The sequence below is a fragment of the Drosophila eugracilis genome, unplaced genomic scaffold (genome assembly GCF_018153835.1).
Source record: "Drosophila eugracilis isolate 14026-0451.02 unplaced genomic scaffold, ASM1815383v1 contig_376, whole genome shotgun sequence".
Classification (NCBI taxonomy): Eukaryota; Metazoa; Arthropoda; class Insecta; order Diptera; family Drosophilidae; genus Drosophila; species Drosophila eugracilis.
Genome location: NW_024573234.1, coordinates 106,120 through 229,329, shown reverse-complemented (window position 1 = coordinate 229,329; position 123,210 = coordinate 106,120). Strand labels below are relative to the sequence as shown.

The following is a 123,210-nucleotide window of genomic DNA, read 5'->3' as shown; positions in this document are numbered from 1 at the left end:
ATTAAACTTACAGCACTTTGGGATCATTTTTTGGATGTCCCCAAGTGAAAGCTTTATAAACCTGGCTATACGACAATTTGACGATATAATTCTCTCCCCGACTGTCCGCAGAATTCCTTGTTTTCCTTTGGCGCGTACAAATTGCATAAAATGTTTTTTGTTTGCTCACCAATTTGCGGCCCACTGCAGCCATATGTCCGAGGCCCGCTGTTCGTTTGCACATTCGAATGAGTCAGACGGACGGCCGATGGATTGGTTTCAACGTGCTGATGCAATTACTGCGGCATAATGAGACAAGTTTAATGCATTTAAATGAACTCGATTATCAGGCGGGTCTTGAAGTGCATCCCTAGGGGGTGGCTCTATCCATATGGCCATCCTGACAGCTGGATGCGGCAAGGATGCCCTGGATGTACTGGCAATAATAAAATGGATCATGTTTAGCATGCACTTAGATCGCTTATTCCTTAGGTAAATTACCATGGATATTGGCTAGTCATTTTGGTTTTATCTAATTCTCTAATTCTACTTCGTGCTTTTACATTCGGAATCTAGAAAAGGTTTTCGGTTTCATTGTTTTTGAAAGCTACAGGGCTTAGGTACAACACTAGTCTGACTTATCCCCTTCTTTGTGCTCCATGTCCAACCTTTAGCAAACACAGCGACAATATTATAAATAAAACATTTTAGGCGATTCTCAAGGTTTTCCGCCGGCAAACAAGTCTCACAGAAATGTTCGAATGTTTTGGGGAAGTGTGGAAGAGTGGAAGAGTGGAAGTGGCATGAAGTGGCATATGCCCCACTGCCATAACAATGAGGCGACAAAAATTAAACACAATCAAAAATTAGCGGGGCGAGGAAATGGAGCCAGCTAACAAATGACAGGTAACAAATTGTGGAGCGCTTTTGTTGTCTCTGAGTTCTGGCTTTTGCAGTAGTTTTGATTAATTAATTTCGTAAACAATTCATCCAAAATGCGCTACTCCCGCAGCCACACCATATGTGCCACAACAAATGCGATAGAAAAGTGAAGCGTGATGGCGAAATTATGGAAAATTATTTTTGGATGAGAGCAGAAACGTATTAGAACGGAGCAGAAAAAATATGCTGCATTTTGTGGATTTCAATTTCCAAAGCTATTACTAATTACAAACAGTCACATGAAGTCTGAATACACTGAAAAATGGGGTCTACTGTGGAACAGCAGAATGATTATTAAATTAATAATCAGATATTTTTAGTTGACTCGTGAGTTCGAGTTACTGTCAGGCGACTGGCGCTGATGATGAGTCGCTTCTCTTGCTCGGCAGATGTTTACGAGCGTTACCACAGACTGATTGGCTAGAGATTTAGCGTCTAAAAATACTTTTGTCTTGGGCTGGGCTTGCAGCTAGGAACGATCGAGAATGTAAATTTAGTAAATAGACGACTTGGACAAGCGACCCGAACCAGCGGAGTATCATGAATATTATTGACGACGCACTGCCGTTGAGTCATGCGCAAATAACTTGGCTTATTAGAAATTCACCACTCCCGCCGCCGCAGCCACCGCCACCGCCACTGGCCTGTGGAGTAACATAAAACCACCGACCAGTACTGTCATTCAAATGCAAATGAGCTTAATCAAAAGCAGAGCTGCTCGCCGGAGCGGCTGAGCGGCTTTTTGCGTAGACCCGAACTGACAGTTAGAGATGTGCGCTGCGCCATTTGCCAATCACGAGGGGCGAGGCCAAAACATGAATAGTATTTCAAGGGAAATGTTCTGCTTAATAAGGTTGTTCAAAATTTGGGGGGCTCGTCTTAGAGTTCAAGATTTTCAATCAGTTGCACTGAAAAAAAGCATTTCACCAACAGCTATTCTACTACACGGCGTATACGTAATGTCCGCAATAGCCGGCTAAACAACATTTACGAAGTCCCAGCCTGTTTCTGTTTGGTTCGATACCTATAAATATAAAACAGGTACATTAATTACATAATTTTTGCGAATTGCTTAACTTGTACTTACTTGTTAACACTTTCTTAGAGTAAAGCATGCATTAAAACAAAGCTTCTGTGAGATATCCTAAGTCTATGTTATCCTCACGATACTTTAGCTCACGGCCCGCTCTTCACGCACATCTCCGGAGCTGATGAAAGACAATAGCTGGGTCGGCTGACAAAGTTGGCAGCTCAGTGGGACTTCAGCTTGGGGCCCGTGGTGCTAGGGTGTTAATAGAAACAGCAAAACGGCTTAATCACAAAATATATTTTAGATTTGCATATAAATTATTAGGATTGTAATTTTGAAGTTTCTTTTTCAAATTTTCAATGTGTACAAATCAGCTTAGCTCTTTCGAACATTCGTCGCTTTTCAGCACTCAGTTCAAATATTGGCGAAGGTAGCTTTTTTAAATTAAATACAGGGTTACCTTCATCTTTCTGTCTTTTATAGCCCGAGTAATGCCATAAATATCATGGTAAAGAATTTGGAGAGAGAAACAGGAAATCAGGGGGAAGCAAGAGGGGAGATCTTATCAAAATCCTTTTCCCTAAGTTGGTGGGGATAGCTTGTATTTGGCGGTAAGCACCACCCCGCGCCACGTTGGCTGGCCTATGGCCGAGCACTCTCGCAGATAGCGGGCGATCGTGAAATCATTTGACGAAAATAGCGAAAATTACTTCACGCAATTAATAAATTCAAGACGGCAACTATTGGCAATAAATTATTACCGCCCTGGCTGATAAAGACTTACAGTGCCTGACTAAAGTCTACAAACAGATGCATTTTCATTCGGTAAACAACATGACCTTCCTCCAAACTAAACTAAATGTCCTGGAAGAAGTCTGCATACGTTATCAAGTCTATGAAAAACTTTTTGGGGCGGAACTTTCCGATCTACAGGGTTATCTCGGTAGAAACCCTGAGAAAGGATTCAGCCAGGTCGACAGGATAAATCGCCTGTGAGACCTACGAAGACTTTTATTCGGCACTGTAATCGTTGGTAACGAGTTGTAATTGCTAATTATAACCGAGGGTCGACGAAATAACGAATCGTAGATCGGAACTGGGGGCTGCGGATTGGCCAGTTGGGTCGGGAAATCAACCGCCAATCGCCGTACTGATTGATAGGCGGCACTAAGGGCTGAAAGTTTGTGGATGTGGGGGTGGCGATTAGATTGCCGCATTAAGTCATGTTCTATATGGGGCAAGATCGCTATCTTTCCTAAAGTATGTGCTGGAAATCTTTTTTTTTTCCCATATAACATGAAGTATTGGGTTGAACATGCAGATTCTAGACTTCATTTCATATACGAATGCATTATCTTGTAGATATGAAACGCTAGAATATCTTTTTTAGGGAAAGTTCACATACACTACAACAACTTCGACCCGCTCTTACAGTGTCAACAAAATACAAATAAATAAGCATGTAGTACGCTGCCAGAAGAGCACACCATCACTCCGCCGAATGAATGAAGTATTAAAATCGCCATTCCAATTCCATTCTACTCAGAGTTCACTTGTAGGTTGAGGATATGATTCACTTCAATTGAGAACATTCCAGTGCTATCAGGCAGAGGCAATCCGCGAGGGGGGCTGACCATCTAGTACTGCGCCATCCCCCGAAACCAATGGGTTGAGCCTTATCAGCGGAGAACTACTTCAAGCTTCGGTGTGCTTAGCAGCAGCGTTCTGTCCGTTAAGTCCGCTGCGACTGCTCCACTTACCCTTTCCCAGCCGGCAAACATTAAAAGATTCCATCTGCGCTGAGACTAAGTGCTCCTTAAGCTTCTATTTTCTTCCCTTTCCCCCCGACTCTACGAGACCCACAAACTAGAGCGGCCCAGCCCCATAACCCCGACGAAGTGGCATGGGTTAGCGTCCTGGCACATATTTTTGTAGGATCGTTCAGCCATCCAACGTCGTTTAGGGATTGAGTGTGCCTCGAAATTAGTACGGACATTCATTTGCTTGATTTAAGACAATGTTGTTCTATTAATACCGAAAACCGATGTTGCGCAGTGGGCAGTCCCACTGGGTTTAAAGCCCATAAAGAGATTGTCTTTGACCTAGAATGCGTGGACATGTGTCTAGACCACTGCATCTGATTAGAGACAATTGATCTGGACTCACGTTTCATTGCTTAACAGAATGCAGGGCATTCTATAGTCGAGGAGGTCTGGCACTTCGTTAGTTCTTCGTATTTTATCACAAACAGTAAATGGCTAAATAATTCCTTTTAAAATTACACTCCCGTAATGAACCAACCTTAAAGGGAATTCGTTCTATGGTAATCGGTCCCTTTAAGTCGGACCTACTCATGACACTTCTGGGGTTATGCCCACACAGCAGATACGAAATATCTGGAGTCAAAAGTGAAAAAATTGGATTTGGGGGTCTGGGTGCTGGCAGTCGTTTGCTGACGCCATTAACCACCACATGTCGGGCCACCTCCTCGGAAGTTCCCGTTTCACCTTCATTAAAAAGCCAACGGCTGTCCGCTGGAAATGATTGGGGAAACCTGTGACCTGAGTCCTTCGGATGTTTAAATTAATTGGGTAACGCGCGCCCGCTTGGCGTCCACTGGCGGCCATTGGGGGTGGGTTGTACGCCGTGGGCGGTGGGGGTTCTTGTGCAGTGGGCGGCCAACTCAATAAATGACTTTTTGTCCTAGTCCACCGCTAGCGCCGGCGACGCCGCACATCCGCAATCGCACAGTCCCAGTCTAAGGGCCTCCGTTCCTAGTTTAAATACAACGTCAGTGCTGTCAACTTGGATACTTAATGGTGGGTATATATTCTCCAAAGGGTAGGAACAGCAGTTCGTGAAAACGAACGCACATTTAAAATATATATGTATATATAGGGTTGAAAAGGTGGCTCTTAGTGCGTAGTTGTGTAACTAACATGGGAGTTTCTCTTTAAAACTGACGAATAACAGGCTGTGTGTTATTAAAAAATATTTCTTGAATATCCTATCACAGATTTTCAGATTACGGTAGCTATTCGAAATCTAGCTTGGGCAGCACTGTCTTCATCCTGCATCATCCCAACACGCTGTCCGTTGGCCAATGTTCGCCTGTCCGCGAACGCGTGTTGCTCGACGAGTACATAAAACTGGCGCCACAAGTCTGCACACAAAATGGCAACCCTCTTGGCCCGTACCCGGAATGAGTCCTCCGTACCCTCGTACTACCACCAACCACCCGGACAAGCCGAGGACTTGCGCTCCGGCAATGTCTTTATCGGCGGCACTGCTTTCCTTCCCGCCGTCCGCTTTATTATACAATCGTAATTTCGTATCGTAAAAGCGGGCGTCGAAAAAATGTGAAAGAAACTTTTCGTGTTGCGTGCAGGACCTCGCTCTATTGGTCTTTTCGGAATGGGAATTGAGGGTGGCAGTTTTCAGAGTCGAGCGTGGGGTCTCCTCGTCAATCGATACGAAGCAGATCCAAAGCATTGCAGCGTTTCTCTTTTGAGGTATGCTTTAAAGAGCTTTTGGGTGTGGTCTCCATTGGGAGAGCAATAGGAATTGGCTCCAGGAGAGGCACTCTCGGCCGACTCTTGACCGCGAAAATGGGTCACCAGTTGCCAACGGTTATTGTTGCAAGTGCTGCAGGGTATGGCGAAAGTGAACGACAGTCAAAAAAATGAGTTCCCAGATAAGAATTTAAATAAAAACCAATTACTGTGGACGACGAGCATTTTTGGTGGCTTCTTTTCCATAAATCCAAAAAATGTTCAAACATGGAAAGTCATTCATCTACGAGTTCTTAATTAATTTTCCTATAGCTAGAAAGGTACTGAAGGAAATTTATTTTCTGTTTTTAAATATTATGCGAAAAAAAGAGAAATTTGGTAGATTCCAATTTTACCCCCCAAAAAATCAGTATTATGCCTAGTAGTACAAAGCCAGAAATATGGAATATGGAATGCAATATGTCGTTGAGCTTGTTTTTCGATCCCTAACATAATTGCATTAAAATCTGGAGAAGTTAAATTTTTGACTTTTTTTTCAAAAATATGATGCTGGCCCTTATCAGAAATGCGAAATTCGGTAAATTCCGATTTGACCACCAATCTATCAGTGTAATGACCATCAAATAGCCAAAAACGGTCGAATTGTGGAATGTAATACGTCCCTGAACTTGTTTTTCAATCTCTAACAAAATTGCATTCAAATCTCGAAAAGTCAAATTTTTGGATTTTTTCTCCGTCTCCGTTCAACCGTGTTCATATAACTAGTATATTTTTGCTATTCCCCCTATAATTCTTAACTACATTGTATTCCTAGACGTTACTCATACGCCCCGTTGGATTCCACTTTTTCGGAATCCCGCTCTAAGTTGGGCCAAGTATTTTTTATGGTTTTGCGTGAACCATAAAAAATGCGGCATGCAGCAAGACGATGCACGCAGTCAACAATGTGGCACATTGTGCCACAGTTGGCACGGTATCTTTGCTGTTTGAAGTAGCCCATTATACAAATCTATTATGATATATTTCGATTAGTGAGATCGTCGCTGACAGGCAGCCATTTGATTTATATGCCCGAATGGATGAGCATTAAGATGTTGCCATAGAGCAATAATCAATAACCGATGCTTGTCTCCAATTTGGGGACAGGTTGGCCATCGATCGAGTCATTTAACCTGCCGCGGCAATGCCTCTCCGCCTCGGCATGTTAATCTCTGTCGCGTTGAACTTCGATTTCCACACCGCTCACACCGCGGCGAAAGCCAATACAAATACACCTTGTGGTGCTTGCAAGCAAAGAAACGAGATTCGAGCACCTGAATCTGCAAACAATAGGTAAGGCCAACGGACAAATTATACATCAACGTTACAGGCTTATACAAAAGTGACCGATGAGTAATACCTTCATCCTTAAGAAATGGAAAGAGAAGGATGCGTTTATTCGTCCATATGTCCGTTTTTCCATATGAAAAATGAGATCCCCGGAATTATATAAGCTAGAAAATTGGGAATACAAATTCAGGTTATAAGGATGCCTTTTCAGCTTGAGTTTATTTCAATAATTCCAAATTTAAATAACCTCTTTTGTGATAACTGGTTTCGGCATAGGAAGCCCTTGAATAATATGAACAAGTCTGTTAACAAGTGGAAGACGGACTGCCTCGCCATCCCCTAATATAACTTTGCTGTCCCCTCCAACGCCTACCCATATAAACAGAACTTACAGATAAATCAAATGACTGGAAGCTGTAAGCCTTGAGTTATGGGCAATGAGCCATAAGCACTGAGACAGCAGAAAGTCTGATCGACAGATTCTGACTGGTAAATAATTCCTGGTCCTCATTTTACCCAATATCTGGCCGGCATTAGCTCATCCGGCATTTCCGCTTTTCAGCGCTCGAAGTGCATTCATTATATTATAAATGTAAATTCCCACCGATCTCTTCCCCTAACATCCCGTCTATCGATCAGTAATAAATGTCGCCCTTTTGCGTCGCAGACTCCTGCACCTCATGTAACACAATGTCCATTCATATTTATTACCACAAGGTCATTCGCGACTCGAATTGCCCTTCTGGGGAAGATGGACTTCCCGAAAAGCTGTCGCTATTGTCGGAACAGTCTCAACAATATATACCCATTGCTCTAAGTTCTGGACAAATGTAATATGTAAAAAAAAACGTTCATTACTATAAAATGTTAAGAGGGGGTTAGCCTTATTGTGGGCCACAGACGCACATAAGTGAGCTTCTTCGATTGCAGTTCGGAAAGTGCGAACAGGCGCACAGCAACCGGATGTCAGTCTCTTGTAATCTTCGCTGTCGACCTCTCGGTGTGAAATTGGACCAGATACATACGGAAGCCGTACTGCACTATAGCCCACGAGTAACTAGCTCCAGTATGGTAAAGAATTAACAAGGTTGGTAAAACTAATTCGTCGAAAATAAACCAAAATTTCTTCTATTACGGAAATTGTATGAAAATCGTTTACAATAATTTAGAAAACCAATTTTTAAAAATAAAAAAATGGAAAAGAAATGATAAACGTTCATTTAGTGGCTTCCCTATTTGCCCGACCGCTGCTGTCCCAAAGAGTGCTTAAGTACGCTTCTCTGAACACTTTTTTGGGACACTTTTTGGCACGCTTCTGGCGTCGCAACTGCTGCAATTATTTCCATATGCCACCGCCTCACTTGCAAACCCGAACCCCCTCCCGCCGTACATGTGAAATCGACTGCGCCGCTTGGCGCTTTTTAATGCTGATTTTATTCCTTTATAAATTCGCTATTAGATGCCAACGGCGGCAACGGCGACATAGAACTTTTCTGTGTTGGAATACTTGTATTTTCTTCAAAGTTGTTATTTTTGCTGCCCCAGTGGGTTCTGCTATTGCTATTGTTGTTTTTGTCTCTATTGGAGCTCGGTGGCCAATCGGCTCGCACATGACGCGATTGCCGCCGAATGGGGGCTGTGCATGATGCGAATCAAGGTCTATTTTTAGATCCCACTATACATTCACTGGGACCGAAGACGCACGAATTAACACGAAGCTACACGAAGCTTTCGCTTTTTGCCGCTCTTTCGGCTGTCGCGTGTAAACGTGAGTGGGACAAACAAACGGTGTGCGAAACGGAATGGCATGAAACACACTCTGTGCTCTCTCTATTTCACTGAGCATTTGTTATTGTTTTCCTCTGACTTTGTAGCCGGCGTTTTTTTTTGTTGCCGGTGTTTAAGCTCCATCTTACACCCCATCACCTTTGCAAACGCAGATTGATTCTTTAGCAACTCCTTTTACAGCTCCTTCTCATTCAATTGGCCTTATTTAAGCTTTGTCACGTCTACGCTTTCAGTCCGCCTTACGTCGTCTTGTTCATGCACCGTTAATATAGCTGATAGCTGATAACCGATAACGGATAACTGTGGGCTCCTTATCACGGCCATGAGTTTTGGCTTTTGTTGTTGGTATTTAAGCAGTAATTGGTTTGCACTAACATATGTACACATAATAAATCGTATCTATGTATGTACATGTTATTTAATAAAGATTAAGTGTTCTTTTAATATATAGGTGTTAGAAATCTCTGCTATCCAAAGAATTGTATATAATATATATTAATTCTCCAAAAAAATATATCGAACTAACTCAGTTTTAAGATACTGCAACTCAGCCGACTGCGCAGCTTAGCTTGGCAAAAAGAGAGTAAGAGGGACAGAACATAAAAGATTTTCAAGGTCACGGCGCCGCTGCCGATGTCGCTGCATTTGAAATCCGAATGAGCGTGAGTGTGCAGCGATTCCAATTCCAATCCCAAGCGTTCCACAACAAGTAAAAGGGAAATGGGTGGCGTGGGAGGTGGTTAATGGTGGGTCACAAGATTCACTGGAATATGCGACAGCTTTTTTTTTTCGCACTAAATGCAAATCACTAGGTAATCGATCGCCAGCAAAATACCCTGTCATCTCCTTGCTAAGCAAATTTCATAATTTCTTTTTTCTTTTAACTGTGAAAGCCCAACAGCTAAAAACCGAAGAGCAGTCAAACACACACCCACACCAACTCGATTTTCGGATATCTACGCTGCCGTTCCGATTCCATCTTCACCTCTACTTCCCATACGTCAGATGCGTCTAAAAAAAGGGGCTATTACTTGGTTTTATGTATGCACATACATACATATGGATGTACAAGTTTAGTTTAGTTGCTTGAAGTTTAGGTTTTCCTGCGTTAATCTCAAACACACTCTCGTACACAAAATAAGGCCATGTTCTTTAACATCTGTGAACTCATTTGTGGAATTCATCTTTTAGATACGTATCAATTTTAAATGGAATGAAATGTTGTGGCGTTAGTATTACCCCTGTTAATATGGAAATGTGACAACGCCCCTGGTCGATGTTTGTGGTGCGTTTGTTTATTTGTTTGGCGTATCCCGTTGCCAATCGTTCCGCCGGGCGGTCGGGGCGTCGCGACGACTCGACGAAGCGGCGCGTTGGTCGTTCGGTCTTTCTGTCGGGTCAGTTGCCAGTCGGTACATCAGTGCCTTGCATGTACCGGACTCGAACGGAACGCCGCTACCGCCGACTGCGCCGCTCCAACCAACCCACCCTGTTCCGCTCCCCCTTCTACGACCGTACCACTGGCGTTCTTATTAGATTTTATGGCGACTCCGACTTAGAAAAAAAACAACAACCACGAAAATATCGACGGTCGGCCGCGCCTTTGGCCGTTTTATTCTCCTCGTTCCTCGGCCCATATCCATTCGTTTCGTTCTCGCGCCGTTAGAATCGCACTCTGCCACAGCTGCGGCTCTGCCGACGTCGCTGCCAGTAGACGACTTATTGGCTTTAAGCGAATTTGAACGTTGCTCGAACTTTTATTCTACGTGTTGGTTTCATCGTGTGAGCAACTCTGAAACGCTACATATTCGCAGCGGAAACTGAAAAACACACAAACCGAAATCACAAAAACCAACCCTTCCCTCCCCTATAAAAAATACACTGAAACACAAAATCTCGCGCTACGCAAGTGTTACAAACGATATCTAAGAAAATGTATATTGTAATCAACCTACAAATCTAAGAGATTTTACAATATTTTTTTTAAGTGTTGAACCTAAAAAGTGCTTTAAACAACAACAATAACAACTACCAAAATGCCTTATAACAGCGTCACACTTTAGTGAAACAAGAAGAAGTGTTAGTCCCCACCCCTTTTGCTAAATACCCATTTAAAACTCAAAAAATAAGGATACCCAAACAGGTGTCCGCTTGCCAAAAGGCCAACGAAACACACCGGAGACAATCGGAATCATCAGCACGTGGGCAGAGCGCGTTTGAAGGAGAAGACTCCCCAACAGGTGAGATTCATTCGAAAGTCCAGATGTTTATCCCAGCTCAGTTCTTGGCTCTTCCCCAAGTACGTGACTTTCCTCACACGTTGCTGTATATTATCGTGAGTTGACCGCGAATAAACAACCATGCCTCCTTACCCCTAAATGATATTACTCTTTCCTTTCCTGGCTGGGAAAGTTCCCCCAATTCAAGCCTCTAACAAAGATCCCACAGTGCGCGGTAGGGTGGAGTTTTCATAACATTTATTTAAGTCCCCACTGCCCAAAGGTCAATTATTGTATATATTCCCTCGGGGAATACTTAATTCCCCCATAACACTATGAATTTCGATTTTCTTGAATAGTTATAGCGATAAGCAACGCATACGTACATATATATTTTATAGTAAAATCATTAATTCCTTGACAAACGCACTCGAGGACTAGCCATTGATAGAACTTTCGAGGAATTTTAGTTTGTAATGAATGATAGATAAGGTACATGGGTTGTTCATCACAAGGTATGTTACTAATATTAAAAAAGTTAAGGATGTTCGGTAATGTGCAGATAAAACAGAACAACCTAACTTTGCTTGTATGGAATAAGTTGACAAAACCGGTTGATATATAAAACATTAATTCAAAGTATTGAAGTATTAATTTTCGTACCGAAGAATCATTTGAGTGCTGGGAATAGCGCAGAACCATATTGTAGATACATTGGGGCTCCTATTGCCAACTCATCATCGGAGAAGGCACACAGACACGCAGGTTAACAGGTGTTTTGCTTCTTTCGCTTGCTCACTGGCTTCATTAATCAGCTTCTGCAGTCGCGCACACATTTGCACACGAGCTCTCACAGATACTTATTACTACAAATACGGATACACAAAACACCATTGCCAATTGGGTCTATCTCGTCTCGGGGTATCTCTTGATGCATTCATTAATAAATATTTTTATGTTCGGCATTACAACACTACAAACTCCCCAGCGGACTAGTAACAACCCCTTGGAATTCATGCCTCGGAGCCCAAAAATACGTTTCCCGAATCGCATTGCCATTTGCGCATTTTATTGCCAGCGAATTTATTTCAAAGAATTGCGGAAAATGCCACACCCCACTCTGGGTCAACCCTTGTTCCCCCGAGAATTGGGGGGTGGTGTGTTGCCTCTGTGGACAGTGTGTACAATGTGTACACTCTGTGTTCCAGAACTCTTAGCGAGTGCCAGTGAATGAGCGATGAATGATGCCCATTGTCGGCAGTCCACAACAACAGCTAACAGAAGAAGACGCAGATGTTACAGGAACTGTCAAAGGGGGTAGGGCCTTCCAGAGGCTGGCTGCGACGGGTGGGTGCTCTGAAGGGGGTCTAATGTTCCAAAAAAAAAAAAAAAAAAAAAGCGAACGCCAAGATGTTCGGGGCATGTGTGCGTGCGCATTGCGATTCTTGTCAATGGGGATTTCTCATATGTTCAACCACTCTAAAGAGAACCCTTTATAAGCAAAACGTTTGAAAATATTTGAAATACAATAATATTAAAAAACTATGTTTAGTTTCCTCTCTAAAATATCTGCACATATATTTAAAGTAAAATGAAAGAGCTGGAAGGACAGTCGTCAAACGACAAAGTGGCGTTTTAAGCACATAGTGCGCATTAATGAGTCCGTACTGAAGCTGGAAGTCTGAAAGTTGGGCTTAGTTTATGGCATTGAGACCTCTCAGCCAAGCAGCCAACCGTATAGCATATGCGATGCGGAGATGGCTGTCAAAAATTGCGGCTAGCGACACAAAACTGTCAGGCATTTTGTACAAAATTTCCACAACAAAAATATGTGAATTATGAATGCGAGCACATGTGTGCTCCCAAATCAATGAAAATTGTCACCGCAAACAAAACCAAATACGTGAACCCCTGAATCCATCTGTTTGCACAGAGCAATGCATGCGGCAAATGTAAACATTTCAACAGATTTGACCAACACCACATAAACTATAGTAAGCCAGGGGGCTGAGTGGACACAGGGCGGTCTGTGGTGTGGGCATTGCATCAACAAGCAATTCGCAAAGGCTGATGCAACTAAATCACCTGTAGTCGGTATAGGTATCTACAAAAATATCTATCAGATAAGAACTTTGAGAACAAGTTTAATTTCATTTTGGCTAGTATTATTTCATATCATTTTTATTATTAAACTTTTCTTCACTCAAAACCTCTCAGGCGAAAACAAACTACTGGCAAACGTTTGTAGTCCCCAAAAAAGGGGTGAGCATTTAAGCCCGCATTCGTCGTCTAGCAATCAGCTTAATTCTTTCAATTCACATTTAGGCAAATTGATTAGCCAATTGATGTATATTGATTATACGCAGAGCCTATCCCTTGCTGCGATTCCCGTTTCCAATCGCCATTCCCAATTCCCAATTCCCAGTTCCCTCGCCCACAAGCTTTCTCTTCCCATTTGGTCTTTCGAAGACTGAAATTGGTGTGCATTTTGATTTGTTAACGAGTATTTTCATTATATATTTACTTCATTCCAAATGAGTGTTAGTTGCTTTTCGAGAGGAGTGGGATAGTAAAGAGGGAGGGTAGCGGCTGAGGACGGGGGTTGGAGCTTGGCCAAAACCCAAACCGGTTTGCCATTTGTCAACTTGCCGACAATCGAAAATACGAAGCCCGCAAAAGCTTCACACTGAAAAAGTATCTTTAAATGAAACTGAAAAGAAGAAGCAGCTGTAGAATCACGAGAAGAATACCCCTTAAAGTATTAAATATTTGTATTAGAGTTCTAAAAATATTTGTATTAGAATACTAATAGAATTCTAAAATCTACGAATCGCATCTGGGTTTTAGTACAGCCACAAAATAATCGACCTCAGTCAGGGTCGATTTCCGATAGTTCTCGAGAACTATCGCTTTTTCCATTAGTAATCGCACTCGCTTCTCTTTCTTCCCAAAAATGTTTGCTAATAACCTTTGCCTTAACCTCTTCTTGGCCCTCGCCCCTCGTCATCCACCCAGTATCCCCACCCCTATCTGAACATTTGTTTGTTGTTTGTTTTTATTGTTTAAAATTCATCACGAATTTTATTTTGTTATGCGTTCTTTTTTGGCGTACACTTTGTTGTTCTTTTTCTGTACAATGATTTTTTTTGTTAATTTTTTCGGTTCGTTTCGTGCGCGTTGTTTTCGACGTCGACTTCTCTGCTTTTCAGCTAACCTTGAATCACATTAGTTTTGTTTTTGGCGGCTGTTTCTGATTTTCCTTCTCTTTCTAGTGCTTTTATTGTTACTGTAGCTGCTTATTTTCCAAAAAAAAAGTTACTAACAACAATAGGAACAGAAGTTACTTGGAGTGAAAACAGCTAAATAAAAGAAGCTCAAGAAGAAGAGAGATTATATACACATGTATGTATATGAAGGTGTGTTTGACGAACTGTGTGTAATATTCATGTGTGCGAACAGTAATCCAGGGAAAATACAGATGCGGTCAATCTAATAGAGTTTCCAATTTCTTTTTTAAAAACGTCGGTTGCTGTTGCCATACTAAACTAACTATACTCTTACCCTAAAAGCTTAGTTCCTTTTCAGAAATACAATAAAGAATGAATGAATAACTAATCAATTAGCATATTTAAACTTGGTGTTGGGCATATAGATACATACATATATACGGAAATCTTGCGGATTGCCGATTTTAAGATCTTGTAAAAACAAAAAATGCTAGCAATCTGAACACATCTGTTCGGGGGATACTATATGAGAAGGCACCGGACAATCAAATAAATAAATTTCATGTGGGGTCGGTTTTTGCCTCTCTACTTCTTCGTCATGAGTTTTTGGTTTAATTGTCGAATTTTCGTTAATTTTCGGAATCTTGTATCTGTATCTTGTGCTTTTCAGGCATTTTTCTCAGCCATTCTAGGTCTAGCATGTTTTGTCTATATATCACACTTTGTCGTTTCTGCTCCAAAAATTACTTAATTGCAGCCATATGTGAGGCCGGATTCCCGTGGCCCCGCCAGTTGCCCCGATGTTTGGCTAAACTGGAAATGTGTCGTCGTTGGTTTTGTATTCTCTATATACGCATTTCTTGGCGGACTGTATCTGTATTTTTGTATCTCAGTGTGTGTATCTATTTTAATTATTTTTGCCAAAAAGTAATGAGGGGACCCGAAACGAACGCCAAGTTTTCTCTCTTTCTCTCCTTTTTTATGCGCTGCCCCGTTTATATATTTATTTATGCGCCGTCTTTTATTTTATTTTACTTTGTCGCTGTTTGTTGTTGTCGCTGTTTGTAGTTGTTGTTATAGTCTATACTTTTTTTATATGCTGATCAATAAATTTCGATTCGTTGACATGCCGCCCGCCTTTTGGTCCCCCTCGAAACGCACGCACTGCCTTACACCTCGACATCTACAGGAACCACTCAATATAGTGAACTTTTATAGTCGTTAGATGCTCTCCCTGTCAATGAATAATCAATTTATTTTTCATCAGAAAAATCTGTCATGCTTTCTAAATGTCCTGTTGCCTCCCTTTTGAAAATCTTGAATACAGAAAAAACGTTTTCACTTTTTGTGGGGTGCGCTGTATACTTATCTCCTTTTCTCTGTCTTTCTTTTGGTCATTTCAATTGCAGTCGGCGTCACGCTCTACTGTGCTTTAATGGCCCAAACCGTCGGCAGAGGAGTCAACAGAGGGGGTTGAACAGGGGCTGAGGGGTGAGAATTTGCCTCAAGTTTGGCATTCAATGCACGTAATTCGGAACGACAAAATCAAATTCAAATTGAACTTGAAATGTGGCGGTGCTCGGAAACTGTGCTCAGAGGCGTGGCGGCGGAGGGCGCTTTAACAATCAGTTAGTAGCTTCTCACGCTTGCCAGGAAAAAACAAGAGGAACGGCCAGAAACCCATATTTTCAAGCCCTCAGAGAAGCAGACAAAGTAAAACATACAAAATACATACAAGATAACAAAGCGCGGGCCATTAAAACCCAAATACCCAAAAAAATCAACTGCGGCTAGAAAGATTGTAAAGCTGTTGGCGTGGCCATGTTCGGAAATGTTTGCCCTCGATGCCTGAAAAGAGAGATCCCCGACAACTCAATCTCGAACTGCAGCTATCTGACTATTAGATACCCTGAGGTCTCGAAGATCATACGGACACGTCAAGAACTACTTGGCTAGTGATCCTGATCAAGAACTTTTTATTCCACAAGTAACGGATGAAAAAAGCTTACATCAAATTCATTGAGATATGTATGTATATCCCAAACTACGAACATTTTTCAGCTGCGTAGTTTAGTTATCCCCTCCACACTCGCAAGACAAATGGCTGGCAAACTCAATCCAAATCCGAAACCGAATTGGAGCTCGCTGCTAATGACTTTCCGCTGCGATGGGCAAACCTAAAAGAAGAGGGGGCAGGGGCCGAAAAGGGGGTTCGCTTCTGATGGATGTTAATGATTTGTCCGTCTGTCGGGGTTACGCTTTTTGATCCGTAAAATCAGACAGTATATTCAAACTAAAAAAATGTCAAAAATATAAAAAACTGCCGGATTCTTAAAAAGTTAATAATAGAATATAATAACAGTTCGCATCTTACCTACACAACAGAGGGGAAATGGAGGTTGAAGGTTTATTAAATATGGGAAAACTAAAGCTTTCTGCTGCTCGTTTTTATTTTTCCTTCACATTTTAAGTAGTTTTTAGATTCATAATTGTAAAAAAATGACAAACGAATCGCTGGCCGGAAAATGATTTGGGAGTGGAGCCTCTATCAAGGGTTAGATGCAGCTCCAAGGTCGCTGGTTGCGTTGCCAACATCAAAAGGCAATTTGTCACCTCGCTGGCGAGTTCAAATGTATCTGTAGCCGCGTGCATATATGTATCTGTATTTGGATGCGGCGTATTTCATTGCGCATTATAAAATTAGGCAGCCATAAAACAAACAAAAAATTGCACACAAATTAAAATGGATTCTCAGTGAACGGGAAAGGGGCAATTTAAATTGAAATCGAGCTAGAGATGGCTTTAGCACAACAGGTACAAATATTTCAAAGCCAGAGATAACGACATAATAAAATACCGAGCCAACAGAAATAAAATCGCATTAGACTCCATAAATACCTATATAAAACCCAAATGAATTATCTTTCTCGTTAAATTAATAATCTTTAAAAACGACAAATCCTAGCTGTTTAAGCTGTTTCTTTCCTTCCAATAATGGCAAATAACTTAAATTTCTCTACTCTGTTCATTTCCTGTTCCTTTGTCGTGTTACCAGTTTCTTGGCCAATCCACGATCTTTGATTGATTGCTGAGTCTTAAGTATCAAACATACACATTCGTTTTGTTTATCTCTCATGCCCGCCGAATTTCTTGTCTGAATTTTGTTGTTTTCTTTTGCATTGTTTTTGATTCTTCCTCATTGGTCTCTCTTTTGACTAGTTTCATTACCTTTGAACTTAAAAACAACAACAAAGTGTCGAAAACAATAGCTGCGATCACCATTAGAAATCAACTTCACCTTGTTCAAGGTCCAAACTCGAGAAGTATAAAAATAAAAAAATCCAAAAATACAACAAAAACCAGCACGAAATGCCAGTCCAAAAAGTTGCGCTGCTAATTTGCATAGGGAAATTGAATGTGAAATTGAGGGGATTAAATTAGCATCAGGTTTAAAGAGCTTCCCCAAACAGTCGGGAACAAAAACACAATGCGTAGCGGAGGGTTAATCTGGAGTCGATCGAACAAATCTTAGGAGTTTATAAAATCAGTATTTTGGAATGGGGAATGTCATACGTCAAAGACAAATGCAGAATATGGTACATCCCGTTTTTCGATTCTAAATAAAGGTGCATTCAAATCTGGAAACGTAAAATTAAAAAATTTTTTTTTCGAAAAAATTTGATCCTTACAGAAAACAGAAGTGCGCAATTTGGTAAAACCCGATTTTACCGATCTTGTAATTGGCATTATCATTGGCCCCATTTAGGGCGATTGAATTCAAATTCAGTGTTTTGGCCGAAACAAAGTCAATCAAGCAGGTGTATGAGACTTGCAATAATGTCTTCTTGGTCAGTTCTAACGTCCAGATGGCAATGTATTTTTAATTCCCTACAAAATATGGAAGCTATATGTGGTTTTGCGACAACGTTGGCGGTTGCACTTCCGTAGCTGGCATACTTTAAGTCGTCCCACATAGGAAGATACATATTTATCTTGGCTCTACGCACGTGGGCTGCACTCTAAGTTACTCTTTCGGAACTGCTGGCCGAATTTTGTTCGCATCGAGTAAATGGTTTTCGGTGTTATGGCCATATGGTAGGTCAACTGATGTCCCACGGCGCTTGAAAATGACCTTCCACCGACATTGGGCGCGTTCCAGGAAATGGCATTACCTTAGCTCCTTCCCCAGGTTAAGTTTCCACCGCCTGCTACGAGTATATCTCCCTGCTAATCATATTAATGCAGTGTGCGCGAGGGCTTGGCCCGAAGCCGAAGGTTTGGCTTCTCGTCCGTTCTCTTTTCCTTTCTCTGTGTTATCACTTTCGCTGCTGCATATCGTATTTTATGGGTCACTTTTCCCGTTGTTTTTTTTTGGGTCATGTCCATCAGGCAAACAGGAGGACAGACATAAAGGAAATGCGAGAGACAGAGAGGGAGAGACAGCTGGTAATATGATATGGCCAGGAAGTCCGGCGGGAATCCATTTTAAAAGCTCTTTCTGCCAGAGTTGTCACCCCTGATGTTTCTCAAAATCAAAAGTAGGGAACCTATGAGCGAGCAGAAGCCAAATACACCTTTTAGCCTTATAAGTTTTGAGTATCTTTCTTTTAAAGGCAGTAATATAAAGATTTTTCACATTTCAGTTGTGGATTTTAGGTTGCTTGCAATGAGCCGAAAAACATAGAAATATATTAAATTATAAATAGATTTCAGTTCTTCACAACAGAATTTGGCAACACTGTTCGGTTGCTTTTGGCCACCATGCGCGATGTTTGTTTGCTCTCTCCGAATTTTTGTTTTAGCTGCCTTAGCTAGCTCTTTCGCACTGTACGGTACGGAGAACACGAACAGCCGAGTCGGTCCAATCAATTAATTATGCCCCTGCAACTTCATGGGGGTGTAAAATATATGTAATTTGCATTTACGCTATGTACGTCTGTGTGATAATGTATTTGGACGTTTGTTGTTCATGCTTTCGAGTAATTGAGTCGAAAGAAATTTGCCTTGTATTTGGTTACACACGCACATGGGTGGCACACCATGTATCTGGCGTATAAATTAGCATGGATATCCGCCGCTCACTACACACATGGACATGGACTCCGAGTTTCAGCACGGCCCAGCCAGTGACCCCGACGCGACTCCCGGTTTCACGGATATCACTACAACGTTCGGTTCTTCTGTTGCTATGCCTTTACTAGCCCCTAACTTAGTAATGTTTCAGTTTGGGCTTTATGTAAAATGAATAAAGTACTAGACGTATCTTTAAAAGGATTCCAATATGATAGGTCCCTTGAATTTCTAACACAGCTAACCAAATGAGTATAGTTAAAAATTGTCTATGTTCCCTAGACTTTCCTGTAGAACAACCACCCAAATTCCTGGCCAGCTAGCCCCTTCCACCCACGCGAGGAGTTTATTAGCTGCCTCCATTTTGGAACCATTCGTATGTATTTATGTACTTTCGGGCAAGCGGAACGGAGACTCGCCGTTTTATTTGGCGTTTTCAGTTTTCTGTTTTCTGTTCTCTGTTTTTTGTTTTTTGTTTCGAGTTTCGTGTACGAGCGTATAGATATGCAAATTAACTCTGGCCTTGGCGTTGGCGTTAAAAGCTTTTGTTTCGGTGTGTGGATTTTTAACTTTGTTACACTTTGCCGCTCTGAGTGTGTGGGTGTGCGCTGGTGGGTGGGAGTCGTCGACATTTCTCGCTTAAGCTCAGCTAAGAAAACTTCGCCAGCAACCAGCTAGTTCAAGTTTTTCTATTAGTCACCCGATCTTCCCAGCTGACACGCTGACCGATTTGGAAGTACAATATTACGACCCGATCCCAAATACATGCCCAGTCCATCGACCATCGGCCATTCCCATTTAAATTTCCATTTCCGAGTGGCGACTTTCGAATGGCCATTGGTCAGCGGCCAGTGGCCATAAGTCTGCGGTGCGGAATCGTTTTCCTCCTTTTTCGCATTCGGCAAATGGCAAAAGCATTCATAATTTATTCAAAGCAAAACAAATGAGCGGCATAGAAAAGTAAGAAAAAGAAAAATAGCCATTTGGCCTCTTTGGTTCATTGGCATTTCATTTGGCATATTCTCTATATTTTTCCTAAGCGAATACCCCTTTGCCACCTCTATGATATCTGCAACTTCCCATTCACGCATACCGCCATTCATTAGTCGAAACTCGTTTCTCTTTAGTATTTCTCCATTTTCCCCTGGATGTTTGTGCTTCTACCTCTATTTATTTTAGTATGTATTTCCGAGCTTTGTTCAACTTGTTTCTGCTAATTAGCATTCGAAACAAGCCCATCCTAACCTCCATTTAAAACACTCGGCAGTTCATTTGGTATTCAAAATAAATTAAAATATCATAAATCCCCCGCAACGGAGGAGTCGAGAGACAAAGATGCCCAAACCGAACACAAATCAAATATTTGTTGTCTCATAATCATAATGGTAATCATACATAATTAATATAATATCTCTCTGATTAAAACGTACTCGGGTCTTATTAGCCTCTCCATTAGGGCGCCAATAAACTTTTTAGTAAGTTTAGCCACTAATCGCCGACTTCTGGCTGATTATTTGCCAACCCCGCCGATGGCTCCACGATCGGATCCAGATCGGATATGCACATGTAATGAGCTCCGTGTAATTCCGACGCTCCGAGCGTATCTATTTCTGCTGCATTGTCAGCAATCAATTGTAACTGAAAAGCGGCGACATTGAAACGACAACTGCGCCGACACGACCGATCGTCAAGTGCCACGCCCATGGTAACGGCACATGCCCGACGGTCTTTTTATTGACTGCAAGTTAATCAATTAATCAATTACTGTAATAATGTCGGGTGATTTAAGCCGCGGCCACACAAAAAGGCGGCGCTCAACAAGATCCACCCGCATCCACCCACCGCTCATAGCTAATATGTTAGTACATCGAAAGAATATAAACAAAAGTGTGCCATGATCGCCTTGATCCGAGTTGATTCAGCTCTGTGAGTGGCTTAGCTGCGATCAGCGATAATCAGAGTACTCTAAGTCTTAGAAATTCCCATGACTTGTTGTTCAGTGTTCTTCAAATAAAGAGGGGAAAGTATATCGATTGGAAGTTTGTAAGAATGCAAAACAAATATATATTTGAGTTCTAAATGTGATGATCGACTTTGTTCATTGTAATCAATGCTACTGCAATTTATTTCTTGACCACATTCAAGTGCTATCGGTAATTGGGTTCATTTACACCGATAGGCTTATCTAAAGATGTTCTTCGTCTGTCCCCAGCTATATTTCCAAGAACCAAGAACGCTTCAGTCTTCTTTTCGGCGTTAGGCAGGTGGTGGTTAAACCTCAGTAGATACTGTTGTTAAAACCGTAAGACAGGAAGTAAGGCAACTTGAGTGGCAAATACTTCACGTTTTGTGAACATTGCTAGCACACACGACGAGTTACTATGTCAGTTTGTCTGCGTCCTAACACCAACTGAGCCAAGTTGGAGCCGCAGTCGAAAAAATGCCTTTGCCACACGATAATTAACTTCCATGATCAATGGGCAAATATGAGTACGGGCCCTTTAAGTGATCATTACTGGAACACGGGGGTTCCATAAGGGGGTTCTCCAAATAAAGGGGGTCGGTGGTGCGGAGTCGTAGCGGAAATTTAAAGCTCGGCTTGGGCATGGAACTTCCCGTTTGCTGTCTGAACCTTTTGATTGCCCCTTTGCAATTATGCCAGGTACTTGTCTAAGCGCCCCATCCCCATCCTATTTAAAAAACGAATGCATGATGTGTGTTGTGCTTTTGTAATGACTTTTTAATGGCCGCCATACTTCGTACTTCCACGCAAAGTGGGCCAGGCCAAGTCGGGTAATCAATGCGCGGTGTACGGCGGCAGGGCCATATCTTATCGCCAGCAAGGCCTTCAACTTACAACACACATCTGAGTCCGAGGAGTGGAACCGGAAGCATTAGAAGCCGACAAAATTAAAGCCCACAACAGCCAGAAAGGTAGAAACAAAGCCCAAAAATCCAGCGTGTAAAACGAATTTGTAAGTCGCCAAACGAAGGTCGACTAGTAGAGGGCCTCTAAGCCGGGTCCACGCCCAGTTCTGTGATTGTGACTGTGTCCGGGGTCCCGGGCAAGATTCATAAATCATGGCCTATACAGCGACGAAGAAGATTATTTGGGCGCTAATATACTAAGGACTATAAAACCCTGCGGAAGGTAACAGCGTATTGGAAAAACGTATACTTAATATTCCGATTTACATACCAAACAGCCTCACCTATATCAATTTTCAGCTTAGCAGCGAACAAGCCAACTGACAGTTCTAATTATTTGAGATTATGATTTAGTAGGGTATTCCCGTTTTCCAAATAAAATACATACTCTAAATTAATAATATACTTTAGACAGCTCACAATTATTCCCACAGATCAAAACCGTTGATTATAGTTAATTAATATTATGGGTTTCATTGATAGAAAAGTATCTCTCTGTCCCCCTAACTTTGTTAAGCCACCACCACATATATTTTAGCAGTTTTCTGGTTTCGGGTGCCAACGGATTTTCGCCTGACGACAGCCGGGAACCTACTGAAAATGAAAATGAAGGTGGAATTCCACTTGGACTTTGCCCGGGGGCTAATTAAGCGATTATTTGTGCTCTGGTTCGATTGCTGGCAGCACTCAAGTGTGATTTATGTCGGACAGTCCCACGCAATGAAACGATTTCTATTCGATCCGTACCCGTCCCCTGTCCCCCTCAGCCGCAGCCACAGCCCCAGCCTCAGCTCTTAATTTTCTTTCCTTCCGCGCAACGCAACTAGTGCACAGAGGTCAAATTCTAAATTCGAATTGACAAAGAGCGCGCACAGTGGGTCAAAACCAGCGTTTGACTGGCACACTGCCAGTCGTCTTGACTCAGCCGATTCATGTGTATGAGTATTAGTGCCCTCGGGCCCGAACAGCCCCTCCATTTGTCTAGATTAATGAAATTAGACAATCAGCATCGGCGTCTCAGTCTCATGTGGTTTGAGGCAAAAAACGGCGAGCACAGAGAAATTAAAATCACTAAATTAAATAATTTTCAGTGTGTGCGTCGCAGTCCATCGTTTTACTGCTGGACAGCCGAGAAAAATGAAATTGTTAGCTTATTCTCCGTTCATTAGGAGAACCCTGATCAGTGATCAGCGGCTACATTCAGTCAAGGTCACCGCATCGCATCTCCATTTGAACTCCCGTTTGATGTTCGACATTAGTTTGATGACTATTCCCCCTGATGCCTATAAAACACATCTATATTCGAATTTTCATTTCCCGCGGCGCCCCACATTTTGGATCACACTGAGATGGGGGCGCGGCATAAGCCATCAGCAATTACTGCAAGCTTAAAGCCTAGAGGGGAAAAGTATCATGATTAAATTTCAAATTAACACAAAAGTAGCCGACTGTATTAATACACTATGCGAACACTAGTCCTAAAATTCAAATCACGCATTCAGCCCACTTCCTTAACCAAAGGCTCAATTAAACTTTCCTCTTCAATTTGGCTTTCAGCGGCGATTCAATTCACCTCGGCTCACTCTTTTTGGCCGGCAGCGCAACAAAATTGCTGTTAATTGCACCTAATTAGGTTTTTTGCACATTTCAATGCGAACTCAACGCGAAAATTCGCACAAAATAACAAAAAACCGAAGACCCGGAACGGTTGCCATTGCCAGGTAGCCCAATCCTCAATCCCCAATCCCCTGTCCCCTGCCACCGTCCCCGAGTCCATTCGTTCGACTTCAAAACAAATTAATGACATTAAAGAGCGCAAACAGAAGATGCAATTTCGGTGCTAATAACACAATCAATGCAAATGAAGTAGCGGTTCCCGAAGCGATTCTTAAAGACTAAACCAAACACAAAGATTCCGAGGGAATTTCTGCTGGCCACGAAAGCCAAATAAACAAATCCCCTGCGAGATGTAAGCCAAATTAATGGACTGTCCGCTCGCTCTGCGCTTAGTTGATTTGGATACTCATACCCATTACATTCAAGCAAAAGCATTGGGTATATCGGTCGGAAGTTCAGATGTCTACGAATCTTTAAGACTTATTCCAAATGCAAAATTTGACAATTTGAAAAATGCTTAAAACAGAGTGTATTCCAGTCGACAATCCCACTTCGTTTGTTCTCTTTTAAGATTGTATTAGTTTGGCTTTATTTAATTTTGGCGATGCTTATTTATGTTTGTGATTGCCTAAAAAATTGGCGCTACCTACGCGAGTTTTGTTTTAGCCACGTTTTTTCTTTTGTTTTCTTGGTGATTCATGGCATATCCATATACCCACCACAGACGCATTTGAGTCCGCATCTAGTATAGGAAACACATACTCTACACAGCCAACGTGCGACAAAGGCGGGGGTCGTTCTCCTAATCAATAACCATCAATCGTTTTTATACACAGTAAACACACATAATAGATGGCCGTAAGCCGCAATTATTGATGGGCCCGGCGATCCACTTTGCACCCAGTATCGCTTTCAGTCCCGCTTTCAATCCCTGCCGTTCACAATCCATCGTGTTTGTACGTTAGACGATAATCAATTCTAACATTTCCTTCTCTGCTCTTCATTTCAGTTAAGCTCACTTCAGCTTGGGTCTGGCGATTCGTTCATTTAATGGTAAGTCAAGCCAACGCGGCAGATTTTAACTTTACTTTAATTTGCAGTCAGTTTGGATCTTTTAATTCAAAATTATCTATCTATCTTTTCCCACAATAAGTTTAAAGCATACCTTTTAGTTAAAATAAATACCTTCGCACCACCCTGCCGACCCTGCTGACCCACCAGTCAAGCGAAATCAATCAAAGAAAACAAATTTCAGCACGCAATCAATTCATAGCTGCTAAGGAGATGGGCTGGCTGGTTTTGTGCGTCACTCGGGCGGCAAGGAAGAGGGACTACTCGTAGAGTGCTGGCCAAGTGTATGTGTGCTGCATGTTTAGTGGGTTTAGTTCGGGGTCTTTAAGACAATTGGGCGCCAGTCAAGTCGAGCCGTGGGTAGTGTCTAGCGTGGTCTAACCATTTTCTAACAAGGACACCGAGTCCAGCATAGGAACCGGCTCCATTCACTGGGGAGTAACGCGCAATTTAACCTGTCTATCCCTGGCCCCCGTATTTTATATTTCTGCTCGCACATTAATGATAATTGCGCTGTAAGAGGGTGGATGACAAAATGATAATGTCCGCGCCAGCATTTCCGTCCGTATTAACAACAGTGTCCTTGGACTGCCGACTGCTGGTCCTGGCTAAACACACCCAAAAGAACCGAAGACGGACATTTGTCCATGTTGCGGCTTTGCGGTCGCCTGACAGACACAATTAAGCCAGTGGCAGTCCAAGGACTCGGACTGCCTGGCTTTTGATTTGGTCTCAAAATCAAATCAAATGAAACGACGATTTACAAGGTCCACGCACGAATCCCGCTCTATACGTGTCAGTATCTAAACAAACGAAATAAATTAATAAATCGTGGTGCTGTTCTATTTTTCTATATCTTCCGTGCCCTCGTTTAACCTACTCATTTCACCTGACCTTTCCGAATCAACCCCTATATTCATACCCTTTGCAAATCAAGATAAGCATTCCTGGTCGCCTCTTTTTGCCAATTCCAATGGCAAGTTTTCTTGGCAGGGCCCGGACGTACTTTTAACTCAATATCCACTTCCTCGAACTTTGAATTGCTATCCAGTTTCCTTCGCTGCTTGCCATTGTAAAGTTTGAGTGTAAATTCCATTAGGATTATATTACGGAGCAGAGTGGAACGCACACACATGCGCCGAAAAAGTCGAAGCCGCAGAAATTTCGCTTGGCCCATAAAGTAGAAACATTTTATTATCCTTGAAGAATGGAGAGGAGAGCGAGTTAGCAACGGGCAACGGGCAACGGAATAGGGAAAGTTCAACTGGATTAGGGCCAAGCTCTGTTGAAGCCCCACAAGGCGCTGGCTGGCCCGCGTGTGCGTGTTGAGCAAGTGGAAGGATATGTGTCAAGGACATGCCACACTCCCCAGTGTGTGGATGTGTGAAGAGGTTCCCCCAATACCCTCCAACGGCTTCTCAGAGCTAGGTGCAATGGGCGTGGCCCGGTGGGCTGGGCTGAATAACACATTTGGGACACGTTTGCTGTCCGCTAATTGTCCGCTCTTCCCTGCCCTTATCGCCCATCTCCCCAATTCCGAATCCCTTTTGACTGCCTAACTTCGGGGACTTTCCAAACGCATACATTTTGAAATTTCTCTACTTTTGGTAGTCTTCGGCACCATACTGCCTAGCTTATTTCAGAAATCACTAAAAATGAAGGTTAAAAGGTCGCACATGGTCAACTTTGGTTTATTTCACTGTCATCTTTCATTTTTCCTGCATAGCAAAAAAGAATTCAACTTCAATATGTCTATGCTCCGATCTGGGGATTTCCCCGAACTCCAAGCAGCTGCCAGCTGTAGAAATTGGCCACGAACAGCCCCCTTGCCAGTCCCCCTCGACAGCCGCCTCTGCTTTTTCAGTTACAACGTCGCCATTAGATCTACTTTGAAGATGGATGTACATGTGTGCTTCTGAGTTTCCATTTTGGCTGCTCTCGATTTTCGTTCGCAATAAATAAACACAATAAAGACTTTTAATGCGAATTCCTTCATAAAATTCCCAAGATGACGATCGCTGGAAACTGTTGTGATGAATACTACGAGTAGTACGAGTCGTCGTCTCCATTTCAGAGGCTCTGTTTTTCTACTGCCAGCTATCTCATGGCCAAGGGAATCTAAGAGATATGCAAATGTTTGGACCAGAACGAGGTGTGAAGTGCCTTAAATGGCTTTGGCGACGGGTGACGAAAAGCCTCCCACAAACAACGGACCGAAAAAAGTAAGCTACCATTTTGATATCCACGTGCCATAAATTCCGCACAAACCGCTGCTATGTCGCAAAGTGAATTAACTCTGGAAATTAATTAGATTCCGGCAAATCGAACAGAGAGCCGGAGAAGAGCAAGTGAAGAGCACATAGGGTAGCCAGCAACAACACAACCCGCAGATAAGATTTGCCCGTGTTTTCCACCGATAAGACATCTTTTGACTGGCAGCGTTCTGATAAACCTGATAAAAACCACGAAGTTTAATGAAATCTCCGATTGCGAACGTCCTTGCACACCCACCGTAGGCATGCCCATTGCCTCACTGCTCTCAAAGATTATGTTTCGCTTATCTGGAGGGCAGTGACTAATGACGACTGCCACCCAGATACTCAGAAACTCAGATACGGACACACTAAACAGCAGGTGTGTGCAGGTGGATGCACGAGATACACATGAAGATAAAATTCCCCATTCCTGTTTACACAACACGTGCATTCTCAGTGATAAACTCACTCTGAGTTTTAGTTTTAGTCCAGAATGGCGGCGGCTCTAGTTCTAATGTCTTTAAAAATTTCATGGCTTATATTTCAACCCCGATAGGCATTGCCCACTCACTCCCCATTTGATTCTCCAAATTTTTCTGTCCACCAACTCATTTCCATAATTTTCCCTCTTCAAGGCATTTCATTAACGCTGATGACAGTACGAGTTTTATGGCCTATCATACACTCAATGGCTAGGCAGATATATTTCAATGGGATATAAAGATAGTTCCACCGTGGAACTTGCAGTATCTTAGGGAAAAGTTAAAACAAGTTATTTAAGACGTGTATATGATAGTTTCCAAAAGGGCAAAGCCACCTTTGACAAGGTTTAACCGATCACGTTTAAAAGATATTTATAAAATGAAGTAAATTTTAAGTTTCAATAAGGAAAAGTCAGGGTATTTACCATTTGGGGTTTCCCCTTATTCCCTTTCCTTTCCTTTCCCTTTATTTTTATATTTTTGCGGGGGTCTTGTTTTGTTGCCTTCCAGAAGTAACGCCCAGAACGTGCGCGGAAATGTTCATAACTGTAAAACTTGCGGCACGAGTTCTCCATAAGATAGCGCTCATAATCCACCCACCCACCGTTTGCACCACCAACCAACCCTGCATCTCAGCCACCCCTGCATAACCACCCCAACCACCCGCTGGCAGGACATTTTTGACACGACAGCGGGTCGCATTTGGTATTTCGTGGCCAGTTCGTTCCTCGTTCTTCTTCATACTGTGCTCTTAATATTTATAACTTTTTTATGCTATCCCCGCCCGCCACCCCCTGCCCTGTTTGCCCGTGGCGTTCTTAAGTGAATAATAAATTAATTGAATCGGAACGCGGCCCATTTTCGGCTGGGAGAGGGGTTGTCTGAGAAGAACACCTCCTTCCAATCTCGTATGTCTATCCGTAAACTTTTATGTTAATGTTAATGGCCAAGCTGCGGTTTATGGTTATACCACCACCGCCGCCGCCGCCCCAGACCCCTGCAATTAGCAAACTAATCAAAGGCAGATATACACACTATCTAAATGCCTAATTAAAGTGTAAATTTCTAGCCATCTATGAGGAGATTTGCGGCCCCATGGCTGCAGTGACAATTAATTGGAAAATAGCTGTCAGAGGGTATCGCACGCAACCGAACCGTTTTTCGTATCTATCGGATACGTACTCTCGCTGTGTGTTTGCCTTTGGCCTTTCTCTGTTTGGCTTTGGCAATACTTTTAATTAAGCCGGACAAAAAGCAAAAAGAAGACGCCACGACCACATCAGCAGCAGCAGCAATATTCTCGGCACGATGAAAATTTATTTTTATGGCTAGATACAGATACAGATACGGATTCAGCCACACAAACACCCCCTTGGGGAACATTGGCCAACTACTTTCCGCTCAAATCCATTTCGGAATTTGAATAACAAAACCGAAACCGGAGGAACATTTTCAAATGGAGGAAGAACAACAAAGTTGGCAAGTTTCTATAAGGTTACAATGTGGAGAACAAAACGTCCCTAGTAAAGCCGCGGCAAAGGATTGAAATGGAATCCGATGACGCAGTGAAAACCAGAATTCCCCGGAACCTGAGACATCGGATTGCGAATGCTTCAGATGGTTCAGAGTTCTTGGGTATTATATCGGCAAATAACTAATCCAACTGAGTGGTATAGAAAACTTAAATATGTGCTCTGCATTTGGCATTCAATCGTGTTTTATGTTAATAGGTAATCGAAACGTTTGCAAGAAAGTTCATGATTTTTCGAAAAATGTCTCAACAAGCTAACATTGCATTGTTTCCCCTGCTCATGGCCTTTTCCAATTTATTGGCTCGGATGAAATGTGGAGTATTGCCGAGGCACGTAGCAAAGCGAGCAAGCAAGCGGCAGATGTACATAAATATACACAGTCGGACTTATATAAATCGCATCGCCATCTAAGACCATAATGCACTCGAGCTGTGAAGACATTGGTTAACAGAATGGGTTTTAAATGCACTTATACGCTCTATTGCCCCCACTTCGACTTTGATATACAATAATTTGATATAAAATAATTCACATACTCGATGTACTTCGCTTTTGCGGTGTTTTCACATAACACGCCCCTATGATAAGTGCACGTGCGTCTTTTCCTTGTGCAATTATGAAGTGCTGTTGTATGAAATGTTATTTATATAATGCTCGGTGGTGTTGTGCAATCGCACCGGTTGTCAATTCATTGTTTTGCATTCGATAGCTCCACTACTAAGAGTATGCAAATGGAACGGGAATCCGAATCGGCCTCTGACTCATCCGTCAGTCGCAACTTTTTGGGATAATTCAGTAAGCGACGTGACCGATGCAAATTCACCGATAAATTGTGACATTGCTTAGCTGTTGATGCATCATGCCCCTAAAGAAGATTTTTTTGTAGAATATTTCGTTATTCATACCTTTAGTACCTGTTGCTTAGCTGAACTATGCCAGGAATGCTTTGCTGGCAGCATTTCCCAGAGATATCCATCTCCCTTTGCCATTTGCCGAGCTGCCAAGTCTGGCGGCCTTTGATTAGTTTGGTTTGCTTTGACTGGCGATACAAAATCGGATACTTAAGTGGAATGCCCATGCCAGCCGCAACTCAAATTTTGTGTACACATTTTTGTATACGATTTTAGCCGAGTAGGGGGCCTATACGCGCCACCCCCTACCCCTTGTGCGCTGACCCAAATGTTCTCGGGGAGGCCACGCACGCGCATTTGCTGTCGCTGACGCTGATTTTGACGTTGATGTCCGCCGCATTTGGTCAAAATAAGCTTTGGCATCAAAGCCGATAGCCGGGCCCGAAGTGGAAGCCAAGAGCTGGGCCAAAAAGCGATGTTGTGAGCGAGGCTAATGTCAAAAGTTATTTTCGTTGCAGTAGAGAGGGGCAAAGGCAGTAAGGTATTAAAAGCTCTTACAAACGGCAATCCCCAGTCTAACAAAAATAAAGGAACATGCGAAAGTAATAAATCATAATTCGTATTCTGCCTGTGTGTTGTTGTTTGCTGGTGACTTTCGGTTTGGAACAGACCGGGAACTCTAAAACTTATAGAGCAAGTCAAACACACACACGCACACACATACATGCACTACCACGAGCGCAAAACACTTCTGGCCATATGATAAATGGCCAAAAGTCAGAAGAAGCAGAAACGAGAAATTTTGTTCTGCTTTTCGGCTTTTGAAGTTTAGCAGTCTGAAAACGAATTCTTAGCCAAACCACTAATTTAGGATCTCTGGCCGAGTCGTTCTAGCCATGTTATACGGCATTTGGTAATAAAATTCTTATCAATGTAAGGGAAATCTATGTTTTTAGTATTCAAAATCGAAAATCATTACTTTACCACTTTGTAATCTTATCGAGCTTTCGAAGTCTATAAAATTTTGTAGTTCCTAATAATATTAGATATATTTTGAATTACAATACTGCCGTATTGGGCGGTTTTTCCAGCCCCTCTGGCACCATCTCACTTGCCGATCTGTTTTTAGGGGTTCTCGGGAGTCAAGCGAATTCATGGATGATTGCCTTCAATTGCATTTTAATTCCGTTTCAATTGCCGCCAAGGAATTTTGCTGCAGTTTCTTTTTCAGCTCACCTTCACCTCGCCTAACCCCCGAGGAATGTGTGTTGCACCTTTCATACACTCGTACATTCATTGACACCCTCCCACCCGGTCTGAAGACGTTATGTGGAAAGTGTGCGCGGGCTCAATTGGCCGATTAATAGCTTAATTGAGGCATTCAGAAAATGTTCGCGGGGGTTTTCTTGGTGCGTGATCAATCACTATATCGAGATTTGTAAGCTCGATCACGTGACATAACTTACATAAATCAATTTAGCCGAGTTTATTTTATAATTTAATTGCTTTTGTTTACGTTAACATGGCGCACTCACGTTCGTCAGTCGCCCCACTATATCTACCTATCTCTCTACATATCTGTCGCTCTTCTCACACTCGTACTCGCTCTCATTTTTTGTTTTTTGTCTCTGTGTATTTTGCAGATTCGCGGCCGATGTGAAGCGAAGTGCCGGCTGTTCGACGTTCAACGCATTCGCTCGGCCTTAGCGCTCTGAACAACAACAAAAGTCGGGGATCTGGGCCGATGGAACCGATGGATCGGCCATAATCATCCAGCCCCTCAAAAACACTGAATAAACCGAAGGAAAAACTCTAGAGCTTTTTGATAGGAGTTTTGAATTGTGATAAACGAAACAGTGAAAAGTGTGCAACTCCAGAACGCATTCTATATACACATACAAAATATATATACAAGATATATAGAAGTGAACTTTTTGGACAGTCCAACCAACCAATGCAACGCGTAGGCCTTCAACTGTGATTTAAGAATACATAACAAAACAAGGAAACCTAGTTTGATACGTTAATTTTAGTTCGGTTTAGTTTTTGTTTAACTTCACGTGTGTGCAACTGCAACTGCCAACCGATTAGATAGCCATGTTCAACTCAAACATACCGGCCACCTCGCTACTCAGCATCGACAACGGCGGCATCCTGATGGGGGCCCACACGCCCAAGACACCCGAGATCCTTAACTCCCTGATCGCCATGACCAATCCGCTGGACAACTTCAACTATAGTTCGGGGACAGCGGCTGCCGTTTCTGCCGCTGTTTCTGCATCGGCAGCCTCTTCGGCATCCTGCAGTGCCGCGTCCACGCCGGTAGTCACCGTGCGTCACTTCAACGGGCATCCCAACGGCCAGGTAAGGATTTTCAAACCCAGTGTGAAGTGTGCGACATGACGTATACTTAATGTGTGTCTACTTTGTTTCCATTTGCAGTCGCAGGACAGCAGTCATTCCAGTTGCTCCGGATCGCCGCTCGACTCCCCAGCGGGCACGGCCACCACACCCAGCGTGCAACAGGTAATTTCATCTACTGAACGGGGATCCCAGTATCTTATAATAGACTCCAAAACCGAATGCTTCTATCAATAGGTAGAGTTTAGAGAATTCTAGATCTATTTTGTAACTTTATGAGAGTTTTTATAGGGTCAGGCGAAGCTTATTAACTTTTTGAAGAAGAAATCACTACAGAAAGCAGGAGAATTCATAAATTCACGAATTCATAACCCGAAGACAAACGACCTGGGCTGTAATCTGTCAATAATTAATTTAAGCGGTGCCGCAGAAATAGGAGGCAAGAGTACAGCGGTCATAATTTATAGGATGTTTTTGGAAAACAAATGGAAAAGATTAAGCGCTGCTGCGCTCACCCTGTTGCTGCAGCAATTAAAAGCTGCGCCGGCCCAACGCCTTAAGTAATTATCATAAATCACATTTGCACACTCTCGTATATAGCGGATAGAGATGCCGGGGCTATACAGTCTATAGACACCTGCCAATTATTGCTAGAAGCGGGAGCAGACTGGGGATGCATACCCATTGATCTGATCGGCAGCCTTTGGCTCGTATGTGAAATTAATCGCTGATTGTGACACCACTGGCAGCCGCAGTTACGTGCCTCATTAAGGCCAATGTCAGTCAGTCAGTCAGCCAAGAGTGATTCTCCCCACTCGCACAGAGATTCAGAGGCAACTCAGACTCGGATTTGGATTTGGATGCAGATGCAGATAGTCGAACGCAGTGCTGCAATGACTCGCAATTGACGCCCACACGCAGCCAAAGCGCACGTCGGTGTCAGTCGGACGGACGGACAGCCTCACAGAGACGCAGCAACTTACGGACAAAAAACGGACGGACGGACAGACCGGCAAATAGCCAGTGGAGAGTGCGTGGGTCGCTTTTGCACGACGTCGTGTGCTGCGTGGGCGAATAAATGAATGAATGAAAACGGCAAAGTGGAGTGGAGTTCTCAGATTGGACCCAGATTGAAACATGTATATGCATTGGTGGATGGCACTCTAGGAAAATTTGTTGAAGCATCCGAACTTTAGTCGGAAATATCCTAAAGAAAAACTGAACAAATAGAGAGCGAATTGTAAACAAAGTGTCAGGTGTCTATAGTAGTGGCCATGTAATGAGCACTCTAAAGCTAATAAATCGTTTTCGTCTATGGAAATAAATTTCAAAGGTTATTGTAGGCAATTTTCCCTTTTTTATGACACTCAATTTCATTTTAACTATGCAGTTAATGGCTAACAAGGTACTTTTCAAGTTTCCTATAACCCCTTGATTGAATAAGAGCGAACTTTGTTTCTTTTCGATTGAAATTTGAACTTAGCAGGGGATTTCTGCCGGAGAATTGGACACAAGCTCATCCAAGAGTTTCCTGCCCCCAGTGTTCGCTTTTTTTTCTTTGCACGCCAAATATTTGAACAAATGTTGCCAAAAAGATCGCTTAACAAATGGGGGAAATGTAAAGTGGGGAGAAATTTTGAGAATGGCAAACAGAACGGGTAAGAAATATGCAAAAGTTCAAACAAAATGCTAATTTGCCAGCCGAAAAACGTGCTTATTAATACATTTTCGAGGGAATTTTGCGACTAAAGTTGCAGCGATGCGAAATGCAAAGAAAGGCTCGGCAGTTCAGCAAAGTCTGCCAGAAACATAAACAGAGTACAGTAAAGAAGATACAGATACTAAGTAATATAGGTATACAGATTGTTCAACTGAAACCGCAACCTCTGAGGTTCATTCTCATTACAATTTACATCTCCAGTCCCATTCCCCTCCACACAATTGCATTTTCTAACAGAATTGACGCTGCCCATTTGGCTCCGTTCTTTTAGGGTCTTTGATTGTTTGGAATCGGGGGCCAGACGAAGGAGCTTATTTCTTTATTTCGGATTACGAATTCGGCATTCTTTAGTTGTCGTTTCTTAAACACAACATTTATTTATCTGATTTCTGGGTCAATAAATAAGGCGCTGCGTGCCCGATGTCATACAAATTAACAGCAGCACTGAAAACAAGGGCGCGTTCAATCAGTGGCATCCAAAAAATTCCTCTGGCAGACAGCAGACCAAATTCGCAAAAAGAGGATTCCAGAAAAAGTATAAAGAGTCGACGGTATGGTCGACATTTCAATGAGCTTCATGTCAAAACGTCTTCTTTTGGAAACATATTTTACTTAGGTCTTAGGTACTTAGGTGTCTTAAGCTAGTCTGGGCAGTTTACCAAACCCTTCATAAATTCTTAGACAATTCGAAGGGCATTGTACTAGTTGACGTTGCTGAATGCAGCCAATCCCGTCAATCATCGAAAGTTAACAGTCCACAGAGAAGAGTGATGACCATCTGGTCCTGTCTGCTGTCTCAGGTCTTGATCTCCGTAAATGGAACTGACCTAGTGCAGGATGGCCATCAAGGTTACTTCAGTTTTCGGATTTCGTTTTCAAAAGCCCCCCACCAACCTCCGTCGCGGAATTAATCGAGTGCTGAATGCACTTGTCAGGGCAGAGAGAAAGTATATACTTTTTGGGCTTGGTGACCGTAGCAGATTTCTATCTGTTTGCTTTAATATTTATTATTCATGCACAACTCGAGTATCCCCGAAACCCAAACCCAAAACCCAAAACCAGGTGCCAAGCCCTAAGCCAAAACGCGAAAAAGGTCGCTGGAGTTAATCGCCGAGCGAATAAACAAACGAACAAAGCTGGAAATGCCGCTGGAGATAATCTCCTCGCTTCAGACCTTGTCCCGTGAAATCGTGCCATGATTCGTCATATCTATATGTCTGCCTGCCCCCCCCCAAGGGGCATCCAACTCTCGGGAACTTTGTCGATCCCTCTCCGATAACATTAAAGCTATATTTCAGATGGTGCAGAGTTACAGTTCTAAAAATGACCCAAAACAACTGTTTCTCAGATTCACATCACTGAAAATGTAATAGAAGCAAGCGTGTTTGATATGAACTTATTATGATTAACTTGAATATATAATATTTGATAACCTCCATTTGGCTTGGAAATAATCGGCTCTAACCGCTAACTTTTACCTTACTTCCTGCCTTTGCAGACGTGTTCTCGCCTGATCAAGGAGGGCTTAAAACTGTCCATTCAGAGCAAGCGAAAGCTGTCCACCTGCGACTCCAGCTCGGGATCGGACCAGCCGCACTCCAAGTACTCGCGGCGCAGCAACAACGGGCATAGCGGCAAATGCAACAACTACAGTGGCAGCATGAGCAATGCCAACGACTTGTACGACGACTGTGAGGAGTCGAGCGACGAGGACAGCGAGACCAAATCGCAGCCAAAGGGACTCACCCCCGAGGACGAGGACCGCCGTCGGAGGCGTCGCGAGCGGAACAAGATCGCGGCTACCAAGTGTCGAATGAAGAAGCGCGAACGCACCCAGAATCTGATAAAGGAGTCGGAGATCTTGGACACCCAAAACGTGGATCTGAAGAACCAAGTTCGTGTGCTAGAAGCTGATCGCAGAAAGCTGATAGACATGCTGCAATCGCATAGCTGCCAGAGAGCCGAAGGCTGCCAATTGCCCAACCGATTGCTCATATCGCCGGCCCATAAATATCTCAGCGATCTGGAATTGAAGACGTCCAACGAGGTGACAAATTCCGGGAACAACAATAGCCAGCGGTTACAGAGCATACCCTCGATGGCCACCTTTAAGTATGGCTCAAAAACGGCGGCGGCCATGGCCCAACAACTGCCCACTGGCTACTGTAAACCGTCGCCAAGCGACCAGGAGTTCGAGCACGCCAGCTACCAGCAGCAGCAACAGCCTCTGAATCCCGCCGGTAACAGCATGGTTGAGCAGCAAGCCAATCCTAGTCCCAGTCTGATCTCGGACTATGTGCCCAACTGTGATGGTCTGAACGGCAACAGCAACAATCAAAGTCACAACAGCAGCAGCAACACCAGCAGTAACATCACCAGCGGCAACAACAGTAACATAAGCAGCAGCAATGCCACGAGCAACACCTCCACAACACCCACCGCCACCAACAGCACCATTGAGTTTGTGAAGAACGAGCTGGTGGACTCGCAGAGTCCATACACCACCGCCCTAAGTGCGGAGAGGTTCTTGTTTGAGCCTAGCGATGGTTTTCCTGACATCAAGAACGCCTGCGTTTTGCCCTCGCCCTGCGGTATCAATGGCGTCAACATGGCCAGTGTGGTGCACTCGAATGGCAATACCGGCAATAACAACAATAATAATAACAATAACAACCACTTGATGGACTTTCACCAGGGCCTGCAGCATGGAAACATTGGCGTTGGTGTGGGTGTGATGACGCCCTACGATGACGAGCAGTTGCTGTTGCTGAAGAACGGTTGCTACACCACCGATCTGCTGTCCCAGCTTGTGGACGACGGCGGGGAGTATGTGGACCTGGATTCAGCCACCGCGTTTATGAACAACGGTAGTTGCCTGGCGTGAGGAAGGGCGCCGGACAGGGAGCGGGATCGAGACCGCAACCTGCTGCTCCTAGCCTTCGAACAGTCCAACAGCCAACAGCAGCAGCAGCAGCCATTGCACAACCCTGTTGAGAAAGAGGAACCATCAGCTAGTCCACAACTTGATCGGCAGGTGGAACTCGAACTCGAAATGGAGCTGCAACTCGGAGAAGAACAGGATCCGGCTTGGGCCCATGTAGACTACTGGTGCTAGGCCATTAACCCTATACTAATGTTATTCGCGACCGCCACACATCGACTAAGCAAAGTAGGATTACAGAAAACAAAGCCGCAGTCCCCTCAAAAACCAGTAACCTTTTACCGAGATCCCATCCAATCCGACCCATATTATCCTGCAAATTCTTCCACTTAACTAAAACATTTTAAAACGTTTTTTAACTCCAAATTTCAGATATATTATTTTAAATAGTCCATTTTTAAAATCTGCTTTAATTTATCACATTTTACATTCCTTAAACCGTTTGTTTCTTAACTTCGGGTTCTTTTGCAGTTAACCGAGTTATTCAATACTTCACCCACCTTTTAAACGCCCGTAATCAAAGTTCTTCCAATAGCAAAACAGCCATGAAAGGCCCCGATCCCGCGATTTATTTATGAAGCACTCGAATATAATCCCCAACCCCCAAATTCATCCTCCTTCCTTCTTCATAAAAAGCCTGATCCTTACATCCCAAGTCCGCCTGGAGCCGGTATCCAGCCTGTGGCTTGACTACCTCATAAAGCAGAAAGCTAAAACAATTAACAGATAACTATCGATAGAGAGCTGTAAAAAGTAAGGAGTAAAGAACGTAGGACAATGGACAAAATCAGAAGTGTGACGAGCACACAAGCACACGCGCAGCGGAAAAAGTAATACTTGCACAACTGTACATAACCCAATTTTTGATACGATAACTAGGTATATCGATAACATTCCATTGCAAGCCTGCGAGATAGGGAAGTCGAGAGAGGAAGAGCAGTAATCAACTGCGAGCAGTCACATCCGCATCAGTAATTATTAATATTAATTTGTTCAATTCTTTTTCAAGCGTATTTTTATTTGCTCTTCGATCCAAGCAAGGCCTTAAAAATTATATTAACTCTGCTTATATATGTAAACAATCGGATGAGATTAGAAGGAAAATTCAATTTGAGAATTCGAAGCAGACGCAGAAACATAAATAGGAAGTTCATGCGATATGACGTTTGATATTTTTTTCTAAAACCTAGGCTTAGTCAGTGATAAACCATATATATATATACATATATCGTATAAACAAACAAAATACATGTATGAATTTTGTTTTTTTTTTTTTGTGTCCGTACTTTGTAAGCTTTTTTAACGATGAGCGAAAATTGTGTTAGCTGTTGCCTTAATCAAAAATGAAAACGACAAAAAAAGATCTTTCAATTGAAAACTAAAACTAAATTACTAATCTACACTTTGTTAAATATTTCGCAAAACTAATCTACATATTCAAGATCAACAAAATATTTAAATACTAAATACACATATATAAGAAGATGGAAAGAAAGAGATATGTATGATGTATGAAACGGTGGAATCTAAGACCTTAAGGGGCTGCTAAAATTTAAACTTTGCAACTCCTTTCTACTTGCGCCTTATTAAAGTTTAACAAAACAAAACACTTTTGTATTTTATAATATATACATGCGGTAGAAAAGTTGATGAATATATATACAAGGATGTACTAAAACAAAGCAAAACCTATATATTTGTGCCTGTCTATTGCTTGATCTACGAGTTAAAGCATAACTATTTATACACGGATATAACAGTTATATATATATATATATATATATATACAAATGTGTGTGTACAAACAGCTGTGAACACCAAAAAGTGGCTTAAAGGTGCATCCAACCCAAAAAATTACAACAAAAAATCACAAGTGCTTTTAAATTGATTTGTAATCGTAAATGCCTCGATCTAAAAAGAGTTAACCAACGATAAACGATAACGATAACGATAATCGATACAATTTATATATGTATGCAATATACGCAACACCGTTATTTATGACATGTAAACGAACCCGATGTGCTCTTCCAGCCTCTTAAGCACCGCCTTTTTTCTCTAGTTGTACCAAGTTTACCATAATGTTATGTCACCCCAAAATCCCAAGTAAACCCAAGTAACCCCTATTTAAATGCGTGCCTTTTTGCCCCAAATAGCATTTTAAGCATGTAACCTAACCAGCAAAGAAACCCTTCCACTCGAAATGGAAGTTAAATTAAAAATTGTATTGATCATACCTTGAGCAAAGTTTACCTCACACACACAAAACAATCGCACACAAAACACACACACACAAAGAAGCAACCCTTAAAGATTTAGGGTAACAACTTAACTCGCCGCCAATTGATATTACGTTCAGCTTCCAAAAAAAAAAAAAAAAAAAAAAAAAAATTAAACTAAAAAATATTTACCAAAAACAAATTGAAAACTAAAACAAGTTTCAACAACTCAGGTCAGGCGAGTGGAAGAGTTGCCAGGGTTGCCACCGCATTCGATGTTAAATGTAATTTGTAACTGTAAATGCTAACTGTAAAACGTAATTATATATGGCAAAATGCAATCAAGTCCATGTTAGATCACCAAAAACTAATCAGAGGACGAGAGAATAGTTCCCGCTTGTAAATTCGTTAATTTTTGTATTATTTCTCGATTTGTTTGTTTGTTTTCGATTAATATTCTCTAATATATATCTACATAAATATTATCTTAGAGTCGCGTTTGAGTTTGAGTTCTGGGTTTGTGGGCAGCTTCTGCCAGCAGCTGAATGGCAGAAATATTGTATTAATAGAGCATTGTAGAAATAGTTCGACATCATCCGACAGCCATCATCACTTTCATCCACAGAGGACTCATTCGTTCTACAGTGGCGCATCTGATCAACATTTTTCCATTTCGACCTTTGTCCTTGACCTTATGCCGGTCCCCACATCTTTTTAGCTTTTAGTTTTAAGCTAAACGAAGTTTAACAAAAATAAATAACTTTAACACTACATGCGCTGCGAAAGTACCTGGATAAATAGAACGATCAACAATAACGATAGATCAAACTTAGTTATTGTCTGAAAAAGCAAATCGCAAACCGAACTCAGCTGCTAGCAAAAGCGGACCAGAAAACCCCATTACAAACCCAACTAAGCCCCTTAATTGTGTAGCTCTAGACCTATATATATCCATGTATATTGCTAAAGATATTGATAAAGTTAAAGAAATTTATATATGTATATGACCACAAACCGCAAGATCAAGCAACAAACAAAGAAAACTCCCACAAACTGTGCTAAAAACAAACGTAAGAAGAAAAAATGTGTCGAGAGAGTCCAGATGTTATTTGTGTAATTTTGACCAGAGCAAAACTATTCGAAAAATAGATCTAGGCGACTAGGCGAACAATGTGAAAGCCAAGAAAGAGGAACAGCAACCAAGCCCAATCAAATCTATGTCTTACTGATTGATAATGGATAGTCGATAATGTTAACTCTCACCCAAGTCATCCTTACCCAGTGTGTTTTACGTTATTCCGAAGACGTACTCGTATATCTAACGCGCGCTATATTCGCATCAATATCTGTATCTCTAACTGTTTCTGTAAACCATCTACGATTCGACCACAACCAATCACACTCTAAAAGAACAACAATAAAATTCAAGTTTGATATCCAACTATATGAGTTTTGTCATTGATCTATCTGGATTACAAATGCGCTAAACAGATGCTGCACTCAACAAAATGGGTTTAACAATAAAATATATTGAAATAAACTATCAGTCAAAAAAAATCATTTCAGCGAACACAGGAGTGTGTATTATTTTAAGTAATGGAACTGATACTATTATGACCATTCGGTGTGTGTAATTATAGCCCAGTGATCTCCTAATTGTTAACTCGGCTATATTCGTTCTTGGCGCGTGTCTCCGCGGGGGCGTGGGACAATCTGTTCTACCGATCCGAGCCGCGCCTCCACAGAGCAAGTTATATACAGACGATGACATCATATCTTGTTAGCGGGATTCTGTCTCTATCGGCGACTCAGCAAGTGCGACTTGCTATGTCGCCAACTACTCTTGGATAGAAACCCATTAAAGCCCCGGGTTCACCGATTCAACTGTTCTCCGTCGCCCCGCTAATATCTATAAGTTGAAGGCTGGCTTTCGAAGCTCTGAGCTACGATCAGGCCTGGGCTTGAGCCGCTGCTCGAGTGATTAATTCTGCCGCCGGCAGTGATTAATGCCTAATTGCTTATTGAATGTCATAACAGTAATAAAAGAACGAAAACAGCGCACAAAATCCTTCTCGCTGCAGCGTGTGTCATAGATTGGGTCACCGCCTCCACAGATGTCTCATGCACCGGCCACACAATATGTAGAATAATTCTTCTCAGACCTAACCTCTGCAGGTCGGCTGTTATTACCCATCAAAGCTATAGAAGCTGGGGACTGCAAGGTATAATTTTAGCCGTAGTGCTTACCAATCTTCATACAGTTTTTTTTAGCAAAACGATTCTTGCGGTTTAACTTCTATAAAGTGGGTGAAACCTAATAAATTTTCTAAAACGTAGCACAACGCAGAGCTATGATAAATTATATCATTTAATCGCATAAAAAATCAGCCATAAATAACCAGAGAACGCATTATCATTATCATTGAGGTAACTATAAGCAATCACAGTGACACACGCCAGTGTATTTGTATTTGAATTTATATAGATTCTTACATGTGTTGCAGCATTGTGTATTTATAGTCGTGCGTTAAGTTAAAAATTATGCCACCGAACGAACCCACAAGCAGAAACACGATTGTGACAAATAAGAAATGTCTTTCGGGCCCATTGCGATTACCAATCCTATTACGTATCTTTTACACCTAGGTCAATATTCGACGAAAAGTACATATATAAAGAATATTATATGTGCACATAGTTTTGAGAAGGGTCACTAGGCGTATGGATCAAAACATGACCGCCCTTTCGTATAGACGCTTAGATGTGAGGAACTATAAGGACAAGGATATTCAACTAACAGAAACTTAGCTAACCCCAACCCAAAATTAAATCTGAGTATTATTTAAGGCACCTTTAAACTTATTTGTGTTATTAAAAAATTGTTGCCTCCCTTGCCCCTGAAAGCACCTATCCTACAATTCAAACAGACACATAATATAATGGTAATATATAGAGTTAATATGTCCTATAAAGCTGTTATAAAGTTAAAAATATATATTGTTTTAAATTCAAAAATTATCATATTTTGTCTATTTGTACGAATTTCTTTTATCGAAGTCATTATAGATTTTGATTCGATTAAATTTCCCAATAAACCATACAATTATGGAAACATTCTTATTAATTATAGTGCTACCAAGATTCTAATCCAAACAAATGTATGTATGTATGTAATTACAAACATATGCAAAGGCCTTGCTTCTATGCATTTCGAAAGAAACAAAGGAGACAAGGCGATAAAGATAAGAGTGAAAGAAAAGCTTAAGCAAAAAAATGTGTGGTTATGTCATGACCAAAAAAAAATGGACGCCATCTTGGGGGCGAGTAAAATTACCAATAGCCGAAAATGAGTACTTATCCCATCGTTATTGCAAAATAATTGATATGTATACCACTTATCACGATTTAATTGCATTTCAGTTAATTTAAGAACATAAACACACTTTTAATACGCAAATTTGGTTATTTTCTGGCCGAAAGTAAAAGGGACGCCATCTTGGCAGCAAGGCGCAATATCATCTACCTAATATGAACGCCACTTATTCCACTTGATTGCCTTTTATGTATATTGCTGCACTGTGCACTTTGCATTAAACTCACCCGCAAATATCAGATTTCACTCCTTATGTCCTTGGGTATCGTTAATTTCTTAATTTTTAAATATTTATTCCTTCTCCACTAATTTTGGCGCCTCTGCAGCTTGCAGTATTTTTTAGTAACAAAAAAGGCGTTATTGAGATGACGGCTATCGATATATCGTTTTGAGATGGGCAAAATAAAAGAAAGCTAAACTTTGAAATTCTCTGCTTAGCATTTCTTGAATATAAAATGTATTAACCCTGAAATATAGATACCAATTGTGATTATAATGGCAAAGTGAAAAAGCTCAGAAGAGTTGAAAAGAAAAAGATAACGTTATCGAATTACTACAGACAAGTTAATGTCATCTGCTAATAAGCCATGGAATAAGCAGAACAACTACAGTGCTCCCTCTAAGCACGAAACCTCTACTTGACAAAATGTTTCCAACATTTAAAGGCAAAGGAGTCGACCGTTTTCTAAAAAGTAAAATATCGTATGTATTTTTCATATCCATCCCTAATTATAAGTCTCACCTCTAACGCACTAAGTTATTTTTGTTATATTTCGTCCCCCTTTTGTCGTTCTTCTTTTTCTTGGCGCGTCTTTTTGTCTTGGCAGTTTTTACTTTTCGCTCATTTCCCCAGAAATGTGATTAAAATAAAGAAATGCGGGAAAATGGCCCAGTACGAGCCTCAACAACCACTGACGACGCCTACCGCTCAGGAGTTTGGATTTCCATATACAGCATACGCAATTCAGGAGCAGCTGATGCAGGATATTTTCCAGGTGCTAGAAAATGGAAAGGTTGGCATATTCGAGAGTCCCACCGGAACGGGGAAGTCCCTTACCCTTACGTGTAGCGCACTCACCTGGCTAGCAAGGCACGAAGAGTTGGTGCGCTCAGAAATCCTTGCGAGGATCGGCGAAGTTAAGCAAGAGCTGGCAACTCTTGAAGAGGAGAACCAGCTGGCAAGGGATTGGCTGGAAACCCAAGGAAAGTCCAGGATACAACGAGAGGAACTACAGAAGCTGCAGCACTTGCAGAATCTGCTGGACAAACAAGATCAACAGCTATCAGGGATCAGGAATCGGGCTAAAGCTTATAAAAAGCAAAAAAGGCAACCTCTAAGCAAGCAGGTGGAACTAGAAAATGACAGAGAATCCACCTCCGACTCGGATTCAGATCACGAAACTACAGACGGACCTCAGGAAACCACCGAAGACCGCTATCGCCCAGTACAAATATTTTTTTGCAGTCGCACCCATTCGCAATTAGCACAAATCGTGACGGAACTCCGCAAAACACCGCATGGGCAGTCAGTGAGGTGCATCTCCCTGGGCTCCCGGCAGCAATTGTGCGGCAATCCGCAGGTACGCAGCCTCAAGCAAGTTGGGCTGATGAATGAGCGTTGCCTAGATATGGCAACCAAGAAACCACATCCCAATCCCAGCAAAAAAAGTCGTCTAACTGAAGAGGTCAACAGTAGGTGCCCTCTTAAAATTACTTCTTTAATGGAATCTCTTAGAGATTTGGCCTTGAGCGAACCCCTAGATATTGAGGAGATGGCCAGCGAAGGGGCAGCTTGCGGCGCTTGTTCATACTACGCCTCCAGATCCGCTTTAGAGCAAGCTCAACTAATCCTATTGCCATATCAGCTAATATTCCAGAAATCCGCCCGAAGCCAGCTAGGCATAAATGTCAAGGGATCCATTGTAATAATCGATGAGGCTCATAATCTTTTAGAAAGTTTGTCTCAGCTTCATGGTGCAGAAATCAAACGGCAACAGTTGGAGAAGGCTAAAGTGGAGATATCTTGCTATAAAGAGTACTTTCAGAAACGTTTTAGCACAAAAAATCTGTTAAAAATAAATCAACTCATATTTATAGTCCGCCGCTTGCTTAAAATTGTCGATCCGGGCGAGGAAACCAAGCCCAATTCCTCTCGAATGCTACGCACCTATGAGCTAACAGCTGAAGGAGACTTTTTTAACATTGATCTCTGTGAGCTTCTTGACTTTTGCGCACGCACTCGATTAGCCAGGAAAGTCCAGGGGCATGCGGCCAAGATGCAGAGAGCCCCACGGCCCAATGAGAATCTGCCTCCCGTGTCATCGGCGAGGAGTGTGATCCTTCAACGATTGGCTAACGAGCAGAAGCAAAACGATAAGTCAAAGCATCTTAAGAGGAAAATAGAAGAAGTCCAGGACGCACGTGAAGAGCAACTAGAAAAGCACTGTCCGCCAAGTAAGCTAGTCCTGGACTTATCTCCCTCTCCCATGAAACCATTGCTGTCATTTCTGGAAACGCTAACCAGCGATGCTCAGGATGGCAGGATCTTATTAGATCCCCAAGGGGGAATCCTCAAATATTTACTGCTGGATCCCGCCGAGCAATTCTCTGATATTGTTAGCGAAGCCAGAGCGGTTAGTAAGGAAAAAAAAGGTTAGTTTACCCGTTTACTCATTTTTTAATACTCTGCAGATTGTGATTGCTGGAGGAACCATGCACCCTACTCAGGAGTTAAAGGAGCAACTGTTTTCCAGTTGCCAGGGTCGTCTGGTAGAGCGTTTCTACAGTCATGTTGTGCCAAATGATGCGGTCTTGCCTTTTGTAGTGTCCAACGGTCCAACGGGAGCACCTTTGTGTTTTAAATTTTCCGAGAGGGCCACTTCACAAATGGTGCGCATTTTCGATTTTACATTATTTTCTTTTAAAGAATGTGTTTTTAATCTTTTCGTGCAGCTCCAGGAGCTCTCTATGATTCTTCAAAATCTGTGCCAAGTGATACCAGGAGGAATGGTTTGCTTTCTGCCATCCTACGAATATTTAGATAAGGTTTACAAGCATCTAGAGCAGTCAGAAACTCTCAAAAGTATTTCCCGTCGGAAGGTCGTGTTCAAGGAATCCTCAGGATCAGCAGAACAGCTTTTGGAGAAGTATGCTTTGGCCATTAAGGAATCTGGTTCAGGAGGAGCCCTTCTACTGAGTGTCGTAGGAGGTAAACTCTCCGAGGGCCTGAATTTCACCGACGACCTTGGTAGAGCAGTTTTAGTGGTTGGGTTACCGTATCCCAATCGCAATTCGCCGGAACTGCAGCAGAAAATGAAGCACCTTGATGAGAAACTCGGACCCGGGTCGGGCAACGAATTTTACGAGAACTTGTGTATAAAGGCGGTGAACCAGTGTATTGGACGAGCTGTTCGTCACATTAAGGACTACGCTTGTGTCTATCTGCTAGACGAACGATTTTCGAGTGTTAGGATACGGGGTAAACTTCCCGAATGGATTTCCCGGCACATTGTACAGGCGAGCGCAGAAAATGGAGGTTTCGGAGCGGTTCAAGCGCGAACTGCTAGATTTTTTAAGAGCAGATAGAATATTGTAATGTTAACTCTTATGGCAGCTTGTCATTATAGTTGCGTTTGTAGAATTTACATTTACCATGGAAAGAATTTATTATTTTTTTTTTTAAAGATTATGTATATGTATAATATAAACAATTTTTTAAAATAAATATTGCCTGAAAGGAATTCTAAGGAATGATAAAGGATATATATATATGTTGGGAGACTTGAATTAAGAACATTAAGACATTTTTATTGGCTGTCTCATATAGCCACTGAAATTGTTTTGGTTTTTACTATTAATTTCCTTAAATTATTTTCTTTGAAAATTATCGGATTTGTGGTGCATGTATTGGGTATATACCAAATTAAAATATTGTCGTGAGTATTTTGGGGTTGAGTATCTGATAAATGATTAATATTCGATTATTCCCATGTATTTGATGACACCAATATTATCGAATAGTCATCGCTTTTCTTCCACATCTAAAGTAAACTGCGATTTTTCCCCGTGTTCTAACGTGTTAAAATCCCGAATTTTTTGTTAAGTGAACATGTAAAACTAACGCGGTTTGTTTGGTGGAATCAAAAACTTAAGATTCCAGCTGTTCAAGGGCCTCTTAGTTCGAGAAAAGGTGTCGAAAGGCTGCTTCTGTGAGAGTGCTAGTGTTAGTGCGTGAGTGCTTGTACGTTTTTTTCTATATGCAGTTTAATGTTTACTTGTTTCTTCCTTCGAATATAAAGGTTTAAAGAAATAAAAGTTTAAGTTATTAATTCCTTCATCAGTAAAGTTCTTAAAACTTTAAACAATTTTTTTCACACCCAACACATGTGCGGACTATGATAAAGATGTATGCGTGTGTGTGTCTATGTGTCTATGTGTCTATGTGATGTTTGTCTTTTATCGTCGAATGCAACAAAAAAAGAAACCGATAAAGGAAAGGAAACATGATTTGCCGCTATTGGACAAATATTTATTATGAATAACCATATTTCCGCGACTATAAAATGGGGCAACGTAACCAACGCCTAATGATTAAATAATATTAAAAATTTGTGTCAATTCCTTGGCCCATTATCAGTTAATCCTATTTTTGCAGCAATTACTCTTTTAAAAGTATAAAGTATTTGACTTTTTATATAAAGCAAGTAAATCAAAGTATCTAATGCCCCAAACCCCGCATAAATTGCATTGGCCCAGCATTTAGTGGTTATTCTTGTTAGTTTCTGTCGCCATTGTCTTTACCTCTACTTACTGGCAAACTTGTTTTGCTTGACTTTGAATAAAAACAGAAAAAAAATACATAAGAGAAGGAGAACTGGCACATATAAAAAAATGAAAAATCAGCAAAACGAGCTGAAAACTCGCTTGCAGTTGCACTTCAGCAGTTGAAGTTGAGGGCAAGTAATGATGGCATTGTTATCGATTGTTCTCCCTTGTTCTTGTTTACTTCTTGGACCTTATCTATTTTACAACTGTCCGCTTACGCCTCCTCCCTATTTTGTACTTCGTAGTTGTATGCCTTTTATCAATGCTTAATTCTCATCATCAAAGTCGGAAAGCCTAAGGGCTGATACCCTTGCATTCAAAGGTAGGGTCGTTTTCGAATACATCTTAAAAATACGTGTTCTGAATTATATGTTATTAGGGTATTTGAAGGGTATCCAAAAGCCGTCATATTCTTGTTCATAAGTCACTCTTCTTTCCTTGCTCTCTCTGGCTGATAGACTGAATGAGAGAGCGTTGCGCAGGTTTCTGCTTCTTTCAGTGATGTCATTTGTTATAAGTCAAAATAGTAAGATTACCATATAAAATATTTTAATTAATTCAAATGGAAGGCGACCAAATTAAGATCACAGAACAAGATCATGCTTGTAGGGAATTAAGTTGAAGTTTGATCCTATAGCTAAATTTAACGATATGTATGTATGTAAATATATATACCAATATCATATAACCATTCATCAGCTTTACAACATCTGTATTTCAAATGAAATCTATTTTCAAGCCTTGTTCCATTAAAAACATGAAATTTATTCCCTAGCTATTTAGCTAGGGAAGGACTAATAAAAAGCAAAACCTGGCGGAAAATAGCTGAATTGAACCCACTGTGCTCTCTCTTTTACTCTCTTTTGTGTATTTAGCTCTCTCTGCTCTCTCCCGTGGCGGCTCTCTCTCAGGCAGAAAAGTCTATTTAAGCAACCGCGAAATCTCCTCTCTTTGTTATTGCACTTTCAACGGCGCGTCGGTTGTCATCGAAGAGTGGAATCGATTCTCAATATTATAATTTTCGTGTTGAAACATAGGTTTCCACAATCGCCGGTCGGGAAATATTTCCCCGGATACTATTAGGATTGATGCATGGGAAGCCCCGTTGAGAACGATGAAGTTCTGATATATTTTTATCCGACTCAGAAGGCGCAATTTGTAAAAGAAAAGGTGGAGCAGAGAGGCCGAACGAGGGGAGGTTGCAAAACGGAACGTACCGGAAACGAAACGGGTCGCGGCTCGAAACGAAACGGTAAATGAAGCAACGCCCTGAACGCCCGACTTTCGTCGGACTAATCTAGTGTATATGTTGTACATTTAAATGAACGCAGGAACATGTGCCGGATGTAAAGTGTGCGAATAATCGTACTAGTATACTATTCTATATTGTGGTATACTTTATGTGTGTGTGTTTTTTTTAACCTAAACAAACAAATCGCAGGCAGTGTTTACATGTGTGAATTTTGTTGGGTTTCAGGATTTTTCTTTTATATTTTTTTGGGTGTGTAAAAAGTGAAAGTGAAAATTTAGAGCAACAGACAGGACGCGCTAAAAACGAAAAGAGAGGGAGAGAGAGCATGCGTTGTTATTGATGTATTTTGGCAGGACTCTCCCCCGCACGCACATACGCTCTATCTCGTTTTCTAACGGTCCTTGTTCTCTCTCGCTTATTCTTGCAGCGGCAGTCTCTCAGCGGCGACGGCGTTTTGTGACGTCAAGAGCAGAGACGTCCTTCGCTGGCAGAATCACACAAAAGCACAGAGAGAAACTCCCACCAAGAGAATACTCCCCATCAACAACAACAAATTCAAAGAGAGAGAGAGAGAGTTCTTATAATCCTTGTGGAACCGCATGTGTGTGTTTTAAGGCAGCTGCACAACTACAACTGCAACTACACGAGCAATAACAACACCAACAATAATAACTGGAATACGGCCATAAAGCAACAAAAATGGAACAGCCGAGCATTCTCGTCAAAATCCTGCACTCTATTCCGCACGTGAATTACACATTCCGTCGGGTTAACGACACTTTCAATCCGGACAGCGATGTTTACCTCGAGGTGAGTACCAGTCCCAATACACAGAAACAGAAAATGGATACGATATCCAACCGAACGCCATCATTTCTAATTGATAGTTTTGAATATTTTAATTTGATGTAGAGTTTGGCTTTAGTTAACACTACAAGATGCTCTAAACTAAAGATGGATCACACGGCAGTGATCTGTGCGATAAGTAGCAACCTCTGACCACCACACAGATTATTAATTTACTACCAGCTCAGCGAAATTGTTCTTTAATTTCGTGTTGTACCTCTACGGTAATGTAAACTACAGAAGTGGCGAACCCATTTGTCTAAAGAGGGAAGTTAGGGAGCCTAAAATGAGCAATTATCATTTATGATAAAGCATTACTATCTAGGACCAGATCTAGTAAATTATATAACAATGGATTAAGGGATCTGAAAGGTTAATCCTGAACTTTTAATTGCGGGCAATACGTATGCTCAATGGGCGCATTCTAATCGGCTCCTCTTCCAACCCCAATTCCAGTCCCAAGTATCACTTGAGCGATACTCAAGCATCCCCACTTGAGATTCGAGTTTTGGGTTTGAGTTTCATTCTATATTCATTTTAAAATGTTGGTGCGTGTTCTTTGCCTTTTGCTTCCTTCATGTGGGCTTCCCCTTCTTTATTGTCTCTCTTCCGCAAGGTTTTACCTGCCCTCGGGGTTTGTTCCGTTGTTGTTGTTCCAATTGCATAGAACATAAGCACACAAAAACGAGCACAAACGCGAGAAAAACGCGTCGGTAAATTTCAATTTCCATTGCTCTGCCTCTTTAGCCTTTTGCCCCGCCTCTAGTATAGTTCCATTGCCTTTTTATTCTGCTGTCTCCTGATTTTTTCGCTCTTGTGGGAGAGAATCCGATTTTGGTACTCTCTCTTGTCGGAGCAAAAGACTTCTTTACTACTTTTGCAACTGTTTCGTTTCCGTTTTGTTTCTGCCATGTGCGCTCCATGTGACGGCTCAGACAAAGGAGTGGGAGGGGTGGCAGTGGGGGTGGGGCAACTGAACGTTGGAGGGTTGAGCAGCAGCTGCACACTTCCGGATTCCTCTTTGACTCTCTCCCCTTGTTATTCTTACTTTGTTTTTCCACCTGGCCAACCGATTATCAACATCCTTATCTCCTTCTTTACCGCTATATATATTGAGCCAGGGGCGGGGCAGGACGTCGCACTTTTAACCGGCTTACCAATCAACATATGCAAATTGCGAGCTCCTTTTGCTTGGTATTCCCCACCCACACGCGAAAAATCATTGCTAAAGTCCCAGCGGGAAAATCTGATTCGAATTAACAGACTTTTTCTTCATCCCATTTACTAGATGCTGGGAAATGCCGGCTTCCAGCGCAAAAATAGTGTGCGTGCGAAAATTCAGGTCAGCTGTCAAAGCTGTGTCTTCGGATTTTTTTCTTGAATTTTTGTTGTTGCAGTTGGACGTCAATGTAGGTCAGGCTGCACTATAGCTCCACGCTTGCAGTGGGAGGAGGTTGAAGGAGGAAGGAGCACAGAGGGTTTCCGGACTTGGGGTGTCATTTTTACGCGCGTCAGCAAATATGTACGACACTTATATATATATATATATATATATATATTTATGTGCATATATAGTTAAAGTGCAGATAAATATTCAAAAATAAATGTGTATAATAAAAGAAAGTATTGTTGGAAAGAAAAAAACTTTGGACTTAATAAGTAAATAATGTCGTAAAAGGTTACTCATTTACGAGCACATAAGAGCAGAAGCCCTTCAGCAACATCGCCATCTTGTCTTTATCAACGCATAGCTATCTGTATACCAATCCCGTCCAATCCTATCCAACTCAAATCAGGCCAGAGCGGCACTTACTGCATTGATTATAACGCTGATGCTGACGATGGCGGTGATCAATTCGACCTTCAACTATCGGCGGACGTGGACAATGACGATAGACAAGGCACAACCCCGTCACCATATGTATAATGTATAATTTGTGTTTATATATATCTATGGCAGTGCGGGTGCCATCGCATCAGGGAGTGAAGTAAGGGTGAGGTACCCGCATAGAGCAGCTGAATCCGTAGATTTGGCTAAAATTAAACGCGGCCTGCGGCAAGAAAAGGGAGAACGCCAATGGATAGGGTGATTCGATTGTATTCAACAAACACAATATATAAGAAAGAAACCCAGTTCAGTTTAAAGTCTTCCATTATCTCCTAAGGAATGATAGCATTTGCAGAAGCTCAAATAAAATAAACAACACTTTTTCATTTTGCAAATGACAAAGATTACTCGCAGACTCAGAAGCTTTTCTTAATCTTCCCTGCTTTGCTGTATTCCGTTCCCTAGATATTCGTTCGGAGACTGCTGTATATATAACTTGCATTTTATGCAGATTGCATATATGCATTTTGAATATGTCAAGCGGCTTGTCAACTTTTTGTGCTTGCGTCAGCATTTCAAAACGTCTCGAACTTTACTTCCAGGTTATGGAAACTGATAATTGTTTGTTCCTGCTTCTTCCACTAATCCCTTCCGTTCCTTTCTAAAGTATTCCGGAATAACGAAAGGGAACCATGAGAGGACCAGGCTGATTCAGATCCAGATGGAGATTCTGATACGTATTCCCACATAGCGGCAGACTGACAGACAGCTGCCGTAACATTAGCCAGATGTGAATGCCCACTTTACAGATTGTTTTGTATCTGTATCTTGCGCTTGTTTTCTTTTTTCTCTTTTACGACTCGTCATAAAGTTGCTGCACTTGGATCTGGATGGGACGGGACTTAGATGAACTGACACGGGACTCGGAACTGCTCGAATGGATGGTGGTGCCCCAACCGGCTGTGGCTTCTTTCTGTTCTTCTTTCTTCTCTGCTGTTTATTTGCTTTTCATCCGATTTTCTTTGTTTCTCCATCGAAGAAGTTCAAAATGCTGACCAAAAGATTCTTCGAAAATTTTAAGACCACCCAAGAGCACCAAAATGTGTAGATTTCCGAATCAGAATGTGATTCGAAAAGCTTGGAGTCTATTATGCACTAAACAAACTAAGAATATATAGTTTGTTTAGTGCACAAAATCAGTTTACTCGAATTCGAATTCGGGTTTTTGTTTACTTTTCCACTGTCCACATCATCTGTAGTTTATATATATCCACCCACAATCATCGCATTAGCATAGGAATTTACTGGATTCTGTTTTGACTTTTGTGGCTTTTAATTCATTCATTTCTCTGGTGTGAAAGTTTTGCGTGGGTTTCTCGTATTTCTTGACTACAAGGCCGGAGTCTTCAACTTAATGACATAGGCAGAATGCACTCCCCTTTGCAGCTCTCGGCGAGATTCGATCCGCGTTAATGAACCCGAACTCAGCTGTTCGTAATTGGATTTTTCATTGGGGTTGTCCAGTCGTTTTGTCTGTTGCTCACTCCACATTATAAATTCATCACGGAACACTGCTGCATTAGCATTTAAGATTATGCCACGTCGACATAGGCCGGCACACCTCCCTCGGCCATAAACTCTCTCCCCATCTTTCTCGGGTTCTATTCAATATTATTCGGTTTTTCAGGGGGGCTGAGAGCCGCAGGGCAAACTGCATCAGATTCCCATATCTTGATTCATGGTTCTGGGTTTTATGTTCAGTCTGTGTCGCGTTGGTTTCCTGTGTTGCACTTGGAACTTTTCGAGAACAAACGAAAGCGGAAGCTAGCTTCGGCAACTCAAACTTTTAATACCCTTTTAGATTTGACGAAATATCTTAAAAACTGTATAATATTTGAATCGGTTCTCGGTTGTCTTACACTTAAACTACTCAGATTGGGTGACGGTTGCTAATTTCTTATCTCCAAAGCGAGGCTAACCTTGACTGTCTCCTCAGCAATCTTGGGTTTATGGCCTTATGGCCCTTTCTTATCTCCTCCAGATGTTGTTATACCCCTTCCAATATTGGAAAAGGGCAATGCACATAAAAAGAAAAAAGAAAAGAGGGAGGGAACCGTAACGCAGTGACAAAGCGGAAACGCCGATGTGTACCCGATGGTAGATCGCTTCATATTTATGCATTGATTATAACTGTTGCCACTCGCTGCAGGTTTTTGGTGTCGAAGGGGGGGCAGGATGTTGGGGGAAGTGAAGTTGAGCTTAAAAACTGGTTTCCTACCATCAAACTTTCAGAGGGAACAGAGAAACCACAACTAGTCCCACCGACGCAAAGAGAAAACTTGATCACAGCCCGAAAAACAGAAAGATAAATGTAGTTTTAATGGTTTTCATCATGTGTCTATCTAGGATAGTTTTCTTTTGGAGTATATGTAATAGAGCACGAGAATAGTTGCTAGGAGGATCATAGCATAACAGCTCTAGTAAATGTGAGACAAAAAAACACTAATTTACAATTTAGTTAAGCTAGTTTCGAAGCCTTGGAATAGGGTTGACTAGATTGCGGTTCTGTGGGTCTCATAACTTCAAGCAATGTTAATGTTAAGCCCATTATGGATGTTACTTTGCGTGTGCTTACTCTTCCTGGAATTGGTTCTTGCAATATTTGAAAATCCACCGGTTTTCCCACCTATTTAGCGTAAGTTCTCCCACTTCCCACGAACACACATTAACAAATACCAGGGAAATGCTGAATTAAATGGGGGATGTGGACTTGAAAGGGGACTGTCAGATACCATAGGACGGTTCGCAGAGGGGGACTAGCAGAGCTTCAAGGTTGTTTGTTGTTGGCAATTTGAATCGTTGAATCCAATTCAATTTAAATAGCATCAGAGGCAGCTAGTAATTTCTGCCATTTCAAGCGCCGCATTTGCGAAAGGTGTCCAGCAGCAGAGAGTTGTAGAAAAGATGACCAAACAGCCTGCCCCATTTTTCCTGCGACTAATGAAAGACAATAGTGATGTAACGTAGGATGATGGCGGGGCATTTCTCAAGTGTCATTCAACTGCGAGGACAAGTAAATGTGACGAGGCACAAAGACTAGAACAATGAAGGCAACAGTAACTAGTTCTAATGATTATTTACATTGCACAACTACAATAAATAATAAATGTCAGCCAGAGGACAGCACTGCTGCTTAAAGGATGTGCCATGCTTACATGCTCACGTGAATGTGGTGCTCGATGCCTTTTCAAATTCCGATTCCAATTGAGCGCTGATTGATACCTGGGAATTGCTGCATTCCTCCTCTAACTAATTCATAAACTATTGAAATCCTTGAATGGGACTTGTGCACTCGATCTTTAAGCCCGCATTCGAAGCGGCGAAAATATCCTCACTTAACAACTGAAATCGTAAAACTGCACCTCGACTGAAATCGACACAAGTGGCTGACTCATTGAAACTGAGTATTATGAATATCCAATATCCTGGCATGTAATTCGAAGCTTACGGTAATTAACTTTTACTGAAAGGCGAGAAAATAACAGGGCAGCCAAGATTTCTTTAAACGAAAGTGGGTATTGCAGCTCCCGTGTCCTATGGCCAATTCAATTTCAGACACAACCGAACAGAGGTATTGACTTTCATGACTGACAACATATCAGCTTTTTGTTCATAAAAAAGTCAAAATTAATTGGATTTTGAAATACAATTCGTCGCTGAGCTTATTTTTCGATCCCTAACATTATTTCAGTCAAACCTGAAAAAGTTCAATTTTTGACTTTTTTTTTTTAATATGATACCGAGCCTTATCTCATATGCGAAATTCGGTAAATCCCGATTCTAGCCCCAAACTATCAGTATTATGTCTATAAAATACCCAAAAATGGTTGGAATATGGAAAGCAATACGTCGCTGAGCTTGTTTTTCGATCCCTGACATAATTGCATTTAAATCTGGAAAAGTTCAATTTTTTAATATTTTTTCAAAAATTATGATGTTACCCCTTATTGAATATGCGAGATCCCTGCTTTACCCTAACAGTATCAGGGTTTTGTCCATAGAAAAGCCAAAAATGGCAGGAATATGGAATGCAATACGTCGCCGAGCTTGTTTTTCGATCCGTAACATAATTGCATTTAAATCTGGAAAAGTTCAATTTTTTAATATTTTTTCAAAAATTATGATGTTACCCCTTATCGAATATGCGAGATCCCTGCTTTACCCTAACAGTATCAGGGTTTTGTCCATAGAAAAGCCAAAAATGGCAGGAATATGGAATGCAATACGTCGCCGAGCTTGTTTTTCGATCCGTAACATAATTGCATTTAAATCTGGAAAAGTTCAATTTTTTAATATTTTTTCAAAAATTATGATGTTGTTCCCCTTATCGAATATGCGAGATCCCACCTTTACCCTAACAGTATGTTTTGTCCAAAGAAAAGCCAAAAATGGCAGGAATATGGAATGCAATACGTCGCTGAGCTTGTTTTTCGATCCGTAACATAATTGCATTTAAATCTGGAAAAGTTCAATTTTTTAATATTTTTTCAAAAATTATGATGTTGTTCCCCTTATCGAATATGCGAGATCCCAGCTTTACCCTAACCGTATCAGTGTTTTGTCCAAAGAAAAGCCAAAATTGGCAGGAATATGGAATGCAATACGTCGCCGAGCTTGTTTTTCGATCCTTAACATAATTGCATTTAAATCTGGAAAAGTTCAATTTTTTAATATTTTTTCAAAAATTATGATGTTACCCCTTATCGAATATGCGAGATCCCTGCTTTACCCTAACAGTATCAGGGTTTTGTCCATAGAAAAGCCAAAAATGGCAGGAATATGGAATGCAATACGTCGCCGAGCTTGTTTTTCGATCCGTAACATAATTGCATTTAAATCTGGAAAAGTTCAATTTTTTAATATTTTTTCAAAAATTATGATGTTGTTCCCCTTATCGAATATGCGAGATCCCACATTTACCCTAACAGTATGTTTTGTCCAAAGAAAAGCCAAAAATGGCAGGAATATGGAATGCAATACGTCGCTGAGCTTGTTTTTCGATCCGTAACATAATTGCATTTAAATCTGGAAAAGTTCAATTTTTTAATATTTTTTCAAAAATTATGATGTTGTTCCCCTTATCGAATATGCGAGATCCCAGCTTTACCCTAACCGTATCAGTGTTTTGTCCAAAGAAAAGCCAAAATTGGCAGGAATATGGAATGCAATACGTCGCCGAGCTTGTTTTTCGATCCTTAACATAATTGCATTTAAATCTGGAAAAGTTCAATTTTTTAATATTTTTTCAAAAATTATGATGTTACCCCTTATCGAATATGCGAGATCCCTGCTTTACCCTAACAGTATCAGGGTTTTGTCCATAGAAAAGCCAAAAATGGCAGGAATATGGAATGCAATACGTCGCCGAGCTTGTTTTTCGATCCGTAACATAATTGCATTTAAATCTGGAAAAGTTCAATTTTTTAATATTTTTTCAAAAATTATGATGTTGTTCCCCTTATCGAATATGCGAGATCCCACCTTTACCCTAACAGTATCAGTGTTTTGTCCATAGAAAAGCCAAAAATGGCAGGAATATGGAATGCAATACGTCGCCGAGCTTGTTTTTCGATCCTTAACATAATTGCATTTAAATCTGGAAAAGTTCAATTTTTTAATATTTTTTCAAAAATTATGATGTTACCCCTTATCGAATATGCGAGATCCCTGCTTTACCCTAACAGTATCAGGGTTTTGTCCATAGAAAAGCCAAAAATGGCAGGAATATGGAATGCAATACGTCGCCGAGCTTGTTTTTCGATCCTTAACATAATTGCATTTAATTCTGGAAAAGTTCAATTTTTTAATATTTTTTCAAAAATTATGATGTTACCCCTTATCGAATATGCGAGATCTCAGCTTTACCCTAACAGTATCAGTGTTTTGTCCATAGAAAAGCCAAAAATGGCAGGAATATGGAATGCAATACGTCGCCGAGCTTGTTTTTCGATCCTTAACATAATTGCATTTAAATCTGGAAAAGTTCAATTTTTTAATATTTTTTCAAAAATTATGATGTTACCCCTTATCGAATATGCGAGATCTCAGCTTTACCCTAACAGTATCAGTGTTTTGTCCATAGAAAAGCCAAAAATGGCAGGAATATGGAATCCAATACGTCGCTGAGCTTGTTTTTCGATCCGTAACATAATTGCATTTAAATCTGGAAAAGTTCAATTTTTTAATATTTTTTCAAAAATTATGATGTTGTTCCCCTCGAATATGCGAGATCCCAGCTTTACCCTAACAGTATCAGTGTTTTGTCCATAGAAAAGCCAAAAATGGCAGGAATATGGAATGCAATACGTCGCCGAGCTTGTTTTTCGATCCTTAACATAATTGCATTTAAATCTGAAAAAGTTCAATTTTTTAATATTTTTTCAAAAATTATAATGTTACTCCTTATCGAATATGCGAGATCTCAGCTTTACCCTAACCGTATCAGTGTTTTGTCCAAAGAAAAGCCAAAAATGGCAGGAATATGGAATGCAATACGTCGCCGAGCTTGTTTTTCGATCCTTAACATAATTGCATTTAAATCTGGAAAAGTTCAATTTTTTAATATTTTTTCAAAAATTATGATGTTACCCCTTATCGAATATGCGAGATCTCAGCTTTACCCTAACAGTATCAGTGTTTTGTCCATAGAAAAGCCAAAAATGGCAGGAATATGGAATGCAATACGTCGCCGAGCTTGTTTTTCGATCCCTGACATAATTGCATTTAAATCTGGAAAAGTTCAATTTTTTAATATTTTTTCAAAAATTATGATGTTGTTCCCCTTATCGAATATGCGAGATCCCAGCTTTACCCTAACCGTATCAGTGTTTTGTCCATAGAAAAGCCAAAAATGGCAGGAATATGGAATGCAATACGTCGCCGAGCTTGTTTTTCGATCCTTAACATAATTGCATTTAAATCTGGAAAAGTTCAATTTTTTAATATTTTTTCAAAAATTATGATGTTGTTCCCCTCGAATATGCGAGATCCCAGCTTTACCCTAACAGTATCAGTGTTTTGTCCATAGAAAAGCCAAAAATGGCAGGAATATGGAATGCAATACGTCGCCGAGCTTGTTTTTCGATCCCTGACATAATTGCATTTAAATCTGGAAAAGTTCAATTTTTTAATATTTTTTCAAAAATTATGATGTTGTTCCCCTCGAATATGCGAGATCCCAGCTTTACCCTAACAGTATCAGTGTTTTGTCCAAAGAAAAGCCAAAAATGGCAGGAATATGAAATGCAATACGTCGCCGAGCTTGTTTTTCGATCCTTAACATAATTGCATTTAAATCTGGAAAAGTTCAATTTTTTTAATATTTTTTCAAAAATTATGATGTTGTTCCCCTCGAATATGCGAGATCCCAGCTTTACCCTAACAGTATCAGTGTTTTGTCCATAGAAAAGCCAAAAATGGCAGGAATATGGAATGCAATACGTCGCCGAGCTTGTTTTTCGATCCTTAACATAATTGCATTTAAATCTGAAAAAGTTCAATTTTTTAATATTTTTTCAAAAATTATAATGTTACTCCTTATCGAATATGCGAGATCCCAGTTTACCCTAACCGTATCAGTGTTTTGTCCAAAGAAAAGCAAAAAATGGCAGGAATATGGAATGCAATACGTCGCCGAGCTTGTTTTTCGATCCTTAACATAATTGCATTTAAATCTGGAAAAGTTCAATTTTTTTAATATTTTTTCAAAAATTATGATGTTGTTCCCCTTATCGAATATGCGAGATCCCAGCTTTACCCTAACAGTATCAGTGTTTTGTCCATAGAAAAGCCAAAAATGGCAGAAATATGGAATGCAATACGTCGCCGAGCTTGTTTTTCGATCCTTAACATAATTGCATTTAAATCTGGAAAAGTTCAATTTTTTAATATTTTTTCAAAAATTATGATGTTGTTCCCCTCGAATATGCGAGATCCCAGCTTTACCCTAACAGTATCAGTGTTTTGTCCATAGAAAAGCCAAAAATGGCAGGAATATGGAATGCAATACGTCGCCGAGCTTGTTTTTCGATCCTTAACATAATTGCATTTAAATCTGAAAAAGTTCAATTTTTTAATATTTTTCAAAAATTATAATGTTACTCCTTATCGAATATGCGAGATCCCAGTTTACCCTAACCGTATCAGTGTTTTGTCCAAAGAAAAGCAAAAAATGGCAGGAATATGGAATGCAATACGTCGCCGAGCTTGTTTTTCGATCCTTAACATAATTGCATTTAAATCTGGAAAAGTTCAATTTTTTAATATTTTTTCAAAAATTATGATGTTGTTCCCCTTATCGAATATGCGAGATCCCAGCTTTACCCTAACAGTATCAGTGTTTTGTCCATAGAAAAGCCAAAAATGGCAGAAATATGGAATGCAATACGTCGCCGAGCTTGTTTTTCGATCCTTAACATAATTGCATTTAAATCTGGAAAAGTTCAATTTTTTAATATTTTTTCAAAAATTATGATGTTGTTCCCCTTATCGAATATGCGAGATCCCAGCTTTACCCTAACCGTATCAGTGTTTTGTCCAAAGAAAAGCCAAAAATGGCAGGAATATGGAATGCAATACGTCGCCGAGCTTGTTTTTCGATCCTTAACATAATTGCATTTAAATCTGGAAAAGTTCAATTTTTTAATATTTTTTCAAAAATTATGATGTTGTTCCCCTCGAATATGCGAGATCCCAGCTTTACCCTAACAGTATCAGTGTTTTGTCCATAGAAAAGCCAAAAATGGCAGGAATATGGAATGCAATACGTCGCCGAGCTTGTTTTTCGATCCCTGACATAATTGCATTTAAATCTGGAAAAGTTCAATTTTTTAATATTTTTTCAAAAATTATGATGTTGTTCCCCTCGAATATGCGAGATCCCAGCTTTACCCTAACAGTATCAGTGTTTTGTCCATAGAAAAGCCAAAAATGGCAGGAATATGGAATGCAATACGTCGCCGAGCTTGTTTTTCGATCCCTGACATAATTGCATTTAAATCTGGAAAAGTTCAATTTTTTAATATTTTTTCAAAAATTATAATGTTACTCCTTATCGAATATGCGAGATCCCAGCTTTACCCTAACAGTATCAGTGTTTTGTCCATAGAAAAGCCAAAAATGGCAGGAATATGGAATGCAATACGTCGCCGAGCTTGTTTTTCGATCCCTGACATAATAACATTTAAATCTGGAAAAGTTCAATTTTTTTAATATTTTTTCAAAAATTATGATGTTGTTCCCCTTATCGAATATGCGAGATCCCAGCTTTACCCTAACCGTATCAGTGTTTTGTCCATAGAAAAGCCAAAAATGGCAGGAATATGGAATGCAATACGTCGCCGAGCTTGTTTTTCGATCCCTGACATAATTGCATTTAAATCTGGAAAAGTTCAATTTTTTAATATTTTTTCAAAAATTATAATGTTACTCCTTATCGAATATGCGAGATCCCAGCTTTACCCTAACCGTATCAGTGTTTTGTCCAAAGAAAAGCAAAAAATGGCAGGAATATGGAATGCAATACGTCGCCGAGCTTGTTTTTCGATCCTTAACATAATTGCATTTAAATCTGGAAAAGTTCAATTTTTTAATATTTTTTCAAAAATTATGATGTTGTTCCCCTTATCGAATATGCGAGATCCCAGCTTTACCCTAACAGTATCAGTGTTTTGTCCATAGAAAAGCCAAGAATGGCAGGAATATGGAAAGCAATACGTCGCTGAGTTTGTTTTTCGATCCCTAACATAATTGCAATAAAATCTGGAAAAGTACAATTTTTGAATTTTTTTTAAAAAAATATGATGTTACCCCTTATCGAATATGCGAAATCCCAGCTTTACCCTAACAGTATCAGTGTTTTGTCCATAGAAAAGCCAAAAGTGGTCAGAATATGCAGTGCAATACGTCGCTGAGCTTGTTTTTCGATCCGTAACATAATTGCATTTAAATCTGGAAAAGTTCAATTTTTTAATATTTTTTTCAAAAAATTATGATGTTACTCCTTATCGAATATGCGAGATCCCAGCTTTACCCTAACAGTATCAGTGTTTTGTCCATAGAAAAGCCAAGAATGGCAGGAATATGGAAAGCAATACGTCGCTGAGTTTGTTTTTCGATCCCTAACATAATTGCAATAAAATCTGGAAAAGTACAATTTTTGAATTTTTTTTAAAAAAAATATGATGTTACCCCTTATCGAATATGCGAAATCCCAGCTTTACCCTAACAGTATCAGTGTTTTGTCCATAGAAAAGCCAAAAGTGGTCAGAATATGCAGTGCAATACGTCGCCGAGCTTGTTTTTCGATCCTTAACATAATTGCATTTAAATCTGGAAAAGTTCAATTTTTTAATATTTTTTCAAAAATTATGATGTTGTTCCCCTTATCGAATATGCGAGATCCCAGCTTTACCCTAACAGTATCAGTGTTTTGTCCATAGAAAAGCCAAAAATGGCAGAAATATGGAATGCAATACGTCGCCGAGCTTGTTTTTCGATCCTTAACATAATTGCATTTAAATCTGGAAAAGTTCAATTTTTTAATATTTTTTCAAAAATTATGATGTTGTTCCCCTCGAATATGCGAGATCCCAGCTTTACCCTAACAGTATCAGTGTTTTGTCCATAGAAAAGCCAAAAATGGCAGGAATATGGAATGCAATACGTCGCCGAGCTTGTTTTTCGATCCTTAACATAATTGCATTTAAATCTGAAAAAGTTCAATTTTTTAATATTTTTTCAAAAATTATAATGTTACTCCTTATCGAATATGCGAGATCCCAGTTTACCCTAACCGTATCAGTGTTTTGTCCAAAGAAAAGCAAAAAATGGCAGGAATATGGAATGCAATACGTCGCCGAGCTTGTTTTTCGATCCTTAACATAATTGCATTTAAATCTGGAAAAGTTCAATTTTTTAATATTTTTTCAAAAATTATGATGTTGTTCCCCTTATCGAATATGCGAGATCCCAGCTTTACCCTAACAGTATCAGTGTTTTGTCCATAGAAAAGCCAAAAATGGCAGAAATATGGAATGCAATACGTCGCCGAGCTTGTTTTTCGATCCTTAACATAATTGCATTTAAATCTGGAAAAGTTCAATTTTTTAATATTTTTTCAAAAATTATGATGTTGTTCCCCTTATCGAATATGCGAGATCCCAGCTTTACCCTAACCGTATCAGTGTTTTGTCCAAAGAAAAGCCAAAAATGGCAGGAATATGGAATGCAATACGTCGCCGAGCTTGTTTTTCGATCCTTAACATAATTGCATTTAAATCTGGAAAAGTTCAATTTTTTAATATTTTTTCAAAAATTATGATGTTGTTCCCCTCGAATATGCGAGATCCCAGCTTTACCCTAACAGTATCAGTGTTTTGTCCATAGAAAAGCCAAAAATGGCAGGAATATGGAATGCAATACGTCGCCGAGCTTGTTTTTCGATCCCTGACATAATTGCATTTAAATCTGGAAAAGTTCAATTTTTTAATATTTTTTCAAAAATTATAATGTTACTCCTTATCGAATATGCGAGATCCCAGCTTTACCCTAACAGTATCAGTGTTTTGTCCATAGAAAAGCCAAAAATGGCAGGAATATGGAATGCAATACGTCGCCGAGCTTGTTTTTCGATCCCTGACATAATAACATTTAAATCTGGAAAAGTTCAATTTTTTAATATTTTTTCAAAAATTATGATGTTGTTCCCCTTATCGAATATGCGAGATCCCAGCTTTACCCTAACCGTATCAGTGTTTTGTCCATAGAAAAGCCAAAAATGGCAGGAATATGGAATGCAATACGTCGCCGAGCTTGTTTTTCGATCCCTGACATAATTGCATTTAAATCTGGAAAAGTTCAATTTTTTAATATTTTTTCAAAAATTATAATGTTACTCCTTATCGAATATGCGAGATCCCAGCTTTACCCTAACCGTATCAGTGTTTTGTCCAAAGAAAAGCAAAAAATGGCAGGAATATGGAATGCAATACGTCGCCGAGCTTGTTTTTCGATCCTTAACATAATTGCATTTAAATCTGGAAAAGTTCAATTTTTTAATATTTTTCAAAAATTATGATGTTGTTCCCCTTATCGAATATGCGAGATCCCAGCTTTACCCTAACAGTATCAGTGTTTTGTCCATAGAAAAGCCAAGAATGGCAGGAATATGGAAAGCAATACGTCGCTGAGTTTGTTTTTCGATCCCTAACATAATTGCAATAAAATCTGGAAAAGTACAATTTTTGAATTTTTTTTAAAAAAATATGATGTTACCCCTTATCGAATATGCGAAATCCCAGCTTTACCCTAACAGTATCAGTGTTTTGTCCATAGAAAAGCCAAAAGTGGTCAGAATATGCAGTGCAATACGTCGCTGAGCTTGTTTTTCGATCCGTAACATAATTGCATTTAAATCTGGAAAAGTTCAATTTTTTAATATTTTTTTCAAAAATTATGATGTTACTCCTTATCGAATATGCGAGATCCCAGCTTTACCCTAACAGTATCAGTGTTTTGTCCATAGAAAAGCCAAGAATGGCAGGAATATGGAAAGCAATACGTCGCTGAGTTTGTTTTTCGATCCCTAACATAATTGCAATAAAATCTGGAAAAGTACAATTTTTGAATTTTTTTAAAAAAAAATATGATGTTACCCCTTATCGAATATGCGAAATCCCAGCTTTACCCTAACAGTATCAGTGTTTTGTCCATAGAAAAGCCAAAAGTGGTCAGAATATGCAGTGCAATACGTCGCCGAGCTTGTTTTTCGATCCTTAACATAATTGCATTTAAATCTGGAAAAGTTCAATTTTTTAATATTTTTTCAAAAATTATGATGTTGTTCCCCTTATCGAATATGCGAGATCCCAGCTTTACCCTAACAGTATCAGTGTTTTGTCCATAGAAAAGCCAAAAATGGCAGGAATATGGAATGCAATACGTCGCCGAGCTTGTTTTTCGATCCTTAACATAATTGCATTAAAATCTGGAACAGTACCATTTTTTAATATTTTTTTCAAAAATTATGATGTTACCCCTTATCGAATATGCGAAATCCCAGCTTTACCCTAACAGTATCAGTGTTTTGTCCATAGAAAAGCCAAAAATGGCAGGAATATGGAAAGCAATACGTCGCTGAGTTTGTTTTTCGATCCCTAACATAATTGCAATAAAATCTGGAAAAGTACAATTTTTGATTTTTTTTTTTTAAAATATGATGTTACACCTTATCGCATATGTAAATCCCGATTTTACCCCTAAGAAGTATGTACTTTGGTTAGAACTATGTGAAACTCTCCATATATAACGTAACTATAAATAAGTATATTCTATAATACGTTCATAAACATTGGGGAATATCATATCTTAAAATGCGCATTCACACAAGATTTTACCTTCAGATGATTCAAATACTTGCCTGGCAATCAAAAAATCAATGTCAATATCAATCAAATCAATTCAAATTCAGCTTCAAGCAAACAATTCTGCAATGCTAATTTTCTTTGCAATGCTGTCAGAGAAAAGTGTATGTATTCGTTTCAATCAGGGTCGGATTCAGAAAGGTGCAACTAGAAAAAGTTGCTTGCTAAATAACTTCATTTTGATTTTAAAGTGAAATCTTAAAATGTGTAGGGTTTGTTACTTAGTAGAACATTATAAATTTCCTCCTTTCACCTAAGATATATATTAATATATATTTATATTTTACAGAGTCTGGGTATTCTGGCGTCCATTCCCGCCGGTCTATTGATAGTATCTCTGCTGGGTCTGCTGTTGTACCTGTTGACCAGGTGCTGCGATCGTCGCCAGAGAAAGCCGACTGCCCAGCGTTGCCAGAGCTGTTCGCTGGTCATCATTACGCTGATGACCTGTGCTGCCATCGGATTGGGTAAGTCCTGATTCTTGATTATATTTGCTAGGGCGTTGAACCGCTGCAGTAAATCAAATCGGTAGTCGCAGTTGCATTTGCCAAGGCGCGCCCTTTGCAGCTGCATCGCGTGCTGGCGGTTGTCGGTGGGCGATTGGCAATTAGCCAGAACTCAGCTTATCGCCAATGGAGCGGAGCACGGCGTCTGGTCACGTATGCAAAGTCGCGCAAAGAAGTGTAGCCAAAACTGGAGAGCCATGCGTCATCGGTGGAAGTGGTGGCATACCGGCGACACAAACGATGGAATATAAATTCAATTAGCCGCAGAGCTCTTAATTGTATCAGACATCCGAAATGTGTGCCGCGGCTCGCGTTACATCACTGACCTGCCCCTGATCTTTGATATCTCTGAATGAACTTGCCGCTGGCATCTTAATTATCTTGGCATAATTTCATCTTAACCCATGACTGCCACAAACTTAATCTTTCAATTAATTCATTTTTAAAATTTTCTGCATTTGCAGGCTTGTACGGCAACGATGACTTCCACAATGGCCTCCTTCAGGCCTTTGGATCCGGGAAAAGCGTTGAGGGTCTGGTGCTCACCCTAAAAAGACAGGTAAGTCTTAAACCAATTTCCTCAGTTAGCTGTTAAGTTATACCTCTTTAAACCAATTAGAATACGAAATTTAGCCAACAAACTAAAAAAGTTGTTTCTTATTTTTTAAAAAGATTTGTGGAAAGATGTATGAGCTTCAGGCTTCTTAAGCTTCCCTAGTATCTGAACAAAGTCTGAAGTGGGATCTTTAACTGGGCTTAGTTATCCAGTAAAGAGCCCCAGAGAGGGGCGCTCTTGTTTCATAGCTTCCATACACTCCTGCTCCTGGCGTTCCCATTCAACCTATGGTCCTATTCCTATTCCTATTCCGAGCAACGCCGTCTCTCGTTTGGCTCCTTCTTGTTCATTATAATCAACCTAAAAGCTGGCTGCTGTGTTGACAGTTACGTGGCCACGCGGGATAGGAGGGCGTGATAGGTAATGGGGCTGACTGGAAGGTGAAATGGAGAAATGGAGACTACGGGAAATGTCCTCCTGTCCTGGCCAAAGCTTTTGCTATTCATAAACTTTGTCAGCACAGACAGACAGGTAGGGAGGGGGGGAGGACGAGGACGAGGCAAATGAGCCGATAAGCCAAAAGGTTAAGGGGTTGGTTTAGGGGGAGGGGGGTAAATGGGCCGGGAGGTGTATCATCCAGCAGCACGAAAGGTAGGCGACAGCGACGGCGACGACGTAGTTCTCAGAAAAAGAGGGCCAAACAGATGGTTGGCATTGCTCGACTCTTGAGTAAAACGCTATTAATTATCCGTGACACAAAGGACGATGGCTGAAAGGGAATGGAAATGGCTGCTAGCGGAAGGGGCGTGGCTCTCAGCGGGCGAAGTGCGTGGGTGATGCAATTTCTTGAGCCCGAGAAATAACACCCCCATAAACCTGACCCAACCCCAAACCAAGTGCGGAAGCAAAAGTATTACGATAGAAACTATTTTCCCTTTTTCCTTTCGCATCCTTTGTTCTACAACGAACTGAAGGAAAGGGGCATGTGGTAACAGACGATATTGGAGGCGAGTTGGGCTCTTCCTCCCCCTGTGTTTGGTCATTAACTTTTGAACTGTTCTACCTTTTTGGGGGTTGAACTGGAATTTGTATTTGGAGGAGGAAGTGGAAGCATAATCTAAACCTTTTAATATGCTTTATTACTAAGCTCACTCTTGTACACTTTTCAAATCATATAAAATCATAGCGGGTGTTCCAATCAATTAAGAAGTAAAGATCCTACTAAGCCACCTTTTACATATTGGTTCTATATAGACATAGGAAAATATAAAGATGTAGATCGACAGTGATATAGATTGACAGTATGCCTGATATCAATTAAAATTTTCAGACGGAGAGCATTAAGCACGACTTGGAGACGCGGATGGCCGGACACAGGGTGGATCAGTTGGTAGAGAAGCCACAATATAACCAGACGGTAGTCATGCTACTCATCGAGACGTCGCGCCTGGTCACGGAGAACACCTCGCGGGCAGTCGCCTCACTGGACAGCATGGTCCACTACTTCATTAAGACCAAGGGCAGCGAGAACGACACCTCGCTGATGGGTTTACTGCAGGTGAGTTGTAATTTTGTCTTGTGTCTCTCGTCAGAAGGCCACTGCGTTGTCTTCATCCCCTCACTAATGCACATTTTTTTCAGATCGGCGAGTTCTACGAATCGATTCGTTGGCCAGCTACCTTGGCCTTTCTCACTGTGCTCCTGCTGCTCTGTACGGTTTTAGTGATTGGCGTGGCCAGAAGATCCCGCTGCACCCTGATCTTCTTCAGCGTTTCTGGTCTGTTCTGCATTATTATCTGCTGGCTGTTGACGGGCGTTTACCTGGCCTCCAGTGTGGCTGCCGGGGATTTCTGTATGCGACCGCACGACTACATGTGCCGTCAGGTTGGCATGGTTAGTAACACTCTCGAGGCGTACTTTCCCTTCCAAAGTCACTAATTTCTGGGTTTTCTTTGAAATATCTAGCGGAGTCCTTATGTTGATTTTCTCAACTGCGGTACGCCGCGCAATCGGTTCATTCTACGCCTTAATGAATCACGGGACCTGGTGGATCGTGCCAGAGAAAGTGTGGAGCAAATGCAACGGTAAGTGATGGTGCGGAGGATCGAAGTATGGGTATATACCCTTTATTGCCTTTTTTGCAGGATGAGCCAGGACACGTATCCGCACATCGACATCCAGCGCACCCTGAATGCCATGGACAATGCTCTGGAGAACACTCTGCGTAACCTGACGACACTATCGGCCACTCTGGAGCGCCGTTCCATTGACATGCACTACGAGGAGGCACTCCGCGGACTCTGCGGCGGCGGGTTACTGGGACTGAGTCTGATGATGGTGGCAGGACTGCTGACATCCTTCCTGCTGACGATCCTGGTATACGCCGACTCGCACGCCTGGATCTATCTGACGAAGCGGTATGAGTTTTGTTGGCTCTTAATGGTGTAGATTCCCTTCTAATTTAAGATTTTTGTGTATACTTAAAGGCCAACACTGGATGCCGATAAATCGGAAACGGCGCCGCTGTTCTCTGCTTCGAATGCGCCGAGCGCTAGCATTTCGCCAACAGCTCCGATGAGCACGGGGACGATCAACAGGACGCTGCTGCATCATCAGCAAGCAACGGCTGGCGGCGGATCGGGCACTTTGCCGGGATCTGGAGGCGTCGGAGGAACAGGAGGAGGCGTTAGTGCCAATGGGCACAACGGCATGGGACCCTACCGCAATGGAACGGCCGGCCTGAGACAAGGGTTGGCATCACCTTCTTCTCAATCAAGCCACACTTCATCCACTGCCACCTACAACAACCACAACAACGGCACCACCGGCTACAACAACAGCCACCAATACCACAACAACCACCTGTACAGCAACCACCACCACTACAACCACAGCAACAACACACAGCATAGAACTAACTTGACGGCGGGGGCGGTGGCAGCGGCGGTGGGCGTGGCCAGCAGCGGTCAGCGATCGCCGTCGCCGCCGCCCGGCTACGATTTGGTGCATGGCACAAGGCATGAACTTTAATTTCATTTGATTTGTTAATCCCCCGAATCCCTTTCCCCTTCCCTTATACGTTGTCCATTTCCCCTTTTTGTAAACGCGATGTTCATTATCTCATTTTATCAGCTGTCATTGGTTTCTGCTTGTTCTAATGATTTATTTAACTCGCTGATGCTTTTTAGTGTATAGCTTATGTCGAATAACCCATTTCGTTCATTAAAATGGTACATTTAAATTTAAAATCAGTTCAAAATATGCATATCCCGAATGATATTGCCATTTGTCATTGTAATTATGGTCAAGAAACTCAAGGACCTCTGCACCTTGTTCAGTTTACGCTTCTCGTTAAGGTCTTGTGTGTTAGACGTGTTTGCTTATCGTTTTCGTTTGGCTTTTGTTTAATTTAATTAGTTGTTTCGTTGCCGAAAAGCACAACCACAACAAATAAACACAAAGACCGCCAGCACAGACCCCACCGACACTCACATCTCACTGCAGGGCTTCACTTTAACGGAGAACAGTAAACCCACAGTCCCAGTTCAACATCACTTTCTAATTAATGTTGGGTTCATCCGGTTTTAGACTTAATTTAACTAACCTCTATCCTAACTTATATTGGCACACTTGACTAATCCCAGCACTACGTCTTTCAGGTCAGGTCACCACACGCTAGGTCGCCTACCATCGCACCACCAGCAGTCGGCAACGTATCTACCGGGGCCCAACAATGGAAAGTACGCGACGCTCAGCAAGCAGTGTAAGACGCTCGAGTCGAACGACTTCTACTGAGATTCGCTTGCCTGCAGTTCCCATGCAGGCAGTAGCAGCAACACAGCACAGCAGCAGCAGCATTTGCAGCTCCAGCAGCAGCAGAGCAGCCTCATCAATCAGAACCAGAGTCAGAGTCAAAACACGCTAAAGAACATCTTCGCATCGGCCACCCTGCCCCGCTCTACGGGCAGTTCCATCCGGTCTGTGCTTTCTGTGCAGACCTCCAATGCGGGCATATGCCGCTCCACGGGCAATGGTTTAGACAGTGACCAGGTGGACGATCGTGATCCTAGGGATGTAACCAACAACAGCTTCAATCGCTTCGATCCCAAGTACATCAGCATTGGCCCCAAGGCGGCTAGGGGTCAGAACAATAATCTCAACATTATGTCCGCTGCCGGCACGGGCAATAAATGTGCCACCCTGCGGCATGTGGGTCGCTATGGTGGCTCGCTCAAAGGTGTGTCCGCCGTCAATGCCGCGCCCTCGCTCGCCGCCGCCCCAGCTGTCCATTCGCCGAACTTGAGAACCGCAAAAACGCCATCGATAGCGACCGTTTCAAAGGATTACTGCCAGCAGCCGGACTGCATTCCGCAGGAGTTCCTCATCCAGCAGCAGCAACAGCAACTCCAGCAGCAGCAGCAACAGCAGCAGCTACAACTGCAACAACAACAACAACAACAGCAGCAGCAGCAGCAGCAGCAACAACAACAGCAGCAGCAGATGGTGTCACCTGCTCCGCCACAACCTGCCCCTCCACCTCCGCCCAAACCAAAGATAGTCAATACGTTTACAGAAATTCCCGGCACCACGGGCGTGGGCAGCTCGTATGCCAAAGAGCAACAGCAGCAGCAGCAATTGTTGGCCCTGCAACAGCAACAGCAACAGCAGCTGCTGGCCCTCCAGCAGCAAAGGGAGCGAGAGTTACAGCAGCAGCAACAAAGGGAATTGCATCCACCCACCACTCACATACTACCCGCTTCGGCTGTATACAGCATCGAGAGCAGTGAGGTGTTGCCCACGGCCGCACCGCGTGTGCAGCAGCGTTCTCTAAATCCCGCCTCTATTGTTAATCAGCCGCTGCCCGAGATTCCCACCAATCAACAGCAGTCAAAGATTTCCGCTCAGCCGCTTTGCGCCGCCAGTTTAGGGCAGTACCGCTCGTTGCAGCGTCCCCAAACACAGAAACTGCAATCGGTGGCAATCTCCTCGCCACAGCAACCACCAACTCTGCCACCCAAGAACAGGCACAAAAACAGCAATCGTGGTGGAGCCGTCGACAGCAGCAATGCCAACCACATGCAGACATTGCCGCCGAAATCGGCAAGCTTAAGGCAGCAGCAGGAACGAGAAAGAGAACGTGAACGGGAAAGGGAGCGCCCTCGGCGAGCGGAGACCTTGGACAATGCCCGCAGCTATATAGAACAACAGCAGCAGTATCCCAGCCACCTGATATCCAGCAGCAACATAAAGAAGCAACACTCCTATGACAGCAGCTACCATCAACAACAGCAGCAGCAGCAGCAACAGCAACAACAACAGGCCTTCTACCAAAGACAGCATAACAACAACTTCTCCACGAAGCAGCAGCAACAGGCTATGCTAGAACAGCATCATCAACAGCAGGCTCTGTTCTATAGATCCCTAAAGCGAGGAGAACGGGGAGCAGCTGGCAGCGGAGGAGTCACCGGTGGAGGAGCTGCCATTAGCAACCACAGCGATTTATACTCGGTGACGGAGTTGTAGGAGTGCGCCTGCTGCGGCGGCGGTGTGGATGTAGTGCGCCGAGGCGCCTCATCCACATCGCTGCACGCGGCGGCGGCCACACAAACTCAAACCCACAACCAAAACCAAACGCAATCGCAGAATCAGGCGCCTGTTCCCCTGCCACCCAAGAAGCATCGCCAGCGGGAGAGAGAGCGGAACCTTGAGCGGGAACAGTCGGCACCCTGCAATGCCAATTTGTGCGAGGAGCACGAATACGATGAGTACTACCCTCAGGTTCATGAAATGCAGGCGGCTGCAGGAGGAACCGGAGGAGCATCCGGAGGAGGAGCACCTTCTAGCTCTGGATCCAAGCATGGCAAGCAAAGTCAGCAAAGAGCAGCCACTTTTGATGTGGCCGATGCCAGGGATTACGAACTGAAGCGTTTGGGCAACCGGAGATCGCAGCAGCAGGCGGCTCCAAGCAAAAGAAATGGGGGAGGAGCTGGAGCTGGAGCTGTTAGCCAGGATCACCACCGCAGCCACGATCGGGAGCGGTCGCGCAGCGACCATCGCATTGCCAGCTATGCCTGTGAGGAGGTCAACTCCTCGGCGCTTTGCAGCGCCGGCTCTATGAGCTCCATGCTGCAGCCAGCCAATGGAACTGGCCACAGGAGCAACAGCCACCAGTACCAGCGTGATCACCATCAGCGCGATCAACAGTTGCAACAACAACAGCAACAGCAACAGCGGGAGCGGCGCGAGAAGACTTTCAAGGTATGATTTTTAGAGACGTCATAAGAATTGTCCAATCCGCGCCAGGACAGCAGAAACGGCAGCTCCAGGCGGCGGACGCGTTGAGGGATAAATGGAAAGCGAACGTGGCGGATTCTACAGCGTTTACAAGGAGGTAAACCCCCCGAAATTGAGGAGGTATCTAGGAAAACTGAGAATGGGAGTGACACCATCGTTGGAGCATTATAATTCGGAGACCCTTGCCTGTGTTTATGTTTAGCTTAAGTCGCGTATACTTTATCTCTGCCCCTGTCTATCAGTGCCCTGTCCCTTTCACACGTGAGGATTCCCACTCGTATATGATTGATTCAAAACTGCAAATGCTGCTCAAAAGGTGCTGAAATGTCAAGGGTAGTGGTCGAAATAATAGTACCCTATACTTTCCAATCGACTTTCTTTTTATACGAAATCTAGTAGCTTTGTGGTTGTAAGATATACATTTTATAGATGCCATTTATAATAGGAAACTTTTACAATCCCAATCTTGATGATTATTGATTAATTATAATTTTTTAAAATTGTATAGCTTTTAAAGTCCAATCGATGTTTAGAACCTTTTCCAAAAACTGCCACTATTATTTTGACCTCTGCTGTACATACAGCCGTGTACACCTTAAAACTACAACAGTTCTCTGTTCTGTGTTGTTGCCTATTGTTATATATAAAGAAATAACTACCATTATCCATAACGAATACTTTTTTTGTGACCACTATTAAAACGTGTATATTTTAAACCTAAATTAAGTCAATTTAGTTTTAAGCGCAAAACTATTTATTTACGACGTATTGTAGGATTTGACCCAAAAAAAGACAAAACGGGGGAAAGCGAAGAGACAATCGGCAAGCTAGTGATTGTTCTTCAACATTCTTAAACAAGACTTCGTTATAATATTCTCGAGAATCAAATTCTGTCTCTGTTTCTCGCTTTTCGTCGTCAAAAGAACTTATAATTTTCAAAAACCGTGTGTTTTTTCTTTAGTTTTTAACGACCTCTTTTTGGATAAGCGATTTTTGCTGCATATAAATTTTTTTTTTTTTTTTTTGAGAATCCGTTGCGAGAACCGACAACAACAACCACAGCGAACGTACGTAAAATTTTTGTGACGTCAGAAATCTAAAAGAAACAAAACAAACTAAGAAACACAGGAGCAACAACAAAGCACAAGACAACAAAACACAACACACAAACGAAAACAAGCGAAACACTTCACAAAATACCACATATTATACACATATATTTAAAGGTTTAACATTTTAAACAAGCAGACAAGAACAAAAATGAAAACGTCTTAACTCAAGCAATATGAAGAAAAGATAACGAAAATAAGCCATACCAAGTTGTTCAACTATTTTAAAAACGAATTCAGAAAGCAAATTGCTAAATAAGTAAAATAGACATAAACATACATTATATACTTACATACTTATTATAAAGCAAGCGTAAGGAATATTAATTAATCGACAACAACAACCACAAACAATGTTCAGGTCAATAACTGCATTTAAGAGGAGAGAATAAAAGGAACCCCTCGTTAGGCGTTTAATTAATCGAAATGTTTTTATATACAATTGCAATTACCAAATATATAAATCCAAAAAGACACCATTAAACATAAAATTTAACAAAAAAAAAACAACTCACAGAAGCCGTTGGCACAGCGTGAAACATTTTATAAAACTAACATAAATTTACTACTCAAAATACTTGACACATACGCGAGCAGTTGTGGCCAAAATAATTGTAGTGCCATTGGAAAATCAAAAAGTTTACAAAATGTAGTCTGCCCTTTATAGTTTTATGTACACTTTACAAATTTATTTCAAGTCGAAATTTAAATAATAATCGCTTCAGAAGAAGCACTACCATGATATATATATTTTTTACTATCACTAATTTAAATTAAAAACGAAATTAAATTCTATTGAATCATTTTAAACCTCCTGTCGAAAGCCATCTTTGTTCTCCTGTGCAGTTAAGCGCACCAAGGCCACACGTTTATTTTGACAACAGCTGGTCACACAAGCAAATTGAAAACCGCAAGTAAGGGAAATCAAGCAACAAATAAATATTCACAATTTAATCTCTCTGCTGTGCAGATGCAAATAAAACACGGAATAAAACCACTTCAACCATGTTGAAAAATGTTGCAACACGCACACAACACACACACTCGCCAATCCTCCGTCTCTTTCTTCTCTAGCTCGTTCTACCTTGCTGTCTCGCTCTGAACATTCCACCCACCTCCACCTTTCCATTGTAGCTTGCACAAAGAATACTTGTATTAGCTAAAGTTAACACTCGAAGAGGAAAGTTAGTTAAAGAAACGTTAGAGTTATCAATGAAATAATGGAAAACTGTTGCAGGTCCTGTTCTCCTGTCCTGTATATAGAAACATATATAAACAATCTATCGAATCTATCTATTGTATAAGTAGTAGTTGTCTGTGTAACTGTTTGTGTGTGTGTGTTTGTGCGATGTTTGCAATAATTTTAAAAGTTTTTTTTAGTTTGAAAAGCAAACGTGTTTTGTATGTAGTGTCGTGTATCGTAGTCGAGTCTAAGCGATAAGGCCAAAATAGATTTTAAAGTGCGAGAAGCAGGCGAAGGATTAAGGATTAGTGGGCAAGCACCGTTAGAAAAAAAAGTAAGGAACCTACTTAAGGCATTCAAATTCTAAAGCAAGTGAAAATTATTAATAACATTAAATCAAACGCAATTAAACACGAGTATGTAGGGTGTGTAATACCGAAAAATGAAGGCAGAATACCGAAGTGTTTCCCGTTTTAGCCATTGACTACTTTAACTGACACAAAAATCGTATATTAAAATGATATTAAAGTGGGTTAAGGAAGAGAGGCAGCAGCTACGTATTCCAAACTTATATAGTAAACGAGAAAGTAAGACGAATTTTAGAGAAATCAGTTTTTATATAAGGTTAAGTCAAGATACATCTGGTGTTCCCCTTTTAACTGCCACTTCCCACTTCCCATTTCCCGCCCACAAGTCCCTCAGCGAATCGCGTATTTCAGTGCATATTATATTATAATTATATACATACATACACAAATAAACCAACTAATCTATATATAAATATATATAAATTATTGTAATAACATTATAAGTCTGTACATTTGTTAACATTTCTAAAGCAAAGGCAAACGAAAGCAAAGAATTAGAAAACCACACCCAAGTAGTTGTAGCTAAACCGAATTAAAATTATACAAGAGATGAACCTATTTACGAGCAAAACGAGCCACTCGCTTCAGATCATCCAAAACGTGTGAACTACATAAAGTGCAGGTCAGATCAACCGTTGGGCGCGAATCGGAATCGAAACAATTGTTGAAAGCAACCGCTTTAAAATCAAAACAAAACCAAAATGAAAGAGGCAGAAAATGAAAAAAGAAAAATGAAAATAATTATTTAACAGTTGTGAACAAATTATATTTACATAGCGTATAAATAAATTGCATAACAATTGATTAAAATACAAACAATTCAAAAGCGTTTTTTTTAAAGACATTTAAATATTTGAATTCGATAGTTATCGATAAGTGCATCATTAACAGTGCTGCCCATAGCTAAGTAGCTCCTCGCGGTTTTTTTTAAACATTTTTTTTTACACTGAACTAATCGATAGTAAATGTTAAGTATGAAATGTTCCATCACTAGAAACCAAAATCAAAACAAAATAATACTCTTGATTGAATTATTTAAAAAATGGAGCGAAAAACCAGGGAATATGACGTTAGCAGGTTCAAGGTACTGTTTCTCACGAAAGGAGAAGGCGGAGAAGAAGAAGAAGAAGAAGAGTATGAGGATGGAGACGTCGTCGGTTATAGACCGGAGATCTATGATGAAGAACTGGCGCTGGAACGGGAAGAACAAGAGCTTGAAGAACAGAATCTTAGACGCCAGCTTTATCAAGGAGGTAAAATTAAAATAACTTACACTACCGCATTAAGTCGTACTTACCCTTGAACTACCTTCCCCAGGATCCGCATCCTTCATCTGCAGGCATTGCCCCGAAGTATTTTTTAACAAAATGGAGCTCGCCGCCCATCGCCCCATTCACAGGTTTAAAAGTAAGCAGACAAAGTCCACCTCGGAGTTCATCTGCGACGCATGTGGAAAAGTCTTTCAAAGACGCCACGCCCTCGAGAATCACATGAACGCCCACAACGGCGAACGGAATTATCCGTGCCCGGAGTGTCCAGCTCGCTTTGTTCAGCGCAGCAACAGAGATTGCCATCTGAGGAATGTCCATAGGAGGGAGTACCTGCACTTCTGCCCAGAACCGGGATGCGAGCGGCGTTTCCAACAAAAGCGGGAACGGGATCAGCATGTCAAATCGGTTCACCGCAACGAGCGGGACTTCGTTTGCAGTACCTGCAATGCCAGTTTTAGCCATATTGTAAACTATAGGAAACACTTGGCGTCCCACGGCTCTGAGAAGAACTATGGCTGTCCCATTTGTGGAAAGCTATTCGGACGAGCAGAGAATCGGGATGTTCACCTCTTCGTGCATAGTATTAGTAAGGCGTATGCTTGCTCCGTCTGTGGAGCAGATTACATGCGTCGCAATCAATTGATTCGTCACAGTTCAGAGAGTGGACATCAGAACAACCCGATTGTCCGGCAGAAACCTCAGTTTAGTCCAGCCCTGGCTCAGAGACACGATCCCGGCAGCCCCTCAGACCTAGAGGACTTGCAAGAAGAGGGAAGCGGGCGAGCTGTCTGGATAGTTGCAGAAGAAGAATGCGAAGAAAAGTCAATTGTGGTTCAAGATCAATGCAAGTAAAACTGACCAGGTTAGTTTGTACCGAATATTAGAAATACGTCGATCTAAAATAAGAATTTGAACTGAAATATTTTTTTAAGAAAGGAAATGATATTAATAATAATATTATTATATCATATAAGAGTATGAAAGCCATAGATATATAGAAACTAATAAAAGGCAAGCAATGTGAGCTTGCCTTTCCTGAAACTTTAAAATGTGAAATAAATTGAATTACTAAAAAAAGATAGACTGATGCGAAAACACTAAAGATGATGGATTGGATTCATAGTTTAAGCAGAAAAATCCATAAATTAATGATAAAACAGCGAAAATTATTACGGCATGCAAAACATGAACCGGAGACGCCGGTGAAAAAATAACAAGACAAAGCGACGAATGAAAAGTGAATGTCGCTGCCGCTGCCGCAGCCGCTGTTGCACTTTAATAAAAAGAAATGTGAAATGAAATGTGTGGTGTCACGTGCCTCTCGCCTCGCCCCTTCGCTGGCCCTCAGTGTGGCTTGGAAATGACTAAAAATCAGGGGTAAAACCCATAAATAACTAAATCAAAATGGGGAGCAGAAAAGAGGAGGCGAATAACAACTGCTGCCAACAACACCGAAGAAATGAAACTATTTTACGCCTCTTTATACACTTACACAAGGTGTTGTATGTTCAAATCAAGTTTGCTATCCAGAAGTTAATATAATCTCTTTCAGTCAATCTGAAATCCTATCAATTCTAATATTATCTGAATGAAACTTTTCCAAAAGACTTTTCTTTTCTTATACGCAGTAAGTCGGGCTAGATCGGTCGACTATAATAACAAGACTTTGACTGCAAGGGTAAGTGAAAACTTCGGCTTGCCGCACCGCAGTCAACTTCATTTTTTTACGGCTCATTTCACTGTTAATCTGTGAGCAAATTTAACCCCTCCGTAATATTTCAGATTATTCGTTAAAAATAACACTTGATTTTAAGCCTAATAGCTCGACCATCAGTTGTCTGGCTATCGTTAACCAATGGTTAAGACTTTCATACGTCGTCTTTCTCGCTTTTGGCTTTGTAGCAAATACCTGTCCCATTTCATAGCTTTTGTTAACTGTCATATGAAAATCATCGAACTTATTGTTAGCATTCGCCTTTCAATTGTTGTGCTTGACTGAACTAGTCGACACATTTAAGACTGCCCAGGGGGATTACATAAGCCTTGACCCTGCCTCAAAAATATTTGGCGGTTACCTCAACAACCCAACATAGTGTTTCTTTGAGTTGTTTATTAAAGCCTCACCGCGGTTGACGTTATAAAGAAGAATGGATTTCTGGAACCCAAATAAAAGTTGTATAGGCTTTTTTAATAGGAAATTATACGTTTTATAACGACATAATGTCGTTAGTATGAGTATGATTACCGTAAAAGCGTATTAAAATATGCAATAAGGTGAATTCAATGAGTTAGGTTGGAAAAGTTGTCCATTTTCCGTTTTCTTCCTAGGTCACGTCTCGCCGGACAAATTCTGACCGCTCCCATAAGGCATTAAGGTTCACCTCCAGGCGTAGGTCAAGTCAGTCGAGAGGAGGAGATCAGATCACCTGGTATGATCGTAACCACTAATCCGATCCGATCAGAGCCCATCAAGCTGCCATCCTTTCACTTTCGTTACGTTGCGCTGCGTCTTGATTTCTTTGATGTAGGTCAGTGACTTAAGGATCAAATGCCCAAACTGGTTGCCAAGCTGGTTGAATCGCCAAGATTGCGCAACTGGGATTGGACTGCGAAATGGGATGAACAAATTTAAGTTCATGATTAATATGAAGAGACGGCAAGTGCGTTTACCATCCATCATCCGGAGGTGAATGCTGCAAATGGGAGATAAACATGTTTATTACGCACATTACGAATCTAGTGGCTGGCTCACTTTTCTGCCACTTTACGCTTAATATAATGCCACTTTAAATATCAATTTCCCTTATCATTTATACTACTTATTATGAAGGATCTAAAATACCTTTCTTGCACTTCAAAATTAATTTCCAATTGGCTTTTCTGATAGTTCCTATAAATGTAATGCCTCCTTATTGCACAATCTACTCTCTTTTTTCTGACTTTCTACCTCCTTTAATCACCAGTCTGCGAAGCCAAAGCCAACGGGCCAGAGTGTCGGCAAGTCATTGCCATGCCAGCGGCGTTCCGTCCGATCCACTCCCACTGCTGCACCTCCCCTGAGCCCCGTTCACCCATTTGTTTGATATAGTTTTACGCATCAAATGCGAATCACAATTTTTAAGCCGAATCCGAAATCGTATAAATCCGTAATCACAAATCAGAGAGAAAACCGCCAAAATTTGCGACGTGTCCGGCATTTCAATGGCCTTGAGTCTATCCAGGTTGCTGGGAGGGGCTAAAGACTGGGAAAGTTCCATTTCGCTTTTTAAATTAAAATAATTTCAGTTGGCCTGTGAATATTTTTAGTTTTACAATCTTAGCTTTCTAGAATCTAGATCATGGAGTAGCAAAATATTGAGCCCAAAAACTTTCTTTCAATAGAAACATTTTTACTTATTTTTAGATTTTTAGATAGTTTCCTTCAAAGACTTTGTACTTTTCCATTTCTTTTTTATTATTTAATCTTGGCTTGCAGTACCAAATAGATAGTCATAAAAATACAGAGACTCTAGATCTTAAAACTAGTATAATAATTTAGTGATAGCCATGGGAGGACGTGGCCGGGGGTCCGTAGCTGCTGGCGGGCGGCAGGTAGGTGGCCTCCGGCTCAAAAATAGGAGTGGCCGAGTCCCCGGAGTGACCGGGTGGTCCGTAGAGCTGTGCGGGAGCTGGGTAGTCGTAGCCTGGCGATGAAGAAACCTGCAGAAACGAAGAGCTGGGAGTGGCGTAGTCATAGCCGGAAATTGAATTTGATCCGGATTCGTGCTTGGCTCCCAAAAAGGCGCTGGGCTTAAAAGGCGCCTCAGAGAGATCAAGTTCGTGGGCTGGTGCAGCAGAGTGGGCGGAATGGGCGGCGTTGAGGATGTCGGTATGAAGAGCCTGAGGCTTGCTGGCTGTGTAACTAAAGTGGCCCAAGCCCTTGTGGCCCAGCGCGTAAACTGGCGTTTCCCTCTCCTGCTCCCGATCGGCCTTTTGCTCCTGTTCAAGAACCTGTACTGGTTCTGGCAGTGATTCCTGATGATCATAGCCCGGGATGAGGGGTACGCTATAACTGCTCAGGGGAACACCCTTGCCAAACGGCGTGGCAGGAACATCGTAAGAGTATCCTGTATGCTCCTTGGCCGGTTTTGGCAAGGGGTGCTGGGCAAAGTGTCCACCTGAATAGTGGCCTAAGTCCAAATCGTGGCTAGGTCCGTGACTGGCTTCATGGCTGATATGTTGGCTGACGCCATGACCAATTCCGGTACCATAACCTTGAATGGGTATGTAGCTACTGTGACTGGGCCTGTGAGCTGATCCCAGTCCGTAGCCAATTCCGTGACTGTTTCCAGTGTACTCGGGAGTAGTCACCACATACGTGCTGGTCTTGTGGTTGTTTCCTAGAAGATTCAGATAAGACCCAGCGGGGGATGGTGCATACTTGTAGCCTAATCCGGATACATGGCTATTCCCGTGACTTATTCCGTGTCCAATTCCATGACTTATGCCATGACTCTGACCATGATAACTGTGTCCGGAACTCGAGCCACCATTTGTTTGAATAATATAGGTTTCGATCTTGGGACTTCCCCCACTGCCGTAATGATGAGGTTTTCCCTGGCCAATGGAACTGGCGTAGCCGTGACTTCCAGAATGTCCGTAATGATGGCCATAGCTGTTCGCAGCTTTCAAGTGACTGTAGTGTTCGGGGTAACCACCGGAGCTCAAAGGGTTTCCATGGATACTCTCAAAGTTTAGATGACTTTCATAGGAAGGCGGCAGATATTTGTGGGAAGGACCATGATAGTTGGATATTCCTCCGAAACTGAAACCAGCATCTCTTTTCGGCTTAGAAGAAGAAGGAGTAGGTGCAGCAGGTACCGACGAGGAACTATCGAGATTTGAAGAAGAGGCTGACGTCAATAGAAAGAAGCAGCAGCTGAGCAGAGCCCCATTTAACGGAACGCCAACGATATTCATGCTCAAACACAACAAAAAAAGCACACAAAAAAAAACGTGAGATTAACGGATATCCTTTGATCGTGTCCGGTTGTCCCTTTCGCTCGTGCTGGAATCGCTATAAAGAAAATATGTAAGTCGCGACTCGACTCGCTGCCGTTGACGTTATGTTGGCGACCTCTGTGAATGGCGACCCTTTTATACTTTTGTAGCTGCCACTTCAAACTCCACAATACTCCATTTTTTCCGTCGCTTTTGGCCATTTTCGCCACTCTCTTTGTATGCTCTCTTTTTCCCTCTCACGCACACGCACGCGACAAGCAACGGTATTTGGTTTCGCTTTGTGTGTGTCGCCGCGGCACAGTGGCGCAGTAGAAGAAAAGGTTCCAAAAACTTAATTAGCCTGGGAGCTTAACATTGTAAGTAAATCTATCCCATGGATAATTCTTCCACGATCTGTATATATATATATATAGATAGATATAAAACTTAGATTATATTTAGAAGATATAACTCGTCAAAACCGCGAATTGGTTAAATCATTGCCAGACCCTCTGATTATGTTTGTGGGCTATATTTATATTATATTTATTAACAAATATTTATATTACTATATATGTAGGAACTTTATTAAATATGATTTTGGATCATTAAGTTACTTTTCTTGAACGTATCACTTAGCATCCACTGCAATAAATGTTTTCAAACGGTTGTGGCATCCTTGTTATTTTATTCTCTCCACTCTCCACTTTGTCATTGCGGGCGGAGAACAAGCCATTCGCATTTGCAATTTGGCAGCGTGCGCAACTTAGAATTTGAAGCTCCGTAAAATTTTCGCCTGTGATAAAAGTAAAATAAAAATAAAGCGCAAAACAAAAGTTTTCTTAAGCAGTGATAATTCGAATTTAGCCAAATGGGTTAAAGTTTCAAATAACAGCGGATATCTGGAAAATTTGTCGTTTTCCCCATTCAGCCTGGAAGAAGAAGGAGGTAAAGGAAAAAGCGTAAGAAGCGGCAAAGCGTCGAAAACAACAGTTAGTGATGGCAAAAGACTCGATATTTGATGGACGTAGGAAAAATAATCGCTTAATGGTTCTAAATAAAAAGTGAGTACAAATACAATAGTAATTGAATAAGGGAGCATATAAAAAGAAATGCCAAAAGTTGGCAGTGTATATTGTGATAGTCTATGGTTGATTTTGACCCAACGTGCGAGTGTTGCCGGCTTGACAGCGGCATTGAAGTTCAAGTGACACTTTTTCATATCACATGTCTGCACTACCACGCCCCCTTCGCCTTTTCGTTTTTTGTGTTTGTTTTTAAAGTTACCTTTAGCCATTTCCCACCTTCTCTTCTGCATAAAATATCCCAAAATGTTCACATTAGCTTACGCGTAAATTGTATTCACAGTAACACACTTCTTCCCTCCTCCGCCTTCCCCCTCTATCCATAGTCTACGGTTCCCTTTTCCCTCTTTCTTTGCATTGTAATTGTTGCTGTTTTCTTAGCTGCACGATTTTTTTGTAATTCGAAAAGCGATTTGTTTTGCCACCGTTCGGGATCTTAATTTGGGCCTCAGCTGTGGATGATGATGATTTGGCAATAGCTCAGAGTCCGTTAGTTCCCCTCCCTTCCCATTTGTGATGAGCCATTGCGGACTAATGGACTTGGCCCGAACCCAGGCGATATACTCGTACATATCTGCACTCACCCTTGAGCTTTGAATTGTATGCACCTTGCTGGTGTATTTTTCTCATGGTTTGGGCCATCTGGTAATCAGCTGGCGACCCTCAAGTGCAGTTCTTCTCCACCACTTGTATTTGCTTGTACAAACAAGTAACTAACTAAGTACTTGACTCTATTAATTAGTCGATAAGTAAGTAATTAGTCGATAGTAGCCTTCTTTTGCACCCTTCTTTCAGCAGCTCGCATGTTGGCTGTTTTTTTTTTTTTTTGTTTTTTTAAGGAAAAATTCATAAACTACTATTTGTTACTCGATTTCTGCCTTGTCTCCAGTCTATGCTTCGTTGGTGGAGGCTACTGGTACTTCTTCAACTTGATCTTCTGCTGCATTAGTGATTTGTTTTCGTTTTGTCGTTTGCCAACAGTTGTGAGCCACCTCAGAGCTGTTAGTGGATGTAATTGCCTGGTACTCGCTAAGGCCCGATCCCAGACAGTTGCGCGATCCGCCAGCCAAGGTCACACCCGCCACGCCGATGTAATTATAATTTCGCCGATTTGCGACTTGTGCGAGACGCGGCAGTCGTAATTGAGGCATTTGAAAGTGGCAACAATTTGATCAAATAATCCTATCCGCCCGTGGTAAAAGTCGGCCGCTTTTAAAGACGCGACCTCTGAGTGTGGGTGAGTCAACACCGGACTTCGACTTCGACATAAAACTTGGCATAGGAACCAAAGCTGGGACTTTGACTTTTACTTGGTGCGAGTGTGGGTTCCTGTATTTATATAGTATCTGCGTTCACTTATTGGAAAACAAGTTTATTTTACACGATTATTAATGGCAGTTTGCTTCCACGTTTTAATTTTTTAAACTAAGATCTTACAAGATTATACGCATTACTAGGGGATAAGTAGACATAGCCTATCGGGGCGACTCCTCCGATGTCCTGCTGCGGTTTCTCCGCATTCCTTCCATGTAAGAAAGGTTGCTCTAGTTGCTGCTGCGGTTGTTGTTCTTCGATACTGTTTCGCTGCTCGTGAACTATATCATTATCCTGTTCATCCGTGTAACCTGCGAAGGGCGATGGTCTGAAGGGGAGGCTAAAATGGCCTGCCTGGGGAGGAGCTGCCAAGGGGTGGGCCTGCAGCTGTGGAGTAAACAAACCCACTAAAACGGCCTGTTGCGGATACTGGTGTTGGTATGGCTGTGGATATTGTTGATTCTGATTCTGATATTGCTGCTGCGGTTGGGTGTTAGGCGCCTGCTGTTGCGGTTGATTCTGTACAGCTGGAGGAAACGTCTGGGGACCCGTGTAACCAGGACTTAGTTGGGAAACGCTCGGCAATTGAGGCAAAGGGTTGGGTGTGGGCAGTATCAAAGGGCGCCAGGGCATCGGGTAGAGCCATGCGGGATTGGGCTGGATTTCTGGCTGATGATGCTGTGCCCTAATCAATGCAAAACAACTGATGAGGATCAGGATTTGACGGTGAATAGCCCTGAACATGCTGCACAAAACAGTTGTCTGTTACAATTGCTCGGAGTGGCCCTGAGGCCTCGGTCATATATACGAGAAAAGTCCCAATGTCATCCGATATCTTTGGATCCGCAGTAAGCGATACCTGCCACTTCCATCTCTTCCTTTTGGTTGCGTAATCGGGGATCCAATCGCCGAATTGCAATGCCCCACCAATTGTCCGTCATCGAAACGCCCAGCTTGATTGAAAATTGTTATTATTGTACCCTATTCTGATTAAATGATTGTTTTGGCGCTTGCGAAAACGATGCTGCAATGTTGGAAGTTTGAAAATTGCCCTGTTATTGTCGACGTCTTTTGTGGGATCAACAACCCATGCAACTAAGCGGGAGGCTTTTGGACTTCGTCGCCCTTCGAATGCGACATTTTCCACCTGAGGAGTTTCCTAGATTAGCTGACAGCTGCAGAGAAAAAACAAGTTGTTTTCTCGTAGGGAAAGCTACACTTTTGGTGCCGCTTTGATTTAAGTACAAATTAAACTCAAAGTATCAACAATCATTGTTGTATTATTCATAGTTTGAATATACAACATTCTGTATACAGATCTGCACTTAGGTCTTTTATTCATTTCATAATTTAAAATCATTTTTCGATTTCCGTATAACAATTTAGCCACTGAAAATGAAAGTGACGCCGTATTACAATCAGGTATACCAGTTGCTGGCCCTCAGCAATGGCCAGTTTGTGTTGCTGCTGTCAGTTTTTGGTATTGCCGCTGTTCAGCACGCTTTCGCACGGCGGCAACATTTCAATTTCGCTGACTCGCCTTGATTGAAACCGATGCACGAACTTAACGAATACTGTGCCAAAAAGAGAGTACTCAGATCGATCCGATCGGCCTGTGAATGCAATATTTACTTATTGCAGCTGGCTTCCTGCTGCAATGAAAGTTGCGATGTTGCGGCCGATCAGCGAAGTTGCCGTTATTATCGTTTCTGCAATCCAGCAGTCTTGTGGGTGTTGTTAGGGCTCGGTTTCTGTTTATTTTACCTTCACTTGGGCGGCGGAAGCAGTTCAAGAACACTGACTTCCAAGCGTCTCTAATTGGATGTAGGTCTAACTTGCCGCAGCGGCAGTAGCAACGGCAACTTAAGTATGAGAAAAAATCCGAATTATAATTTTAGCGTAAATCGTAATTGAATTAGCCACGCTCGTTTTTCGTCAGCTATAAAGGTCGTTGCTGCTTCCCGCTTGGGATGATATCATTTGGGTGCTTTAATTTTCATAAATACCCCAAACAATAGTTGTGAGTATGAGATTATAGAAGTGCGAAAGAACACGAAGCTGTCTAATCAAATTAAAACGAAATAAACAAATTAAAACTGAATAGTACTTAATATTTACAGGCAGTAGTACTTGTAAATGTCTTATTGGTTTACCAAAAAATATTCGTCTGATGTTCATCAATGCAAACTTTATTGAATGTATAAAAAAAAAAGTTTTAAATATTTATCTGTACATTTTTGACTAAAATAGTTGTACTTTCCAGAACAAAATGGTTTTCCTGAGAATGGCAAATGTTGAAAATGGTTTTTGCGAACAGGGCTCTTAACTACGCTAAAGATTTAATGTCGGTTACAAGTTTTAGTTGGAGAATAATGAGAAATGGAATTCAAATTGAATGTTTTAGTAGTAGGGCTGCTTAAACTCGTGGCTGGGATGGTTCAAGCTATTTTTCGATGGTTGAGAGGGCTGAGAGGCGTATAGATACGGTGGGGACACTGCATAGGCACTAGCCGAGTACTGGCGATTGCCTGTGGCATGTTGTTGGGATCCATGTTGCTGTTGCTCCTCGTTTTGTGGCCATCCCTTGTGTGTGCTGTGGGTAGAAGGCAGTTGGTACGAGTGGGATTGCATTTGCAGAAAGTCAGAAGAGGATCCATCACGGGAATCACTGTGGGAATTCTTGTGGGATTCGCTTAAAGCTGGGGAATTAAAGATCTGTTGCTCATGTTGTCGCTGGCTCAAGGACGAAAGTCCTGAGGGCGAGGAAAACGGCTGCTTCCGGTAGGCGTCTGGTAGGGATTGGGTTAGGAGACGAGTATCTAAAGCATCCAATCCAATGAATCGATCGTGCTCAAAGTCGCCGGATAGTGTGTAACTAGGAACAAGTTTTACATCTCGTCCAGGGGCAGCAATCGTTTTATGGCTATTGGCGAAGGCCTCAGCCGAAGGTAGTTTCTCCAAGTCATGTTCTCGGATGGGCTGCCAAAGGTCAGCTCGCAGAGGTTGTTGTTGCTCAAAACGATTGTGGTACTGCTGTTGGTGTGGCTGTTGAAGGAATTGCTTGTGCGGCTGCTGGTGGAAGTTATGACCAAGCGATGATTGCCAAGATTCACCTTCTTGTTGCTCACATGGCTGGCGTTGCTGTCCTTGATTCGAGTTCCAGGATTCTTTCTCTTGCTGCTGATGATGCTGTTGCTGGAAACTAGAGAACTCGCAGGAGTGTCCATTGGGTTGATAGCCCTGATGATGCTGCTGCTTGGAACCCTGTTCATGATGTTGCTGCTGCCCGTTAATTTGCTGATGTTGCTCGTGGCCTAATCCGTGATATTGCTGGTATTGAGATCCTTCGTTATATGCGTGGTGTTGTGCGTTTTGATGGTTTTGTTCGTTTCCCGAGTTTTGATGTTGCTGTTGGGAGAAAGCCGATTGCCAGGAGTAATCCTCCTCTTGCTTATGGCGATGTTGCTGCTGACCTTGGCCATGTTGCTGCTGGCTCGGGCTATGCTGCTGCTGTCCCTGACCATGTTGCTGTTGGCCGTGGCCATACTGTTGCTGGCCCTGGCCATGTTGCTCCTGGCCTCCGTTATAATGTGAGCTGTAAGGTCCATTGAAGCCCTGCTGACCATGGTCGTAATCTGAATCCAAGATGCTGCCGTGAGAGTGCGGCTTCTCGGAAGGCAGATACTTGTGGGCAGGGCCATTATAGCGATAGCCATTCCTGTTGTTATTGTGCAATTGCTGGGGGCCAACGACGACGGCCTGGACATAGGAAATACCCAAAAGGGCAAAGAGCAAGAGGATCTGACAAAATGTGAAATTAGTTGAAGAAAATCAAACGAAATCAAATAATTTACCTTAACAGCTTTCAGCTTCATATTTGCGGCTTGTTGCAGGGCTTGAATGCTGAGTGAGCAATGACTAGCTACAGCCAGAGAAAATACTTTTTATACCCGCCAGCAGTCGCCGCCAAACAACTATATGATCTTGAATAAAATCTGTGCGTGAGTGTGGTCCGAATCGGAGCCACAAAAAGTAAATTCAATGATGCCACTGGGCTGGCGATAAATCGCCAAAGTCTCACGTAACTACCCAAGCACTTGACACTCTTTTGTGCCACTTACAACAAATTCTCCGCGTATATCTTGTGTTCCTATACAAAACCAAAACATAGATGTGGCGGATGTACTTACATTTAGTTTGAGCGGAAGATGCAAACCAGAGGCAGCTCTTTTTCTGCGACTTACGCCATCCGAGGCTAAATTTTTGGATTTCTTAAAATCAGTTTATTGGTGGGTTGTGGGCGGATGCCTTATAATTGCGCGCAAAAATATTTATTTGTATCACACGTACACGCTTACACCCACCGATATGTCAGTGAAAACAAAGCGGCAAGCGAAGCAAAAGGCCGAACAAAAATGAAAACTAAAAAGCTGAAACGGCCGTGCAGCACATACATTTTCTAAGCTATCTGATATTTCAACTTCTTTCGATAGCAAGCAGTTACTTTGCTTTTTATTGCAAGGGGAAACATCTACTTTTTGTGGAAAAGGCCAAAACATGTAATTTTCCAGGTTTGATTACTAATCGATTAGAAATTACCAACTCAAAAGTGTATAACATGTCATATTTGGACGATTTTCCGGTTTGTTATGGTCTGAATACTGTCATTTCTTGGGAAAAATCAAAATTTCGCATAATTAAACAAAAAATGCAAAAATTGTACTTTTTCAGATTTGAATGCAATTATGGTAGGGATTAAAAAACAAGCTCAGCGACGTATTGCTTTCCATAATCCGACCATTTTTGGCAGTTGATCTGATAGTTTGGGGTTGAAATCAGGATTTCGAATATATTTGATTTGAACATATTAGAAACCCAAACCAGGTTTTAATGTCAATCGAATTAAAGCTACGGATCAAAGCTATTGAACTGCATCGATTTTTTTTATAAGATTAAAAGCTTACGAAAATGAAGTCATCTTCGCCGATTTCTATTTCCATCAAAGTCATCGTCCTCGCTGAAATGCTCGGTTTGGACATCCTCCTTCATCGCTTCCTTTCATTATCGGTAGCCTCGCTGAAATGGTCGGAATACACCTTCAGTTCTCCAGTTCAAATGCTGTGTTCTTTAATATTTGCTTAAATTCTTCTTAATCACAGTTTAAAACTTGCTGTGGCTGCTTGTTAGGCATACAAAATGTATAATAGAAAAACTGCAAATGAAAATTGTTCACAGCAGCTGTATTTAGTATATGGTATTTGCTCGCTTTCCGTTATTATTATTTAAATTTGTTTATTTTCGTAATTCGCTTTCTCTTTCTAGTTGGCCACTCTTTTGAGCTTTTGGCCGTACAATAAATAATCATACTTAAACTTAGAGTCTAACAAAAAAAAAACATACAATCAACCATGCACAAAACTCTGGCATAAAATCAGCTAGGAGGGAGGTGAAATTTGTGGGTTTAATCGATTATTGGGAGGAGGGGCGTTACTATTTGGGCGGTGGCCTTAAGGCCAAGCTGGCTTCCAAATCCTTAACCTCCGATACCCGAACTTGCTTTTTAATCGCCTCTTGTCTGGGATGAGGACCTCCCCCGCGTTTTCCACGACTTCCGGCACCCGACCCCGTGTCGCCCCCTGAGACACCAACGCCTCCTGAACTGAGGGCGCGATTGCCGCTTCCCGCCTGGCCTCTGACCTTATAAGTATGCTGATAGCCATAGCCCTCGGGATTGTTATTGAATTTTGGGCTGTAGCTGTCGTATTCAAGACTCGGATGCTTGTTACTTGTGTGGGAATGGGTGTGGCCATGGGCGATCTGATGGACGTGGCTGTGCGTGTGGGCATGGGCGAGGCGTAGTGGCTGTTGCTCCAACCAGGGATCATGGTCATCTGGAAGGGTCTCCTTCTTGAGCACATAATGATAGGGGTAGCCCTCTTCGTTAAGTTTTGACTCATTTATCCCGTCGGATTCCGGTTCGGCAAAGTATCCGGAGGAGTAGCCCTTGTAATCTGGATGCAGTTCCCCGGGTGAACCAGTTACCTTGTACTTGTGGCGGTATTCCTGCAGAGCAGCCTCCTTGCTCTTGTAGGGCAGGGCATTGATGTCGTGATAAATTTCCGAATTGAAGTACAACTTTTGGGGCTTACCCGAGTTCATGATACTTTCCTGATCTTCTCGAGAATCACGCTCTCTTTCCCTTTCGCGTTCTCGTTCCCTTTCCACCCGATCTGGTGTCGGTACTGCGTGGGAAAGATCGAATTCTTCTATATTTTTCAGGGCCGCACCATGATCAAAGTACTCCGCACTCTTTAGGGGCAGGGTATACGGTTTCGAGACTGTTTTAACTGTGGCCGTTTGCAGGGGAGCCCGAGTCTTAATCTTGTATATGAACTCCACATTGGGACTTAGTTCGTCAACGGGTAAATCGGGGGCCTGATAGGCCGTTTCCGTTTCGGATTGAAAGTGTTGAAGGGGTTTCGAGTTGACCAATGCCACCGCCGAGCTCCTTAATTTGCCAGTTGTTTGATGATTGTGGTGCTGCGGGTAGTGCACCTGCTGCTGGTGGTGGAGCTGTTGCTTTGTCGGCGGTGGTGCCGTATACTTGGGCCGCACTGTGCTGCTGCTGTAGCGTTTCTCTTCCGAATGCGAGTGTGAAGACGGCAGAGACCCAGACCCGGAATGAGTACCAGACGAATATGTCTGCGACTTGTAGTAGGTCTTGGTGATCGGAGACAGCGGTGGTGGCGGTGGGGGCGTGACCGGTTCTTGGGGCGTACTTAGGATCTTACCCTCTGCCTCAAGTTCCTTCATGTACTTGATTACGGACTTTTCAATCTGTTTCATAATCTCCGATTTGGGGATTTCGGTTGAGGCTGAGACCCTAACCTTTTCCTCGGCCTCGGCCTCGAGGTTTCTATATATTTGCGGTGGCTGATAGGGGGCGTAGCTTTTATAGTTGTTGTTGTTGTTGTTGCTATATTTCGGCCGGTAGTGACGTTCGATGTCCTGTTCATGTCCCTGAACGTGAAATTCCTTTTCGGTAGAGGGTTCATAGAGTTCATAGCTCCGGGTCACTGGATCCTTTTCGTAGACAGGAGCAGGAGCAGGAGCTAAGGCGGGTGACGCTGGCAACGACGATTCCGAGGAGGATGGACTAGAGGTTCCCGAAGCCACGATCAATGTCTGCTGTCTCTGTTTATGTTGCGCATGCACTTCTGCATCCCTGCCTTGTTCTTGGTGGATCCTCTGAGTAGATGATTGAAAATCCTTCTTTGACTGGATGTGGTTAATGTTCAGGTTCTGATTCTGGTTTTCACTTTGGCTATGGACTTGATTCTGGTTCTGGATCGGACTCTTAAGCTGAATCGGAGGCTGTTTATAAGCCAATTTAATGGCATTGGCCACGTATTCAGCTGCCGACTGGGAATCCTCCAAGTTAACGGAGGCTGCGGACCCCGATGCTGCGGTAGTGGTGCTCAGGATGAGTTTAGGCTGCGATTCCTGCTCTGGACGCACTAGATTAAGTTCCATCTGACCATACCTGTAGTCTGGGGAATATACAATGCACAATCTCTAAATTATTGTATACTTTTCGGCACTTTTATAATTTTGGCTTAAAAGAGAAACCCATTTGGGTTTTCTTGGCCAACTGAAGCACTTTAGAATATTTCTTTTCGGTGACTGAAAACTGTATTACCTTTGCTGGGCGCATCTTTTGATCTGCTGTAGATCATTGATCCTCGCATAGGGTAACCACGTTCATCTGATCCTCGACGACTGGCTGCCAAAGCCAGCTGATCGGGAATCGTCTTTTCACCAGTGTCCTCCAGAGAGGAGGGACCTGCTCCTGATCCCCCCAAGCGACGACGACTGCTGCCCGAGGTGCCTGAGGTCACTGAAATGGCACTGCAAAGTGACGACATCTATCGAGAGATCAAGCATTAAAACCTGTCAGAATCTTTGCCGATCATAAAAGATGATTCCTTAAAAGCGAACTATATGTGTTCACCTTGGTAGCTGGGTAGCTCGTTAACTGATGCTGTCCATGACTACACATGGCCACTTAATTATTGGTCCGTTTGTTTGTGCCCACCTTAAAATTAAACTAATAAACTCAGCCAATTTACTTTCGCTTTCGAGGAGGCCAAGGAGAGAAAAGGAGAAAGAAGAGGGGACTGACAGCTTACTTTCTGTGTGATTGATTGCCGTTCAGTTGGCCAAGTTCAATGGCCCGCTGGCAAGAGGGGGCAATAAAACATCAGCATGAAATACTTGCAACACGCAATTGCAGATCGCAGGAAAGGAAGGGGGAGGATCCTGAGATCACCCATGAAACATCGAATGTAAAAGTGTTACTTAATGTTTGCCGTTTCGAGATAATTCTTTCTAAGCTGAAGTCTCCAGAAATAGAGTCACTTTGGAAAAGTTATTGTTCAGAATCGTATTTAAACTTTGGATCAGTGAACACATTGGGCCAATATATGTTAAAAAGTTTTCGAATATCCACAAATATCTTTCACTTTTGGGAATTACTGATTCTGATTAGTAAATAGTATCACTTTTTTACTGGACACTAAAAAAATATACTCCTTGTGGGGCGATAGAGCCCAGTCCTTGGGCGGGAACACGTTACTTACGATGATCAGCAGGCAAAGGCACCACTGCCGGCGGCTAAGGATGTTTAATCCCATTTGAATGAGCTGGATCGGGTGGTGGTGCTGATAAAAATGGAATCGTGGTCGTGGCGCGCTGGAGTCTCAGCCGTGATTGTTGGCGGCCAGCACTAAGGCGAGGCTTTTATAATGATGCGAACCGCTGCAGCGGAAAATTTATGCGAATGTGCGCGATAAAGAAAAGCGAGAAAAGTGCAAGTGCAATAGAGAGGCAGAGAGATATGGACAGAGAAGGGGAGAAAGATCGCTTCACTTTCGATGACAATTCGAATCGTAATAAGCCATCGATGCACAACACGGCGTATGCGTGATAAGTTCGCCCATTATAAACCGATGAAGTGCGAGAGTGAAGGCCATATACCGGCGAGAAAGAGAGGCAAAAACGGGACAACTGGTTTTTAGTTTCTTGGCTTCAGTTTCAGTCGCAGTTTAAGCTGCAATTTTGATGGCTATAAGCTAAGCCAAACAAACCCCCACCACAAACGGTTCAATGAAATGTTTGCCGGCGAGCAAAGCGGGGTAATACCCGTAATTGACTTGTTAAATCCTCGCCACAAATGGCATTTATCGGGCTAAATGACAAATAATGGGCAGGGAGTAACCCGGGAGGGATCTACTCAGTCCGCTTGGATGCCGGAAAGCAGGATAAGAATCTGGCAGGTACTTGGGTGGCCTGTTGTATAGCAAGTAGTCGTGGTTACCTCAAGGATCCCTTACTTTGACTAGGTTATTTCTACCCATTGAAGTCTACAAAACGCTGATATACATTTAACAACTTTTCAAACATTTACTTGTTATAATTTGTAAGTAAAATTGAAACATGAGGTGTCTAATTTGATCAAGTCTTGCAATCCGACTTGCAGTTTCGGGGTATTCCCGTTAAACGCAGCCAGTGGAAGAAGCAAACACATTAACATTGAGATGAGTCCGGCGGTGCAGCAGCTCTCTAATCGGTGGTTGGCTTCATGGTCTCTGATTCCATGCATAACAATTAACAAGGATCCAAGATAAACAAAAAGTTTTTCGTTGCTGATTTATGATTGCAACCGCAGCTGCAAGGTTTCTCGATGCCAAAGAGTGGCACAACTGAATTTTCTTCCAATAAACACATCCGGAGATCTGCGTGAGTGTCCCATTGGAAGAGCTTGCCATTGCAATTGGCCGGCCGCTTAATTTTCGTTACGTGCACAGGGCGTATGATTTATATTTTAATATTCTGCGAGAGCGGCGAAAAACGAAAATGAAACTGAAACTGAAACTGAAACACTTACCACAGTTAACGCTAACGATAATAGACGTAATAATAAAAGCGAAACAATTTTGCAGCGGCACAGCAAAGCGATTCGGCCCCTCCGCATGTGTGAAGATCAACAACCTTGCCATCAGCCGAATACGAATGCTACAGCCATACATACGGCCACATTTTTTGCCGCTGCGAATGCGATCCATGCCCCGTTATGTGGCCAAAAACTGCCGAGACTCCACCAAATCCACTGCCAGCAGCCGAAGAAACAGCTGTGTCAGCACCACCAGATGAACAGTGGTTGAAAGCTGGGATAGCCCGTTAAAAGATTGTTCAAGCATTTTCATTTGGTAATAAGCCACTGCATTTGCCCCACTGTGGCACCTGCAGCACTTCGACAATGCTGCAAAATGTTATTTTTGTAGATCGGACTGCACACAGACCCCACTCACCACACATCGCTTAACTTATTAATTCGTTGCTGGAGTCGTTTCAGTTACAGCTGGTGTTTTATGGGTCCATTGTTGGAGCGAGATAATCGTTAACATCATAAGGTCGTTTTCACCAAGTAGTTTTTTCTACAAACTGGGCCTGATAAGAATCCGGACAGGGAAAAGCCCGATACTGTGAGCGGTCCAACTCGGCGTGAATCAAAAGAGACTTGATGGGCTTCCGAGGGATCCAAAGTTGTGATGACAATGGCTGACAAGCGGTTGACGACGCACTTTTGATTTCCTGTTCAAAATGACATTGGGAAGGGCTCGAGGAAGCGGGCGGCATGGAATAGAGATCATCATTCAGCTTGAAGGATCATGCAAATGGAAGTGAGAATTTGAATGCGAATGGAAAATGGCTAACTGCAAATGGAAATACGAATTTTTCAGAGAGTGCGGAAGCCGACCACTTTTTAATTCGAGTGGAAAGTCGACAGACGCTGCCGCATTTCAAAATTATCGAAATTGGCACAATTTACCAGCCATTGCGGCAGCTGATTATGCTAATTGTTTGGCGTAGTATCTCGAATCTTTACGTAAACATCCATTTTGAAAGAGCGATGTGGCAAAAAGGAAGAGACTGCCATGTGAAAGTGCTGGCCATCGTTTGATGGTGCGGCAAATTGCAGCAGATTGCATTAGATCACTAGAGCACTGGACTTACGGGGGAAAATTGGTTAGTATGAAGAAAGCACTGCCTTTGCTTGCCTTTTTCATTATTAACAAATGCAGTTTGCATTTCTTCTTGGCAGCTATTCTCGTTTACATACACACCTCCTTATAGGTCGCCATTAGATTTGCTCATTAAAATTAGCCAAATATTCTTAATTCCAATATCATCAATGTAAAAGTAGATCAGCTTGCTTTCCAATACAGAGGACATTCAGTTTGATCTTCTCCAGAGATTCCCAATAGGATTCGGTGCGAAATCATCCACCTCCTTTTTTAACAACCAGTCAATAGAGGCTGCCGTCTTGATTTTCAAATTAGTTTCTTTTCGGTTTATTCATACAAAAATAAAAGTACATATAAAAAACAAATTCAATTACAGACTTAATATTGCACACATGATCAGCAGCACGTTTTCTTGGTTAACAATATAAACAACATAAACAAACATCGTACAAAATAATGAAAAGCGTATGTGTCCCGCACCTCTGCACGAATAAATGGGGAAAACGTGCCTACTTTTAGGCCCCCTCAATGAGTGTTACCCAAAAGTATGCCTTCGCACTGCGGTGTGAGGGTGTTGGACAGGTTTAGTGTGAGATTTGGAGCTGGAGGGTCTTCCCCCAATTCTTCTAGCTTGGAATAAATACTAATGAACGGATATCAGGCACATGAAGCAACCACAAGTTGTGTTAACAATACGAGTTAGTTGGGGGATGGCACCCACTGAAAAGATACTGTCGTGTAGGAATGGTTTTTGGGTTGCAGAAAGCACGCATGTTTCTCAATGTTCTAGAGCCAATACTATCTTCTAAAAGTATCCAAAGGTTTAATAAATTATTATAGCCACATATGATGCTAAAGTATTATTTTTATGGATTGCAATTCAAAAGCCAGTTGGTACCTGGCCAAGCCAGAATGGCTTACTCTTACTTTACTTTAAATAGTATTGACCTCTAGAGATATTGAAAATCTGCCTGACTTTTCCATAAAAAATAGTGGAGCGACAGAAATTTGAAGAGTTCTGAAATATTTAGAGGCGACATACTTCCAGAAACATTTTGATTTGATTTTAGTATCTAGATATTTCTGTGGCTCTCGCGATAACTTATTTTGAATCGTCACAAGTAGCCACGTTGGGAAACCATGTCGTTAGTTTAGATTTTGACGCCCTAATTTGCTAAATTCATCCTGGCAGTCAGTGTGCGCTTTCTAGTGAATCTCCATTCCCCCCGCGGACGTGGATTCGAGCATCAGCCCTCAAGCAGCTGCGTCGTCTTGTATTCCACAGCCGAGCCCATTTCAGCGCCCAGTTTCTCCCTCACATACTCCCGGATTTGTTGCAGCCTCTTGTCCGCTCCTTCCGCAGGCTCAGGACTAGCCGCCCTCTTTCCCTGGCGCATCTTGAGGCCGTGGGCGTGGTAGTTGAAGGGACGCTCTCCCTCGGATGGTTCTTGTTCCTCTTCGATGTCGGCCTGCTGCTGCTGCTTGTAGGGATAGGGATTGAAGATGACCTTGGTGTGGGTGGGTCGTGGGTTGTTCTCCGTGATTGGTAGACTGTGCTCCGGTTCCGGTTCCTGTTCCGGGACACCAGGACCTGTGGGTTGATCAGATTCTGGCACATATATTGGCTGCTGATGCTGCTGCTCCGGCTGTTGCTGCTGCTGCTGGTGCTGCTGGTGCACATGCTGATGATGAAGCTGCTGTGGTTGTGGTTCCTGTTCTGGATGGGCCATTGCTATAAGATAGACCTGAGGCTGGTGCTGCAAGTGAGTTTGTGGCTGGGCATAATAGAACTGAGTAGGTTGCTGGTAGTCCATGGGGGCGTAGTATTGCTGCGGCTCGTACTGTTGCTGCTCCAGCTGCAACTGTTGCTGGTGGCGCCCCTTGTAGCTCTGGTAGACATCGTCGATGGGTGCGTACTGGACTGGCGGAGGAGTGGGTGCCAACTGGTGAGCGTAGCTGACTTCCTGGTGGTATGTGGCAGGTTCTGGTGGTCCGTATTGCTGTGAGGGATCCACATGTGGTTGCTGCTGATGTTGCTGTTGTTGCTGCTGCTCTGCCTCCTGGAGCAAATGGAGGTACTGTGCCGCCCTGATCTCGAGATACTGCTGGAGAAGGGTCTGCAAATGGGCGGCGTACTTAGCTGGACCCGGGATACGCAGAACAATGACAGGCTCCTTATAGTCGCCAGCGCCATGTGCACCCTCAGCCTCTTCTTGGGGCAAATCAATCTGGGGCTGTTCGGGGGCAGTGTGCTGCGGCTGGGTCTCATAGCTGGTTTGTGGTTTAAGCTCGTAAGAGTACGAGGGTTCAATGGTGACGCTGGTCACCTGCTCGTGATTGTGATGGTGGTGCACCGCCGGCTGCTGTGGCTCCTCCTGCTCCTCCGGAAGTGGCTGGGGATGGGCAAAGCCTGAGGGTATATCGTGCTGCGAGTACGGATAGAACATGAACTTGGGAGGCGTGTAATCGTAGCCAGGATGCAAGTAGCCGTATCTGAAAGGTAATAAAGTAGAAGTAGTTGTTGAAAGTGTCTTCGGTAGATCCGCCGTCGATGGTATTACCCCAAATCCCCTTCGATGGTCCTCTTGCTGTTCTTGCCACCGCTGCCCGTGGAATTATCCCTCTCCACCTTGATCTTGATCTTGTCCCCGTGAAGTTTGAACTGCTTGTCCAGCTCCTTGATGAATTCCAGGTCGTCAGCAGGCAAGTTTCCAAATGTCTCGGTTAAGGCCGGTGCCTTGGTGGTGCCCCTGGTGGCTGCCGACTTAGCAATCTTCACTCGTGGCTTACTAGGCTTGGTGGTGGTCCCTCTGCTGGTGGAAATCGGTGCAGTAGTTGGCGTTTTGGTTGGCCGCTTCTTCAGGTTGGTAACCTTTTTGGGAAAGCCATTGCCCTTCGAACCGCCCGCCTCCGACTGGCTCAATCCACTGGCAATGCACAGAATAGCACTTAGAGTGCCCTGAAAGATACAGGCTTACGGCTTAGTTGGATGCAGAAAGTGATTAGATAGCTGAAGGTAAGGAAGGGATTTCGAAAGATGTAGCCGACACAAGTAATTTTTCTTCTTGAAACACCTTCAACACTGCAGCCCTTGATCATTGTTATATTGATATTGATCACGGTTGCAATTTACTCGGTGTTTTGTTTGTCCGCGAAGTCGACTTGGATTGAGCAAGACGGCGTTATTTGTTGCGGGCCAATCTTTGTTTGAGCTCAAGGCGAAAGGCGAAGACAATAAAGGGAGACAAAAGGGGAGTTGAAGACAAAAGCTGTGGGCCATCCATCCACCGGGTTGTCTCGATTTCGCTCTCAATATCGATCGTTAAACCAATCAACACACAACACACGCTGAGAGGGGGTTTCACATTTGACATTTCATCAAGCGAATTGGTGTTGTAATTGAAACTCGTTGTCGGCAAGTTCGCGTCTCGAGTCTTATGAACTCAGCGCTAGTGACGATTCGCGAAGAGTGACAAACAAACTAATGGTTCGATCTCCATCGATCAAATGCCCAAAATCAGCGATTATCTGGGTGACGATTATGAACCCAAATTGACTTTACTAACCACAACAGCTCTGAAATGTCAGATTGGTGATAAATAAAATGGGAATGTAGTGCTTAAAGTCATTTGAAAGGATGCCCCATTAGATTTTCAACAACGTGATGATTGTATCTTTTTATTGGTAACTAAAAGTATCTACTACAACGATTCATTATTGGAAAATGGTTTTGCCTCCCCCGCGTTTCGATGTTCGGAAAACAGATTTGCATAGCAGGCGGTTGGTTAGTTACATTTTAATTGCAATTATCAAGGCAGTGAGCGAGTGTGAGTGTGTGTAAACCGAAACTGGGACAGTGTGTCAAGTCATTTTAATAGTCGTTGTCATTACTTTACTGCTGGTTGCTTATGTAGCAGTTGCTTTTAGTCGTTAAGCAGGAAGAGTTTTTCGGCAGACTTGCCACAAGCAGCCACAACAGCTGCGCATTTCTGAGAGACGCTAGCATGGGAGCCAAAAATCAAAACGCTTTTATGTAACCCCTCATACAGAAGGAGCAGCTCTAACTAGTTAGATCTGTCTCTCGCATTGATTTATCTTTGTCAATTATTTCTGGAAAAAAATCATTTAATTGCATCGGGCTTTTGGAGTAGCCTTTCACTTGCAGTAAAAAAGAATCGTACCGAGCGGCTGATTATGTGGGGGATTGGAGAGATGAGATTCCCATTCCCATTCCAAGCAACAGCATTTCGTGGCGAACGATCGTCACGCAACGCGTGCAAATTAGTCGGACTCGGATTTTTGCTCAGTTTGTCTGCTGCTTTGGTTATTGTTTCGCCTCTGATGATGCAACAGCATCATCCGTAACGGCAACATCACAGCCAAGCTCAACAATAAAATGTAAATTAGACAACTTCGGATTATCCTGCCGGTGGCTGAGAAGCCCACTTCCCGGTGGGGTGTAATAACTTTATGTAACCACACAAGCGGTGGCTTCGGAAAACGAGTTCTCGTTGCGCTGCTCGGCGGGTGTGTTCAGCACTGAGAAGAAAAATGCAGAAATAGTGCTTTTATGTTATCTCGGAAAGTCTTTAAAAACATTCCCAGGTTTCAAAAAGTGTTCCATTGACTTTAAAGTTTCATTTCTAAATATCAAATTTAAAGGATGTTAGTACTAGATAAGGGTGTGATCCTGACATATCTTATTTAATGTATCTTGTCTAATGACACTGATTTAGATTAGTGTCATTTAAAGGTTGACCCCCCTACCGTTTCTAAAGTATTTAGTGGCTATTTCCTTCTGTGTTCGCATTTCTGCAAACAGACTTCTTGCGGTCATTATTTGCCTAATTTTCTGACATTCTTCCGTGAAATTTGGCGTCTAATTAGTGGCTGCTTAACGACTAACAGCCCAGCAGGTTGATTGATGGCGCGATGACAATAAACAAGGGCAGAGTCAGTTAGGCAAGTGGCAAACGGGAAGTAGTCGGTCGAGCGACGTAAGAGGTCAAGATTGCGATTAACCATCTTGCGGGAGTTGGAAGTTCATTGCATGCGCTCCGTCCGGTTGAGTGAACTGCAACCACTTTCCAACCACCAGCCAACCAAGCCGGCTCTGCCACTGCCACTGCACCACTTGAATGCAAATAATTTGTCAGCCAGCGACTAGTTTTTACTCCGCACAATTTCGATTTGTGGGTGGATCTGATTTCCGGGCTTTCCAAAAGAGATTGTGCAATCATCAAGGCTCCAACTCCTAGTCCGGCTCTAGCTCTTGCTCTTACCAATAAAACTGCTACTCTCATGGCGACTCCAGATGGCAATGCGAGTTCACACAATCCGATTTTGATAGCACTGTAGCACTTTGAAATATTCTTGCGTCTTTGTGGCACCACAATAAAAAAAAGAAGAAACAACACTCCTGAGTATGTTGGGTAAATTGTAAATGTAATTCTGTCTTGGACTCGGATTCGGATTCGATGCGGTGCTAGCGTTTAAAAGTCGCGCCTCTTACTGCGAATGGCGCTGGCGATGCTCGCGGTTTTTATATCGCAACCACAGCAAAAACAACTTGGCCTGGTCTTCGGGTTGCATCAAGCTGGAATATTGGCTTCGGAGCTGGAGTTGAAGTTGAATTTGTTAAAGCCAAAGAGACGAATGGGGAGCATGGAGCGTGGATCGTAGATCGGGGAAAGAAGACGCCAAGCGGACCGAAGTTCACCGCCGATGACACCGCACGTCTATACATATATATTGGCTTGTGACTGAAGGTGTAGGTTGCCTGGGATTGCTCCAACTGTAAACAAAGTGCTTTAGATACTTGCCAGATAAATATCAAAACGCATTCGTTGCGGCAGCAGGAAACAGGGGAAAGTGTTGCGGAATTGGGGAAAACAAGCTTTGGGAGCAGGAATTTGTTGGAAATTCAATAGTGTTGACCAAGGAGTTAAGAAGTTCTCTGTGCTTAAAATAGTCTTTAAGTTAAGAGCATCTTGATGATAGACAACCTTTGGTTAAACCGTTTTCCCTGGATAAATTTGTATTTTAGCCATTACTTCATAGGTTATATACTCGTACATGAACAATTTCTCACCGATGGGATTTCATGGTTGCCAATCCAAGTCATCCATATTCTAGATCTGATTCTCAGTTTCCTAACTCTCAAGACATTCCAATACCAATGCCTGCAATATTTTCCATCGTGAGAATGATCAAATGATGATCCACCTGGCCACGTCATGGGAGAGCAACCTTTCATAAAGGGCCAACGCCAGGGTATTAATCAAGAAGCTGAAAGACCTTTCCAATTTCTTTGGGCCGCTTTTGTCTCCACTTTTCCAGTTCAAGTTCAAAGTCATAAAAATATTGCCGCAACGATGGCTTATGACAAAGGCCTGGACTTGACTCGACTGGCTAGCCAGCCAGCATCGATTCCGGGGCCTTTCATTTCGGTTGAATGGGTTTCGGTTTTGATTAAAATTATTTCTATATTTCTGGGCCCCGCACAAAGCCACAGACAAATCGAAACAGAAACAGAAATTTGCATGAAGACAATTGCAGAGCATCCAGATGAGAAAAAAGAGAGTGCCCAGGGGTCCGCGTGTAGTGGCACTTTAATTGGCGCATTAAGTTGTTTTCGCTTGGGCTTGGCCTGGGATTTGGAGTTGGCTTTTGGGTTTAGAGAAATGGCATAACAAGAGTGTGGCTGGCTGTTCGGCTATTCGCCTGCTCGTCGCTGTGCGGTTTGGTAATCTGTTTCTCAAAAGACACTAGGCATGACACTAAGCGGCGCAAGATAAAAAACTGCAGATAACTGAACACTGGAAACTTCATTTGCAATCACGTGGCTTCACTGTCGAAAGTGTTTTCGCTCCAGATACCCTTGGGTCTGGGTCTGAAGTTTTGGGCATTTCAGGGTCGACGACAATCTCTTAGAGGTATAGGAACCCCTCGAGGATCTAGCAGGATTTCTGAATGGGAGATTGTAGTTTGGATAGCTATAGGTAACTTAGTTTTTAGTTAATCCCTTCTTTAGGGTAACTTCAGTTCCACCCACCTACGATCTCTTTGCCATAGATTGAAGGGCGCTCATCGATGGAAAACCAATTAAAATGTTGGCCACCTTGCCGGTTCAACGCTCTTTTGTGCTCCTCCTAAGTCTTGGCTCTCGAATCCACTCGATTTCCGCCAGATTCCGATGCCGATTCCGATTCCCAGCCCAATGCCAACGATGACCGGAGGGAATCGAAGCCGCGGCTAAGCAAACATTGCACAACCAGCCTTAGCTCAACTAGCCCTGGCTCATTGTCCGCCGGTGCAACAATGTCACTTAGTCAGCGCTCACAATAATGCGGCTTTATGAATTATGACTATTTATTGTGCTGGGCAAGTCCCATGATAATGGACCCTCGGATCTCACATAAAGCCCAGACTGAGGAGGCTGACCGTGGGCGACCCTTTCTTATTTCGAATGCCGATTTAAGATCGGGCCTACGATTTATTCGGATGAACTGGACCCAGTTTTGACACAATGAGCAGGTCACTAGCCTTGCACCAGTTGAATCGAAATCGGTAAAAGTATAGATTTTGGCTTAGAGGTCCCAAAGTCCCATCCATCAGTATCATATCCATCTAATTCTCTTGTTTTCTAGTTCAAGGAAGTGGCCATATCTCTAGCGCATTTAAGCTTCGCTCAGTTAACTTACGATCGGCTGAACATAGGGAGTATTGACCTCAGATGTTTCTTCACTGGGTGTAATTTTTGTTGACCTTTTCTGGTTTGTTTTTTAGAGTGGTCCGTGTCTAGGAAATACGTTTGCCATCACTCCCTTAAAAACAGGGCAGGGCTGCTCGTCAACAGCATCATCATCATCCACATTCGCCGTCTGCATATTTAATGGGTGACAAACAATGCAACAATTTTGTGCCAGTGACAGCTTCATTAACAGCCATGAGATAGCCGAAAGCAAGCGGCAAGCGCCAATCGCAGAGCGGCAACGCCAACATTTGCCACAACTCGCAACTGCAGCATCTTCGCTTCCTACTTGCATAAATCACCACCTGTCCGTCTTATTTTAGTCTTGTGTCTGGCGGATTTCGAAGCCGCATCTCGGCACACTGCCACAAAAATCATAATTTTGTGGCCACTCCGAGTGGCGTCGCACCGTAATTGTTTGTTATTGCTGGCTGTTTGGCTGTTTGGGTGTTTGGCTTATGGCCGCGATTACGTGAGCATCGAGCAAAGCATCGAGGGGAGAGTCCGTCCAAGGATCGATTCGGTGGCTTTGGGCTCAACTGGCTCTGGCTGTGGCTTATTGACAAAGTCACATATTGCACATTTGATTCGATCGGTTTCGCTTTTGGCCCGCGATGGCCTGGCCTGGTCTGGCTTAAAACGGAAAGCTGGAGATGCTGCACTTGCTGTTATGTGATCATCTTTTGGCCTTAGTGGCAGGGGAAACACAGGGCATGGGTTCTTTATTTCTCCATTAATGCCATAAACGGACTATAACCTTATCATACACTGACTGAGTCGTAAATAGTTTCCTCTTTCAAATAAAACACACTCCATCTTCGCTGAAATAAATATTCGTACTTGTAGGTACATATATTAATATTAGTATGTAAAAAAAAATCGTTGGGCTAGACCCGCACTAGCTTTTTGTCTTTGTGTTTTCCGGTTGTCCCAGCGATTTCTTCACGCTTCTCGTCCGGTCTACTTGGAAATCTCGCTTATAGAGTCTCAAATGCGTTGGAGCTGGATAAGCGAGCGTTTGGCGTTGGATGGGTGTGAATCCTTGCTGCGGACTGCGCTCCCTGATTAGGCGCAACACCTCCCAGCTGGGAATATAGGAGTCTAGCAGGGATTTCGAGGAACGCCCGGCAAATAAATCGGGCGTGGGATCCGGCTGCGATGGCCGGAACGGTCTGACCCTGTCCAAGCCGGGTCTGCGGGTCGTAATGCTCACAAAACTCGGAGGATATGGGAGTGGAATCCGAGGTCCATTGGCGTAATGTCGCTGTGGAGGCGGTGCGGGGGCGTAGGCGAATTGCTTGGACTGCTGGACGACCAGGGGCTGGACCAGCTTGTTGTTGGTGGGTCTGTTGCCCTGGGTGAATCCATAGATGAAAGGCGGCCTATTGTGTGGTGGCGGCAAGGGGCGTGGTACCGGAAGGGGCGGCAATTCATTATTGGACACATACTGAATGCCGTTATGGCCCAAATCCAAGTCGTAGGGTTTTATGGGTCTGGTTAATCGAAAAGAAGAGGAGGCTACCGTTGTTGCTGCCGATGGCGTGGGAGTGGGTGTGGCAGCCGTGGGATCACTGTGTGGCAGGATTTATTGCAAAGAAAAAAGAAAATAAAAAGAAGCTGATTAACTAATGGCTTAATTCCCCTAAATTGCAGCTATCGCGGTCTCCATTTGTCGGAAGCTGATGAGATTGTAAGTGAAACGCTGCCATTTCAACGCTTTCAGCCACTAACTTACTAACTTAACCATCCTAAATTGGCTAGTTGGACCTAAAATCACAGCTCCTTTCCATCGCTCATGCGATTAGCATTTCTATTTCCAATTCCGATCCCCAAGCGGCAATTTATACGTCAATCCACTGCCCAACTAGCCCTCAATCAGTTGGTCTTTAAATGTCTGTTTCAGAGGGTTAAGTGAACTTTGATTATTGATTAAAAGCCTAAGCTTAGAGCTTCTTATATCACTGTGTAAGTCGTAAGCTAACTTCAGAGGATCATTCTTTATTTTTAAAAGTCTAACTATTACTATGGACTGGTCTACAGTCCTGTCTTCTCTAACTCCAGATATAGTTTTATCCCACATATAAATAAAATCAAAAATGAAATGATGAAATCTATCCTATATCCATATGTATGATAACATGGCATATACTATTACACAGCTTAAGTAATATGTTAAAAGTGGACAGCTGTTATAGGTATGTCATAGATATTGTCCCTTAGGTTAGTTGGTTTGAAGTTCAATCTTCAAGATACAGAAGCATACAGAAAGACTTAACCGAAACTCTCAAAAGTTTTGACCTTTATCTTCTGGTGCCAAAGCACAGATTTTGGCTTTAAGCGTATGTCTTATTTGGTATCAGCTTATTTGGGGTCATAGCTAAAGCTTGAGCTTTCCATAGCTGGTTTTAAGCCCAGGGAAATGTAAACTTGCCCATAAAGCTAAAAGTCCAAACTTAAGCTGGCTTAAACAAGCTTTCTCCTAGCCAATACTCACACGAAAAGCACACCGCCCGGCAGGCGGGCGGGGAAGGCGTAGCCCGCACTGAGTTGCTGATGCTGCCGCTGCAATTGCCGCAGCTCCTCCAAACGTTGCAGCCGCTCAAGCTCCAGCTCCCGTTGTGCGGCATGCTGTATGTAACTGGGCGGCAGACTGGCGGCTACTTCCGGTCTCCATTCGTAGCGGTTGGGTAGGAGAGGCGCCTGATTGACGTCCAAAAGCTGATGCAGTGGCTGTTCCTGTTCCCGTTCCAAGTCCTCCAATCGAAGTGGCAGAGGCGAAGTGTCGTCATCGTAGCCAGAAGGCGGTGATAAGACAGCTTGAACACCAGTCATCAAGACGAGGGGCAGTAGGAGAAGGTGATGCAACACCTTCAGGTAGTTAAACGTAATATAATGCTTTAGTATTTACTAAATGAACACTATAAATGTACAAAAGATGTAGTCTAAGGCTGACCCTGAAGAGGTAAACACAGCATCAGGTGTATTCGCAACATCGATCTTTGAATGAATTGTCTTTTTTAGAGTTTGCACTGCTGGTGTTGGTTGGTGAAAGGAGGTTTAGTTTTGGCGCCTTTCGCTGAGCAGCGAACTGTCCACGCCCATCAGCGCCTATTGATGCGTTTAATTGAGTTTGACCACTTTTAATTTAGCTCAAAATTGCAAAAGGGCGGTCAGGGGACTTCCCCAGTTTATGTTTCAGGTGGAAAGATCGAAAGATTGTGGTTAGAGACAAGTGTGGTGTGAAATTTGCCCAGACCAAGCCCCAAAATGCTGCGGGACACCCCCACCACCCATCTTGAATCTACTTTTCGAGTTTGCACCTGCTGGCGAAGGCCACATCACTGATAAGTCACTTGCAGAGCGGCCTTTCTAAAACATAAGTCTTCCATCCTAAACTGCAAGCTCCGAATCCGAATTCGAATCTTCGAAAGCTCTGACCAAACCGCTTACGACCATTTGTCACGCGATGAAGAAGCATTCCAGTTGATGTTGAAATAGTTGAAGCAGCCGCAAAATTCTGCAAAACGAGTTGCACTCACTAAGTCGCATGCGTGCCCCAGTTCAGGGGCTTTTCGAGTCTATTTTGGCCTTTGCTGGCCCTGGCATCGGCTAATTATCCAGGTGATAACCAGGTCAGATGACATAAGACGTACGATGCAAATGCAGCTTGATTGATGGCTTAAAGAAGCTAATTGAGTGCGCATCGTTAAGACGCGTAATTTGTACCTCTCCCCTTGCCTATCAAGCCTTGGCTAAAATCGACCACACAGAGTGTGAGCATCAGTGTAAAAAGGCAACAGACTTAGCAGGGCCAGTGAGTGAAGTTCGAATAGATCGGTTGACTGCAGTTGACATCAATCAAGGTTCTGGGGCAATGTCAGATTTAAAAAAGGTGAAAATCTGTTTTCGTTTGTTGCAAATCCAGAGGTCAGTGCTCTTTGAATATTAGTTTCCCAATGAAAGGGAACTGGACACACCTATGTTTCTCTTGATTTCTATATCTCTTTATCACTTACTCAACTTTCCCCCTTTTGTTGGTCAAAATAATACGCCTGGTGACATATCGGGTCATTAATCAACCCGCGGACCATGAAATTGTTTCATTTGGGCGCATTAGAGATTACTACTTTTGAAAACAACTCGCCACATTCCCTCTCTTTTTTCGCCACCTAAATACCTTTCAGCTTATGAAATGCCGAAGTCACTGTTAATCTCTTTTCTTTGTTTTTCTGTTATTTTAAATTAATTTGTAAAATGTTTTGATTAACTAATTCAGAAGGATAGATAAGGTTTTTAAGCAATAGGAAGGGAATACCTTAACCCCAATCAAACAAAGAACTTTGAAGGATTTCTAGAACGTTCTTAATTATATTTAATCCCTATCTTTGGTATTCAGTCAAACATATTTACGTACTTTAGATGTACTTTTTCTATTTACCCAGTAACTAGTATGCCATTATTTAAGGTGTAATTCCTGCCTGGTCGTTTACATACGCACCATGATTACAATATTCCACTTATGGTCAACTCCACTATGAGTTATGGTAATAGCTTCCGCAAAACACTGATGATGATGAGGCTGCTTGACCCCTCTGATTCGGCCAAAACACGACGATCACTCCTTGGAGCGAGCAAACTCGGACAACATTCACCAGATTGCACGGATTACACTTTTTGGTACACCAAAAAAATAAAGTGAGCACAAAACTTGATCCAAGTCCAACGGCCAAAAATGAAAATGAAGCTGAAAAATGGGGACTAAAACCAAAAGCCGAAAACCGAAAACCAAAAACTAATACCGAACCGAGCGAGTGTCGAGCGCTGAGGCGACTGCAATGGCGCGAAGTTTTGACTCGACGTTTTATAGTTACGCTGCCTAATTCTCTCAGGTCTCAAATCTCGAAGCGGTGGTCTCGAATCTCGCATCTCGAATCTAAAACCCCCAATATCGGAACCAAGTGCACGGCATTCATTGGATATCTAGAGATGCAGATGAGCGAAGGATGGATGGGTGGAACGCAAAGGCGGATTGGATCCGTTTAGAGCTGCGGCAATTAATTGAAAATGAAAGTAAATAGCTTCAAGCTTCAAGCTTCAAGCTCGGCGCTCGGCAACTCAAATTGAAATCATTTCAAACTCAATCAGCAACAACAAAGCGAGCACCGCCCAGCAACAACAAAGGCTAATTTACGCGCTCTAAAGTGTTATAACAACGTCGGACAAGTGAAGCGCACACCCCTTCGAAACTATGTAAGTCATCGTCGTCCGTCTGCATGACTATTAATCGAGGTTCAAAGTCTGGGCATCGATAACCGCTCATTTCCGCAGCCAAAACTCTGCGGCAAATGGCCATCTGACCCATCATCCAAATCCCATTACAAGGGATTCACCGCCACGGGGCGTCCTCCGCATCGCCGTGGATATATCATCGTCAGTGCAACGACGACATGTGTAATGGTTGGTGATTGAAAGTGAATTGTGGTACTCAGTGCGCCATGGAATGCCCCTCGCAATGCGTTCAATACCCTAACGGAAAGGGGTTAATAGAAAGTAGTAGACGGTTCCTGCAAGTTTTTCTACATCTCAAGTTGGTCCAAAACATTGCCTCTGATTTATTGTTTTTTCTTAAACAACTTAATGAGAGCTGAATGTTGATCTTCAGTCTAGAAATTCTTTCTCCTTAACAACTTTCTTCATTAGTTTCAGTGGTAATGAGAAAAGAAAACTACCAATTCGATGATGTAATTGACCAAATATAGAGTGTACGCCAAGGCATTTATCTGCCGCGATAAGATCAAAGGCCTTTGGGCATTTGCCCCACTTAATGCGGCAAGTGAAAGATGCTTTGGGCTCTGCCCCTTTACTTACCCCATCCAAAGACTGAATTGAGGCAATGAAAACTCTATTCCGATTCGAGACAGTTAATGCCAAATGAATTTGTCAAGTTGTGACAATTAGGAGTGGACAGATGAAATGGCTGGCGCAACCTCAAGGTTTGCGTGGCACACACACTACCCGTCTCTGTTCCGGTGGGGCGTGAAATGTGTTTTGGTCACTTTCACGCTAAATACGAACTAGCAAAAACAATGGCCTGCATTCTGTCCAAGACGACCTTCAGTTTTGCTTTCGGTTACGGGTTCCAGCTGTAAAGTGGAGGAGCACTCCTCCATCATAGTTGTGTTTTCGTTGGCCCTCTGTTCCTCATTACCGCGCTGTGCAAATAAACAGTCGGGGCACTGTAACGCCTTGGTTCCATTTGGGCTTACTTGGTGGGGCTCTCGCGGTTGGGTCACCTACGGCTGGTGTGAAAACGAAAGCGGGATGTTCGCCGAAGAACGACATCAGTGACTCAGCTGAATTGGAGTTATGTAAATCGAATGGAAAGCAAAGTGGGTCTAAGGTTTTTCTATCTAACAGCAAACCTTCGCTTAATGTGTAGCAAAGTCGCGTTGCTTGGGATACAAAAAGATATAATACTTAAAGACAATTACTTTTGGCAACATTGTTGTTTACTTCGCAGCCCAACTTGTTCAATTGGTAATTAAATTATAGGGAAGACTCCCAGAACTGAACACCTTAAAATATGAATTTGGATTGAGATTGATAAAGATATTCATTATTTACTTTAAAACATTTTTACAAAATAAACAATTTAAGAAGGCAAACACAGACTTACGGTTATCAACAAAAAATTACAATTTTATAGGCTAGAACGTTGCGAGACTTTGGCGGTTGCTTCTATTCTAAGGTCTGGCCCTAAGGTAGACATGTGGGCCGTTGGCGGAGGCATCATGACCTCCACTCAAACCCATCGAGGAGGCCGGCAAATACTCGTTGAGGTTTAGCGAAAAAGAGGGCGGAAAGTGTTTGTCCTTGGCCTCACGATTTATCCGGTAGCTGTTGCGGAAGGCGGCAGCTGGATTGATGGACCCAGCGGCATAGCCCTGGAGAGCTGCAAAATTAGGCGGCAGAGCACTCAAAACAGGGCCTGTCCGTCCGCCAAAGTCCGGTTGTCCGCCGGCGGAGATCGACGGAGATCCTGCGGCCGCAGCGGCCGAAAGGTACGGCGAGATGGGCACTATAATTGGCCGGGTGGGGATTAACTGAAGATACTGGACCGTGTTCCCTGATCCATCCTGGATTGTCTGGGCCGGGAGGTACTGCATGAGCATAGGAGTCGACGGTAGACCGGCCACACTTGGAGTTCCAGCAGTTTGCATGGGCGTGAAGTTAGTCTCCATTTCGGGCATCTTGTAGGAGGGCTTAAATGCAGGATCCGTGGGCGAAAGAACCTGGGTTTGAACCTGGTTCTGAACTTGGTTTTGGGCCACGTTGTAGCCGCTGGCATAGGCACTCAGAGAGTTGAGATGCGCCTCCTGTTGCTGCTGCTGCTGCTGCTGTGCCTGTTGCACGCTATTCGGTGATTTGCTATTACTCGCTATCTCCGGACTCGAAACCGGAGATCCCTCCAGGAAGGGCACCACGAGGATCTGCAGCAGGAACAGCTGGCAGTGTAAGTAACTGTGTCTGCGACACAACATCTGTTGAAAGTTTTAATTACAAGAAATATAATTATAAGAAATAGGAACATCACGAAGTTTCCTAATATCGAATTTGATATAATTTATTTCACTTTGCCAATCCAATGATTTCTGCATTTCATAAACACAAAACAAAAAGAATATATGTTTCACCTTGTATAATTTTCGCTTTTGATTTCAACTTAAAGTTTAGTTGGGAGCGTGGAAAACTCTTGCACTTTTCCTGGCAAGCGACGCGCTTTGATTAACACGGCTGCGTCGCTGGCTTGGCTTTTATATCTCTGTTCGGCCAATTTCCCGCTATTGGCAACTAGCTGGGGCTGCAGTTTTAGCCACTGCAAAACACGCCAGCATCGAAAAACCACATCAACAGCATTTGGCTGGCACTTCATTGGAAGCATTTCAGCGGCATTGTTGCGTGTGTCAGGCTCCAAAATGTTGCATGTTGCTGCTGGCTAGTCGCTACTTGCTAGTTGCTAGTTGCCGCCGTGCCCATCGCTTTTGGCCACGCTTCAAGTTCAAGTTTACAGCCGTCACATCATATATTTGGTTTCGTTATCGTTTTCGTTTTCGATCGACTTGGCTCGCCTTATGTTGATCCGCTGGGTTCCGTTTTCCGAATCGGTTGTTTGGGGGCGTGTCGCATTTGGATCTCGGATCGGAGGCAGCGTTCCATCCTCTTCCGCATTACGCCGCAATGGCTTAACTGGTTTTCACATCTTTTCGAAGAGGGAAGTCGGCGTTTTTCCAGTCGCCAGCCGAAAGTAGTCGGTGGCTGTTGGCTTGCAGTTGGTTTTACTGGATCAGATAAAGGATTATATCCACCTTGCGAGTTTAGGAAAACAAAACAAAATGTTTGCTATTCTTTGTTGTAGCACTAAAAATTTAATTTGTATTTAATCCTAGTCTCGTATGATATTAATATATTGATATTTTGTTCCAGGAGAAGGACAGTCCAGTTAAGAGATGAAGTTCTGGGCGATTGTGGAGGAGCAGGAGTGTATAGTATTAGTATAGAACCAGTCGTCCCTTGAATATGTTATTGATATATTTTTCTTCTATTTCCGTTCAGGAGACGAAGCTCTGGGCGCTTTCCTGCGCTTGTGCCGGCATTGGAGTGCCCGGCCCAAAGAGCATCGAGTTGCAGTGGCGATGAAAGGAGCGCCGCCAGTCCAGCAGGCGACAATGAAGCTTCGTCGGCAACGCGGTGGCCCAGAGTGTGAGCCAGAGGAGGCATGCCCCGATCAGGCCAGTGGTCAGGCCCACAGTCCAGTACTCGTAGGCCAGGAAAGTTTGCTCCTCGACGGCCAATGCCTGGAGGACGCCCACAGTGGCACACTGGCAGAGGGACTCAATTCGATGCCATAATTTGGTCAGAGTTACATCGAGCACCAAACAGCAGATGCCCGTTTCCAGGAAGAGCGCTGCCCAGGACGGCTGGATGGCCCGATTATTAATATTCCTACCTCTAAACCGCTGATCGGCGGGCACAGTGCTGGGAAAGATCCTTACCGCCTGGAGCAAGGCAACAATGCAGGCCGAGAAGAGCCAGGCGCCCAAGGCAGGAGCAGCAGATTCGGGTGATCCGCGGAAGTAGTAGTAATACGAAATGCCCAGCACCGAGTGGAGCACTACCGCCATGCTCAAAGCCGTAAGACGAGCCATCAGAAGAGTTTCTTGGCCTGAATCTTTAAGAACCGCCAGGAAAGCCTTTTGAGCTCTGAACTGAAATTTTCCACTGAAGTTAATGCTACTTCAAGTCTAATACTGTTGATGTTTTTTCCAGGGAGCTATGGAATATGGAACAATATATTTGGAACACTGGAGTCAGATGGAATTTCCCCCCTGTGGAGTTGAGTCATGGACACCACGGCAATGGCAATTATCGGCACAAGTCAAACAGGATTGGATTTCAAGGTCTTGTTTTCCTCATTTCCAGCGGGCTCATTACGTGAGGCTAGTGGAAATGGTAAGTGCACTCAATAGTAGTCAGCTTACTTTCATTTTTCTTTGGCGAGAGCTTTGCTACTATGTATAAGCTTTGGCTCTTTAGAGATTAAACTTGATCATAGACAAGCTTGCACTGCAGCTTTTAAGTTACCATTCACCATTTGCACTTTCAAAGCCAAAAAGACTGTTAGTATATAAAATATCTTGCTCATCAGGAAACTATTTTACCTGCATTTAATTGAAGACACAGAAGCTTTTAACCAACCGCTTAAGTAGCAACTCAATCTTTGCAGTTTCCTTAGGATACCGCACCTCGAATAGACAATACTGAGCTGCAACTGCAAATGATCCCATAATCCTCGGATGCACTGGCTCCTCTCTGCTTTCTGTTCTCTGTTTTCTGCCGACATGACATCCCATTCCTGGGGTTTCTGCTCCGCTTGCTCTGTCAGCAAGTCATAAATTTTCGGCTCCGGCTGAACTTGATATATCAAAATGTTGGTCAAATTAAATTTCTTGCGCCTCGCCTTCTCCCGGCTTTTCCCGATTTTTCTCGAGTTTTCACTTGGAGCAGCTGCCAAGTAATTCGTCAAGCTGCTTTGTCCTCCTCCAGCGGCTGTGTTCCTTATCTCATCATCTGGATGAGCATTGTTGCTCCAACTCCTTTTTGCTGTTCAACTGTCTGTCTCCGCCACCTACTACCCCCAACTACCCCCAGTACGCCCGGTTTCCACCCCCTTTTGGCTGGCTTTCATGTCAACTGCATTTTTCTTTTGCTGTGTTGTATGCAGTGCGCTTTTTCACTGCTTTAAACCACTTAATGGGTTTTTTTATGCAGACCTGGCTTAGATGGAAAAGCGCATGGAGGAAGGTTGGAAAATGGAGAAATGGAGGGCAATAGGGAGGGTGGTGTCTAGGGGCTATTCATGCTGCAGCTTTCTTGTAGCTTCATTCACAAAGACTTGCAATTCATCAAATCTCGTTAGTCTCGGCTTTTATAGAAAATCTGCAGCTGCTTTTGCTTCTGCTGCTGCTGTTGCTTTTCTTTTCGAGCTTTCGGAGGCTGCTCCTCGCATTTAGCTGCCTCGCCCACGGACACTGAGTGGGCGCGGCAACAGCACCGATTCGGATCCGCATCCCTATTTCCATTTCCAAACGCACACGGCTCCGGGTCCGGCTGCTCTTCTGCTATTATTGACAGGCAAAGTCTTTAAGGCAACTTTCCCTCCGCTCTTATGCGCTTAACTTTAAGGGCTTTCCCCACCTGAGCGGGGCACCCTCCTCCATCCTTTCCGTGCCGTGCCTTTTCTTTGAGCTAATGAAAACTATGTGTCTCCTGAAATGGAGTGGAATCCTTTCAGCTGCACTGGCCCTCCCAGTAAGCTTTTCACCCAAACGAAACTGAACCAAGGGGCTTTAATAAACGAACTGACCAATGCATTTTTAATGCCACTACCTCCCCACACACACACCCACATTCGCAGAGAGGTGGACGTGTGTTCTACATTTTCGGATGTCCCTTAAATGCCGCAAGCTCTGGGAAACAGCTGCAAGTGGCCATCGTCCTGCTCTCTTTTACAAAGGCAAGGGGCTTAAAAAGTCGATGGCCTGAAATAGCTAAATAACTAATAACTAATATTCCTACACTGTTGGTAGAACCTATTTTAGAAACTCCGTAGTCGCAAGACGAAAACTCTTGACCAACACTTTTTGGCCAACTGGACTACGTCGTTGTCAGTCAGTGTTGGACAGGTCTTATTATCGATGCCGAGAGCATTTGTTGGCAGAGCATTTGTGGAGCTCTTTGGCTAAGTGCGAGGAGGCCAGCATTTCGCACATTGAAGCAGCTGCTCCTGGGCTTTCCCCCTCCGGAGTCGCCCTTCAGCCAGCTGGCTCCTTCATTTTCTGCCTTTTGGCAAAGTGCCCCATATCACGCACAGGCAAACATTGCAGGGATCCCAAATGCATTCAATTAACAATTTCCCCGGCTCCAGCCTGCTGGCAGCTGGAACTTCTAAACTGGGAGCAGGAGGTAGTGGTGGCTTTTAATCAAAAACTTCCATTTGCCAAGCGGCCAGGCCACGCAACTTTTTGGACCAAGTTTTGGGCGGAGCCAGAAGTGGAAAAGCTTCTTCAAATTGTGACGTCGGCAAAAGCCAAATCGTGCCGACTTGCAGCACACAGAAGGTCTTACTCGATCGCCAACAAGGGATTCCGTTTTGGTATCCAGAACGTCAAAATACCCTTTCAACTGGAGTATAAACGTTGTAAACCTTTGCAATTTCAGTGTTATTTTAGAGAGTATTTTCCTTCAGAAGTACCTTTAACTATTGTTCTAGCCAAACTCGTACTTATCGGATTATACCTATAGCCAAAAGATTGACTGTTTTGTGAAGCTAAGGACGGACCTAAGCAAACTTTCCTCATCATTGGTTTGACGATTTCAATTTTTAAGAAATTTCGCATTTTCGATAAGGGGTAACATAATCAAAATTTACGAAAAATGGCAAAAATTAGACATTTTAAGGTGGGGATGCAGTTTTGATGTAAATCAAAATACGATCTCAATGAGGTATTGCATTCCAAATTTGGAGGAATATTGGCTTAGTTATGGGCATAATAATACCAATGCTGGGGGAAATCGGCATAAAACAAATTTCGCATCTTAGTTTAGTCGTAACACCACCGTTTTTCCGAAACATGGCAAAAATTTGACTTTTTAAACCTTGAATGCAGATCTGCTAGGAATTAAAATACGATCCCAATGAGATATTACATTCCAAATTCGGACCATAAATGGTGTCTCAGTTATGGACACAATATTGTCATCTTTGGGAAAATGAGGAGAAATGCAATTTTTCATTATAGATAAGCAGTATCAGTACCAGCATGCAATTTTGCTAAAAATTACCAAAAATCTAGATTTTTAGTTGTGAATGCCGTTTTTATGGAAATTTAATAACGATTACAACGAGGTATGGCATTCCACAATTGGACAATTTTTGGCTTCGTTATGATCAAAATACTGAGGTTCCTGGGCAGAAAATCAGGATGGACGAAATAAAGATAAAATAAACACGCAGTTTACGTAATATAATTTCCATAGCGCATCTGTTATTTAACTCTAAATTAAGAGGAGAAAAAATATCCATTAAATTTAGAGGAAACAATTCCGACAATGTCACTCACAAAAAGCCAGAACTCGGAGAAAATGTAAAGCGTTGCAGAGAAAAGAGCGAAACCAAAGTCAAACACCGGCAGGCCAAAGGGAGCCCCACCCTCCGACCGTCCTGCCCCATTTTCTCCTCTGTTTACCTCTCCCATTTGAAAGGACTTCAACAGGACGAGGGGGAGGATGCCATTTAGCAAAAGTAATTAAGCGTCAATGCGTTTTATTTGTGTTACTTTTCTGGGCAATTACGGCGGAAAGTTTGCACTTCTGCCGTAGTGCAGCGTAAAATGTTCTTTGTTAATTGTAGACCCAATAGACTTCTGGAAAAGTTTCCACCGCCCGAGAATCGATCGCGGAATGGTGCGTGATACGGCAACAGGTGAAACAGGCTGAGTGTCCTGAACTCCTTTCCTCCGACTGCCATCAGCATTTCAATCTCCGTCATCATTATGTCTGTCATCACAAGCAATTTACCACCTAATGGGAATCCCTCTGGCTGGTCATTGTAATGAGCAAAAAAGTTTCTCATCAAAAAGTTGTTTCACAATTCTATTATCCTGCCGTTGCCGAGAAAGTTGTTGTCCGTAGATATTCTCGATCCCCTTCCGGGGTGAGAATGTCAATAAAGCAAACTTCGCACACTGAAGAAAATCTTTCGAAAGAGTTTGTCCTCTGACCAAAAGCATTTAAGCAGAATCCGTTTAAATGAGCTATATGTGATATCTCATTGGTTCATGAGGCAGTTTATTATCTATAGTGAGTCCAAGTATGGTTTCAGATAGCGATTCTTTCAACCAAATAAGTAAACTTGAGCATAAGCTAGTAAACATTGTTCCCATTGAACCCTACATATCGAGCATAGCTGGGTTTAACAGCCTATCACAAAAATCCAGAAAGGAACCCCGATTCAATTATACTCATTACGCGATCGGATTGGGGCAACTAAATTCGGTTAATTGATGAAGCCATAGTCGCAGGTGAAGATAACTAGGCATGAAGGCGGTTATCGTCGCAGCCACTCTCATTTTGATTAGATTGCGTTGCCGGGTGCCGGCAACCTGTCCTCAGTGCTCAGTACGCAGTCGAGCATAATGTCCACAAGAGGTCGTTTCGTTCGGTTTATAATTCTACTTACGGCGGCCCTCTTCGCGATCCTTCTCCTCTTGAGTGCTCTGCAGCAAACGGATGAGCTGAGACCCAGTACTTTGGGTCGTAATGGAGGAGAAACAGGTGTAGGAAAGGTAACTCCACCGCCGACTCACCACCTGGAGGAGCCCATGAAAGAGGAGCTGGTGCGACAATTGGAGCAGGAACTGCCCGAGGTAGACTACGGCTTCTGGTACCATTGGGCAAAGCCCATGAGCTACAAGATAAACAGGACATGTGCCCCATATCCTGATCCTCTGGACCTGCAGTTGCACAACATCTACTGGCAGACCTTTGTGAACTCAAACGTGACCTTCCGCCTGTATGCCGCATATTATGACAGAAGAAAGGCGGTCAAACTGCCCACGGTAAGGGTTTTGGCCACTGCCAATCAGATCGGATACGAGTTTCCACCAACCCACTGCCAATTGTGGTTCGAGGACTATCGAGAGCCCATTGTGGTGCCTGTAGCGGAGTTCCTGAGCGTGTGGCTCAAAGAGTGGGGCAGAAAACCGAAACTAAACTATCCGCACTTGCTCAGTTGTCCGGTTCCTAGTGAATTGCCGCCGAATTTGTCCCAGGCCTTGCCCAGAACAGTGTCATTAGTCTCAAGCCGTTGCGAGAAAGCCAGCAACTCCCTGAGGGTCAACGTGAACCAAAAGCAGCCAGCGGTAGCTCTGCCATCTCAGAATACCAACTTCACCAACGGCCAAAATGTGTCTGAGGCACCATTAAGCTTTGGGGTTTGCCTCAAGGGCTTCGACTTTCCCTATATGGATCTATCGGATCGCCTGATCGAGTGGTTTGAGCTGCAGCGAATTCTTGGTGCCTCACAGATCTATGCCTATATGTACGATGTGCATCCGGCAGTTCAGAGGGTCTTGGACTATTATCAGCGCACTGGATATTTGGAGCTGAGACCTTTGACCTTGGCCAATGGGATGCCCAGGCTGAGGCACTACCAGCACATGCTGCTGCAGGAGAGGAAGCTGGAGAAGAGATTAAATGAGCTCATACCCTACAACGATTGCTTCTACAGGAATCTGTATCGTCACGATTACCTGGTGAATGTTGATGTCGATGAGGTGATAATGCCCAAGGGTCAGAATCGCAATTGGCATCAGTTGGTGCAGAAGACCCATGATTTGGAGACTGAAAAGGGTGGCACATGTGCTGGTCGCTTTCCCGCCCTGTGCTTCATAAACTCATACTTCACCAAAGTGGTTCCCGAGGTGAGCAACCACGAGGAGCAGGCCATCGCCGGGGAGTTGTTTTTGCTGCTGCACACGCAGAGGCTAACCAACTACTCTTCGCCAGGAAAAGCCACAAAGTGCTTCCACAATGCCCGTCTCTCCTTGACGTTGCACAACCACTTTACCCTCAAGTGGCTGCCCGGCGCCTGTAATCCCCGCACCATAGATACGTCGGTGGCTCAAATGCAGCACTACCGCGAACCCGATGTCAAATATAACCTCACCGATTTGACGGAGGATCGCAGTGCCTGGAAGTTTGCCAGCGAACTGCGTGCCGCTGTGGAATATGTGTGGCTCCATCTGGACGACATGCTGGCCCAAGTCAGCGATCTCGAGGAGCAGCAGCAGCTGGAGGAGTCACTCGACCAGGAAGGCGACGAGCTCGAGCGGGAGCAACAGCCTCTCCAGCCAATTGTTCCGGCTCCTCCGCAACCCGTATCCTAAGAAGAGGCTCAGTAAAGGTTTTAGTTTATAGTCTTGGTGCTTGAAGGTTTCTTGACGGTCAACTGCTCATCCGGTTCCTAGAATTGTGTCTATCTGATTCATTTTCCATTTCGGTTGGCCTTCATTAGGATTTCCTTGACAGAGTTTTAATTACTTTCGTAATCTTATGTTGCCCAGCTAGTTAGCAGGGGGGGACCCGATAAAGTAGCACCTCAGAATCGAAACCGCGATTGTACAATTAATATATGATTTTTTTTTGTATTTATTAAAATGAAGAATATACTCAGTATATTGAAAGGCGGTATTATAACTTTTGGAGCTGCAGGAAGCACGTCAATCTTACCGAAGAAGTTATAGTTAGTAGCTTCTCACCCAGTTCTGCCTATGCATTGATAAGCATGGAATTCGCAATGATTGATTGTTTCCCTACTGGGGGCCAAGTGGAAAGTACAACTAATCAAAATGTGTGAAGGGGAGAGGTAGGGCGAAGTTGTTTGTGTGTTTTTACAGTAGAAATCGACTCATTCGAATTCGTCATCGTCGGCTAGTTAAGTTGGAATTGGTCTAAAGAAACATCTGCGATCTGAGATTTGATTTAAGATTTAACGCATTACAAATATTCGGCGAATATTTTACCATTCCGATCAAGAATTCTATAGATTACAAAGCCAGTCGTATCTTTGTTTGGCACTTCTTCCGCTATATACTCAGGACGTTATAACCCATCGAATCGAAGCTTATCTGGAATTTGGGAATACCTGACGTACGAATTCGGCATATCCAGAGCGAAAGCAATTAAGGCACCGATGGCATTGCAGATACTACGAATATGATAGTGCCTCTTCCAAGTCATAGCCTGTGAAAAATATTCCACATATATATACAGTGGCCGTAGAATTGCCCAATTTCGCCAGGTAAACCCAGTCATTAATCATGATAAGCACGTTTGTTATGTTGCTGTTTTTACTATTGCTCTTCCAGCTTATCAGCTCGTATCAGAGCTGGATTTTCTCTTCTTTTCCGGTTTGAGTGGGGTTTCAGTACATTTTGAGTTCTGCATTTCTCACAAACCCACTGGACACTGGGCCAGATAGCATTTTACTTTGATTTCTTTTTTGGCGATTTGTTTTCCAAAATCGTGATCTTGATTTCGAAACCAAATTGTCTGTATTTAAACCACAAGATTGCCAAAAGTGGTTACCTCGTTGAGCTTGTAATTTGATTCATAATGAACTGGCATTCAAATCTCAAAAAGTATATTTTATAAAATTTTCAAAATTTATGATGTTACCCCTTATCAGAAATGCGAAACCCGATTTTACGTCCAAACTATCAGTAATATCTCCAAGAAATAGCCAAAAATGAGCTTGGTTTTCGATTCCTAACATAATTGCATTCAAATCTCGAAAAGTACAATTTTTGAATTTTTTTTTCAAAAATGGTGTCTGTCCTTATCAGAAATGCGGATCTTCATAAATCCCGAATTTACCCTTAAAATATTAGAAGTTTGCCTATAACAAAGCCAAAAAAAAAAACAATCATTTAATATTATGTCAGTTTTTAGCCTAGAACTCAACACAACGAGTCAATCTTTCCAGTGCGCAGCGCGTAGCTTTTAAAAAGTTAGCCCAAGAGTATGCCCCATTCCATGTGCTGAATGGAAAGCTCTCCTTAGTTCATATCTGCATACATTATAGAGGGGAACCTAATCTATCTCTAATATGAGCACTATTCATGATAGCCAATTTATATCTGATAAGGTAAAAATACACGAAAAGGTTCGTTCTTTCCATATCTTCCCAGATAGGAAAATATATATTAGGTGATATATGATCTACGAATTCTGATATGATTCTTGGGCCTTGACCAGTGGACATTCGATTCGGGTGTTGCGTTCATCGCAATCTCGTTTATTATAAGCAATTCCTTAGGAGACATTAAATTATATGGTACTGATACCCAGTACCCAGTCTACTCACAAAAAAAAAAAGTATTAATATACAGGCGTTCGTTATCGCAAAACCGAATTCAAAAGAGTTTTGCTTTTCAGGGACGCATCAAGAGAATTGTGGCGCCCAGCAGAGGGCCGGCCAAGGAGTAAGTGAGCCCAGGGGCTGTATTATTGGTAGAGGCGGCCAGCAGGACGGGCTTCTCGTTGGCACGGGCCTGTATCCAAGATTGGCAGTCGGTCTCGTTCTTCACAAAGCGGAAAACGGACTGAACAATGTTGGCGGGTGTGATCTCGGTACACTGTTCCAAATGGTGGATGACACAGGACTCGAAGCGCTGCAAATCCACGCAGTGGGTGGGCGAGAACAGGATCTCAGGGTTGCTCATCAGATCCGGAACTTGGCCATCCTTGGGGATATACTGATGGAAGGATTGGTTCAGGCAGTTGTTTATGGCCTCCTTGTTGGCCTCGAGGCATTCTGGTCCCTGTTCTGCGATGAAAAGCGCAATCTGATCGCCTCCACGCGAGCAGGCGAAACCCAGAAGAGCCGCTCCAATTCGTTGCACCGTCTCCTGGTGACGCTTCTCCTCAGCGGTTAAACAATGCTGGGCCTTTTCGTTGAAGTCCTTGACACACTGCTCCACCTGCGGGGCCTTTAGGCAGTACTTATGGAACACTGTGTCCAAGTCGCCATTCGGTCTCGCCACCTCCATTTCCTCCTGTAGAGCGGTCAGATTGGCCACACCACTGATGCAGGTTTTCATCTTGATCGCCGCCCGCTCGATCTCGTCATAAAAGGTCGCGTTGTCCGCTCCATTCACCTTTTTGCACTTTTCACGATACATCCGCTTAATGTCCTCTGAAAGAAGGGGGTTGAGAAAGACATGAAATATCTTCGTTATCGTTCTTGGTGACTAAGGTCTGAGTTATACACCTTTTTTGCTCGCTTTCGTACGTAATCAATTTTTTGGATTAAGTCACTCATTTGTTAGTCAGAACCTATCATATATTGTTCAATATTAGCTCTGATAGCAATGCTAAATAATAACCATAAATTTGCCACTTAAAAGGGACACTTTTAACAGCGGCAGCAGAACTAATAACCCGAGCTCACCATTTCATAAACTCTCTCTAAAAGGGTGTAAATATATCTAGGTAGCGGTTATGTCACTTCCAAAAACACTCACCCAGGCTCGTGTTGCGGTACTCGGGCGGTAAAAACTGGGCCGACAGTCCGCCCAGCTGGCTGGGATCCAGCTTTTGAGTGGAGGAAGCGGTGGCCGCCGGAGTGGCCCTAACCTCTAGGAGCAGGGCGCCTAGAGCGGCCAGAAGGCAGATGGCCAACATACCGTACTTGTTCATGGTGGCGTTGGATGGGGAAGTCGAGGTGGTCGCGGTGCAGTCCGATCCGTCTGTAGATTCGACTGTGGTTGAGTGGTGCCTGTGACTGAATGAAAGCGATTTCCCCCGGGCACGAAGCTTCAGGGCAACGCGAAGCCAAGCGGCGGTGACGCCACACAGTGGGTTGAAACTGATCGGGAAACAGCAAAAAACTTTTAAGATCGGGGTCACCTCATGTGTTGCTCAGCTAACCCAAACGTGATAACAGCAATCTTATCATGTATTTCGAGGTGATTACCAAAAATTATATATAATTCTTCGCGGCTTTATAGTTCGATCTTCTTATGCATAAAGTTGTATATTTATAGTCCTTAGGCTTATCTAAGTGTATAGTGTACCTATATGAGGCTGATCAGGTAACTTCTGTAAAGAAATTCCGCATCAGTCGTGAACTTCATGACATTTGTGAAGTTAACTTACTAGTTGCATATATTTAGTGGTCTTATGCCCACTGTGCGATTGCGTTTCGGCTTTGTTCAATCAAACGACAGTGACATCATTCACACTTCGGCCATTGTGGCCAAAGTACAAAGTTTTTCCCAGTTCTTACTCTTTTCCGGCAAGTACAAGCCGTAGATAAACGTCAATGATTAGTAAGCTAGGAGTTGGAAGATCCCTCCTCAGTACTCATTATCACTCCCTTAAAGGGAAGGAACCAGCATCAAAATCGTAGGCAAACCGCTGATTTATGGATTTGCTACAATTTTCGGCGTCGATACACGGCTGTTGATTATTTCTGTCCTCATAGGCATATCTTATCGATATTGGGCCAATATTTATGTACTCGTTATCGCAATTGCCAGCGGACCCGGTTTCCTTTAAATTTTAGCCGGTAAGCGTGCATTGTTTATCGAATTCTTCCGAAAGTTCCTAGTTTATTTGAACTTTAGATTAGATATTTACATAAGATACATTTTTAACTATAGCAATTTGTAACGGCATGGCTAAATCACCGCCTCCATAGGTTTTAATTTGTTTCGGTTTATTCGAAAAGAATTCACAGAACCATATATCCGACTGCCATTATCAGAGTATCAGCCAGTTGCAAAGCTAAACATGATTGCGTTTCCAGCTGAGTCGGCAATCTGCCACCGCACGGCAACAACAAACTGATTGAAAATTAAGAACAAAGAGTCGGTGGTCGGGGAACTTGGGATTACTTAGCAGCTCCCCGATCGATTGTTACGTGTCGGTTTCAGGTGACTCTTTGTTTACGTCTCTCTTTATTGTTTAGGCAATGGGTTTCCCAATAAATCCGCATTGAGTGCACTTTGCGATGTATCAAGTTTTATGTGGCAATCCACACTTTCGCTTGCCCAAGAATGAATGAATGTAGAGCAAGGCAGAGAACTAAATCTCTGTGCTGGAAGAGATTCTCCACATGATCTTGGACTCGGCCTGCGACTAGATTTGTTTTAATTACTCACTTGCTTCAATGTTGCTTGGGCAATCCGTCTTCGACTATCATAGAGCGCACATGAAACCGGTTCACATAACGATTTCTAGCGAGCAAAGTGGGCAAAGTTCAGCTAACCGGCAACGTAACATACCGATAAGCTCTTGGCGATGCAGATCATGACCGAAAAACTAGTACAACCGTGGATATATTTTTTGAGCTCAACTCGGACTTAGCGTGTTAATCTTATTAGGAACTATGTATCAGGAGAAGTTAGGGGTTCAAAATCACTACCTGTATGGATTTAGTCATCTTTATAGATAATAAAATGCGGAATTGATAAGACGCCTCAGTTAATGGTTAACTGAACATACCTTAAAGTATGCTAAGATTCCAAATGACAGAAGTACTGTATACTTTTAAGAACTCAAATGGAAAAACTGCCATCAAGTGGGCAGTGAATAAAAGCGAATGGATCTGTAGCTGCAGTACCCGCTTTGCCCAGCTGCCTAGACGTTGTCAAGGACTGGCTGGCTGTTTATCTTGCTGACTGCTTTATGAGCTTAGCCCGCGTGCTTTACTACCCAATTAAGCCAGGATATATATTTAGCAAACTAATGAATTATAAACATACACACACACAGCCTGTTCACAGACGAGGAATATCCTGTAAGCCCAAAAAAAAAAAAAGAGAAATGGTGAAGGAACAAAGCATCTGTCCTTCTGATGACCTGGCCTCTTAAGCAGCTTATATTCATACGATTTCCTCGAAA

At 42.6% G+C, this 123,210-nt stretch overlaps 14 protein-coding genes across 15 annotated transcripts; 5 read left to right on the top strand and 9 right to left on the bottom strand.

The window, feature by feature from the left end:
* The first annotated feature begins 10,002 nt into the window (after nt 1–10,002).
* Nucleotides 10,003–40,514, top strand: LOC108118537 (activating transcription factor 3). The gene is made up of 5 exons (XM_017231287.2): nt 10,003–10,820; nt 24,651–24,694; nt 31,476–32,196; nt 32,275–32,358; nt 35,412–40,514. Exons 3-5 carry the CDS (start codon nt 31,930–31,932, stop codon nt 36,795–36,797), a joined length of 1,737 nt encoding a protein of 578 aa, XP_017086776.1. The 5' UTR covers nt 10,003–10,820; nt 24,651–24,694; nt 31,476–31,929; the 3' UTR covers nt 36,798–40,514.
* Nucleotides 40,515–43,217: 2,703 nt separating this feature from the next.
* On the top strand, nt 43,218–46,197 carry LOC108118547 (ATP-dependent DNA helicase DDX11). Its single transcript, XM_017231300.2, has 3 exons — nt 43,218–45,079; nt 45,138–45,335; nt 45,399–46,197. The coding sequence occupies exons 1-3, from the start codon at nt 43,331–43,333 to the stop codon at nt 46,029–46,031; spliced, it is 2,580 nt and encodes an 859-aa protein (XP_017086789.1). The 5' UTR covers nt 43,218–43,330; the 3' UTR covers nt 46,032–46,197.
* Nucleotides 46,198–46,465: 268 nt separating this feature from the next.
* LOC108118531 (neurogenic protein mastermind) lies at nt 46,466–74,172 on the top strand. The gene is given in 10 exon segments (XM_017231280.2): nt 46,466–46,676; nt 48,950–49,332; nt 64,967–65,144; nt 65,648–65,742; nt 67,070–67,297; nt 67,381–67,632; nt 67,705–67,823; nt 67,884–68,156; nt 68,226–68,756; nt 69,399–74,172. Coding segments are annotated over 9 exon segments (4,392 nt in total). The 5' UTR covers nt 46,466–46,676; nt 48,950–49,221; the 3' UTR covers nt 72,004–74,172.
* A 1,476-nt stretch (nt 74,173–75,648) lies between these two features.
* LOC108118532 (gastrula zinc finger protein XlCGF8.2DB) lies at nt 75,649–77,142 on the top strand. Its single transcript, XM_017231281.2, has 2 exons — nt 75,649–75,946; nt 76,011–77,142. The coding sequence occupies exons 1-2, from the start codon at nt 75,736–75,738 to the stop codon at nt 76,814–76,816; spliced, it is 1,017 nt and encodes a 338-aa protein (XP_017086770.1). The 5' UTR covers nt 75,649–75,735; the 3' UTR covers nt 76,817–77,142.
* A 2,255-nt stretch (nt 77,143–79,397) lies between these two features.
* LOC108118504 lies at nt 79,398–81,077 on the bottom strand. Its single transcript, XM_017231243.2, has one exon. The coding sequence runs from the start codon at nt 80,921–80,923 to the stop codon at nt 79,499–79,501; it is 1,425 nt and encodes a 474-aa protein (XP_017086732.1). The 5' UTR covers nt 80,924–81,077; the 3' UTR covers nt 79,398–79,498.
* A 2,377-nt stretch (nt 81,078–83,454) lies between these two features.
* Nucleotides 83,455–84,087, bottom strand: LOC108118501 (gamma-gliadin). The gene has a single exon (XM_017231239.1). It carries the CDS (start codon nt 84,085–84,087, stop codon nt 83,455–83,457), a length of 633 nt encoding a protein of 210 aa, XP_017086728.1.
* A 1,424-nt stretch (nt 84,088–85,511) lies between these two features.
* On the bottom strand, nt 85,512–87,238 carry LOC108118507 (G-box-binding factor). Its single transcript, XM_017231247.2, has 2 exons — nt 87,198–87,238; nt 85,512–87,144 (listed from the first exon to the last, which is right to left on the bottom strand). The coding sequence occupies exons 1-2, from the start codon at nt 87,216–87,218 to the stop codon at nt 85,744–85,746; spliced, it is 1,422 nt and encodes a 473-aa protein (XP_017086736.1). The 5' UTR covers nt 87,219–87,238; the 3' UTR covers nt 85,512–85,743.
* A 1,595-nt stretch (nt 87,239–88,833) lies between these two features.
* LOC108118511 lies at nt 88,834–92,039 on the bottom strand. The gene is made up of 3 exons (XM_017231251.1): nt 91,983–92,039; nt 91,043–91,268; nt 88,834–90,893 (listed from the first exon to the last, which is right to left on the bottom strand). Exons 1-3 carry the CDS (start codon nt 92,034–92,036, stop codon nt 88,834–88,836), a joined length of 2,340 nt encoding a protein of 779 aa, XP_017086740.1. The 5' UTR covers nt 92,037–92,039.
* A 2,690-nt stretch (nt 92,040–94,729) lies between these two features.
* LOC108118549 (mediator of RNA polymerase II transcription subunit 15) lies at nt 94,730–99,928 on the bottom strand. Its single transcript, XM_017231303.2, has 3 exons — nt 99,713–99,928; nt 96,992–97,389; nt 94,730–96,923 (listed from the first exon to the last, which is right to left on the bottom strand). Exons 1-3 carry the CDS (start codon nt 99,731–99,733, stop codon nt 95,678–95,680), a joined length of 1,665 nt encoding a protein of 554 aa, XP_017086792.1. The 5' UTR covers nt 99,734–99,928; the 3' UTR covers nt 94,730–95,677.
* A 3,083-nt stretch (nt 99,929–103,011) lies between these two features.
* LOC108118508 lies at nt 103,012–107,009 on the bottom strand. 2 transcript variants are annotated; one of them, XM_017231249.1, is made up of 4 exons: nt 106,983–107,009; nt 106,682–106,927; nt 104,678–105,051; nt 103,012–103,754 (listed from the first exon to the last, which is right to left on the bottom strand). In XM_017231249.1, exons 2-4 carry the CDS (start codon nt 106,682–106,684, stop codon nt 103,082–103,084), a joined length of 1,050 nt encoding a protein of 349 aa, XP_017086738.1. In that variant the 5' UTR covers nt 106,685–106,927; nt 106,983–107,009; the 3' UTR covers nt 103,012–103,081. The 2 variants fall into 2 exon arrangements, with proteins under 2 accessions (XP_017086738.1, XP_017086737.1); XM_017231248.1 differs by having other exon boundaries at nt 106,682–107,003.
* A 1,917-nt stretch (nt 107,010–108,926) lies between these two features.
* Nucleotides 108,927–109,950, bottom strand: LOC108118502. The gene is made up of 2 exons (XM_017231240.1): nt 109,878–109,950; nt 108,927–109,724 (listed from the first exon to the last, which is right to left on the bottom strand). Exon 2 carries the CDS (start codon nt 109,722–109,724, stop codon nt 108,927–108,929), a length of 798 nt encoding a protein of 265 aa, XP_017086729.1. The 5' UTR covers nt 109,878–109,950.
* Nucleotides 109,951–110,772: 822 nt separating this feature from the next.
* Nucleotides 110,773–111,498, bottom strand: LOC108118510. The gene has a single exon (XM_017231250.2). It carries the CDS (start codon nt 111,387–111,389, stop codon nt 110,793–110,795), a length of 597 nt encoding a protein of 198 aa, XP_017086739.1. The 5' UTR covers nt 111,390–111,498; the 3' UTR covers nt 110,773–110,792.
* A 4,439-nt stretch (nt 111,499–115,937) lies between these two features.
* Nucleotides 115,938–117,944, top strand: LOC108118506. The gene has a single exon (XM_017231246.1). It carries the CDS (start codon nt 115,938–115,940, stop codon nt 117,687–117,689), a length of 1,752 nt encoding a protein of 583 aa, XP_017086735.1. The 3' UTR covers nt 117,690–117,944.
* A 1,626-nt stretch (nt 117,945–119,570) lies between these two features.
* Nucleotides 119,571–121,106, bottom strand: LOC108118548 (27 kDa hemolymph protein). Its single transcript, XM_017231302.2, has 2 exons — nt 120,828–121,106; nt 119,571–120,499 (listed from the first exon to the last, which is right to left on the bottom strand). The coding sequence occupies exons 1-2, from the start codon at nt 121,000–121,002 to the stop codon at nt 119,736–119,738; spliced, it is 939 nt and encodes a 312-aa protein (XP_017086791.1). The 5' UTR covers nt 121,003–121,106; the 3' UTR covers nt 119,571–119,735.
* Between the last annotated feature and the right edge of the window lie 2,104 nt (nt 121,107–123,210).

Bases quoted from the DNA above. Each gene is read 5' to 3' on its own strand.
- LOC108118537 (XM_017231287.2), top strand. From the start codon at position 31,930: ATGTTCAACTCAAACATACCGGCCACCTCGCTACTCAGCATCGACAAC. The intron at 32,197-32,274 runs GTAAGGATTTTC...TTCCATTTGCAG, and splicing joins ACGGGCATCCCAACGGCCAG to TCGCAGGACAGCAGTCATTC. The intron at 32,359-35,411 runs GTAATTTCATCT...CTGCCTTTGCAG, and splicing joins CCACACCCAGCGTGCAACAG to ACGTGTTCTCGCCTGATCAA.
- LOC108118547 (XM_017231300.2), top strand. From the start codon at position 43,331: ATGGCCCAGTACGAGCCTCAACAACCACTGACGACGCCTACCGCTCAG. The intron at 45,080-45,137 runs GTTAGTAAGGAA...AATACTCTGCAG, and splicing joins TTGTTAGCGAAGCCAGAGCG to ATTGTGATTGCTGGAGGAAC. The intron at 45,336-45,398 runs GTGCGCATTTTC...CTTTTCGTGCAG, and splicing joins AGAGGGCCACTTCACAAATG to CTCCAGGAGCTCTCTATGAT.
- LOC108118532 (XM_017231281.2), top strand. From the start codon at position 75,736: ATGGAGCGAAAAACCAGGGAATATGACGTTAGCAGGTTCAAGGTACTG. The intron at 75,947-76,010 runs GTAAAATTAAAA...TACCTTCCCCAG, and splicing joins ACGCCAGCTTTATCAAGGAG to GATCCGCATCCTTCATCTGC.
- LOC108118504 (XM_017231243.2), bottom strand. From the start codon at position 80,923: ATGAATATCGTTGGCGTTCCGTTAAATGGGGCTCTGCTCAGCTGCTGC.
- LOC108118501 (XM_017231239.1), bottom strand. From the start codon at position 84,087: ATGTTCAGGGCTATTCACCGTCAAATCCTGATCCTCATCAGTTGTTTT.
- LOC108118507 (XM_017231247.2), bottom strand. From the start codon at position 87,218: ATGAAGCTGAAAGCTGTTAAG. The intron at 87,145-87,197 runs GTAAATTATTTG...ACATTTTGTCAG, and splicing joins TGAAGCTGAAAGCTGTTAAG to ATCCTCTTGCTCTTTGCCCT.
- LOC108118511 (XM_017231251.1), bottom strand. From the start codon at position 92,036: ATGGGATTAAACATCCTTAGCCGCCGGCAGTGGTGCCTTTGCCTGCTG. The intron at 91,269-91,982 runs GTAAGTAACGTG...ATCTCTCGATAG, and splicing joins GCCTTTGCCTGCTGATCATC to ATGTCGTCACTTTGCAGTGC. The intron at 90,894-91,042 runs GTAATACAGTTT...TATATTCCCCAG, and splicing joins AAAAGATGCGCCCAGCAAAG to ACTACAGGTATGGTCAGATG.
- LOC108118549 (XM_017231303.2), bottom strand. From the start codon at position 99,733: ATGAGAGTAGCAGTTTTATTG. The intron at 97,390-99,712 runs GTAAGAGCAAGA...TGTATCTTTCAG, and splicing joins TGAGAGTAGCAGTTTTATTG to GGCACTCTAAGTGCTATTCT. The intron at 96,924-96,991 runs GTAATACCATCG...ATTACCTTTCAG, and splicing joins ACCATCGAAGGGGATTTGGG to ATACGGCTACTTGCATCCTG.
- LOC108118508 (XM_017231249.1), bottom strand. The intron at 103,755-104,677 runs GTGAGTATTGGC...CCTGCCACACAG, and splicing joins CCGGGCGGTGTGCTTTTCGT to TGATCCCACGGCTGCCACAC.
- LOC108118502 (XM_017231240.1), bottom strand. From the start codon at position 109,724: ATGTTGTGTCGCAGACACAGTTACTTACACTGCCAGCTGTTCCTGCTG.
- LOC108118510 (XM_017231250.2), bottom strand. From the start codon at position 111,389: ATGGCTCGTCTTACGGCTTTGAGCATGGCGGTAGTGCTCCACTCGGTG.
- LOC108118506 (XM_017231246.1), top strand. From the start codon at position 115,938: ATGTCCACAAGAGGTCGTTTCGTTCGGTTTATAATTCTACTTACGGCG.
- LOC108118548 (XM_017231302.2), bottom strand. From the start codon at position 121,002: ATGAACAAGTACGGTATGTTGGCCATCTGCCTTCTGGCCGCTCTAGGC. The intron at 120,500-120,827 runs GTGAGTGTTTTT...CCCTTCTTTCAG, and splicing joins GTACCGCAACACGAGCCTGG to AGGACATTAAGCGGATGTAT.